Source organism: Mytilus galloprovincialis, chromosome 3 (genome assembly GCF_965363235.1).
Source record: "Mytilus galloprovincialis chromosome 3, xbMytGall1.hap1.1, whole genome shotgun sequence".
Classification (NCBI taxonomy): Eukaryota; Metazoa; Mollusca; class Bivalvia; order Mytilida; family Mytilidae; genus Mytilus; species Mytilus galloprovincialis.
This window is the reverse complement of record NC_134840.1, coordinates 95,576,798-95,720,976: the sequence shown is the minus strand read 5'-3', so window position 1 is coordinate 95,720,976 and position 144,179 is coordinate 95,576,798. Positions and strand designations below refer to the sequence as shown.

General features: G+C 32.4%; 2 protein-coding genes and 1 long non-coding RNA gene across 4 annotated transcripts; all 3 read right to left on the bottom strand.

Annotated features, from left to right (window-relative positions):
* Positions 1-19,257: 19,257 nt before the first annotated feature.
* On the bottom strand, positions 19,258-26,763 carry LOC143069459 (uncharacterized). The gene is made up of 3 exons (XM_076244101.1): positions 26,578-26,763; positions 22,000-22,665; positions 19,258-21,283 (listed from the first exon to the last, which is right to left on the bottom strand). The coding sequence occupies exons 1-3, from the start codon at positions 26,605-26,607 to the stop codon at positions 20,552-20,554; spliced, it is 1,428 nt and encodes a 475-aa protein (XP_076100216.1). The 5' UTR covers positions 26,608-26,763; the 3' UTR covers positions 19,258-20,551.
* Positions 26,764-38,876: 12,113 nt separating this feature from the next.
* On the bottom strand, positions 38,877-131,629 carry LOC143069458 (alpha-mannosidase 2x-like). Of its 2 annotated transcripts, XM_076244100.1 has the most exons (6): positions 131,584-131,629; positions 127,931-127,967; positions 108,329-108,402; positions 76,451-76,622; positions 70,801-70,907; positions 38,877-43,891 (listed from the first exon to the last, which is right to left on the bottom strand). In XM_076244100.1, exon 6 carries the CDS (start codon positions 43,845-43,847, stop codon positions 40,629-40,631), a length of 3,219 nt encoding a protein of 1,072 aa, XP_076100215.1. In that variant the 5' UTR covers positions 43,848-43,891; positions 70,801-70,907; positions 76,451-76,622; positions 108,329-108,402; positions 127,931-127,967; positions 131,584-131,629; the 3' UTR covers positions 38,877-40,628. The 2 variants fall into 2 exon arrangements, with proteins under 2 accessions (XP_076100215.1, XP_076100214.1); XM_076244099.1 differs by lacking the exons at positions 70,801-70,907; positions 76,451-76,622; positions 108,329-108,402; positions 127,931-127,967; positions 131,584-131,629 and adding an exon at positions 59,048-59,136.
* LOC143066648 (uncharacterized) lies at positions 46,984-49,785 on the bottom strand. Its single transcript, XR_012975717.1, has 3 exons — positions 49,476-49,785; positions 48,435-48,554; positions 46,984-47,018 (listed from the first exon to the last, which is right to left on the bottom strand). It is a non-coding gene; the product is annotated as an uncharacterized LOC143066648 (long non-coding RNA).
* Positions 131,630-144,179: the final 12,550 nt, after the last annotated feature.

Sequence of the window (144,179 nt, the reverse complement as noted above, 5' to 3'; positions counted from 1 at the left end):
CTAGGGTTAGGGTTATAAACAGCACTGGAGTTAGGGTTATAAACAGCATTAGGGTAAGGGTTATAGAGAGTATTAGGGTTAGGGTTATAGAGAGTACTAGGGTTAGGGTTATAGACAACATTAGGGTTAGGGTTATATAGTGTTATAGGGTTAGGGTTATAGACAGTATAAGGGTTAGGGTTATAGAGAGCACTAGGGTTAGGGATAGAGAGTATTGGGGTTAGGGTGATAGAGAGCACTAGGGTTAGAGTTATAAACAGCACTAGGGTTAGGGTTATAGAGAGTACTAGGGTTAGGGTTATAGACAGCACTAGGGTTAGGGTTATAGACAGCACTAGGGTTAGGGTTATAAAGAGCACTAGGGTTAAGGTTATAGAGAGCATTAGGGTTAGGGTTATAGAGAGCATTAGGGTTAGGGTTATAGAGAGCACTAGGGTTAGGGTTATAGAGAGCACTAGGGTTAGGGTTATAAACAGCACTAGGGTTAGGGTTATAGAGAGGACTAGGGTTAGGGTTATAGGCAGTACTAGGGTTAGGGTTATAGAGAGCACTAGGGTTAAGGTTATAAACAGCACTAGGGTTAGGGTTATAGAGAGCACTAGGGTTAGGGTTATAGATACCTTTGGGTTAGGGTTATAGAGAGCACTAGGGTTAGGGTTATAAACAGCACTAAGGTTAGGGTTATAAACAGCATTAGGTTTAGGGTCATTGACATCATAAGGGTTAGGGTTATAGACAGCATTAGGGTTAGGGTTATAGAGAGCACTAGGGTTAAGGTTATAGACAGCAGTAGGGTTAGGGATATAGACAGTATTAGGGTTAGGGGTATAGAAAATACTAGGGTTAGGGTTATAGAGAGCACTAGGGTTAGGGTTATAGAGAGCGTTAGGGTTAAAGTTTTAGAGAGTACTAGGGTTAGGGTTATAGACATCATTAGGGTTAGGGTGATAGAGAGCATTAGGGTTAGGGTTATAGGGAACACTAGGGTGAGGGTTATAGAGAGCACTAGGGTTAAGGTTATAAACAGCACTATGGTTAGGGATATAGAGAGCAATAGGGTTAGGGTTATAGAGAGCATAAGGGTTAGGGTTATAGAGAGCAATAGGGTTAAGGTTATAGAGAGCACTAGGGTTAGGGTTATAGAGAGCACTAGGGTTAGGGTTTTAGAGAGCACTAGGGTTAGGGTTATAGACATCATAAGGGTTAGGGTTATAGACAGCATTAGGGTTAGGGTTATAGAGAGCAATAGGGTTAGGGTTATAGACAGCACTAGGGTTAGGGTTTTAGAGAGCACTAGGGTTAGGGTTATAGACATCATAAGGGTTAGGGTTATAGACAGCATTAGGGTTAGGGTTATAGGGAACACTATGGTTAGGGTTATAGACAGTATTAGGGTTAGGGTTATAGAGAGCACTAGGGTTAGGGTTATAGAGAGCACTAGGGTTAGGGTTATAAACAGCACTTGGGTTAGGGTTATAGAAAGCACTAGGGTTAGGGTTATAGACAGTACTACGGTTAGGGTTATAGACAGCACTAGAGTTAGGGTTATAAACAGCACTGGAGTTAGGGTTATAAACAGCATTAGGGTTAGGGTTATAGAGAGTATTAGGGTTAGGGTTATAGAGAGTACTAGGGTTAGGGTTATAGACAACATTAGGGTTAGGGTTATAGAGTGTTTTAGGGTAAGGGTTATAGACAGTATAAGGGTTAGGGTTATAGAGAGTATTAGGGTTAGGGTTATAGACAGCTCTAGGGTTATGGTTATTGACAGCATTAGGGTTAGGGTTATAGAGAGTATTAGGGTTAGGGTTATGGACAGCACTAGGGTTAGGGTTATAGACAGCATTAGGGTTAGGGTTATAGACAACACTAGGGTAAGGGTTATAGAGAGTACTAGGGTTAGGGTTGTAGACAGTATTAGGTTTAGGGTTAGACAGCATCAGGGTTAAGGTTATAGAGAGCATACGGGTTAGGGTTATAGACAGCATTAGGGTTAGGGTTATAGACAGCATGAGGGTTAGGGTTATAGACAGCACTAGGGTAAGGGTTATAGACAGTATTAGGGTAAGGGTTATAAAGAGTATTAGGGTTATGGTTATAGACAGTATTAGGGTTAGGGTAATAGAGAGTATTAGGGTTAGGGTAATAGAGAGTATTAGGGTTAGGGTTATAGAGAGTACTAGGGTTAGGGTTATAGACATCATTAGGGTTAGTGTTATAGACAGCATTATGGTAAGGGTTATAGAGAGTATTAGAGTAAGGTTTATAGACAACACTAGGGTTAGGGATATAGACAGCACTAGGGTAAGGGTTATAGACAACATTAGGGCTAGGGTTATAGAGAGTATTAGGGTTAGGGTTATAGACAGCACTAGGGTTAGGGTTATAGACAGTATTAGGGTTAGGGTTATAGAGAGTATTAGGGTTAGGGTTATAGACAGCACTAGAGTGAGGGTTATAGAGAGTTTTAGGGTTAGGGTTATAGAGAGTATTAGGGTTAGGGTTATAGACAGTACTAGGGTTAGGGTTATAGAGAGTTTTAGGGTTAGGGTTATAGACAGTATTAGGGTTAGGGTTATAGAGAGTATTAGGGTTAGGGTTATAGACAGCACTATGGTGAGGGTTATAGACAGTATAAGGGTTAGGGTTATAGAGAGTATTAGGGTTAGGGCTATAGACAGCATTAGGGTTAGGGTTATAGAGAGTTTTAGGGTTAGCGTTATAGACAGTATTAGGGTTAGGGTTATAGAGAGTATTAGGGTTAGGGTTATAGACAGCTCTAGGGTTAGGGTTATAGACCAGTAATATTAGGGTTAGGGTTATAGACAGTATTAGGGTTAGGGTTATAGACAGCATTAGGGTTAGGGTTATAGAGGGTATTAGGGTTAGGGTTATAGACAGCATTAGGGTTAATGTTATAGAGAGTATTAGGGTTAGGGTTATAGACCAGTAATATTAGGGTTAGGGTTATAGACAGTATTAGGGTTAGGGTTATAGACAACATTAGGTTTAGGGTTATAGAGAGTATTAGGGTTAGGGTTATAGAGAGTATTAGGGTTTGTGATAATGTGTCTGATGCTACGTTTGTTTTTTGTTAAGCTAAAGATTGTTTTTATATAAATTCATTCTCATTCAGTAAACGTGTAGTGTACGGAAACAATTGTGACTTAGATGGAGAGTTTTTTCATCAACACTCATACTACATATTCTTATATATCTATATAATGACTCGTTCACACGGACATTTCATTCGAATTGAATTCGAATCGAATGCGAATCGAATTCGCTAATCGCGTTCACACACTTTTCTTTTTAAATTCGAATTGGTTCGAATTGGTTAATTCGAATTACTCAATTCGAATTAGAAATACGTTTTTGTTAATACGAATTAAAAGTTAACGTCGTTTGTACAGTAAAGTGAATTTGACGCGCATTGTAATTGACGTTAGGACGTAAAACATTTCGAATGCGAATTAAACTAATTCGAATTAGTTAATGCGAATCGAATTCAAATTACGTGTGAACTCAGCATCAGACATTTAATAGTTGATACAAGGCAATTAAAAGTTTTGATGTTTTGATAGTATAAATACAAAATAAATTTCCTAAACCACACAACACTGCGACATCATTTATTTTATTATCAGTACATTAAGTCTTAGATGCATAATTTTTTTTATTAGTTGTTAGTGGCTTTGAACTAGCTGTCAGTAACTGCGAGTACTCTCAGATCTGTACTTGGTGTCTTTTTGTTGTTGGGAAATACAATTACCCGAACACGTCCACTTGTATTTGTAGTATTTGTATATTTATCCATCTGATGAGTCAAGCCTTTACTGATTTTTAAAGCTAGGTTAGGGGAGGGTTGGGAACCTGCTAACATGTTTGATCCCGCTACATTCTATATAAACTATGCGCCTGTTCCAAGTCAGGAGCCTGTAACTCAGGGGTTGTCGTTTGTTTATGTGTTACATATTTGTTTTTCTATCATGTTTTTTGGTACATAAATTAGGCCGTTAGTTTTGATGTTTGAATTGTTTTACATTGTTATTTCGTGGCCTTTTATAGCTGACTATGCTGTATGGGCTTTGTTCATTGTTGAAGGCCGTACGGTGACCTATAGATATTAATGTCTGTGTCATTTGGTCTCTTCTGGAGAGTTGTCTTACTGGCAATCATACCACATCTCCTTTTTTTTTTATACCCATCACTGTTTCATAAATTAAAGTCGAGGTCAGGTGAACCCTGTCTGACATATGCAGATCTTAAAATTACTCAATTTTCGTTAAATTCATATACATGTATAGAGTTTTTCTTTTCATCATTATAAAAAATATGAAACAAATATTATTAAAAAGTGTTTGGAATTTCCCCCTTGGGGTACCATTTTGGGGTATTTCCCTATGAGCGTAGTCTAGGCGGTAAGCATTGACAATTTAAGGAATTAGAAAGGGAAAATGAATTTAATTAATAACATTTGATAAACATGGTATATAAATTACCAATTTGAAGACATAACAGGTTTAAATTCATAAAAGTTTGGCCATTGTTACTACACGTTGTCATGGTTGTGACGTGACGTTGTAAGTAGGCGGGGCTTATAGGTGAGTTGAGGTCATTGACGTATAAAGCTAACGTTTATACGTATAGCTTTATCTGTATAGTAAAATAGCTGATTGCAGTATAAATACTCGTTAAAGTATTATTGCACTAACTGTCTGATTTCTTTATTTGTTGCGACGTGTGTATTACTTTATGGAGGTTTTGTTATGACTAGAAAAGACATTTCGCACGTGCCAAATCTTGATTTGTTTGCCTTTCGGCACGTTTGTAATATTGGCAAATATCTTGTTTACAAAGCAAGTTATTTCCTAGCCAGCCTACTGCGAATATCAATGAAGACAATACATTGGTATGCTGTTTCTTTTGCTGCAGGTGCATGGTCAATCAGTTTTACTGTTATATATCTTGTGCTTGTCATTTTGTAGATGGTAGATCTTTGAAAGCCTATGTCTTTATATACATTAACAACTTTTCCATCATGTTTCGACCTATTTTAAAAATTATCAAAACACTAACTTATTTTTTGTTGGTGAGTTCCGTATAATGACCTTCAGGTGAGTTTTTTTTTTTTTTTTTTTTTTTTTTTTTTTTGTATTGTTGAACAAGTGTGGACACAGATGAGTGTGGATAGTATGTTTTGATGTTTGACAGTTACTTATGACAAAAGGGAGTTCTATGTTTTCCTATATGGTGTTATTAAAGGCATTGCACGATGACAACCAACTTGAGCATTAGGAGTATTGTTTATTCAATATTTAGTTTTTATGTTCAAGATGGGCATGGAAGAGACAGTAATTACATTAGTTACCAAAAGATTATGATCGAATATGTTCCACATCTTTGATTTTTGATTCACTTTGTAGCTAGGAGAGCAACACATAATAGGTTCATTTTTTCATGTGTTTTTTTTCTAAATGGGAGATGATATAAAGATTTGATAACATGAGGAGCCTGTAATTCAGTGGTTGTCGTTTGTTTGTGTGTTACATAGTCGCTTTTTTTATAATTTTTGGTACATAACTAAGGCTGTTGGTTTTCTCGTTTGAATTGTTTTATATTGTCATTTCGGGGCTTTTTATAGCTGATGATAGGGTATTGGCTTTGCTCATTGTTGATGGCCATATGGTGACTTGTAGTTGTTAATTTCTGTGTCATTTTGGTCTCTTGTGGAGAATTGTCTCATTGGCAATCATACCACATCTTTTTTTATATGTATTTGCTTACTATTTGTATGGTTGTATTTATATTATTTTGTGGTGGATCATCAGTATCATTAGTAAAAAATTGTTAAAATGTTCCTCATATTAGAATACATTTATTGGTTTTTAGTAATGACAATGCCTGACATGATGTTTGGGGCTATATGATCTAGGAAGAGAACCTTTGTGCTGATTTTTTTATCAATTCTTTGATAATATCCCCTCCAAATCTGGTCGAAGCAAAGAAAAATATTGACCAATATGACAATGATTTCACATAAAGAACCTTTGAGCATGCTTCAAAGACTCACAACTGCTCCAAAAGTAATATGATAGAATTTCAAGTATGTCAAGTGGATATTATCAACAGCTTAATTAGTCTTAATATGTTTAAATATCTAAAAAGCAATAGTATTCAAAAGGTTATGCAAAATTATTCTCTTTTCATTTTTTTCTGTTATATGGATACTAATATAAGTGATACATGTACCAATACAGTATGGGTTGTGGTATGAAAGTGTAGTAATTAACATTTACTGTATCAATGTTAATTCACACAAATTAAGAAATAAACAAATGAATGAAAAATGTTCAACATGTACAATAAAATATAGTTTTAGAAATCAGGTTAAATTGAAGTTGACTTTATCACTTGCAAGTGAATACTTCATTATCAACATTATTTAACATAATTTGACAAAATTGAACCATTTTGGCTGCTAAAAGCGAATTATTATTTCACTATTTCAGTTTTATAATTGATTGTACAAAAACGAATCATACATCTCTTAGCTAGTGCCCCTTTAAACATATACTTGAAGGACCATTTACACTCAGGACCAAGTCATCTGTAGGCAGTACAGATGTATTAAAACAACCTAGCATCATATTGCTAGTAGCGGGAGTAGTATTGTCAGGTAAATTTGGTCTTTTTTTTTAAATTTGGTCAATGAACAATCGAAATAGAATGCTTTTATCTTCCTATTACTTACATTGTACATAGAGGTGATACTTCTTTGACAAATCCTTGTACATGAGAGTTGTCTGTCAAATCTTTATTTCACAAAGAATGAATTGCATAACAATGAACTGAGCTCAAAGCAAAGTACTTTAATAATACACTTAGACAAAGAGCTAAATCCAGTGATATACTTTGTACTACAGGTCCTTCACGAACATCCATCGACCAAAACCATATCCCAATAACATGCCATACTACATGGTTGGATCAGAAGTCCTGAAAAAGACATGATTTTTATTATCGTATTTTAAATAAATATGCACAGGTTTAAACTTTTTTGTGGTATAATCATTCAGTATCTAGCAACTATCAATTTGCTTCATGCAAAAATTGATATAGGTTGAGTGCCCCTCTGTTGGAAATAAGAACACACCTCCACCTAATTTTAGTCATCTGATGAAAAAACATTCAAAACTATAAAATGTTATCTAAGACTTGTCAGTGTCTATTTACCATTGCCACTGAATCAGTGATATATCGTACACATAATTATAAACATGCAAGACTAAAATTTTAAAGTACATATACATATGTTCAAATCACAAAGCAATTTATTATAGGCAACCATACAGCCTTCAAAAATGAGGGAAACTGTCCCAACATGAAAAGTATGCATTTAAGAATTGAATGCTTCTTTTTGTAAATTTATTGGGTGGTAAAAGCGTTGACCGAAGTACATTTTGTATGAAGCGCGGAAGCGCTTCATTCTAAAAATGTACGCACGGTCAACGCTTTTACAACCCTATAAAGTTTCAAAAAGAAGTATTCAATACTTATAATTACATTTTTTTAGCTAAAATCATGAAAACACGATTTTTATCCAGTTTTATTTAATTCACTTGTGCACTTTTTTTGTGGGACCTCGTGTTATGCATGATAAATGTTTTTGTCTGATGCAATTGTTTACGGAATAACATGTTAGCCAATCAGAATAACGTATGAAACTTACATCTAATGTAATATTATTTAATAATACAATTGAGAAGAGTAATGGCCCAATTCATAATTCCACTAATAAACAGGTCGGGAACATCTACCCTACAAATAAACCAGATGCTCCACAGGGCGCAGCTTGATACTACAGCAGAGGTCCAACCCTGAACAGTTGGGGCAAGTATGGACACAACATTAAAGCCTGATACAGCTCTGAATTTGGATTGTGATCAAATAGTCAAAACAGAATAGGTTTCCGACACAGAATGAATGTGGTCTAAGAACTTAAAACATTTAATTTTAAATTGGACTTTTACCTATTGTGGTCCTTTATCCAAAATCTGAATACATGGTTTGAGGCACTTGTCGCAGAAAAAAATCCTATATAGACTTAAGGGTTGCCCATTTGATATTCTAGGGGGGGGGGGGGGGCAGGAGGATTTGTTTTTGACAGGTTATTGACAGGTTATCTATTTTTGTAATCTAAGAGGACAAATTATTCATTTTCTGCACTAGTGAAGCAAGATTTTTCATTTTCATTAAAGCAAGGGACTGATTATTCATTTTCACAACTGTATTTATGATATTCAAAAACATACAATTTTTAAATGATTTGTTTGTTATAAACAACATATTTGTGTTTCCTTTAAATTTTTAAATTTTTTTTTTGCATGCCGATTGCTATAAATTTTGTTTTGTATGCTGAATTGATGTGCACGTTGCGTGTTGGCGTATAGGGAGCTACGCGCCTAAATACAATTTAATTAAATATATTAAACAACTGGGAATCCTCCCCCTTTATAAGTAGAGACAATCCATAACCTACATCTCAGAAATATTAATCTTAAATTTATATAAATGAAAAGTAAGCTTCCATAAATAAAATTCAACAATGTTTCTTAATATTAGTAAAAGTGGTTTATAGTCATACCCCAACATGTTGATCATAGATAGACAAACAATTCACTTGCATTCAATTCGCATTTGAACTATATGCGTTTGTTAATGTAAACTGTTTCAAATGTGAATTAAACTAATTCAAATTAGGTGTGAACTCAGTATGATTCTCAGGTAGTTTCAAACTGAAAGATACTTTTAAGGGAAGGGAAAGAAACGGATAAAATTATGTGTGTTACAAACACTGTTTATTCAAGACAGAATCCTGGATCTCAATAGTACTTTGATAATGACAAATAAAAACATGAATATGATAGTTACATACAATACTAAATGTATTTATTACGTATTAAATGACATGGAAATCTACCTTTTGAATGAAAGGAGAACTCTTACATTGAAAATGAATGATGTAAATCTAGATTCTAATAATAGACGAAGGGAGCTCACATTCACAACAGTTAAAGCATTGCTGAATTAGTGAACAAAGCATTTTTTTCATTAACTTGAAAATCCACCTATTAGAATGGATAAAACCCGAATTTTAAGACATAAGGTCCGAGACCACAATTATTTCATAGTGCATTTCTTTTAGAACATAAATGAAAATAAAAAAAATCCAACCTGTGCTTTCTCAAAGAAACTTTTACAGTGTGTTGTACTACTCTTGGGAAAAATTATATCAAAATTATAGAAAACTTCATCGGCTCTAACACAAACTATGAACAATTTTATGTTTAGGGCGTCTTGAAATCTTTTGACAGCTTCTGAAGTGCTAATTTTAAACCTTTTTCAGCTGGACCAAATCACTACTTTCCTTTAAAATTCTGGACTCAATTTTTTTTTACAGTGTAATATGACCCCCCCTTCCCCCCCCCATGTGTTTAGGAAAACATGACCTAAAACCTCCTTCATATAAGACAAAAATACATGGGAACTCATACTGAATGGTCAAATGTGTTCAATACACCTTATTGCTTATAATTATCCCGGCTGACCCTGCCGCTTGAACTTTTGACACATACAACTGTAGCGGGGTTGCTTCCCCTCAGTACAGGTAGAACATACAAAGCCAGTCTTAATCAACTGAGCTAGAGAATCGATTCTTTGGCTCAGTGGGTTAACGCACTGACTGTCATGCAGACAACCGGGGTCACATCCCGGTGGTGACGATATGAATTTGTAGAGTAGATACGTGCTCTCCGGTTACATTTGGCGCCTGACTAAAAAATCCATAATGGTTATCTGGAGTATAGCCAGGGTTTGTGTTGTTAAGAGTCATATATGAAGATATGATGATTCTTGTGGTGGGGGAATAGTGTAGCAGGGTTGCTTCCCCTCAGTACAGGTAGAACATATAAAGCCAGTCTTAATCAACTGAGCTAGAGAATTCATTCTTTGGCTCAGTGGGTTAACGCACTGACTGTCTTGCCGACGACCGAGGTTTGAATCCCGGTGGTGACGATATGAATTTGTAGAGTAGATACATGCTCTCCGGTTACACAACAATCACTTTCCCATTGTGGCGTCAGATATTTTGTTTTATGACGTCAAAATTTTACGGGAACCTGTGTGATATCCAGTAATGGCGGACAAATAGCGATAAGGTGTATATGAAAATTGCAGTTAAGATGGTAAAATCACAAATCAGCCATTACTGTAAATGGACTAAAACTATGACTTTTGAGCAAATTTAAAGGGAAATGACAGGGAAGGGGCTAAATAGTGTTCAAGGGGAGCAAATGCCCTTTAATTTCGTATGGAGGTTTCAAAAATAGAGGGAGAATTAGAGGGAAAGTTGAGTCATCTTTTTAGACTTCAGTTAAAGAATGACTTATGGAGTTATGTAGACTTACCTTCTAATTCTTAAGAAAAACCCACACTACTCAGAACTATGTCTTAATTCACTTTGACAAACCTAAAAACAAACAGAAAAATATATCATAAAATTATTTATAGTGATTGAAAGATTCATGTTACATGGGGAGCATGTTTGTTTACAAATAATAATGTCACGTGATCGGTTATCAAATAATACAGAAATAATGCATGTACAGTTTATGAAGAAATTAGTTCATCAAATAGATGCGATTCACTTTTGACACGAACAGCTAGGTCCGGTTGACATTTCTGTCATCGGGGATAATATTGAGATAAATTGGATAAAACTGACCGTCAAAAAGGTCTAGAGAAGCACATCAGTAGAACCTTAACATTAATAAGTAAAACTTACCAAAATTTCTCTAATTGATTTTGTGGTTTTAACATAAACAATCCAGACAGACAAATAGCAATAAGGTGTTTAGGAAAACATGATCTAAAACCTCCTTCATATAAGACAAAAATACATTTTGTACATTGGAACTCATACTGAATGGTCAAATGTGTTCAATATGAAAATTGCAGTTAAGATGGTAAAATCACAAATCAGCCGTTACTGTAAATGGACTAAAAGTATGACTTTTGAGCAAATTTAAAGGAAAATGACAGGGAAGGGCCAAATAATGTTCAGAACTATGGCTAATTCACTTTGACTACTGATATGCAAACCTAAAAACAGAAAAATATATCATAAAATGGTGATTGAAAGATTCATAACACTTTGAAAGGATAATTCAGACACGTGTTACACGGGGAGCATGTTTGTTTACAAATAACAATGTCACGTGATCGCGCAGACCTCACATGTTGCATCGCCCTAACAATGCACTAAAACATAACCAATTATCATGCAAACATGCAACGTGAATGTGACTGGTTATCAAATAATACAAAATTAATGCATGTATGATGTAATGTTTAAGAAGAAATTAGTTCATCAAATAGATTGATTTTCACTTTTGACACGAATAGGTCGGGTTGACATTTCTGTCATCGGGGATAATATCGAGATAAATGGGATAAAACTGACCGTCAAAAAGGTCTACAGAAGCACATCAGTAGAACCTCAACATTAATAAGTAATACTTACCAAAATTTCTCTAATTAATAAACTATATAACTGAAATTGTTCACAAAAATAACGGTAAACAATTTTGATGATGGTGGTGATGCTGGTTAAATTGGCGCGAAATCATATTCTTACTCCTATTGCTTTACGTAAAAAAAATGTATAGAATTAAATTTGACTAAAGTTGAGCAAAAAAAAACGTGAATATGCAAAAGCCTGGTAATATATTAATGATAAAGTGTGTATAAATTTCCGTAAACGAATTTACCCGTATACTTCACTAAGAATTACATTTGAGCGCAAGATCTTTATTTGTGAATCGGTTTATATAACCCCGGTCAAGGACGTATTTAGGAGGATAGGAAACTCCTGATACCGTCTTGATAAAATCCGAGTTAGTTATACGTCCTTGCCCCGGTTGAACTCGGGGTCGTACGGAATTTTTTGTTACTAAGTAAACGACATTTATTTTAGTGAAAAATCTGCATTCCAGGTGTAAATTGAGGCAAATAATATCATTGAGTGCATTTTCTTGTCAAGTGACCAGCAGACATTGAAATCTACCTTTTGAATGAAAGGAGAACTCATAAGTTGAAAATGAATGATGTAAATCTAGATTCTAATAATAGCAAAAGGGAGCTCACATTCACAACAGTTAAAGCATTGCTGAGTTAGTGAACAGAGCATTTTTCTCATTAACTTAAATCCACCTATTGGAATGGATAAAACCTGAATTTTAAGACATAAGTTATAAAATATCTGATAAAAAGCAGTACTAAGCGTGCATGTTACGTTAGAAACATATTCGAAGAATACAGTTTTATAACTTCTTAATGTCATATCCAATATTTATCAAAACCTAAAGGGGAGATACATGTGTACATGCACCTTACTTCCTATTTTTTTCCGTGGATGTCAATACACCTAATCGCTATTTATTCCATACCGGATAAGTTCTAACATTACACAACTTTTTCATCCAGTTGAAGTTATCTGGGGCCGTTGAAACAATTCACCATGCACAATACTTTTTAATGAAAACCCTTTTAACTTACCGTAAATACTTAAAACAAAATAATTTTTACTTCAATTTAATTTCGAAAAAAGTGGATCATACTATATTAAAGTTTCTTGATAATCGCTTTCTAAAGTTTTTCCTCCCTCAGCTCTCTATTGAAAAACCTCTATTTTCAGCCGCATGACCCAAACAGGAAGTTTTACATGTGACTGGTTTTGCCAGATTGGACTAAATAGCAATAAGGTGTATTTTCTTGGATTGTTGAAAACTTGCATATTCATCACTATCTGATTTTATGGGTATAACAATCCAGACAGACAAATAGCAATAAGGTGTTTAGGAAAACATGACCTAAAGCCTCCTTCATATAAGTCAAAAACTTGGGAACTCATACTGAATGGTCAAATGTGTTCAATATGAAAATTGCAGTTAAGATGGTAAAATCACAAATCAGCCGTTAACGAAATGGACTGAAAGTATGACTTTTGCGCAAATTTAAAAGGGAAACAGAGGCGGATTAAGAGGGGGGCCCGGCCCCCCCTTTTTGGTAAAAAATTTGGTTGCTTATATAAGGAATCACTGAAGCTTGACTGGAGCGGGCCCCCTCTTAGGTCAGTCAGTGGACCCCCACATATGAAAATTCCTGGATCCGTCACTGGGAAATGACGGGGAAGGGGCAAATTAACATTCAAGCAGAGCAAATGCTGTTTAAATTAGTATGCGGGTTTTAAATATAGAGTGAAAGTGGAGTCATCTTTTTAAACTTAAGTTAAATATAACTTATGTAGACTTACCTTCTAATTCAATAAAAAAAAAAACACACACGACTCAGAACTATGTCTAATTCACTTGGACTACTAATATGCAAACCTAAAAACAAAAAGAAATATATCATAAAATAGTGACTGAAAAATTCACAACACTTTGAAAGGATAATCCAGACACGTGTTACACGGGGAGCATGTTTGTTTACAAATAATAATGTCACGTGATCGCGCACTGACCTCGCATGTTGCATCGCCCTTACAATTCACCAATACATAACCATTTTCATGCAAACATGCAACGTGAATGTGATTGGTTATCAAATAATACAAAAATAATGCATGAACCGTTGAAGAAAAAATTATTTCATCAAATAGATGGATTTTCACTTTCGACACGAATAGGTCGAGTTGACATTTCTGTCATAGTATTGAGATAAATGGGATAAAACGGACCGTCAAAAAGGTCTAGAGAAGCACATCAGTAGAACCTTAACATGAATAAGTAATACTTACAAAAAATTCTCTAATTGATAAACTATATGACTAAAATTTCACGAAAATAACAATAAATAATTTTGTTCTTCGTGATGAAACTGCTTAAATTGGCGCGAAAAAATATTCTTACTCCTACTGCTTCACGTAAAAAAAAATGTATAGAATTAAATTCGACTACAGTTCAGCATAAAAAAACGTGAATATGCAAAAGTCTGATAATATGTTAATGAAAAAGTGTGTATAAATTTTCGTAAACGAAGTTACCTGTATACTTCACTAAGAACTACATTTGAGCGCAAAGATCGTATGTGTGATTCGGCTTATGTAACAATCGTCAATCGGAACTACTCGGCTATTCACTTCGTGCAACCAGAAAGGCCGAGTAGTTCCGATTGGTAACATTAATGGAATTTTTTGCGTTGCTATTAAATCATTGAAACCACGTGATTGAGGCCATCTATTTTTATTGCGGGTTCCACATATCTAAATCGGAATTATAGAAAAAATGGAATTTAGTGAGCAGAATCAAAACAGAAATGATGAACACTGCAACATTTCCATCAAAATAAAAATAGGATGGAGGATCTGTGTATTCACATTATTTGTAAAACTCTCCTTCTTCCTGTGAAGCGTGTGCTTTACATCGAGGCTTATTATGCTAAGCATCGACGCCACAGTACTTCAACCAATCAGACAATGTTTATTTGGGGCATTCTATCTAATTTTACTCAGATTTTGGAATATTTTAATCGAAATTATAGAAAAATGGAACATTGTTAGTACATATAAAATAGAAAAAGATGAATACTTTTAGCTGGAGATAATTTGGATGGGGGTTCTGTGTATTCACATTATTTGCACAACTCTCCTTACTGATGCCATATTTTGGAATTTCCGTGACCTAAATGGTTCGCGAAAATTAATATTTTTATATATAGTATAGTAATTACTGTCTCATTGATGTGTGCCCCATGTCTCCATTTAGTTCAAGAAGAAAACTAAACAAGACAATCGATATATAGACAAGTGATGTTTTTTCGTTAGACAGTAGTATACATATATATATCAGTTGTCCTTGCGGTAACTTAGTGTTAGTTTAAAGATCAACGTTTTCTCAGAAAATTGAATACAGATATCAACACGTCATTGGAAAGAACAAGAATGGTTGTCCTGTGCGTTCCTCTGCTCCTCTACCATGGAAACAATTTACACGTGTCACCCTTTACTCTACAGACACGAAAACACGCCATGATGTAATGGTTACTGTATGCAACACATTAAACACGTCATGATGTAATGGTTACTGTATGCAACACATTAACCACGTCACGATGTAATGATAACTGCATGCAACACAATAAACACGTCATGATGTATTGATTACTGTATGCAACACATTTAACACGTCATGATGTAATTATTACTGTATGCAACACATTAACCACGTCATGGTGTTTCTGTTTTACCACAAATGGCTACACAACGCTTCGATTAATGACTTCGAAACTTGGGTATAGACCGACAGAAATAGTGATAACTGTACAATGAAGGGTAACTAGGTTTTCTTTTTGATGTATAATGTTTCGCAATGATCAAGACTTAAAACCCTGTCCACTGAACCCGGAAAAAGACCAAGGCTATTAGAGATTAGTCTAGATCTTACAGCTTTGTATGAGCAAGATGATTCCGAGGGTTTTTTTTAAGGAACGATGCTGCATATCCTTATTCAATATTTTCATTGGATTATCTAGTGTAAAATATTAAAAAAAAAGTGATCTAACAGTATGTAGTAATCTTGTACTGTTATCTTTGTTAGAGATCTGACAAAGATGTGTGTATAAACAGAAATATTGTTGTAAGCCTTTGTCATATGCATAGAAAAAACTGAATTGAAGGCATTAAAACCTTTAAATTTTACTGCAATAAAAACGAAAAACCATCTTGATTAAAAACATTATTTAATGAAGCACTATAAAATATACAAGTATATTAACATAATAAATTGTGAGCACTTTCGTTAATGTTTAGTACATGTTATGGTCAAATAAAACATGTAGGTAGCACTAAACTCTGCTAGACAATAACATACATACAGAACTCTACACTTCAGTTTCTTGTCCAATAGGAGACTGGCGCAGTTTTGCAACATTTTTTGTTTTTAGTATCGTACTTGTTTGTCGGCTCAAAATAACTTGTCGGAGTTCCTGTGCAGCACTATGATCATCATAACGGAATGTTTCTTTTATAACAATGTCGGTACTAACAGACGACAAACATTTATCTACAAATTCCCAGCATGCCTTCTTCAAATCAGCAATGTCAAATTCTACAGCACAACATAGGAGTCCAGCAACAGTCAACGCATCCATGGTAACGGATCCACAGTGCAAAAACAATAAAAATGAACGAAACACTTCAATGTCGTAACCTCCAACTATTATGGTGGTCTTGGTGCTACTACTGGTTAGCTTCTCATCTTTGGACTTCTTCATCTTTTTCTTGGTATTCGTTTCTTCTCTTGACTGCTTAACGAACATATCGAGGAAAGTGTTGCTCCTTGTTCCAAGAATCGACTTTAATCCATACACCGGAATTCTCTGTTCGCCAACCAGGAACATAACGTCACATAAGTCTGGCATGGACAGAATATAGCGAATATTATCAACCACAGCCTGTATCTTTGTGACTTTCATCGAATCATTGGTTGACTGTATGTCATCTATATCATCTAAGTCATCGCTGTCGTCGTCTGATGAATCATCGTCTGCTTCATCGGATGAGAAATCTGAATCGTCTGAAGAATCAGCGGCAACCATTTTAGTTGTAACTGTTTTCTTATCGTCTTTGTTTTCATCTGAGATATATACAGGAGAATCATAGCCAGATGAAACATCGTCGTCGGTATTGTCAAGATTCAGTAACATAACCTTTTCTCCACGCTTAGACTTGGGAGTACTAGTGAATAAAGCCATCTTGATTTGAGAATATTAAAACGTGTATATTGAACTGTTGATATCGAATATTTGTTGATAAATCTAAAACTTGATCTGATTTTATATATCGAAGTCACATGACATTTTGAACTGCAATATGTCAGGGTCGTGACACAGAGCAGATTTTCAGTTGTCGGAAATTGTGTACTAAACTCTGAATGTCGGCTTGGGGTAATCAGTCAAACCGCATTCATTTCTGCATGGTGATAGAATTAATTGTATAAATACGATTAATCGTCCTGTATGAGTTGACGAGTAATCAGTGTTTAGTAGCTTAATTAGCATTGTCAAACTAAAGAGTGTAGAATAAAATTTAACTGAAATTAAAAATAAAGCCAAAAAAAAAAAAACAACCATCATGAAAATGTGCGAAATGTAGAAACATACATTAGTTTAAGAAAACAGTAGTTAAACATTTGTTAAAATACATATATGATACGCATATATAATTAAATGAGAGAAAAATATAGCTTATTGTCTATTATTAGTAATTTTGAAAATTGCAAGACAATCTATTTAAAGCTTAGAATGATCTTTTGAATGAATAAAAAACAAAATACAGATAAAATTTATAAATAAAAGAAAAGCCTTATAAAACTATATCACGTTCAAGTTGAATTCTTTTTGGTTTAATAGTCTAATCGTAAAAGGTAATAATTATAGAATTATTGTATTATCGATCATTGCGACATATATATTTTGGGGTTGCTCATTATTCAATTTGCATATCTCTTGATTGAAGCAAGACTACATTTTCTAACTTTTCCTGGATTATAATTCTGAACAAATTTATTCTGAGCATTGCACGTTATCTAATTCTTCCTGCAATATAGTTCAGTATGGATTTATTCTAAGCATTGCACGATAGCCATGTCTTCCTGTTATATGATGTAACTGAAATCTTTTGTAAAGTACGACTATCATTAAATAATCTTAAGCGGATAACACGACATTATTCCGTATCATCTTTGCGAGGCATTTAGCGATTGTTTTCATTGTCTACAAGCGCATTTTGGTGCGGTGGATAAATTTATCACGAGACTAGCCGCGTGAGTCTTACCACAAAAATTGATCGCAAGTTATATTGAAATGTTTATGACTTACGAGTTGTTGTTTTCTCTCTCTCGTAAGATGTGTTGTGAAATAAGGGAATGACCATTTAACTTCAAGAGAGGGTTATGTTTCTTTTCTGAAAGAAAAATATTCTGATGAAAAAAATATTCTGGTCGTGCAGATATAAAAAAAAACCCAAATATTCTGAATCTCGATTTTTTTCCCATACCTTAAAGTGTTACATATTAAAAAAAAGAATTTGATTGATAGCGTTGAAAAACTAAATAAATTGATCGCGCTCGAGCTCCGTGCGAAAAGAAATTCTGACTCCGGCAATAAAAAACAGAAACCTCCTTGAAGTTAAATGGTTTCTCCCAGGTTAGTTGCTTTATTGTAAGTCAATGATAAAGTGCGACTGAAACCCAATGAAAAAAAATGAAAGAGATCTACTTGTGTTTTGTTGTCTTTGAACGAGAAGTTGGAATCATTTCCTTTTCATTCTTTTGTATTGTTTCTTTTATGGACCTGATTTTAGTCGAATGACCAAGGTTATGAAACAACAATAGTGGAGACATAAAATGTACAAGTTTGATTCAGATGCCACCAGTCTGAACACGCCTCAATGGTTGTTGGTTCATGCTTGTCATATTTGTTTTTCGTAAACTGTTTTGTAATAAATCAGGCCTTTAGCTTTCTTCATTGAATTGTTTCATATTTTCATGACGGGGCCTTGTCTAACCGACCATACAGTACGGATTTTTCTCATTATTGAAAACCTAGGGTACTTTTTGTTATTTATAGAATTTCTTGTGTTGATGGCAGATTTGTGGCGGTTTTTGTTTAATTCATTTACATGTTTTTAACTCGTTAGCTTCAAGGCATTGACAAACTATATCGGCACCAGTCAATTGTTTAAGACTGTGCTAACCTCTTCTTCCTTTTTCTTTGTGAAATTTATTTTTATTCTTTTTTCCCCTTTTTTCCCCCTTCAAATGACTTTTTCTTACCAATGTGTGTATCGTGTAGTATGTTACTCTTTTATCTGGTGCACAATATTGATTGTCTGAGTCATAACAGACTTATGTAGAATTAAAACTTTGTTAAACAGTTTAGATTTGTTTTATGTTTAGGGGCCAGCTGAAATCCGCCTCTGGGTGCGGAATTCGTGTTGAAGACCGATTGGAAGCCTTCGGCTGTTTTTACTCTTTAGTCGGATTGTTGTCTCTATAAAACATTCCCTTGTGTCCATTTCAATTCTCATTTTTATTAGTTCTTTATAATGACATATTTGCATGGCTGCTAAACTAAATATGCGATACCTTTTTCAGATTATTTGCAATGTATAAATGGATCTTTTAAAGTCTATCGAATTATAAAACTTTTATTTCAACATAAATATATATAGAGATAATATTTAACAATTATAAGATTATTAGTTTGTCTTTTTGATTCAGTTAACTATAAAAATTCATGTCCTCAGTTTCAATTGTTTAAATTGTAAGACATACGTTACACAAAATCAAAAGGGAACATGCTAATGGATACCAATGGTATTTCTCTTGTTATGGGGACTGGAGGCAAATATTATAAAATCATTTTAAATGGATATGCTCCTTAAATTATTTGCGCTGTCAGTGTATTTATGTTTTTTTTTAATCCGCGAGTCTTATTTAGTGGCGATGAAAAACATATCACCAGTTTTTTTATGCTTATAATCTTTATTCTTAATTTGACAGTCATTTTCCTAGAAAGTTATACTGAAAAATATGACAATAGAGGATACCAATTCATTTGCAAAACTGGTGACAATTTGGCCCCAATTTCTAAAAAAAGATATTTTTCATTGAGAACAAGCTATATTTTCATCCCTCGAATTGAAAAATTCTCCAAAATTTTCCCAAAAAAACCTCATTCTCTACGCCGAAAGTTCGAGAGATGAACAAGCGCTATTCGAATGATTATTATTTTTTACTAACAATGGATTGTATGTGATATCATGCAATTGCCAACGTGTGACCAATTGTGTCATAGGAAGTAACTACCTTGCAGATTTGAAATCGCTTACAGGGTATTTTAACTCCGATTATTATAAAGTTACAGGCCATATAAACTTATTTCATTATAGTTTTTACAGCAATGTAATGTGTAACGAAAAATTAATTTGTAAGTATGTATAACATGTATAATTCAACGTATCGTCAAAAAAAAAATAGGCAGTCACTGCCTGGCAGATCGAAAGTTAACACGGTACAAACCATCATTTAGTAAGTTTCAGACCAATATCATATAATTTTATCATATAGCATATATAACAAAAATCGCGGACAGACGAACGGCAAGAAAAGGCGTTAACCGAGTCTACAGTCTGTTCACTGCACACGAGTGCAAATATACAAAATTAATGCAAAAAAACATTACTCAATAGGTCAGCACATTTTTGTGTTGCGTAATTACAATTTTTCAGTATAATAATTTAGTATGGACTAGGTTATTATTCCCAAAATAACAAAGTACACAAGTTCACGTCTTTAAAATAATAGAGTGATTATCACAGTTCCGTAAGACCCATCAACAATATCATTTACACATTTTGGTGCACATATGAAAAAAGGTTTGTCAATACAAGACACAACAACATAACGATCTACATCAATCAATGAATTTAACATTCAGGCGTCTCAACACGTTCCTTTGGTCTTTTGGGTGTAAGAAGTCTCGGAGTAGGGTAATCGGAATCGGAGTCATCGCCACTTTCTTCTTGGTTTTGTTGTGATTCGGAACTGGTTTCTTCTTCTACTTGTTTTCTTTGTGGTGGTTGTTTTCTTGTTTGCGGTTTAATTGGCGGTGGTGCAGCTTGTCTAGGCGGGGTGCGACCAGTTGTCTGTTTTGATCCAACGCTTTCCTTCGACTGGGACTTCGACAAACCATTCTGTCTTTGAGTAGGTCTACGAGCAGTTTGTGGCTCTTCGACCTGTTTCGGTGGGGACGGATCGCGGTCATATTCACGATTTCTTTGGTTCCGTCTTGGAGGAGATTGTTCCTGTTCAAAGTCTCGGCTTCTCTGGTGCCGTCTTTGTGGGGATGGTTCCCTGCCGTAATCTTTACTTCTCTGGTAACCTCTTGGATGTTTTTCAGGTTCTGGTGCTCCATCTTCTACCTGATCATAACCCGCGTCTTCATCGTCATCATCGTATCTTCCAATACCATTTTGTACCGGGCTTTTATCATTTGGTTTAATTAAACCTTTCTTTTCGTATGCTTTCCTCAGTTTCTCAGAAAGTGCGTCCTCTGGATGTTCGCCAGATTTGCAGACGACAAATTTCGGCACTTCTTTTCCACTACTGCGCAGTTCTGTTGTGTGCAACTGTGAGTTTAACTTAGTGAAGCTGTCTATCTGTTGTAATGAAAAATAAAAATGTTAGAAAAAAATGCATTCTTTCACTTATGATTTTGTTACATGATTTTTTTTTTTAATTTTGGAGGGTGGTTCGGCATTCGGACTAAGTCACTCCTAAAACTTTTGGTATGCAATATTGATTTAATACTTTTCATTCAAAAGGTCTTCGTTTGATTTCTTACTTCTAAACCTTTTATTTAAATTTCCTACTTCTAAACCTTTTATTCAAATTTCTTACCCACATTTTCTGCATTTTACCAAATTGTTGGGTTTTTTTTTTGGTGCGAAACTTCAGTAATTAGTTGTAATTTTAACCTTGCTCGAAATAAACATTCTCAAGATAATAAGTATTCAACCATACTTATCCATGTTAGACTTAATGAACAACTTCTGCTCAAACCTGACAACTGTTAGTTAGTATCCAACTTTGTTATTAGTTGGAGAAAAAAAATATACCAAACAAGGTACACTCCAGGTGTGATCGAATGTTTGTTTTAACTTACCCGAGGGTATGCTCATGGTGTGATCAAATGTGTGAACCTACATGAGGGTATATACACCTGGTGTGATCGAACGTGTGAACTTACCTGAGTGTATGATGATGGTGTGATCGAATGTGTGAACTTACCTGATTGTATACACCTGGTGTAATCGAATGTGGGAACGTACCTGAGAGTATCATGTTGCTGGTGTGATTGAATGAGTGAACGTACCTGAGAGTATGCTGCTGGTGTGACCGAATGCATACTTAATGGTTTGTATGCACTGAGCTTTAACATATCACCAATATCATCAAGAATTTGCTCAAACAGTTGTGTCGTGTTTGGATTGACCTTATAGGTTGTCATCCTTTCCTTGTTCATCACTACAATCGTGTCGTTTTTCCTGGAAAGACTACGTCTGAAGGGTGCAGTAACCTTTGTTGACCTCCGTGGGAGGGGCGACCTTTGTAAACTTTTTGTTGGACTAGGTCCTAGTGGAAAGCCATAGTCAATGGTCTTGTCAATTCTGGCCCTGTCGGATACCACTAAGAGATCACCACTTTGTATCTCGCCCAGATCCTCTATCCTCTTGTATTTGTTATTTTCGTCTTTTCGGAACACAAATCGGACACCACCTTTAGGTTTGATCTTTGGATGCTTATCCAGCTCTGCCAAAAGACTTCCGAATGTACGTATCTTGTTATTGATACATAGATCTACCCCTTTACTATCTTTGTCGCCAGACATACAGAAGGTCACTTTCTTCCCTTTCATATCGTCTTGTCTTGCTTTTAAAGAAGGAGGGTCAATTTCATACCGTTCATAGCGTGCCATATTAGGCTGAGCCTGGTACTGACGCGACCCTCTCAGACCACTGTCATCTTCAGAAACATATCTCTGAAAAATGAAAGAAATACAAGTTCTTAGTTTTGATTAGTTGACTTGAATCAGTATTTCAACTTATATCGCGTTAAAAAATACCATTAAAATTTGAATTTTGTATTTTATATAATATCAGATATATTTTGCATGTTACTGAATATTGATTAATTGATCATGATTCGTGAGTTACTGAAGTATATCAGTTGTCGTTGAAAAGTATGTAAAAAAAGAATGTGTCCCCAGTACACGGATGCCCCATCCGCACTATCATCTTCTATGTTCAGTTGACCGTGAAAATAGGATAAAATCTCTGATTTTTGCATTAAAATAAGAAAGATCATATCATGGGGAACATATGTCCTAAGTTTCAAGTTGATTCTTCAACTTCATCAAAAACTACCTCGACCAAAAACTTTAACGGACGCACAGACCAGAAAACATAATGCCCATAAATGGGGCATAACAATAAGGTTTGCCCTGTATCATGTTTCTTGTTTGCATTTAGCCTGGTTAAAAAATAAATCATTTTAAAAGATGTATGTTAAGTTAAAGTCAATGCAACCAAGAGGGTTATAACACAATTTAAGGAAAAGTGGTACGAATCCCAATGATACATAATTACTATCCACCAATGAATATCATTTTCCATCATATATGTGCCGTGACAAATGTAAGTGGGAGGGGGAACAAGTGTTATGAAAAAAAAAAACAATGGGTCAAAGTCTATTGTATTAAACGAAGATATTCAGAACCTGGTTGCTGGTATATTCATCACGATCCTGTTTTATGTCTAATTAGTTTACAGATTCCCTAACAATGTATATTAAATGTTTGATAAGGCCAGGATTTCTGAGACAGGTGCGTGTTAGTTCTAATAAATATTGTTGCGGTAGCCAATCGCAACCGATTTCTATGCGGTAAATAATTAATCAGATACATTTAATGGCTAGTTATTGATCTCAAGTGTTTCATCACTTAGTCCATTAATTAAAGTGTTTTGTAACCTTCAGTAATGCCATCTTAAGACCTGTTGTCTCAATCAAAGCAATAAACATCCACAACCGTTATTAACTTTTGAAAACGACTGAGTTGAAACGGAACTGTGTCCTCGTGCTGGTTTTATCGTTTGGTGCTGAATTTCATCATAAGTTACAGACTTAAAACGGTCACGCGAAAATGCTGTTGTGAAACAAGAGGCACAATAGGCAATCATATCACTTCTTCTAATTTTAAAAAAATAACGGTGATTCGTTAGTATATGACGATAAGTATAGAAACTTAAAATAAAATGCATTGACGTTTAACATCATGGGTATCACATACATTTTTGTAAAGAAAATAGGAATTTTTTGATACGTTGATCTTGATTTCAGAAGGTAACAGTCCACAGGAAAACATAGATGACACATTATTCTAATTCTGAGTTGGGTAGTTGCTCATATAAGAGGGTTTGGATGGGGTTAAATGATTAAAGAACAATGCCCTTAAAAAATGAAGATTACAGAATAACGGGCAAAAAAAATGAAGATTAGAGAAAAAAGGGGTTAATTTTTTGAAGATTAGAGAAAAAAAAGGGGTGAAAATTAAATGTTTACAGAATAACAGACCCCCCCCCCCCCCCCCATCCAGACCCTCATATAAAATTGCTGCTTGGTAAGGAGAAAAGCAGCAAAAAACAATTTGAATTCATCAGTTTGCACCGGTTGGAGATTAAAACCAACAACCTTACAAAGTCGAGGCGAGCACGAGACAACAATACCAATGAATCAATTTTAAGAAATTGCATATGCCGATTTGGACCCTAAATGCCTTGCGTTCTTTTCAGGAACAGACATATGCGTGACATCTATTTTCTTTATCCTTCGTTAGCTCTTCACGTGTTATGTCTTTATACATCCCTGTTTGGGTTTGGGCGTTCCTTGTGAAGGTAGATCCAGAAAAGCGCTTTGCGCGTACGAAATCTAAATATTTTGTTTTTACATTTATCCTATCATGCTGTGACGATTAAACCAATTGCACCTTCGTAAAGTATTGACAGTCGCAATGTGTATGGAACGTTGTTTATAGCAAAGAGCCTAAATAAAATATTGAAATGATTTTAGTGGTATGATTGCCAATTAGACAACTCTTCACAAGAGACCAAATGACATACGGAAATTAGCAGCTAACAAGAACATATGAAACGAACCAGTTCAGTAATAGCACTATGCGTTACTTATGAGGTCGAATTTGATATAGATAAAAATGTAAGTCAAAACCCAAAGGCTTGTCAATTATTGCAATAGAGAGAGTGTCCAGAACCGAGCCGAATTTTTAAATTATTTATTTATTCATTTTTATAGGGGTTGTTAACAACCTGAGGCTATATGTGTGGCCGATGGTCTCCCCACATAAATATAACAGATTTACAAATAACAAAGGGTATTCTTTACAGACATAGTTAACGCAAGACAAGATATTATACATATGACACCTTTATTTCTAAAGAAAATATGCTACAAATAGTTTAAGATTTACTTTACACCCGTGCGTTGGAACTATTTTGTTTTAAATATGTACTTTTTTCCAGTATGTTCTTTTTTTTTACCGGTCTTGGTTAGATAAGTTACTTCTAACGAAGTGTATCCAAATTAATTTTGCAAAGAATCTGCTCAAGTCGGTTATAAGGACCCCCGAACCGTCTTGTATTGAGGTGAGAGGTTGTTTGGTAATTGTTGAAGGTCTTATTGTGACATGGAGATGAAGAACAGCAATACAAGCGCTGTTACTTTGAGTTTTGTGTGGGTCTTTTTGTTGTGCATTTACTGTTTATTTTTCTGTTTTTCTGTTTCTTTTGTTTTTCTATTATGTACATTATAAAACATAGAGATGTAAATTTCACACCAATACAGTTCATTCAAAAAATATGTGGGTTTTGATTCATAATGTTATTTATTTAACTTTTTAATACGAAAATTCAAGTGTTTAAGATTTCTTTAGTGTTCGAATATATGACAAAATATTGCTAACACCTTAAAATACACCTATGAGGTAGTAATACAGTGAATTTTAGTTCCGATTTTAAGGACTACCTGAAATTGACTTGCTAGTGAAATAACAATGAAGTGGAAAGAAAATGACATTATTAGTGAACTAATAGTGTGGAGGAAAGAAAATGACATTATTAGTGAACTAATAGTTTGGAGGAAAGAAAATGACATTATTAGTGAACTAATAGTGTGGAGGAAAGAAAATGACATTATTAGTGAACTAATAGTGTGGAGGAAAGAAAATGACATTATTAGTGAACTAATAGTGTGGAGGAAAGAAAATGACATTATTAGTGAACTAATAGTGTGGAGGAAAGAAAATGACATTATTAGTGAACTAATAGTGTGGAGGAAAGAAAATGACATTATTAGTGAATTGATAGTGTGGAGGAAAGAAAATGACATTATTAGTGAACTAATAGTGTGGAGGAAAGAAAATTGCATTGATATTAAATGAAATACAAATGCCGAGGAAACAAATTACATTGCTGGGGAAATAATATTCCCAGAATGTAATTACAATACAATACTACAAAACAAGCATAATTATAACGTATTTTCTATTCGTTAATTTAGTTGTGTTTTACAAGAAAATATTCAACAAATAAATTGACGGTATAAAGAAATATAATGACTGTAAACAAATACGATATTGTCATACTTCAAAAAAAGTTTAACATTTTAACATCAGACCCGGAAAGACATATCTCTTCCATCCCCTTTCCTAACTCCATTAATTACAAAATTTATTCCGACCTAATAATGGTTAAATGTCTAAAAAAAAAATACAATAGAGTTAATCCCCATCACATTTTTCGTTCTACTACCAGACTAAGTATGAAATAAATATTTCTTAACAATTAATTCATAAAAGAAGAAAATAAAAAAATATACCAACCTGTTCATCATAGTGATACGGTGCTGGCATCTTGTCTCCACGTCTTCTCTGTGATTAAATGTTTCCAACTAAATCTACCTGATAAATTATTAATACCTCCATCTCAGGTAAGAATTAATTATAAATGGAATGCCTGAATACTTGGCTGATTCGATAGCAAGAAATTCCACTGGGGTCTTTTATTTTCCAAAACAAAACAAGTAACTACCGTGTACGGTCAATTGAAGAGTATATTGATATAATTATATAATATGGAGGACGGGTATCAGAAGGTGTAATCAACTTAATTGGCTAACCAAATGCGTATTTAACATGTTCAACGTACATCATAATTATATACCACAGAACAAAGAAAACCAACGAAAACATAACAATTGATTTTAATTTTAACAGATTGCACTTGGTCTCATAACACATTAGGAAAAACAACTTGTATACTGTCAATGACCTAAACTGACGGAGGTCGACACATAGAGTTCAATAATTGTCAAATTTCACAAAACTTAGAACATTTGGTTAGTTTAAACATATTTAATCTAGTGGATTGGGAAACAAGTTTTGCAACTTATATTAATCCTTTCCACTTTGCGGGTGCGAGTGCTGCCTTGTAGCGGCATTAGCCTGCTCTTTTTCGAAATCTACAAGGGTGTCTTTAACGTACAAGAGATATGGCTCTCTCTTAACACGGGTCAGCCATTTATCGTCCCCTTCCGACGAAAATATTTGGTTGTCTTAAAACCTCACTTTACATTGACGAAGAACAGAAATAACAGTCTTTTATCATCTTGGTGTCCCTTCTTTAATTATTTTAAATTTTACAGTAGCTGTTCAATTCATACTGTTTTTCATGTAACAATAACGCAATGTAACCGCAGCCTCAATAATTATTGTTACATTCTTAATTAAACAGGTCCTTACCCAACCATGCATTCCGGCATTTAGTCTCCAATGTAACAATATTATTTTTATTATTGTTACATTTCCATGTAACCGTAGCCAGTGCCAAGTAAATATGATTGATAAAAAATTAAACAATAAGTTATAATTTTATAAAATATTTTATAAGGATGTGGTACATATACCGATTGCCAAAAAACTGAGACTACTATAACACATGTGTTATAGTAGTATCAGCCAAAAAGAAAACTCTCCACCACACACAATATTACGAAGGTATCCGTACGGCCTTCAACAATGACCAACACCGACAAAAAAAAAAACCCGTACTGCCTAGCATAATAAGGTATAATAATGATTGAAATTCAACAAATGCTTAAATTACCAGCTTTCTTCTTTAAAATCGACACCTTTATACGAAAACTTTAGCTATATTTCGTTTTTAAACCTATATTGCGTGGAATGCTTTCATCTCACCCGACAATTCAGTCTGACGAACGGGTTTGTGTTGAAATTTTTACTTACATATTTAAAATGAGAATAACATATATTTAGTTTGACGTCCATTTTCACTGAACTGTACACATTTTTTTAAGGGGCCAGCTGAAGTACGCCTCCGATTGCGGGATTTTCTCGAAGACCCATGCATTGATGGCCTTCGGCTGTTCAAGTTTTTACTCTTTGGTTGGGTTGTTGTCTCTTTGACACATTCCACATTTGCATTCTCTATTTTATTTGCATTTTGAAACTCTATTAATATATTGGAAATGAATTCTGTGTATTTGAACATTTGGACGACTTGATAACACAAGAAGCTCTTTCGCGCTGAAGGCAAAATGTGATGTTCACTTGCTTTCAATTCGTATATTTTTTTGTTTTTAAATACGGAAATTCATGTTTATGATATAATTCTAACAGTGTGTACATCTTTGTACTCTATTATTATTTAATCAATTAAGTATGGATGGATGTGTGTCCAGTGGCAAGTATAACATGTAGATCGGAACAAGAACATATTTCTGTGATGGGATGTGAATATGAATGTTATCTGTATTTTGGGCCATTGTCTTTCTAGGTTTTGATGCCGTTATATTCAGGTTAGGGGGGTGAATGTTGGCATCTGTTAAAACTGTCTAAATCCGCTGCATTTGTTTACACCTAAGTCAGGAACCTGTTGTTCAGTGGTTCTCATTTGTTCGGATGTGGTTCATAAGTGTTTCTCGTTTATATATATAGTGATAATCCGTTGGTTTTCCTGTTTGAATGGTTTTACAATCATTTTTGGGCCCCGGCTTTATAGCTTGTTTTATAGGTGTGAGGCAAGGCTGTGTTGGAGGCCGTACTTTGGCCTTTAATGGTTTACTTTTTACAAATTGTAACTTGGATGGATAGTTGTCTCTTTGGCACTCATGCCACATCTTCTTATATCTATATATAATATTACCGTGTTTGGTGGCCAATTATAACATTACGGTGCTTGGTGCCCAATTATAACATTACAGTGCTTGTTGGGGTTAAGTGTTGATCAATCTTTGTGTTGTTTTGTAAACCGTTATTTGTCATGGTGTTTTGTAAACCGTTGTTTGTCATGTTGTTTTGTAAACCGTTGTTTGTCATGGTGTTTTGTAAACCGTTGTTTGTCATGTTGTTTTGTAAAACATTGTAAACCGTTGTTTGTCATGGTGTTTTGTAAACCGTTGTTTGTCATGTTGTTTTGTAAACCGTTGTTTGTCATGTTGTTTTGTAAACCGTTGTTTGTCATGTTGTTTTGTAAAACGTTGTAAACCGTTGTTTGTCATGGTGTTTTGTAAACCGTTGTTTGTCATGGTGTTTCGTAAACCGTTGTTTGTCATGGTGTTTCGTAAACCGTTGTTTGTCATGGTGTTTTGTAAACCGTTGTTGTTTCGTAAACTGTTGTTTGTCATGGTGTTTTGTAAACCGTTGTTTGTCATGGTGTTTTGTAAACCGTTGTTTGTCATGGTCGTTTTTCGTTTTTTGCCAAGGCATTGTCAGTTTCTTTTCAACTGATGAGTTTAAATATCCCTTTGATATCTTTCGCCTCTTTTCTTGTTTAGTACATGGAACAAAAAAGATAAAGTTTGTGTTTAAACCAATATATGACTTTAAACACTCCTAGATAGATTATCAGTAATATAGGAATGGCGGACTTGCAAGATAAATTCGAGCATGCAATTCCTTATAGGCCATTTTCATAGTGAAAATTGAGGTAGAAAAATATAAACACAGCTATATAATGATACTTAAGTTTATTATAAATATAGAACCATTTTCACCCCTGAAGCTATAAACACTGCACAATGAAAATCATGATAAATATTTACACAAAATCCCAAAGTAATAATACTAATGATTTGGTTGCCATAGCAACCAGACAACAAATTTAAGTGTCACCTACAAAGTGTTACAAAATAATAACCTTTGAAGGTATATCAATTATAGTCATCAATATATGATGAACTCATTTATGGCCTTAGTATTGGAAGTAAACAATCTCAGTTGACAAGAGTCATATATAAGTTACGAGGCTCTGGATGGGGCTTACAGAATACAGAATAATGGGCAAAATCTTATTATGGATGACCCAGAGAAAATCTAGAATTGAGAATAATGGGGGGCTTATATATAAAAAATAGAGAATATTGGGCAAAAGAAATTAACAATATTTTTTTTAAATATTGGGCAAAAGAAATTAACAATTGAAAAAGTGGTCTACAATATAAAAAATTTAGAAATAAACAACCTGCATTTGGACCCTCCGTTATTGTTGATTAAATACCTAATTACAGTGTTTATGTCTGTTGATTAAAAGCAGACTATCCTTTCAGCGATTTTACAGCACTAATTAGCAGAACAAAATATCAGGTCAATCTTTTTTTATATAAATATCAGGAAATTTGAAGTTTTGCATGCTTCTAGATGAAGTGTGGACACATGAAAATGTGTGAACAGTTTAATGCATCTTAACTTTAAGGAAAATCAAAATTAATATGAAGATACTTAGATGTCTAGACAAAACTACAAAGTTAATAAAAATTTATCTGTTTTAAACGATTGCAGTTTTTCACAATGAAATAGCTGTGGTGAAATCAGGGACATTACATCATGTATAACTGTCAATGATCACTTTATGTCTAAAATTTACTTTATATTTTTTTATCGTATACAATGAAAACAATACATTTAACAATAAATAAGTATTTCTTTGTGTACAGTTATACATAATGTAATGCCCCTGTTAGCACCACAGCTATTTCATTATGTATAACAGTAAATGATTTATGTGTAAAATTAACTTTATATTTTTTTATTGTATACAATGAAAACAATACATTTAACAATAAATAAGAATTTCTTGGTATACTATTGAAAGAAAAAAAGAAATTTAACCTCAGACAAATAGGAGGAAAGACAGCTTATTGTAAAGTTTGTGCATGCACTTGTTGAAGTGAACTTAAACAATGGATAAAATTGCAATTAGATTAGTCATTGCAATTAGATTAGTCATTGCGATTTCAGAAAATGCTTCATACAAATAATACTGGCTAAAATGCAAGATCTTGTTCTTAAGAAACCTGTCACGTCACAATTTTCGCAATAATATCAACATTGCAATAATTTCTTAAGTGACACTAATTCATTGTTCTAAATAATTCTATGTGCAAGTTTTATGTTAAAATGAAAGAAATGGATGTCCACTTTATAGGATGTGTTCAGGATAACATTTAGAAATTCAAATTATGACGTCCTCACAGGGAAAATGGCATTCACCTGAGATGTAGTGTACCATATAAATATAATGAAAAAAAGATGTGGCATGATCGGCAATGAGACATCTATCTATTTCCTCAAGACCAGTCTTCGATCTAAGCCCAAGAATTTGCATCAAAATGATGTTGAATAAAAAGTGAACTTATCTCTTGCACCACTTAGAAAACACCATATTTTCAAATTAAACTGTCACATCAATTATAATATGTTAGTTCACAGATACCACATGGTTTCTCTCTCAATTTTCAGGTGACAATTGTTGCAAGAAGGGATAAAAATGAAATACACAATACCAATAAAGAATTGTATCTTTTTTTCTTCAATATATGTGATTTTGATTTTTTTACAATTTTTTTTCAATAAATAGCAAGATTGAAATATTTTAAACCATATACAAAAATAATTAGTTTTCAAATAAATCTTGAAAGTCAGGATAAACAACATCAAAGAATATTTCCATAATAAAAATAAAACACAAAAAAATAAAGAAAATAAAAAAAGGTTGGAGGTCAACCCCACATGTGCCTGTGCATTTTCCTAAAACTTTTAAAACCAATTTTGTGTTAAAACACCTGTTTGTTAAGTAATTTTATCGGTCACCTTATCAGTATGAAATGACAGATTTATTGCCTAACTTAACCATTTTATAATTGAGAGAAGATATGAAATTTTCACTTTCTTGTGCATGGATCTAGGACTGCAAGACCAAACAACATGATAGTGAATAGATAAGCTTTGAAAACAACAGGCATAACCCAACGACACAAAAAGTCTGTATAAATCTAGTGGTCAACAAGAGATACCCAATAATAAACAATACAGAGGTGTTTATACGACTGGTATACAATATATTAGGATCTGAATTTCACAAAGTTCCAAAAAAACTTTTACAAGTTTGAATAAATTCAAATAAGACAATTTGAAGATCTTCATTTAACATATACAAATTAACTGTGTGTTGCAATTTCATGATAAAAACTTAATCTGATCCCTGAAAAGGAATTACCACAAAGTTACTTGCTGTATATTGCTTTTCACTGTGTCCATAGTGATATTTGTTGACCATGAAGGATAAAAAAGCATGAAACCATTTTATGTCTACTTAAAAAATATATTATTTATTTAAAGCCCAGATATATAGATATAGATAGTCCTACTTGATGATATGTTTACGTAAAAGATTAATGTATTCCCAAGAGTAAAATGTATATATTCTAAAAAAACAGTTGTTGGCATGACACGGGTTATGTTCTTCTCATATATTTTATGATAGTATGATACTAAACCCCTAACGGGAGGGATTGTACCTGATATTCATATGATGAAGACATAATCTTTCAATCAGTTTAATTGAGGTCTGGAGCTGGCATGTCAGTTAACTGCTAGTAGTCTGTTGTTATTTATGTATTATTGTCATTTTATTTATTTTCTTTTGTTACATCTTTTGACATCAGACTCGGACTTCTTTTGAACTGAATTTTAATGTGCGTATTGTTATTCTTTTACTTTTCTACATTGGCTAGAGGTATAGGGGGAGGGTTGAGATCTCATAAACATGTTTAACCCCGCCGCAATTTTGCGCCTGTCCCAAGTCAGGAGCCTCAGGCCTTTGTTAGTCTTGTATGATTTTAAATTTTAGTTTCTTGTGTATAATTCGGAGTTTAGTATGACGTCCATTATCACTGTACTATTATGCATATTTTAGGGGCCAGCTGAAGGACACCTACGGGTGCGGGAATTCTCGCTACATTGAAGACCCATTGGTTGCCTTCGGCTGTTGTTTGCTCTATGGTCGGGTGGTTGTCGCTTTGACATATTCACCATTTCCTTTCTCAATTTTATTTTTTACAGAGTTTGTCTTTAGTGCCGTGTGGAGACAGTAGAGTGCCTCCCCGTGCTTAAGGTTTATGCTCTTATATTATACTAGATTATGGAGTGTGTGTCCGAGCGAGAACTTCTCTATGTTCATTACTTTAGGAATATCTATCAAAAAGTAGTATTTTAATATTCAGCCCCATTCATCTATTTAGTCAGACGTCAGTCGCTACCTTGATATACCCTTTCTTTTTTTAAATTTGTCGGGTAACTTATGACAATAAGCATTTGACGTCTTGAGCCGAACAGTTTTATCATTTTTACACAATTTAATCTACTGTGTGATGGTTCATATTCTGGACGCCAGTCTTTGCTCCTTTGTAATAAATCTACATACCAAAAAACAAATATGAAGCTTAGAAATGGAAAAATATTAAATACTAAACTCGTTCAAAGGGTATCTACACGTCTCAATCTTCAGAATCGCTTATCTAAAAATACTACGATAGCTAACGTTTTTAACAATAAAAATCGTGGTTACCCTTCTATCGATAAGTGTCATGCCAAAAAATGACTTACGTGTCCCCGTCTTTCCACCAACAATACAGTAAGGTCCACATTTAATGGTCGCACATTTTCTCTAAATTTTGAAACTGATATTACTTGAAAAACAAACAGTATTATTTATTTACTCACATGAAACAAACCGGGATGCGGTATTCAGTACGTAGGTGAAACTGGGCGATATTTATCTAAACGCACGCAAGAACACCTGTATCGTTTTAAAAGACCCAATAAATTCAAAAGTATCATTTATCAACATCTTAAGAAGCACAGTCATCCTATTAAATATTTAACAGTTCAACCTTTAGAAGTAGTAAATAAGCAGCCTGGTGAATCTCATTCCAAGTTTGTACGATCACGAAAAATAAATGAATTAAATTGGATTAAAAAATTACAGACAGTCTACCCTCTCGGTCTTAATGATAATATCATGGGAATTGGCAATATATCAAGAACCGATTCTGTTAACATTTTGGATATAGTTTCTAAAACTGTTCGTAAAAATCGTTCTCATGGACGCAGAAAAAATCGCAATCAAAGAAAATTTCGGACCAACCATACAAATATTTCGGACCTAATTTCCATTTCAAAAAACAACGGCAGACATTATCTGTTAACCAAGCTTTGTTCTTTACCTATAAATAAATTAAATAAAATTTTAGAGGATTGCAACACAATTTCATATTACAGTCCTAAGTATGAAATTGTCCAAATTATAATGGCATATTGTTATTCTAAACTGTTTCCAAAAATTGATCGACCTGAAGATCATAAAAAACATTTTATTAAAATAAAGTATGTCAATAAAGGTTTTGATTTTGTAAATATTGCCGGTATTTTTAACGACCATTCTGTTAAAGACCAAATTCCTGGATATTTTGATAATACTGAACTCCCTCTCATTTGTTATATTTACAAGAAATCTACCCGAAAATATGTGTTTAATTATAGCCAATTGTGTAAAGATGTAAATATCACTGAAAATACACCTATGTCGTGTAATTGCAGTAATTCAGAATACACCTATGGACCAATTTCCCATGTTATAACAGGAGACCTTAACATCGTTCGCGACCGAGAGTTAAAATCATTCCTCAGTAAAGGACCTAAATATCGTCCCCCGTCAACTATTAACTGGAATGAGTGTCGTAATATCATCAACGACTCACTCCGCGCCTACTGTTTGAAATGGGTAAAACGGGAAAAAGCTGACAAAAAATCTTTGGACTCTTTTATTAATTCAGTAATGAAGATAGTTGATATTCGAATACAACATTTTAAAGAACATTTTACCCTCAACAAAAACTATAAAAACCCTATTTCGCGTATCAAAAATAAACTAACAGAACTAGCCAAGGAATTTGTTTTTGTCCCGGCTGATAAAGCTGCTAATAATATCATTATTGTTTGACGTAAATTTTATATAGAGGTTCTGCAAAAGGAAATCACGAATTCACCAACATTCCAACTGACTTCATTTTCAGAAAACGACATCTGTAACAAACATAAACTTTTAGCTACTTCTTTACAAGCAGAACCAAACACAATGAAAGTCCCAACTATGTACTGGCTTCCGAAGCTGCACAAAAAACCTTACAAATATAGATTTATTTCATCTTCCAGCCATTGTTCAACTACTAAATTGTCTGTTTTACTTACTAGTACACTTGGTACAATAAAAAACCTGATAATAAATTGTTCAAATAAGGCCTTTGAAAATAGTGGAATTAATTACTTTTGGAGTGTCAAAAACTCGTTGGAAGTACTTGATAAATTGCATGCATATATTGGTGATTTTGAATCTGTTCAAAGTTTTGATTTTTCTACCCTATATACCACTTTGCCTCATATTCTTATTAAGAAAAAATTCACATCCCTAATTAACTGGGCATTTAAAAAGTCGGAATGCGAGTACATATGTTCAAACTCTTTTAGATCATTTTTTAGTAGCAATAAACAAAAGAACTATGTCAATTGGACATGCTTTGATACTATTTATGCACTTGAATTTTTACTTGATAACATTTTTGTTCGCTTTGGAGATTCCGTATATCGTCAAGTTATTGGAATTCCAATGGGGACTAACTGTGCACCACTTATTGCGGACCTGTTTTTGTATTGTTATGAGTTACAATTTATGACTAAAATTAGCAAAGACCCATCAAAACAACATTTGATACAAAAATTTAACAATACTTTTAGATATTTGGATGATATATTGGCTCTAAATAATGACGACTTCAGTATGTATACTAAAGAAATTTATCCTGTAGAACTTACTTTAAATAAAGCTAATGATAACAATGACCACTGCCCTTTCCTCGATCTTGATATCTATATCATAAACGGGAAGCTTAATACAAAAATTTATGATAAAAGAGATGATTTTTCATTTCCTATTGTTAATTATCCATTTTTAGATGGTGACGTTCCCTTGTCACCATCTTATGGTGTTTATATATCTCAACTTGTACGATTCGCTCGTGTATGTAACAATGTATTAGATTTTAGCGAGAGAAATTTATGTATTACTGAAAAATTATTACACCAGGGTTTTCGATATCACAAACTGGTCAAAACATTTACTAAATTTTATCACCGGTATAAGGAAATAATTCGTAAATATAACTCAACATGCAGACATCTTATACGTTCAGGTATTTCACATCCAAAATTTTATGGAAATATTCTTTATAAAGCACAAAAATGTCAGTATTCTCCTCAGAAACTAACAAAACCTTTAAATAGACTTATTAAAAGGGGATATAGTTACGATACTGTTGTCAGGTCATTAAAGATTGCATATTTTGGCTTTAACATTGATTCACTGATAGGGTCTTTGCATCGGAACTAAACACATTTACTTCTAAAAAAACAGTTGTTGGCATGACACGGGTTATGTTCTTCTCATATATTTTATGATAGTATGATACTAAACCCCTAACGGGAGGGATTGTACCTGATATTCATATGATGAAGACATAATCTTTCAATCAGTTTAATTGAGGTCTGGAGCTGGCATGTCAGTTAACTGCTAGTAGTCTGTTGTTATTTATGTATTATTGTCATTTTATTTATTTTCTTTTGTTACATCTTTTGACATCAGACTCGGACTTCTTTTGAACTGAATTTTAATGTGCGTATTGTTATTCTTTTACTTTTCTACATTGGCTAGAGGTATAGGGGGAGGGTTGAGATCTCATAAACATGTTTAACCCCGCCGCAATTTTGCGCCTGTCCCAAGTCAGGAGCCTCTGGCCTTTGTTAGTCTTGTATGATTTTAAATTTTAGTTTCTTGTGTATAATTCGGAGTTTAGTATGACGTCCATTATCACTGTACTATTATGCATATTTTAGGGGCCAGCTGAAGGACACCTACGGGTGCGGGAATTCTCGCTACATTGAAGACCCATTGGTTGCCTTCGGCTGTTGTTTGCTCTATGGTCGGGTGGTTGTCGCTTTGACATATTCACCATTTCCTTTCTCAATTTTATGCATGAGAATGGTACTTTAATTATCAGGTGCTCCTACATTGTTTCATGGAGATTTTGTGAAATTTAGAGATTATTCATATGAAAATTAGAGATTATTTATTTGAGAATTAGAGATTATTTATTGAGAATTTAAGAGATTATTTATTTGAGAATTAGATATCATTTATTTGAGAATTAGATATTATTTATTTGAGAATTAGATATTATTTATTAGAGAAATTTAGAGATTATTCATTATTAAACTGGATTATTCACTTGAAAATAAGGGATTATTCATTTAATTAAAATTAGAGATATTTATATGATCTGAAAATTATAACTGTGATACTAAAAGTATAAATTTCTTTTTTGTGGTAAAAAAAAATGAGTATATAATTATATGATATTTCACATCAACTAATTAACTGTTTTTGCATATATCATATTGATTTGGTCATTACAAGGTGTAAAAACATAAAACCATTTATTCCTACTAAAAAATATGATTATTTAAACCCAGATAATAAAGTGTTAGATAGTCTTACTCTATGAGTTCTTGCGTATATTTTATCATATATATTATGCTGTGAAGTTGTTAATTGCATGATGTAGTCCCAACATACCCTTGACAAATATTATTTCTTTCATAAAAAATATTAATTATGATTTCAGGACAATAAGTTCATGTAGTATAAACAAAACTGTAATTATTTGTCGTTTTTAATCTATAAATAATCTGCTTTTAGCGTTCTGTTTGATTTTTACCTATAAAATGTGTAATTGTAAATGATAAATCGCAAAGGAAATGTACATTGTTAATGACTACAATCAGCTGATCAAAGAAACCAATGAGACATGAGTTTATGTATTGTTAGTTATGGATTAAAAAACTATATAAAAAATTTGCGTAGATACAATGGTAAAGCTATTCAATATATAAAAAAATCCATATGATATTAAGCATAGTATACCATAATCTATACATAATATATGTCATTGTATGAAAATAGAACATTGCAAGTGTGTACGTGTCCTCAAAAATCAAAATAAATCAGAAAAAGGGGGTACATGAAAAATTGCCACTTACCATCAAACAAGCACACATTTTTGCTAATACTGTTACAGATTTCTAAAAATAATTGGCAAGGAAATATTTGCAATTCCTAAGTACATTATGGGATTCTTATATTTATTTAATAAACAGTTTTATTTTTTCCATCAAGCCATTTTGACTTTTTACTGGTGACAATAATCTATTTTTAATTACATTAACAAATATATCAACATAAAATAATCATACAAAAAAATGACGGAAAAAAAAATCATGATGTAAAAAATTGCAATGACAACAAAGGGACATAACTCACAAAAAAATGACAGAAACAATATAATATAATACATCTCTTAATAACATATACACATTTCAATACATGGAATGTTTTCGTTCATTTCACAGCTTCTGTTTATAGCACCCTTTTATTGCACATACAAAAGCTAAAAATATTAAAGACCTATTTCTATTCTCTTATCAATAAAAACATCAACATAAAAATAATGAACTTCATTGCAAGAAAGATCAGTTCTGAATTAAAAATTAAATAAATGTAGGAAAAAGTTATTCTACAAATACTTTAATCCAAGAATAATTCAGACTTATCTCCCTTTTCTCATACTTTGAAAAAATCTGATATAAAACTGAGTTATCTCCCATTACCCATACTTGATAAATTCTGATTTTAACTGAATCATCACAACTTGATGTTGATTAAATTGAGAGATATTTCTTTTTATAGTTAGATATAAATCAGATAACGGCTGTAACTCTTAACATTTAACAATTACCTAGAGAATCCTATTATTATATGATTCAACATGGCTTTCTGACAGATTTCTTCCATCACAACTGTATTTATTAAGTGATTTTCATATGTAAATACAATGGAATTGAATCATATCATGTATGATTTGAATCAACAGTTTCTATCCAAAAACAAGATTTTCAATAGAGAGTTCATATATACTTTTTGTGGAAGAAACAATTGACTTTTAAAGAGGGAAGGCAATAAAAAACTTTAAAAGTTTATATTGACTAAAAACATGAAGACCCTAATTCTATGTTGTACATGATTGCGAAACCTGAGCTAAGTAATTTATCTTAAAAACATTGTTATTACCAGAAGTTGTCCTTAAAACATTCTCAATCTTTGGTGAACTTTATTATTGGATTTTAATACCTTTTGGTCATAAACAACTTTGGTTAAATTTGAAATAAATCAGTATGAATTTAATACCCTTATTCAACCTGTATCAATACTTTAATATTAGCCCTATAAGTACACTGCTTTGTCTTGCCTGCATTTAAGTAATGCAGGCCAGTGTACTTATAGGTCTAATATTAAATACTTTAATCAAATGTGAAAAAAAAATGTTATTAAGAAATTTTAATTCCAATTTGAATGATTTTTTTAAACACAGTTCTACACACAGGCTGTGAAATGACTTAGGAATTAACAAATGGAAGCACCATAATTTGTCATTACAAATAATAAATATACATCACAAATCAAAGTGTTCCTGTTCAAACATGCATATTGCATATAAAATTACACAAGTTGCAAAGGGACTCACATATGATTAACTGAACTTTTCCTTATAATAATAAGCCCTCCTTTTTTTACAAGATTTTGCCAACAAAGTATGTAACGTCTGATTTTTCACGTTTGATATGCCCCTTTTTTATCACACCTATTATCACCTACTATAAGTTATATGGTTCGCTACTGACCCCCTACAGATCCATAGAGGGTTAGTAAAATTCATAGGGGGTGAGGCCGCAGGCCGAATCCCCTATGGATTTTATTCACCCTCTATGGTCCGTAAGGGGTCAGTAGTTAACCGTATAATGAATTTATCGCATGCTGGACTTTTTCTTCTGCGTTATGTTGAAAAATAAACAATGAAACACAACAACATTAATAGATGACGTCACCATTAACGTGTCATGAACCCCCTATGAAATTTACTAACCCCCTAAATCTCATAGGGGGTCACCACATGACGGCGTTAAACCAATCACAACGTGATATTTTACCCGCGGTGCAATAAAAAAGGATATCAATCACAATTCCCCTAATTAACAACACATTTTTGCAAAAAGTGCATGTACAAAAGTTCTACATGATAAAACAATAAAGATGCGTTATTCAATTACATCAGAATGAGGCTATAAATCCTAAAGAGAATACAGATTCAAAGATTTCTGATAAACTTCAAAATAGAGGTTTAACTTTTCGATCCTATCTTTTCTCAGGTGTGTGAAATATTAGAAAATATTTGGACATGAAACAGACATTTAACTTTTACAGCCTACCTATTCCCAGGTGTTTGAAATATTAGAAAATATTTGGACATGAAACAGACATTTAACTTTTACAGCCTACCTATTCCCAGATGTTTGAAATATTAGAAAATATTTAGACATGAAATAGAACATAAATTAGATCTAACAAACAATCACAGATTGATTTTATAGGTTGCTAGTTCCATTACAGGAATGTTCAAAGGATCTTTTACTACCAGTGCTTTACTTCTGTTGTACAGATGTGTTAGAGTTGTCTCTCTTGCATCACTAATTGTCAAGTCTGGTAAAATGGAAGACAAAGCTACATCCTTACTTAAAGGACACTGAAGATAATTTGCATTAAATCCACATTTATATCCTCTACGATGTAAAATTAAACTTGTCCCGTCATAATCAAGGTCAGAGTTCACTAAGTTTTTCAAACTGACCAATGAGATATCACAGGGTAAAGACTGACTTGCTACATCAAAGTTTGGTCTAATGACCTCAGAGTTAATTGTTGTATAGAACACGACAGGTGGTTGCTGAAGTGCTTCATTAATGATCATGGCTGATAATGAAGAAGATGTTGTCATTGGTTCAGGTTCTGTGTTATCTCTATATTCTATCTGTAAAATGAATTCACTGAGTGTTGGTTTGTTGTCTGTGACACCCTGTCCAAGTCCTTTATTATCATCATACATTAACTGTCTATCTAACATGATTTCTAATTCTCCTTGTTTTAAACTTGCCACACCGTGAGCTTGTCCTGCATGGACAGTTACACGTTTGGAAGAATCTTCGATAATACTCATAGTAGTCATAGGGAAATAGTTAGCTGATATCCCAATTTCTGATTTAGTTCTACGTTTTATCAACTGGTACCCATTCTGATCACTAAAATACTGGAGATTTTCGTTCATAACGTCAGTGTGCAATCTCATTATAATTTCCCAATCTTTCGTTTTGGATGCATGCATATCTACCACATTCTGTATATGAAAGTTTTGGCCTTGTTCTGTTGGCACTTTGTAAAGAATAACTGTATGATGAATTATTGGATGTAAAACTTCGATCTTTGACATAAGGGGCCCTTCTGTTACTCGAACAACAGGTTGACCCCAGACATTAGGTAACGGATCTGCCTCTCCTTTCGGAAAAAATATATATGCACCACTACCTCTTGAAGTGTAATACATAAATTGTATTTGTATGTTTGTAACATTTCCTGTCCTTTTGTCGAGCACTTTCTGTAAAAGCCCTGTAATAGGGTCAAACTCTCCCAAAATAAAGTCATTTTCTATTCGTAATTTCTGACTTTGTTTTGGTTGGAATACTGGACGATTCTGAGCAAACTTTAAATTTGGTGCTACATCTAATTCCATTGAATTATAAACACTCAGTAAAGAAGGATACATTTCCTTACAATCACCTTTTCTCAATAAAAATGTGTGTATTCCAAGTGGAGGTAACTCTACCAAAAATGTTATTTCAAACTTTGATCTAGAAACAGAAACTTTCGAAATCCATACTGGATTTAGTTGATATGACATTATTTTCATATTTTTATCCAAAACTTGTAAATCATCAGTGTTTACTATCAAAGAAATTAACATATTTTTATTTTTAGGTAATGGATTGAACACTACTATGGTAGTTCCTGAATCAGAAATTGAGATGGTCCTTTGACTTGTTCCGACATTAAATTTTTGTCGAACAAGGTCTGGTGACAGAATGAGTGGAGAAGTGAATTTTCCTTTTGTCAATAAAGTCTGCAGAGCCATACTCATAACTTTTTGGGTGTCATTATAAGCTTCTAAAAGTTTGCTTTCATAATTTTCCATAACATAATCTTTTGATGTTCCTGTTATTGCATCATGATGTAAAAATAGACCCAAGTGTCGTCTGGCCTGTTGTAAAAGTGAAGCTGTTTCATGAGAGTGTGCAAACTTTACATTCCATTTGTTACAATAACCAAATGCAAGGGTATTGAGAATATCAGCTGTTCTCAAATTTGATTCAACTTCACGTGAGAAGCGTTTATCAAATGGCCTTGTAGTGTAAAATCCAGTCCAATAAAGATAATTTTGATCAGAGTACGGAAAAAAATCTCCTGCTAATGTTGGAAAACTCTTTTTCTTACTTTCTCTTTTGAGAAGTGAAAAATAATCAGCAACGGTTCCAAACTGTACATTGATGTTCCAATGTTTTCTAGAATTTAAATACCTCATTAACTGTTGGTAGTTATTATATTGTTCATCCCACTCGTGTAAAGAATCATATCTGAAATCATCCCCTATAGGCACAAGAATTGTATTATACTCATACAAGCTGGATTTCTTACGGAATTGCTGGTATAAAAAATTGGCCATTTTATCAATATTTGCACCTGTTATTTTCCTTTTGGCAAAAGCCTTTTTCTCAGGATTATCAGAATGGCGGAAATCAAATTGAAAACAAACATATGGATCAGGTCCACATGTATATTGAATACTATATAACATGTACGGCATCACATGACATAAAATATCATATTTTCCCGATGTGTCCCACGGTTGATGCCAGTTATACTCCAAACTTTTAACTGATGCAAGGGCACTTTTAGTTGCCTGATGAATTCTTTGTATGACCATATTATCTATGCCTGATTTCTTAAGTATATATGGTACTGTCCCAGAATGTCCAAATGGATCTATGGACCAGCTGTTGTGAGGTTTTACATGTAAATTTTCGTATAGCCATAAATGTCCTTCCATCAGTTGATCGATCACTGAAACGTAATGAGTCGAGGCTTCGTCTGGCATTACCCAGCCTCCTAACACAATCTCTAACTGTCCACGCTTCACTAAATTCCGAACATGAACTTTCGTATCGTCTTCCAGTTCATTCCACCACATACTGAGAAACACTGTCTCCGCCCATACAAAAGTCATATTTGGATATTGTTTTAATTTAATCACCATGTTATTTAGAATTTTCTTTGTCGTGTAAATATAGTACTCTTCCAAAGTCCGCAGCCAACCAGCATCATTGTGAGAATGTGGAATCAAAATAACGTTTAATTTTTCTGGAATGTCGTCGGGATCATAAGATTTTGTTGGCAGTTCATACTGTCCATTGCTAAGTGTATCATATTTAGCTTTGTCACGGAGATACAGTGATGTCAAGTTGGAAAATGACTCGAGGTTGTCCAACAAACGACACTGCTGTTGGTCTGGTTCTTGCCAATCATAATTAGTTAGATGAAGAGGAGATTCACGGAGACTGACTTTTATCTGTTCTGAATCTTGGCCATGGAGACTAACAAGGTGAACGTTTGCAAGGAATATCAGATAAACAACAACAATTATACTTGAAGCTGCAATACATACAAGACGCTGCTGAAATTTCATGCTGCCATCTTGTTGCCATAGAAACAACGGCTTCTCCAACCAGCCTGGAAAACAACAATGACATGTTAGCTTTAAATCATTTAAACAAGATCTAAGTTTATGTACAAATCAAAAGTCAATTGTCTTTTAAAAATAACCAAATTGCATGATAGTTGGCTTTTTGTTCTCCAAAACCCAGGTAGTTAATGTACAAGTAAACCAATTATCAGACATCTTCAGCAGACCAAATCACTAAATGGGCAAAAAACATTAGATTAGGCAAAAACAGTTATTCCTTACTATTTTGGCTTCATTTGCAAAGTTTTTTTTTTTTAAATTGGTTAAAAGAATCAATAAATAAAATCTCCCCTCCTCATAATTTAAAAACAAAGAGTTTGATGAGAATTAGGATTATTTTTAATGGCATTGTGAGAGACAAACAGTTATAATCCGCCATTTTCTACATAAGGAAATGCCTGTACTAAGTCAGGAATATGACATTTGTTTTCCATTTGTTTTATGATTTATTAAGGAACTTTCTGTTTGGATTTTCTTCGGAGTGTGGTAAATTTGTTATTTTACTTTTTTTATAACTAAATAGAATATAGTTCTGAGTTCCCATGTACTTCGATTTAGTTTAATTGGCATTCAAAACGTTTTACATCCTAACATTAATTCTAGTTTGAATGGCAATGGGCAGTGAATTCGCTTTACTCTGTGTGAGTGTCCCAACACCGTTAACTTTTAATCGTATTAACAAAAAGGTATTTCTAATGGGAATCCGATAATTCAAATTACCCAATTGGAATCAATTAATTCAAATAAAAAAAAAGAAGAGTGTGTGAATGCTATTTCGCATCTTTTCGAATTCAATTCAAATTAAATGTTTGTGTGAACGAGGCATAAGCTAAGACAAGCATTATAAGCATGTACGATTATAAGCTAATGTAGTGATCAAGTAACGGTATTCAATCCCTTTCTAGTATCTTGATCAGAAGCAGAACAAATGGTATCTATTTGTGTAAATGAGCTGACATGTTTCCTTCGATAACTGTTACACAATCAATTTAAATCTTACTAATGTCATGTCGAGAACTTCTCTCAAATAATGACATAAAAATTGGCTCCTATCAATTATATTACATTATCTAAATCTAAACTTTGAAACAAAAAACAAAACATAACAGCTTTTCTTATCATGTTTTTTCAGCTTTAAATATTTTCCCATGGTTTATTTTTACCTGTTGTTATATTTTCATGTAAGATTTATTTGCCCTCTGAAACAGGTGTATGCACTCTACCTGTTAAAAGATATTCTGTTCAATATCATTTCTCTGTAATGTCATAATCAAAAATATATATCATTATCAGTTTAATATGGATCAAGGATTCTGAAAAAAGGGGGAAAGGGCCCAAAACTAAACAAATTTTGGAGTTGTATAGGTAAATAAAATTGAGAATAGAAATGGGGAATGTGCCAAAGAGACAACAACCCGACCATAGAGCAGACAACAGCAGAAGGTCACCAATAGGTCTTAAATGCAACGAGAAATTCCCGCATTAACCATAAATGCAGATGAATAAGGAGAACTGAAGCAACCCCTATAAATCCACAATTTGTCTATTGTTTCAGTTGGTGCTCTTTCTTCTGTTCCAAATGTTTTAAACCAGCTGTTTCAGGTAATGGTCCAAGAATAATAGAAAGGAACAAAGCGGTTTTCTTTTAAATCTATAATAGTATTTATATTTAGTTTTTCTATAACCAATCACACCCATGGATTAACATTTTAAAGTCAGTGGAGAATGAAAAGTAATGCAATTTAACCTGTGCAAAAATCTGCACACACAAAATAACTATTTTTTCTCTTAACTATAAATATTTATTATTATTATAAACCGGAACCCGAAATCTCCATCCCAAAATTTCAATGGAAAAAACTATTTTTTTCACTTCTCTTCTGAAACTAAAACATTTCTTAGACAAATTAAGTCAACCAATCTTTCAAAAGAAAATAAACATTCCCCCTCCACCCTTATACCCACAAAAAAAAGTCATCAGGAGCCATCCTGCCCCTCTCTGATCATCTTGTATATGAACTGTATACAAACTCATCAGAACCACCTCCACCTAACCTTACTCTTCTAATTTATACTCTCTAAATATCTACAGTAAAGTATCTACATCCCCTTTTCATAAGAACATAATACTGTCCCTTTCAGTTTCATTACCCTCCCCTTAATTTACAGGTGTTTCTCCTCCAAACTAAAAAGGTATTAGATTACCCTTGTTTTATCAGAACCCCTCCTGCCTATCTCTCATCTGAGTAATCCTCCATCAGACAGCCATGTTTACTTAACTGTTAAACATCACAGTCAAACATATGTTTTTCAACAGTTATCAACTTACTAAATATCAACAAAATGGGGAGGAATGTTGAAAAATACCTCCGTATCAAAACACAATTATCAAAGTTTCCCACTGGCATAACATCGCCAAACCTAAACAAACTGTCCATTTTAAGATATGTACTTTTAAAATAGCACTCATCATGATGAAATATTCTCTCTCTGATGAAAAGATAGACAAGTTAAAACCTTGGAAATTCTTATCACTTAAATACATGTTATATCGTATAGCAATCTTCTAACAAAACGGAAGATTTAATTTGAAAAAACTTTTCCAAATAATAGTTTTATGGATGAAAAAATATGTGAAGTTAAATACTGGGAAAGCTGTTGTAATCAAATAAACCAATTAATAAGTATAGAAGCTAAACAATCCTTCACAGTTTTCTTATAAAAACACCATGAAATTGAAAACATAATTTGTTGCAAAGTATTAATTTAGAAAAAAGAAGATGTACTCTAGTAATGATTGCCAATGAGACAGCTATTCACCAAAAAGATGTAGACAACTACCAATCACTGTACAACCTTAAATAATTAACTAAACTCTTAGGACCATATCTTAATATACATATATAAAGGGGGGGAGGGTAACAAATGAGAAATAATCTCTAAAAGCAAATTTAGAGCCTGATATAACCTAATTACATTTACCAAAAAAACAGCTAGATTTTTCTTTAAAAACAATAATTCATTGAACAATGGGAGATAACTCAATTTAAAACAGAAGAATTATACTATGAACTCAAATTAACAATTGGAAAGGTTTGAGAAAAAAATTGCTTTCTATTTTGACCAAGGATTTGACTATACTGTAAATTGCGATTTTGTCATTATAGACCAGTGGCGGATCCAGCCATTTTAAAAAGGGGGGGGTTCCCAACCCAGAGTAAAGGAGGGGTTCCAACTATATGCTCCAATTCAAATGCAAAAAAAAAGGGAAGGTCCCCCCCCCCCCCCCCAATCTGCCACTGATAGACTAATATATGCGATTTTAATTTTTGCAAATTGAGAAAAATCCTATTAAAGTTATATACTAAATTATTGCGATTTTTAACCCTGTCGCAATTTTTGCAATAACAAGAGTGCACACACTGAAATGTGTCACCTTCTATACTAATCATTGATATCATGTTGATAATCCTAAGTATAAAGCTAAGCTTTATTACAACTGTCACATAAACTTAACATTAACCAAGATAACTAAACAAAGACCAATGAACCTTGAAAATGAGGTCAAGGTCAGATGAACCATGCCAGGCAGACATGTACAGCTAACAATGCGTCTATACAACATATACAGTTGACCCATTACTTATAGTTTAAGAAAAATAGACCAAAACACAAAAACTTAACACTGTGCAATGAACCATGAAAATGAGGTCACGGTCAAATAAAACCTGCGCGACTGACATAAAGACCATAAAATATTTCCATACACCAAATATAGTTGACCTATGGCATATAGTAATTAGATAAAAAGACCAAAACTCAAAAACTTAACTTTGACCACTGAACCATGAAAATGAGGTCAAGGTCACATGACATCTGCCCGCTAGACATGTACACCTTACAATCATTCCATACAACAAATATAGTAGACCTATTGCATTTAGTATGAGAAAAACAGACCAAAACACAAAAATTTAACTATAACCACTGAACCATGAAAATGAGGTCAAGGTCAGATGACACCTGCCAGTTGGACATGTACACCTTACAGTCCTTCCATACACCGAATATACTAGCCCTATTGCTTATAGTATCTGAGATATGGACTTGACCACCAAAACTTAACCTTGTTCACTGATCCATGAAATGAGGTCGAGGTCAAGTGAAAACTGTCTGACAGACATGAGGACCTTGAAAGGTACGCACATATCAAATATAGTTATCCTATTACTTATAATAAGAGAGAATTCAACATTACAAAAAATTTGAACTTTTTTTTCAAGTGGTCACTGAACCATGAAAAAGAGGTCAAGGACATTGGCCATGTAACTGACGGAAACTTATTAACATGAACCATCTATATACAAAGTATGAAGCATCCAGGTCTTCCACCTTCCAAAATATAAAGCTTTTAAGAAGTGAGCTAACACCGCCGCCGCCGGATCACTATCCCTATGTCGAGCTTTCTGCAACAAAAGTTGCAGGCTCGACAATAAAAACATCGCAATAATTTCTGAATTTACAGTATACAAATCCTTGTTTTGACAGATAAATATAACTGTTAGTTAATCTAAAATATTCAAATTCTCAGTTTGCTAAACTAATGTTTTCCGCAACAAATTTCCAAATCCACATAAATTGATACGAAAACTATCAGAACAAGAGGCTGTCACAACGACAGCAAACCGGATTTATTAACATTTATTTGTGTCCTGGCAATATCACAAGAACCATTACTGATGAATGCTGAAAGTGAAAATCGTCAATATCAAATTTGACCTCCATTTTGTCATCAGTATCAACATATTAAAATTTGAAAAGCTTAGATTGAATGGTTCATGAGTAAATGCAACAACCTGAATGGAAACGCCATTTTACGATCTTTCAAGAACCATAACTCCTGAACGGTAAAAGTCAAAATCGTCATTATTGAACTTGACCTCTATTTTGTCATCAGTAACAACATATAAAAATTTCAAAAGCTTTGGTTGATGGTTCATGAGAAAATGCACGGACTCGACGGGAAAAAACATTTTTCAATCTTTCAAGAACCATAACTCCTGAACGGTAAAAGTCAAAATCGTCATTATTGAACTTGACCTCCATTTTGTCATCAGTAACAGCATATTAAAATTTCAGAAGCTTTGGTAGAACAGTTCATGCATAAATGCACGGACACGACTGGAAACTCCATTTTTCAATCTTTCAAGAACCATAACTCCTGAACGGTAAAAGTCAAATTCGTCATTATTGAACTTGACCTCCATTCTTTCATTAGTAACAACATATTAAAATTTGGGAAGCTTTGGTAGAACAGTTCATGTGTAAATGCACGGACAACTCCATTTTTCAATCTTTCAAGAACCATAACTCCTGAACGGTAAAAGTCAAAATCGCCATTATTGAACTTGACCTTCGTATAGTTGTCAGTAATAACATATTAAAATTTTAAAAGCTTTGGTTGAACGGTTCATGAGTTATTGCACGGACAACATTTGATTGCCGCCCGCCCGCCCGCCCGCCCGCCCGCCCGCCGTACATCCCCAAATCAATAACAGACATTTTTGTCACAAAAATCCGGTTAAAAATTCCTAATTCTAATGATAGATACAAATATCATTTTCCATGAAGTTATAAGTAAAAATAATGCATCAATTACTAATTAAATATAATGAACAACTCTAATCCCACCATATGCAATGTCCTGGTAAGAAATTGTAAAACTTGTTAGAGGCTGTCTTTGTTTAAATCACAGTGTTTTTTGTGCATTTAAGATTCTGGATTTGATAGTATATATTGGATACTCTCTGTCTAATCTTATTTAACAAGTTATTTATATAGTATGTTTATTTTCAGTAATTTTTGTCTAGACTCTTGATCCATACATGATCTTCCAATTGGTGCTTTTCCCCCAAAAAAATGGATGTCACAAGGAAAATATCTTCATGTCACCATGCATTTTCCACAAAATGAACACATTAGGCAAGCAAGGATTAAATCAAAATTGGAATCACATGAATTTAAGAGCAAAATGTAGTACATGTATAGACACTTCTCTATTGTTGAAAAATAAATGAAACATTTAAATTTATTTTTGATTTTTTTATATTAAACTGTTGTCTGACGTTGCTGTCCAAATGACATATATGTGGTCCTCTAAGTTTTTCCAACATCAGTCTTCTAAAAAGGAACTAAAAATATTTACATCAAGATTTCATTAAATGAACTGTATCTTGCTTATCCATAAAATATTAAAGATTAAATTGCTTAAACTGCTTGTCCTCAGTTCTAATGACTGTGTAAAAAGGAGCCTATGTAACAGATTAAAACTGTTGGATATATATTTAAAAAGAGTTATCAAAATTGCATGTCATTTAATTATTATTTAATGTTAATATCTAATATGTGAAGATAGTAAAAAGTCAAATTGTTTTGCATCAAACCACTAATTTTTCCCCTAAAAACAAATTGCCAAAATCTAAATCAGTATACAGTAACCTTGAATAACAGTGTATAATTTTCTGCCTGGATTAACCACAGAAATATATGATTAACCCATAATAAAGTAATATTTATCAGTATTATAGGGGATGGTTTAAGACAATACTACCAGTGAGATATAATGGAAACTTGGCAGGAGGCTATCCTTTGGGAGAGAGATATCCACTGATAACAGGCCTAACATCTTCTTTATACTGATAATCATTAATTCTACTTCTCAAGTATATGCATTATCTATCATGTCTATAGCATGGAATTATTCTTAGTTATTTTACATGTTTTATTTCATTTTATTTTTATTTATTTTAGTGAAGTTTAATTCAATTCATTTTACTCTGTGTAATCTCTGTGACCTACGTCCAAATCATAACTTTTTCTTCAAAAATACAAAACAAGGGTAGAACTTAAAATGCCCCTCCACTATGTGGGGGCATACACATTCTGTTATCTTTATATGATTTTAACTGCTGAGTGGCCTTGTGGTTATGTGATAACCAAAGTCAGCAAATATAATTGGTGCTATCCACAGCAAAGTCAAACAGTCAGATTTCAAAATAGATATTTGCTGCTTTTTGTATAAGTGAGAAACAGTTAAAAGAGCCTAGCCTGGTCAATAATGTGTCTAGTTAGATTGCTAAATGTCTTATGTAGAGACTTACATTTCACTAGCATGCTCAAAATCTTGCTCCGTGTGAGGGACAATACAGTACTAAACAGGGATGCTCATTTATATTAAATTAGCAGCCTGTTATATTTGTGGAAAGACTCCCATTTGAACATCCTTAAATTATGGAATTAAAGCATTGATATACATGTAGAGGTTCAAAAGAATGTCTTTCCCCTATTCTCTTATTTGCTGCTAGATGTAAACATCCAACCATGCAAACTTTTTTCATTTAAAAAAGCATAGTAACCCAGTTCCATTATGGCCCAAGGAAAAAGTTCTGTTACTGAAAATAAAGTTTTTATTCCCACACCAGTGTCAGTTTAAATCTCTAAAACAGAAGTCAATTTTATTTACATTATCCCAGATTACAAAATAGATTTAAATTTCACAGAAACACATGTTAATACTAAAATCTTCATTGAAAACCAGACAATACTGAATCAGACCATATCCCTTTCATTTCCTCTGCCTAAAATAAAGTTAACAAGTGGCTACAAATCACAGTTCTATGTAAGATAGATCACTCAAATCAATCTTACTGGAAAGAATACACTGAAATGTTCAGATACATCTGTGTAATATAATTTTCGAAAGTATTTTTTAATCAAGCAAGCTTCAACGGTGACTAAAATAGATTGTTATCAGGAATTAGTAAAACCTGAAAGTAATCACTTCACAATTTTAAATGAAAACTTGTTTAACTAAGTGAAAGGAGTAGGGGCAGTAAGGCCTAGTTGTGGCCCGAGTTGTGGCCCAAGAAAATAAAATGTTTGATATAACCATTTCAAATTGGCACATAATGTTTAGAAATGCATAGGGTAAAAAAATATATAAGAAAAACATAAAGATTTTGATCTGATGACGTCACAATGATGTCATAATATGTACTGTTTCACAAAAAGGATGAAAAATACAGGATTAATGCAGTTTTCTGTCTTTATTTCCGTTGTAGAAACATCCTGCGCAGCCGAGAAACAACAAAATAATTTAACAGAACCTTTATTACAACTATTGGCAAAATCTCACCAAATATAAAGTTGTTTCTTGGGTGCGCACATACTTTTTCAATCTAAAATATACCTAAAATTTGAAGAAAAAACAAGGAAAATCACGAAATTTAACAAAATATGCAAATAAGGTCATGATTTGTTGCCATGCATGGTAACTTCGATGTCAAATTTGTTTGGTTTTTCTTAGTACCTTACACTTTAGTCAAGTTTTCAGTAATTAATTTAAGAATATGTAATATAACTTTTTAATTTGCATTAGTTTTTGGGCCAAATAAGGGCCTTATTGTCCCTACTCCTTTTACATAGTATTTCAAAATTTTGTTGTGGACTTTATGAATCTATTTAATTTGGTTAGTATGGGGTCTTTTTGAGAATTCCTATAAAAATTGACACCCATGTACAGGTTTATATATAAGAAAAAAACAACACTCAACATACCTCTAGCCTGTGACATATAAAAAGTCATTTCAGTCATAGTGTTTTTCAATCTTTAGAAATGTTTTGTAATGTTTTGTAATGTTTTGTAATGTTTTTTGGTTTTTATTGCTTTATTGTTTCACATTTTGTCATGTCTAGGCCTTTTAGAACTCAACTATAGAGTATGGGTTTTGATCATTATTGAAGGTTGTAAAAAATTAAATCAACTTCATTTGGACTCTGACAGTCTCTGTTTGACAGTTGGCAATCATATCACATCTCCGTATTTTACATTGGTGATCTGTTTTTATTTTTATACGAAAATTTAAACTCAATTCTTATAATGATCAGGTGTTTGTACAATTTCCACAAATAAAATTCATCATTTTTTTGACAGTTTTCATATCTTCATTCCCTGATACATAAGACAGGTTGCTTAAGCCAGAACATTTTTTATGCGGAAATGTGCTATTAAATTAGTAAATCTATTTTGGTTGAACTTTTTTTACATTTTTTATTTTGCAAAAAACTTATGTTTATGACTAGGAGTAGTTTTTGTAGGTTACAAGACCTACTGTGAAAACATAAGTGTTGTGTATTATATTACACATATATTAAAGATACCATGTGAATTTATGATGAAATATAATCCTAATCCAATTTCAGAGGTTATTGTAAAATTCATAAACTCTTTATTCTATAAATTAAAACATAATTTATAATGTCAACAACACTTAATTCTCTTAGTCAAATGATGATGCAAGACAGGTGTCTGCAAGTTAACATTAAATTTGAAAATTGGAAACATATTTCAATTTCCCTTCACAAAAAATAATTTAGTATTGTATAAGTAGATGTACTTTTAACTCCCAGCTTTTTGAAAAGCAGGGTATAAAGATGGACAAGGAGAAATTAATACCCTCAAAAAAATAATTTGCTGTGTTTGAGAGGATGAATTCTGAAGAAATCATTGAGTGTACGTGCTCTTGATTATTTTCTAATGAAAATGGATATGAAAAGATATATAAGTACAAATAATGCAGCATACATCATGAAGAAATGAGGAGTCAATTTGTTTAGACCAAATGATATCTGTTTATTGTCTGTCTTAGAAAATCCCCTCTCCATCAAAAATTATTATCATGTGACCTACAAATATGACCTTTCTAATGAAAACAAGTCACCCTATAAGCATGCATGCATATATAGGGAATCAATGTACTAGATTTGGTGAAAATCTGATGTATGTTGGAAACCTTTTTTGTGACAATATGGATTTAACCAAAACGGACAGCTAGCTTACATGAAGCTATAAATATGCTTTATTTTTTATTTAAACACTTTGTTGATAATGATTATAGCCATGCAGGTTCTTGAGAACTAACATTATCTTAAATGAGTTTTTATTCTAATTTTTTTATTTGTCTAAACCTTATTTTTGATAGATAAACTTTACATATCTTGCAGTAGCCTAAAAATATTCATTCATAAAACAATTTGATAGGTTTGAAACAATCAACTATTTTAAGATGTGGTAATAAATTTTATGAAAGTGTTAAAAAGTATTTGATGTATCAAGATAAGGGGAGATAACACAGTAGAAAACACTGATCTATGAAACTGGATGATCAGTTTTACTACAGGCTTAATGGTGTTAGATGTCTGGCTGATCTGAAGATCATTTATCCCAAGCTACAGATGGTCACAAATGATATCAGGTTTTTTTGTGCTTACTTGGCCAAAAAATGCCAAGATTGCATTGAGAATATTTATCAATATCTTATTAAGTAACACAAAAAAAATAGACTGATTAGAACCAAACTTGGCATCATTAATACCATGGTGTTATATAATAAGAAGATGTAGTATGATTGCCAACAAGACAACTCTCTACAAAGACCAAATGACAAAGAAATTAAACTTACCAGTGATGAAATGACGAGAACATACACGGTCGTAATCTGAGGGTTCCCATACAGATCCATTCTCCCCCTCTCGTTTAATTGCTTCTACCCACAATTTTCTTTTTTCCAAAGGTTTTTTAGGCACACAATAGAAACTATATTGTCCAAATCTACTAGTACAATTAATAACACAACATGACAGAACCATCGTAAAGAGCAGTTGATCATTAATTAACTCTCGTAATGAGCCTCAACATGTAAACAATCTGTTGCCATCCAATTAGTCACGTGACTTTTTAGTGACGTCACGGCGAACATCGCTATACTCATCTTGCTTAAATAAGCACTATGGTTTATTTCAATATTCCTACCTAGATTCTGATATTAAAGGAATTTTATATTGGCAAAATAGGTTTCTTGTTTCTTGATGGTATATCTTTTTACATCCATTTAAAGAAATGGTGGATTTTTCAAGAGTTGATATAAAGGACTCAGCTTAGCTTAGAAATCCTTCTATTTCATTATGAGTTAAAAAGATATAATTGTTTGAATAATTGTCCTTTAATCTCTGGTTTTGCTAATTGTTGAAGATTTATGGTGACCTAGGCTATAGTTGTTTAAATTCTTGTTTAATTATCTCTGGTGGAAAATTGTCTGATTGCATGGTTATCAAACCACATCTACTAATTTGTATCAGGGATTCAGGATTATACTTTTTATCTTTCTTCAAAGATGAGCAGTTGGTAAAAGATTACAGTTAAAAGTGTGGATTAATTGTAGTGCAAATTAGTACCAAGTTTCATGGTCTACATTTGGTAAAGGTGAACCAGAAAGCACAATTTTTTAAAGGATTGTTTGTGAAACCATCATGTAAGGATAGTATCCTAGAAGATAATACTTTCTTCTATCTATCAATCAAAATTCACAGGTATTGAGGTAGCCACAAAAATAAAGGAACTAGATGTCTGGTATAACCCCTGCTTCCTTTAATGTATTAACAATAGAATGTTTGAGAAAGTCATCCCACACAAATGTTTTATAGTAACACCCTTTGTATGATCCCAGTAATAGAATTAACTACAGTACAAATCATTTAACGTTATCTGATTAATTCTAATCAGACATCTACAAATTCACTGATAACTGGCCATGGAAGTGTGTTATTCCATGATTAATTACTTAATTAGACCATCCAAAATTGCATATCAGAGCATATGGGAGTTTAAAAATTACCACATACTAAATGTATTTAATAGTAAAACAATTGCATTTAAAACCAGTGAATGTCACTCAAATACACCTGTCACTTCTGTCAGAGCATATATTTATTTGAAAGAAAGTGATAATATTTTTGTTTTATTTCATTTTTGTTTTTATCTCCATTTGAATTTTGTTTTTGATTTAAAACAAGGAGTCCTTCCCTTCCTGTCTGAAAGTAGAACCTGAACACCAATCTAAATGCCTGCATGTAAAATTTTATTACCAGAAAACTAAAACCAATAAATTTCCAGAAGAGTAGAATGTCCAAGAAAGTCATTCTTAGAACTCATTGTCGATTTCATTGCATCTCTATAAATTCATCATATTCTTGAATCTAGCATGAGGTAAGAACCATTATAAAAGAAAACATCTAGGTTGCTGAGGATGCTGCAAGACTAATATATGACAAACTTTGTAGAGTTTTATCAGTCTGCAGCAGTATGTTTTTCCCTACATGTTTAGATTGTCATTCTTTTGATTCCTTGTCTGAGAAATAATTACATTTCCCATAATGCTTTGAAGTCTTAAGGACATAAGTGGTCACTATAGTAACAAGTTCACTTGTTTTTCTTCTCAATATCAGAATAAAAAGATGTGTGGAAACTCTTCACAAGAGACCAAATGACACATAATTCAACAACTATAGGACTATACGACCTTCAACAATGAGTAAAACCCATACCACAAGTCTGTCTATTGGACTACCAAATTGCACTTGCTTCAAAACACTAGATAACCTCTCTGTTTCAAAATATATGTTACTGTTACTCAATGACAATGAAATTCTTCCTTAATTTTTTTGTAGGGTTCAATGTTAATTTATCAGGGCAAAAGATAAAGAATTCTAGATTTTGTAGAATGTCTATCATTCAAGATTAAAAACCAAAAAATAAATCACTTAAACACTTTCTATAAAGGATCATATCTACATTCCAAATCTACACTTTTAAACTTGTTAAAAAAAATCATTCATTTAGGACACTGATATCTTGAGTAGGTATATATGCCAATATTAAAAAATACAAAGAAATTAACTTTTATAAAACATCTGGTACCGACCACAATTTATTTATATTTCTAAGAAATATGAACATAGTTTGATATTTCAAAGACAAATTGCTGCAGGGACATATATCTTATAGTCTATATAAACCAGAAATAACTATTTTATAGAGCACCGTGGTGAAGTATTACAAGCCAACAATTGTTTCCGATATTGCACATAATTTTACGTATCTGATAAAATATGAAAACATGGAACACATGACTAAATGTAATTACACAAACACAAAATTAGACAATGCCTGCCTTTGACAGATAATTGTCCCTCTATCAATCTATCAATGTATTTCTAATACTGAGTAATATATCTTACTTTATGTATTGATAAATTTGAGTATCAAAAACTGTTTCAATAAAGTTCCTACCCAGTGAAATGTATTTGTATATATATTTTTTTTATGCATGATTGTAAGAAAATAATTGTGTATAAGAGATATGATCATTTTATGAATACCATACTTTTATCAGATTTAAATCAGCTTCTATGATTCAGATGATTTGTTACAGCTCGCCCAATTTAATGAAACCCACACATGAGTAATGTCCCTTTTTAAAAAAATAAAAAAGAGGATAGGGGCTAGAATTTCATGTAAAATTTCTATGTATATTGTAAAATTTTACAATCAGGAACAGGATATCAGTCTAAGATCAAATTCTCCCCACCCCCTCCCCTCCCCTTTTCCAAACTTAAATATTAGATTTAATATCAACAAATTAGAAAACTGTTCTCTGTTACAATCCTAAATTCAAAGTAGATTATAACCTTATATTTAGTTTTAACATACACAACTGCTCCATAAATTATCTATATACCATGCACTTCAAATTGAAAAAAAAACTTATTATTTCAAGTCGGATATCACAAAATAACAACAAATTATCTCCTGCTTGAACTTCGACCTGACGAAAGATAAAAGGATAACAACTCTTAAATGCCAAAACACAAATTCTTTATGTCTGTTGATTAAGTGTTTTGTTTCAAAACTTGAATCCACTTTTGAAAATATAGAAAAAGAAGTTACCAAGAAAGGAAGATATAAAGAGACAATTAAATTCAATGTCTTCCAGAACAAATGATATAAAATACTTCTAATTTAGGAAGAAATGTCAAAATACAAAAATTTATGCCATTTATGATTTTCAGTAAATGTTCTGATGCTTTTGTCTTCATTTCATTTCATGTTTTAGTAAGCTATTTTATATCCAGTGTCTTAATTGAAAAACATTATCCAAATAAGCATAATCTAGGATTCCTGTTGAATAATGCCGCACGTAACCAGTAGAAAATATTTCATGTTATATGAACAGAAAATGTGAAGTGCCACAAAATCCTCAATTTATTCCGTATTGTCATGAACACCTTTGAATTTTTCTTAGGCAATAGTGGCATAAAAAGGAGTTTGCCCCCAAAACTCCTATAAATACATGACAATATCTTATTAAATCATACACTTTTCTCATACATTTAAAACCAAAAAATGAGACAACCTCACTACATTTCTTTATATTTGAATGTCAATAATTTGAATGCTTTACGCTTCCCAAATGATAAAGACTTAATTCAATAAAATATTATTTAGAATTTCAGCAGCACATGCAAATTCTTAACTAAAATTTTCATAAAACAAGTTAAGGTAAATTCTTCCAGATGAATTACGAGAAGCATGCATTTCTGAGCAAAATATCACATTGCAAAATGCTAAAAGCTCTTTAATCATCAATAATTTGCTCAATAAAATGTTTTTCTTTGAAAGCAATGATTTGTGCAATTAAACACGTCAATGATCATCAATATGACAGCAAACCAAAGATACAGAAAAACACAATGACATCTTTGTAAGAGTACAATTGTTTTTAATTGCTAGGGAAATTAAAATCTTGACCATCAATATTCATTTTAAGGCAATGAAATATCCTACATATCATCAGAGATTTCCAAAATGCCCACAGTTCATTTAAGTGTATTGCTTAATAAATAAATGTTATCCATTGAATAACTTTTTTTTCATTTTTTTAATCAGATGTGTCAAAGTTTTCCATTTTTTTAATCAGATGTGTCAAAGTTCACGGTTAGTCATTAACCAAAAAATACTTATTGTAAATAAAATGATTTAGAGTTGAATTGATTTTTTTTCTTTTTTTTCTAATTATCTTCCTCAACAAAAACTAATAATCAGTACATCTAAAATGAATTTTAGAGGTGTGAAATCCCAAGCAAAAAATAATATATATTCTTGATCGATGCCTTCATAAAAAGACTATAAAAAAGTGTATGTTTCTTTCTTTTCTTCAAAACTTTGTAAACAACAAAAAAATCCTTACCATCAAACTTCATTGTGAGTGTGTGTAATATTCCTAACACTATAACATACTACTGATCTATACCATGCCTTATTCCATAGAGATCTGCTATCATACTGAGGAGATAATTGTCCATACACTCAAAAATATAGTTTCTGCTTTACATATCATATTCTGACAAATCTTATTTACCTATCATACTAGCTGATAAGCTACCAATGAAGAAAATGCATTAAATATACCAAAATCTTATAAACATGATATTTTTTGGTAGAGATAAGACCCCTTACTAAGGCCCCCCTTTTCACGTGGAAGATGGTCATTTATCTGACAAATTAGTGACTGCCAGATAAAGATAAACATTTCTCAAAAGAAAAATGCTCCATCTTCAAATCTATCATCTCTAAACACATTAGGAAGTTAAACTTTATAAATATAATGCGAGTTTTACGACTTTTTGAAGGATTGGAGTCAACTGTCTGTTTATTTTTACAAATTTACAGTTTTGACAGATATGGATTCCAACCTTATGCATTATGAGAAAATAATGCATGTGTAGAAGAAATGGTTTGATGGTTAGGTATTTTTCTTGTTGAAATAATTAAGTCTTCAATTCTTGTGAAAAAGAATTAGTTTTATGTCAAGAAACGCCTTTTAATGCATGATGGTCTGTCGGTTTTATACTTTCCTGAAAATAAATCTGTATTGTTATCAATATGATTTTTGATAAGATTATAAGAAACTGTCTGTCTATTTCTAAAAAGTAAGAATGTATTCTATTTCCCATGTAAAATATTAAGGCAATTTCGAGACAAAGATTTATCATGCATTTTACTTAATAGCTTTTAAAATGTAAGATGAAGTTTTAAAAATATGACACCTTTAATATCCTTTCTAATGGAAATTTATGCATTTAATGACCATTAATGACAAATAAATTTAATCATTAAATGATTAAATCTACTAAGAGTCAACTCCAATCAACTTCAGTTATAACAATATAAGACTGGACCACCAAATATATATGACATAATGAGATGTATCAAGATAATGAAAAAAAAACATATCATTTCATTAAATTTTGACAAAATGGATAAATTAACCGATCTTAAATAAACAATTGAGATTATTTTTTTTTAAAAACTAGACAAACTAAGTACCATAATGATAAATTGTATATAAAATTTTGTTCTTTATCATCAAAAAGATGGGTTCTTATCATAATTAGTTAAATCCCCATTACTACTTTTAATGACAGTCAAGAAGACAATATTGACAACTGATATTACTGGTTATTCATTTAAGGGTATGATGCTAATAGATTGATGTTCTATGATATAAGAAAGTAAAAAGTCACTATTCATTAGAAATCATATGACATGTATACAATTAGTTGAGATCATATGACATTACTGACAATTGTTTAAGATCATATGACATTACTGACAATCGTTATGAGTCAATAATTTGAGATCGTTATATGACATAACTGACAATAATTTGTGATCACATGATATTACTGACAATCATTTAAGATCACATAACATTACTGCCAAGCATTTAGGATCATATGACATTACTGACAATCATGACATTACAGACAATAATTTGAGATCATGACATTACTGACAAAAATTTGAGATCATGACATAACTGACAATCATTTGAGATCATGACATTAATGACAATCACATAACATTACTGACAATCATTTAAGATTTAAGATCATATGACATTACTGACAATAATTTGTGATCACATGATATTACTGACAATTGTTTAAGATCACATAACATTACTGCCAATCATTTAGGATCATATGACATTACTGACAATCATTTGAGATCATGACATTACAGACAATAATTTGAGATCATGACATAAGTGACAATCATTTGAGATCATGACATTACAGACAATAATTTGAGATCATGACATTACTGACAATAATTTGAGATCATGACATTACTGACAATCATTTGAGATCATTACATGACAACCATTTAAGATCATATGAAATTAATGACAATCATTTGAGATAATGACATTTAAATGACAATCATTTAAGATCATATGACATTGCTGACAATAATTTGAGATCATGACATCATTACTGACAATAATTTGAGATCATTACATGACATTACTCACAACCATTCAAGATCATATGACATGACTGGCAATTATTTGAGATCATGACATTACAGACAATAATTTGAGATCATGACATTACAGACAATACTTTGAGATCATTACTGACAATCATTTGAGATTATATGACATTACTGACAGTAAATTGAGATCAATATATGACATTTCTGACAATAATTTGTGATCATTAACTGACATTTCTCAATAGTTACATAATTGAAGTTCAAACAGAGGTCAACCGACATTACTGACAATCTCCTATCGGTGGCTGGGCTTCAAAAAGGTAAGCAAACTATGATAAACTGATAGAAATGCAACTTCTTACACAATATCATTCATCTATCACAAGTAGTGTTCCTATCAAACTAACTAAAACACTGGAATCGTTCAAAAACTAACTAATCCTCTCACTTTTATAACAGTTGCTTAAAATTCCATTGTGTGTGAACAAAACAACCACACATTCAAATACAAATGCAAAAAATTGGAAAACAACTGCTATCTTTTTTTCAATTTAGATATTACAAAACTTTACTATAGAGGAGGACTGAATTAGTGAAAATTCACATTTTCAAAGCTTTTGAATTGTTTTTCTTTTTTTATACAATTGAAAGCACACAAGTGGAATTCATGAGGAGCTGTTTCTGCCAACCCTTATAAAATCATATAAATCAGCGGAATTGTAGCGAGAAAAAAATTTATCAACAGGCTCTATGGCAGTCTGCAGTGACTATAATATAAATGTAAAGAATGATTCATTGCTGACAAAGATGCACAACAAAGATTTATGTGGCTTTTCTTGTCATAGGAACAGACAGCAATTGGAAATGTATTAAAGTGTAATACAATGAAGTTACTGAGCAGAAATCCCAAAGACAATGCATTCCAGACAGAACTAATCAATCTCCATCTCAAGCACCTTCTCATAAAAATATGCCATTCTCATGCCTTACAACATTTGTCACATTTCTGACATAGTCACTACCTGTCTTTTTACCAGAGAACATCAAACGTAGAGTGAAGGGTACCAGTCAAAGTTCAGAATTAATTATTACTCGCTTGTAAGGCACATCTATCATTACATGGTAAATGATGTTGTTTGTCAAAACTTTATGGTAGCTGATGATGTTAGTTTAAGATGAGCGACAATAATGGCTTTTCCAGAACATGTAACAACACACTCCTCTCTACAAATAATTACTTCCTCGAAGTACTTGTAATGAGGAAGATCACTACCAACAAAATTACAGTATAATTTGTTTATAATCAAAAGTTTGTGAAGATTGTTCAAATTTTGACTGTTATTACAAATGGTAGATTAATACAAATTGTAAAATAATTCCAGTCTTGTGTAATTAAACAGCTGCAACACTTATAGATGATGCAGAAAAAGAGGATTTTGTTCTACAAGCATTAATCTTTTTTCCTTTATGTTATCAAAAATCTAATTAATGTAATTATTAATAGAACACTTTCATTTAATAGACAAATATACAACCTATAGGTTATCATGACAACGAAGCCAAGTAAAACCACAGTAAATGTGTTATATACAGACGAGACCCATATGCTTTACTACAAATAATGTATAAAGTCAACTTTCAGCAAAAGTAGAACACGCCCTGCTATAAATACTAAAACCATGCCCATCTGAAAATTGCATGTCTGCCTTTTGTAATAAATATTATGTTTATCATAAATATTTCTGTTTTATAAATGTCGCATTGTTTTACTTTATAAGATTTTATTTTTGAATGCCATCTAAAGTAGGTGCTGGGAGCAATTAAATGTTACCCTTGACTATTTTTCTTTCTGTCCAACTGGCCTATTTTTATTGCAAAGCTTGAGCAATGACATTCATGTCCTCAGAAAAATTCTTCTTTACTAATCTAATTATTAATTTATTTCTTGAAGGAGGGGTCTATCTAATCCATGGCTATCCTCACTTGATAAACAGTACAATGAAATGGTCCTTGAAAAGAAAGTAATTTCAGGGACACATATTGAATAACAAGATATATATATGTCTTTAAGTTTAGTTTTCGGCAAACTTGAAATGCAGGGAATGCATATATATACTAAAATCTGACTAATAGAGAGAACTTTAAAAATAAAAGATAAAGACAAATAACTGCACAACATCTATTTTTTTTCAAAAACATCCATTTCACTAAAATCATGATCAAAGGTCATGGGAATTGTTAAAAAATGATATATATCTTATGTGGAAAGTGAAAACAATAAGATAAATTTTGATAAACAAGGCTTGATGGCTTTCATATTGTTAGTGATTTCTAGGGAATAAAAGGCTCACAGCCAAATATTCCAGAAGGTTCCACTTCATAAAATCACATTTAGATCCCATTTTAATTCTACAAAATCTTCTGCACCAGCGCTCTGTGGGAATCAACTACTATTTATTATTAATTAATCCCAGACATTCCCTGTTAGAAGGATCATGTAATATGTATGTTATGTTTTACAAGTGCGAAGTTTTCTTTTTATTTAATAAGAGCTAAATTAGTAACAGAATCTCAGTGTTTATATCATGGTGTAAAATTTGCATCACTTTTAATCCATATGTCGCCACAATGCTGATATTCCAGACTTTCCTACCAAGAAGACATAAAGAAACATTCTACATTAAAAAATAAATAATAAGCATATGGAACTTGAAACAATAAACATAATCCCTTAATTCCACTTAAAAATCTGAAAGACTGTCAATAAAACTTATGCAACATGTCAGGCTTGCCAAATATTTCTTTGTCCGGTATAAGGTATGTCATTATGTTATATCAACAAAATGCATGGAAAAAATTCCAACAAATTTTGATTAAGACTATACCACCCATGGTTATTTTAGAAAAAAATGTACTACCCAAACAAAATAAAAACTATGCGAGACTCAAACAGGTCCAAATTAAGTTCATTAATTTTGTAAACATTTCATATCAGTTAATGACTTATATATTCAATATCTTTGTTTTATAATTTTTTTTATCATCAAATCTTAAGTTTATTGACAATGATTAAATGTCCCTAAGCTAGGGAACTATCAAATTAAAATAAATCCAGTTTGACATTTACCAATACCTGTGAATTCATTATAATACTATTACAGGGAAGCGAGATACCAATTCTTCATGAATTTCACTGGTTAAGGTGGTACCTAACACTACAGGGAGATAACTCTGTAAAGCCAGCTAAACGTTTTAATTATGTTGTGTTGTAAAAGGAATATTAAGCTTCTCAATGATCAAATTTGGTGTTTGTCAAACTGCTATATAACCCACAGGGGGGTAACTTCGATATTTTTTTGGTAGGGGTGTGCCATTTTTGCCTCAAAAAACATACCCATTTTAATATAACATTCACTGAAATTCAATACCTATAGTTATATAAATATTTAAGAAAGAATGATCTATACTTATATACAATATTACATATTATGAAAATCAAGGATTTATATAGTTAGACTATACATGTGCTTGTGAAAATCATACAGTTAATACTGCAAAGTCTTGTTTATAAGTTAAAATCGTTTCGGAATAGCTGTTCTGTAAGATTCTCAATAGCATATTTATATATGATATGTAAATCATACCCCTAATCAATATACAGTTATCAAACGTAAATGCATTTTAATATAAGATGTCATTAAAAAGGAGGGTCATTTTTATATAAAATCTCGCAAAATTATGACCCATATTTTTGGCACATCCCTGTATACCCAATAATAGGAAGTTACCCCCCCGTGATATAACCAGTGTATTTTTTCTGACATTTTAAACAGTTGGTTCAAAATTTTTGAAATTTATATATTTTTGTTAAGGGGTCAAAGTAAATACTTAAAGTAAATACTTTGACAACATTTTATGAAAATTAAACGAGCCAAATTAATTTTAGTGAAAGTGTTGGGTACCACCTTAAAGTGAACCACAAATTTAACTGTTTAAAAAATAACAAATTTTTCAAAGGTGCTTTAGGAAACCAGGTAATCAAAATTCCAGGAATATGCTAATTTTTCCCATTCCACAAAATGCTGTACCCATGAAAATATACAAATTGACAGTAATCTATCAAATGATCTGTACCCTTTTAACTCCATGAAAGTCTTTCAAATGGAAATAAGATAACAATAATGAGATTTGGTATATATATAATTGAAGCCAAATGACAAACTATCCACTAAGGCCTAGACAAAACTGTAAAGAAATACAGGTAACTGCAAATAACCTTCAACACTGAGCAAAACTTATACTTTTAAGAAACCTAAAAAAGGCTCTGGAATGACAAAATATGAACTGAATCAGAAAGAGAAAACTAGTGAATGACCTGATGGTGTCAAAACTTAATGCATACTTTTAATTCTGAGATTGTAAGATAATATCTTTACAAACTAAAAGAAAAAAAAGATAATTGAAGCCACAATCAATAAATATTATCAAAGCATACAAGCTGCAGATTCCTGACACATATGATAGCAGAAATAGAAGAATTTTAATTTTCGTAAACGTCATTTTTCAGTAAGAGTAACATTAATACCCATGGAGCAGTAATGAAGATGCATTAACATTTATATCAGTTAAATAATTATTTAAAACATTTTAACTCACCCACTTTGATAAAACTTTTAAAAGTTCAGGTAAAATTCAAAAAGCAAAATAAATGAATTTAAAATGATGGATATTCTTAACACCTGCCAAATTAAAATGTGTTGAGATTTGAGAGTGAACCAGATATCCACCAGGTACTAACCTAAAAAAAAAAAGAATTTTGAATTTCAAAATGAGACTGGATATGTTCAATATTTGATTGCTCAATTAACCATAAAAGTCCAAAAAATTGAGGTACAAAGAAAATCGATAACCTTTCTGTCAAAACTTAGGAATAAAAATAAATACTTAAATCTTTTAAAGTTTGAAAATTAGTTCCTGAACTTGAAAGATGTCTTATTTCCTGATGGTCTTTGACAATTAAGATCAAATGGCAAAAATATTAATAATGCATCTTTTTGTTATTGAAAATTAAAATCTATGCATTGGGCAAAAAATTGTTATCTGATAAAAAAATCTGCTTTAGCTAGTTCATTGATTGCTTTACGTCACATCAGTACAAAAAGGCATCAACAAAATCAGGCATGCACTCACTCACTCACGGTGGCGCATCCAGGGTGAGGGTTCCGAGTTGGAACCGTCGTTTTTTTTGGACAAAAAATGGATTTGAATGGGGACATATAGTTGGAACCCCCCCTTTTGTCCTGGGTTGGGAACCCCCTTTTTAAAATGGCTGGATCCACCCCTGGGCATGGTTATAAAAAAGAAAGAGGTAATAAAAAATAAGACAAAAAATAATTGTAAAATACTGCACTGTGTATAACCCAAACTGACCATTTTTTTTGTTTGGCTAATCAACTTTGTACTTGGTAGGCTTATCAGTCATCTTATTGACCTGACAATTTAACTGTTTATTTGAAATTCCAATCAAATTAACTTCTTGTGGTTTCAAAGAACTAATTAACTTCAATTTTATTTATTTTTTTAGGTATACTGTGAACACTAAAGACCAACCATACGTTCTAGTAGAGCATAACGAAGAGGCCTTCTGCACTTTGATCAAACAAAATTTTTTCATTGTCACACCTAACATTTCATAAATGAATTGCCCAGAGACTTCAGACTTATATGTTTAAAAATCCTGGATTCCACTTATGCAGGCAATTTACCCTTACTTAGCTAATTGACTGCATAACAAGGAATCCAGGCATTCCTAAGTGAAACTCAATGCACAATACAACACTCCTCCCTATTCAGTGGTTAGCTGATTTACTGCATGGTTAATTAAATCTTCTATATTGATTTTAGTCTTTCCAGACTGACCATGAAATTAAATTCTCATTTACATATCTGCCTCCACAGTGCAATGTTGAGATAGTAGATAAAATGTTGTATGGTCACTTTGATATATCATGTTGGATATCTTTAGTTATAAACACTCTGACCTCTCCACTGGTCATTTATATAGCACAACCTAACCAGAGTACTGATTTAACACAAACTGACCACAATACTAGACTTTTCAGTTATGGTCTCTTGAACTTGTATCTTGGAAATATTTGGAGCTTAAGAATGACCTAACCTCCTGACCAGTGGTCATTTATATAGCACAACCCAATCAGAGCACTGGACTTAGACCAACTGACCACAAAACTGCAGACTGTTGCAGTTACAGTCTCCTGGATCTCCTGTATATTTGGAAATATTAAGCTAAAGAACAACCTAACCTTCTGACAAGAGTACTGTACAATGGAGTCCAGTTAACAACCTAACCTTCTGACAAGAGTACTGTACTATGGAGTCTAGTTAACAACCTAACCTTCTGACAAGAGTACTGTACTATGGAGTCCAGTTAACAACCTAACCTTCTGACAAGAGTACTGTACTATGGAGTCTAGTTAACAACCTAACCTTCTGACAAGAGTACTGTACTATGGAGTCTAGTTAACAACCTAACCTTCTGACAAGAGTACTGTACTATGGAGTCCAGTTAACAACCTAACCTTCTGACAAGAGTACTGTACTATGGAGTCTAGTTAACAACCTAACCTTCTGACAAGAGTACTGTACAATGGAGTCTAGTTAACAACCTAACCTTCTGACAAGAGTACTGTACTATGGAGTCTAGTTAACAACCTAACCTTCTGACAAGAGTACTGTACTATGGAGTCTAGTTAACAACCTAACCTTCTGACAAGAGTACTGTACTATGGAGTCTAGTTAACAACCTAACCTTCTGACAAGAGTACTGTACTATGGAGTCCAGTTAACAAGCTAACCTTCTGACAAGAGTACTGTACTATGGAGTCCAGTTAACAACCTAACCTTCTGACAAGAGTACTGTACTATGGAGTCCAGTTAACAACCTAACCTTCTGACAAGAGTACTGTACTATGGAGTCTAGTTAACAAGCTAACCTTCTGACAAGAGTACTGTACTATGGAGTCCAGTTAACAACCTAACCTTCTGACAAGAGTACTGTACTATGGAGTCCAGTTAACAACCTAACCTTCTGACAAGAGTACTGTACTATGGAGTCCAGTTAATAGCCTAACCTTCTGACAAGAGTACTGTACTATGGAGTCCAGTTAACAACCTAACCTTCTGACAAGAGTACTGTACTATGGAGTCCAGTTAACAACCTAACCTTCTGACAAGAGTACTGTACTATGGAGTCCAGTTAACAAGCTAACCTTCTGACAAGAGTACTGTACTATGGAGTCCAGTTAACAACCTAACCTTCTGACAAGAGTACTGTACTATGGAGTCCAGTTAACAACCTAACCTTCTGACAAGAGTACTGTACTATGGAGTCCAGTTAACAACCTAACCTTCTGACAAGAGTACTGTACTATGGAGTCCAGTTAACAACCTAACCTTCTGACAAGAGTACTGTACTATGGAGTCCAGTTAACAACCTAACCTTCTGACAAGAGTACTGTACTATGGAGTCCAGTTAACAAGCTAACCTTCTGACAAGAGTACTGTACTATGGAGTCTAGTTAACAACCTAACCTTCTGACAAGAGTACTGTACTATGGAGTCCAGTTAATAGCCATTAAATCACAGTATGGTTAACTATAACTGATAGAAACTGTTAATCTGCCATATGTCACTATAATGTCTGTTAATTAGTAGCACACCAAACAAATAATTATCTAATTAGTCTAAAACCATATCATTTATCTATCTGAATCAATATGTTGTGATTTCACACTGTTGCTGATCAGTTATATTGGAAGACAACAATAATAGTCAATTTCATTCTTAATTAATTGAAATGCACATTGATTAACAAGATTTTCACAAAATGACTAATACTAATGATGATCTGAAAATTGCTACGAAATAATTTTAAGAATTTTTACAATAATTTAAGGACACAATCAAAGGGGTTATATCTGTGGTGAAATTTTATATTCTAGAAGGGAAGGGAACTTTTCATTTTTGAATTACATAAGTCCCACCTCTAATTATTTGCCTCATTTTAGATGTGCCTATCACTTTTGCAATTATAGTAGGGGCTTTTACTTGAGAATCATTACTGCCCTTTATTCTTTAAAGCAAATGTTATCCCCTATGAGACTTAACATACTGTCCAACATGTACAATAACAAGAGTGCACACGCTGAAATGTCTCGCCTTCTATACTAATCATTGATATTATGTTGATAGTCTTAAGTATAAATCTAAGCTTTATTACAACTGTCACATAAACTTTACATTAACCAAGATAACTAAACAAAGACCAATGAACCTTGAAAAAGAGGTCCAGGTCAGATGAACCATGCCAGGCAGACAGGTACAGCTAACAATGCTTCTACACAACATATATAGTTGACACATTACTTATAGTTTAAGAAAAATAGACCAAAACACAAAAACTTAACACTGTGCAATGAACCGTGAAAATGAGGTCACGGTTAAATAAAACCTGCTCGACTGACATAAAGATTATAAAATATTTCCATACACCAAATATAGTTGACCTATGGCATATAGCATTAGATAAAAAGACCAAAACTCAAAAACTTAACTTTGACCACTGAACCATGAAAATGAGGTCAAGGTCACATGACATCTGCCCGCTAGACATGTACACTTAACAATCATTCCATACAACAAATATAGTAGACCTATTGCATATGGTATGAGAAAAACAGACCAAAACACAAAAATTTAACTATAACCACTGAACCATGAAAATGAGGTCAAGGTCAGATGACACCTGCCAGTTGGACATGTACACCTTACAGTCCTTCCATACACCGAATATACTAGCCCTATTGCTTATAGTATCTGAGATATGGACTTGACCACCAAAACTTAACCTTGTTCACTGATCCATGAAATGAGGTCGAGGTCAAGTGAAAACTGTCTGACGGGCATAAGGACCTTGCAAGGTACGCACACATCAAATATAGTTATCCTATTACTTATAATAAGAGAGAATTCAACATTACAAAAAATTTGAACTTTTTTTTCAAGTGGTCACTGAACCATGAAACTGAGGTCAAGGACATTGGACATGTGACTGACGGAAACTTCGTAACATGAAGCATCTATATACAAAGTATGAAGCATCCAGGTCTTCCACCTTCTAAAATATAAAGCTTTTAAGAAGTGAGCTAAAGCCGCCGCCGCCGTAGCCGCCGCCGGATCACTATCCCTATGTCGAGCTTTCTGCAACAAAAGTTGCAGGCTCGACAAAAATTATGTGAAGTAAAGGATATTGTATCATTATAACCTCCTTGGTGTAACCATAGATGTAATATCTATGGTGTAACAAAGTAACAGCACAAGAGATGTTTTTTGGTAACCGGGAAGTAAATTTGTTGGTGTAACTCACTCACATTGATTGGTTTTTTTTGGGGTTTTCTTCCAGAATATCAGATGCCTCATATGGTCAATTTTTTTTTCTCTAATTTTTAGATGAATTTAATTTCCTTTATTTTATTCTGATTGGGTTTTTTTGTTTCTTTTTTTGTTTTTCCTGATTCTAAGATGCCACATGTGGTCATTTCTTTTTTTCACTAATTTTCAAATAAATTTAATTTTCTTTACTTTTTTTCTTAAATCTTCTTGGTTCTGTTCACAGGTGGGTCTTCATCAGTAAAACAACTATAGGTAATGAAGCTTATATTTCTGGTTTAGATTTTTCTAAAATCATTCTGAAAAAAAATGAATTAAAAAACAATAATAAAGGTACCCATTGTCAATCAATTCATGGACTGACAAATATAAACATTATAACAGACAAATAGACATATAGATTGATTTTTAGATACAAAATTTAATGTTTTGCTCATTTTCAGTTGATTTGACAAATAATATAGAAATAAGGACTGTGTTATGATTTTATGATGCATTCACCATGGATTTATTCTTTTATAGGATGAAATCAATGGTGTTTTTTTTTTTATGTCTGAACAAAAAATGGTTTTCAAGGAAATAAACAGGATACACGACATAAAAATTCACAAATGAGACAAAAAACTTCTCTCAAATGAGAAAAATATAAAATTCAAGCTGTTTATTGGAGTAAAATCAATCACAAAAGTTATATACCCATTATGTGATCAGCTCTTCAAACTTTGTATATTTTCGATTTTCATCATTTTTCAAATACTTTTGGCTTGAGTATTCACTGAGGAGACATTTTATTGAAATGCACATCTAGTGCAATAAAATTAGTACTATTTATTTTCTTCGGAACAATGCTCATAAATTCATAGAAGTGCATACATAAACAGTGGCGGATCCAGAACTTTTCCTAAGGAGGGGGGGGGGACGCTTCAGTCATGCTTCAATGATTCCCTATATAATCAACCAAATTTTTCCCATGAAAAGGGGGGGGGGCAGGATGCCCCTATGATAAAAAATTTATAATCTCCAAGTTGTGGTCACCAAAATGTCTTTTGAGGACAAAGCAGATTAATAAGTGGTCTAATCTACATTGTCTATTATTTTTTAAGTCTTATAATGTGGATCCATTAAGTTCAATTTCAGTCCAGTTCTCTGCCCTTCATTCATAAAAGAGTATTCCTTGCATGCAAGTTTTCCACTATTGACAGCAAGGTTTTTTGACTTCAACACATTCAAATTTTATTTTGAAGATCAAAAAAGTCCAGACAAATCATGTTAAAAATACCTCAAAAGTTGTATCTATTATATAATTAGTCCCAAACCTTTTTGCTGTTACAATTTTATGTAGGTCAAAATGATTGAAATGTAATTGAGTAATCAATCAATCACTTAACATTGTTATAGGTTAAATCTGATCAGTGTATTCCAACATAAACATACCATCTTAGCAAACTGAAGAAAAATGGGGACCCAGTGGTGGATCCAGAACTTTTCCTAAGGGGGGCCCGCTGACTGACCTAAGGGGGGAGGCTGCTCCATTCATGCTTCAATGATTCCCTATATAATCAACCAAATTTTTCCCACGAAAAGGGGGGGGCAGGCCCTTCAGGGTCCCCTTGGCTCCGCTTATGGGACCAGGTAAAATATGTTATATAATTTAATATAAAATAAATGGTGAACGTGTACTGTACATGGGACACAGATGATGCCACCACCTGCATATAACCTTACAAAAGGAACATAATGCTAGAAAGGTTTGGTAATAAACATTGACAGTAAAAGTTTTCATAATATTTGGTTGAGGCAAACTTAAGTTAGAAAACTGAAACCAATTTTGGGAGGGACAAGCTGAGAGGGGTAACACTATTCTCTGCTGAGACTGTGGCATAAGATGTCCCACAATTTTGGATCTAGTCTGTAGCAATTGTAGTCACATCTGTTCATAATGAGATAATTTCATCAAAAGTAAATTTATCTTATTGCCATGCTAATCAATCAATTTTGTCAAAATAATTTGTAATCACCAGATAGGCAGTCCAATTCATTACCAAGACAGATCCCATCATCAAATGTACTGTGACAGACAGACACACATGTTCCCAAATGTATAAATAAACTAATACAATGACAATAAACAGAAACTTATCACATTTAGACATCAGAGGACCATGTGACATCAAAATTAAACAAGTTTCAATTATATAGAAAGCCTAGTCACTTTGATGAATAATTTGTTTTTGGCCTGCACCAGAGGAAGATTTATCACCGACAGTGAATGTTATTGAGCATGACACCATTCTGTGTATTACAGGCTTTCCTATCCAATACACTAATCATTAGAACAGATGTTCTTCTTAAAGGGCTTCCATTGCTATCATAGAAGTGATCTTATAAAATATGCAGCTGTCAATTAAAATTGAAAAATAGACAAAATTAATATTGTAGTCTGAATGAAAATATTTTACAATTTAATAATTCACAAAAATGACAGAAAGCTGCTCTGTAGAGAATCTTATAATTATAGATGAAATCTTCATTTTTCTTGTCTTGTTTTTCTTCACATTTTCATTAAAAATGTTAAAGCTTTTGGGCGGGCTGAGCTCTGTTAGTCGCTTAATTATTTACGAAATCTTCATTTTTCTTGTCTATTTTTCTCTTAGGCATTTTTTTTCCACCACATATTCATTAAAACTGCAAAATGTCTGGATTACCACACCTGCATTCTCTAAACTTGACAGCCCAACAAAACTGAGATTAGGAACCAAAAGAAACTATAATCTGTAATCTCAAATTGATATAATCTCAAATCTATAGGAAAAGATTAGAGAGTATTAAAGTACAGCAATCCAATAAAAAAATCTGCATTCTCCTGTTGCATCATGTGCAAAAGATTGAGGTTAAAACATTAGTTAATACCAATAATGTGCATCCTATTGTATTATTTCCATGTTAAAAAGAAATTGTAAAATTTGGGCTAAATCTCTAATTTGGCTAATATGCAGCAGGGGCAGATCCAGCCATTTAAAAAAAAAAGGGGGGGGGGGGGGGTCCCAACCCAGGACAAAGGGGGGTTCCAACTATATGTCCCCATTCAAATGCATTGATCGGCCAAAAAAAAGGGGGGTTTCCAAACCCCGGAACCCCACCCCCCTCCCCCTGGATCGGCCAATGTGCAGTTCATAATGAACATTTGTACAAAGTTTCAATTTAATGTGACCACAAACAAGCCTTTAATAAACATGAAATGGACAGAGGGATTGAGGGTAGAACAGCCAAAGGGGATGATCTAGTCATTTTCAAAAGGATGAGGAGGTCCAAACCCAGGATAAAGAGAGGGGGTTTCCAACCATATGTCCACATTCAAATGCATTGATCCCCAAAAATTGGAGTTCTAACCCCTGGTAACACGCCAAGTCCGCCACTGAGACCAGAAAATATGATGGCTCTCTACTAATGTATGTGGGGCATTACAGTTAAACATAACCAAAGAAGTGGCTCTGCAAAGTAGATATGTTGCAAGCAAACAATAAGATGTTCTGATATTTAAATTATATCTGTGATTAAGCGAAATCTTTGCTTTCATGCAATCACACTTGCTATGATAACTAAAAGTGCTGAAATCAAAAACTGGCCAAGGGTAGGGTATAAAAAACGAAAGATCTAACACACAAAAATGTCAGAAAAAATTGATCTGACAGAAATTTTGTAATTTGACAAGTATTATCTTACAAGAAAAAAGATAATTTGTTTATGGTTTTCACATCATAGGAGCAATAACAGAAGTCTCTATGACATTATCTTCCATTATCTTGGACAATAATACACCTCAGAAACCCAGATGTAAGAAAAAAAACACCTAACTGATTCATATTTTTGGCTGTGATAAGGTCGTGTGTTTTAGATAGTGTATGATAGTGGTGCCAGATGTACCCCCTGTAAAACAAATTATATCAGGTCCCCTAAGATGTAATAGCTTCCAAATATTGTCTGTCAAATTAAACAAATATCTGTTCAAAGATAAATTGATATATTTTCGACATTGAGTATATCACAATGAACAGGTATTTTTTGTTAACTTTGTTTTGGGGTATTCTTTAGTTCTTTTATAATGTGAAAGAATTTGTATCTGTTACAAAGATGTATATCTGTTGTTTAACTATAAAATGTGCCAATAACATTATGATAAACCTTCCTCAAGGACAAGACTTTAACATTGTTTTAATATAGACAGATATTTGTATGCATCAAAGAGGTAGCAAGGATTTGTATAGTATGTACAAATCCTTGGTGACAGTATTCCAACAACACAAAACAAACAATACATAATAAATAAGGGTATGCATAATGTCTTCAATGTGGAATAAATGTATATAAATCAAATTAAAATATATATCAAATAAATTTTGTTCACGCATTGGTGACGATATAATGGAATTTGATGTGACTGTCATACAAGTGAGAGGTTTAGCTAGCTATAAAACCAGGTTCAATCCACCATTTTCTAGATTTGAAAATGCCTGTACCAAGTCAGGAATATGACAGTTCTTGTCCATTCGTTTTTGATGCGTTTTGTTATTTGATTTTGCCATGTGATTATGGACTTTCCGAATTGATTTTCCTCTGAGTTCAGTATTTTTGTGATTTTACTTTTTAATAAAATAGGCAATAATGTACATCTGTTATAATAGATCCTTATAAATAAAGGCACCCCTGTTTTCTTTAACGTGTGAAATAAATCAATTCTTCATAAATAATTCATCTAGGTTTTATAATGTGTTCTTATATTATAGTATTAATGAATGGGTGTTTTTATAATGGCCCTGTTATATGTCCAAGGTCTGTTATAATGGTCGAGGAAGTCTGTAATGGCCCGAGGCAACGCCGAGGGCCATTACAGACATCCGAGGCCATTATTACTGACCGAGGACATATAACAGAGCCATTATAAAAACACCCATTTCTTAATACATTTATTAACCAACTGAATAAAAGTGTATGTGTTAATATATCAAATATCCAAGATATTAAGTTGACAGAAGTTATGTGTTGAAAAACAGGAGGAACCGTGATCCCTATATATGGTTCTTTAATCTTGGTTGCTGGTTACTAAATTAAATAAAATACAAAAAAGTATTATACTCTTTACAACTTAATTTTATTAACTTTATTAAAAACCCTAACTGTGCTTTATACAGACAAACCGGGCATTAATACAGGGCCATTACAGAAAAACAGGGCCATTACAGAAAAAACAGGGCCATTACAGAAAAAACAGGGCCATTACAGAAAAACAGGGCCATTACAGAAAAAACAGGGCCATTACAGAAAAACAGGGCCATTACAGAAAATATGTTATTTTTAATAACCAGTCATTTTTGGCAATAATGTACTTAGTTGGTTAATAATGTGCTGTAACACATGATATCCCAGGTTGGAGGAAAGGTTTCTTCTGTCACAAGTCAGCAGCCTGTAATTCAGTGGTTGTTTTTGGTTCATGTCTGTCAAATTTGTTTTTTCGTAAACTCTTTTACTTTAAGTTAGGTTGCTAGTTTTCTCAATGGAATTGTTTCATATTTTTCATGTCTGAGGCCTTTTATAGGTGACTATACATCAGTTTTTCTCATTGCTTACATTCACATCATTTGAACTTTGGTAAATAGTTGTCTGATTGGCAACAATACCACATCTCCGTATTTTTATAATCCTTGTTAACTAAAATTTAAACTGAGCATGTGCAGGGTTTAAAACCACAACTGCAATGTTGACTGGCTAGTGGTACAGTAGTAACTAGTTGAACTTTTTTCCAAAGTAGTTAGTTTTTGACCGGTTTTGTGTAATATTATATTACCATTATATGCCTACAACAACTATCTTAGATGACTTCTGTCACATTGGGTATTCTGACAATATCTGAAGCTTTCTTGACGTTTGGTGACAGGTGTTTTGCTTGCAAGATCACAGGAAAAATATCTTTGTCGACTTTACCAGTTTACTGTTGAATCTGCAAGAGTCTGCACAATCTGCAAAAAAAAAAAAAAAAAATGCATTTTTATTTAATAAATACAATAAACTGAAAGAGAGGCGAAAGATACCAAAGGGACATTCAAACTCACAAGTTTAAAATAAACTGACAGTGCTTGATGGCTAAAAAAACAAACCAACAGACAATTTTAATCCCACATCATTCTGTATGTGCCTGTCTCAAGTCAGCAGCCTGTAGTTCAGTGGTTGTCATTAATTCACGTCTGTCATTTTCCTAAAATGTTTTGTTATAAGATTTAGGCTGTAAGTTTTCTTGTTGCAACTGTTTTACATTTTTTCATATCCAGGATTTATAGGAGTCTCAAATTGTAACCTTCTTAATATGTCACTTGGTTTCTGGTAAAGAGTTATGTCTCATTAGTAATCATATCAAATCTTTTTTATATCTCGCTCTCTCATATATACTGTAACAGTTACCTATAATCACTTACTTTAACTCTGGTGGATATTTGTCTCCTATGGAATCATAAAACCATTTCTCTTTTTTTTTTACATTCAAGCAAGGGCACATTAAACCTACATGTGTTTCTTATAAATTTCAATGAGTTCATGTTGTTCAACATATTCATCTAAACCTGCTGTACCAGTTTATATTACAAAACAGCTGTATGCATTTGTGCAATTAAAATTTGGTAAAACATAATTAATGTTAATTGATATTGATAACCAACTGATCAAAACATAAAAATGTCCTAGTGGGATGATAAAAATCACTTGAAAGAAATTATATAATAATATATAGATATCTTGATTTATTCTGTTTGCAATGTAAACTCTCTACTCCTTTCTACTTTGTACCCTGAAGACGACAAGATCAACATTGAGGGTGGTCTCATTGAGGATCTAGGAGCTAGTTGGTGATTTGTTTTTGGTTGGCCCTCTTAATAAAATAACTACTACATTGTAATAGTAGTTAGACCCTTGAAAAGAAAATGAGATTTCAAATAGTTAAGCCTAATAACAGTCCAGTATAATTTCATGGTTCATAGATAAATTACTTGGAATTTATTTCTATAATCATAGCTACTATTCCCTAACAATCATAAATATAATTAAAAGTGAGGATTTTTATAAATTTATTAACAAAGTTTGGCAAATAATCAATAAAACAGATTAAAAAAAATTTTTTAGCAAGCAGACTTCAAATTTCCATGTCCCTAATAGTGTTCTTAAACTTCTGGAGGATGATAATAATATAAAGTTCTTTATAAAATAAAGTTCTTTATAAAAGTGTGGTATGATTGTTAATGAGACAAATATCCAACAAAGTTCAAATAAAGTACATGTAATTATAGGCAACCATACGACCTTCAACAATGAGGAAAATTCCATACTGTATTGTCAGCTGTAAAAGGCCCGGCCTAACATGAATAAATGTCCTGAGAACCTATCCATTGATGCATTGGCGGATCCAGGGAGGGGGTTCCGGGGGTTGGAACCCCCTTTTTTTGGGCCGATCAATGCATTTGAATGGGAACATATAGTTGGAACCCCCCCCCCCCCCTTCTGTCCTGGATTGGGACCCCCCCCCCCCTTTTTTTTTAAATGGCTGGATCCACCACTGTGATGTAGTCTTACAATTTTAGTGACCACAAGGATGACGATGCAAGCATTTCACCAGAAAATTTCCTTTAAAGATAAAATAATTGCACATTCTTTAATTTTGGTACAAGAGCTTTTTTAAAGGATTTTATAATAAGTGGTCTCTTAAGACTTGTGGTCTCTTAAAACAGGTTCAATCTGTATGAACTGTACTACAAAGGGATCTAAATTAAAGGGGTTTTTGTTTAATACAGGTGGTCATTTGACAGGTTTGACAGTATTATACAAAACATAAAATTGTGCTAAGACTGCACAACTGATATAGTTGCATAGTCTTTTTAGGTAAAATATATCTATTTCAAAATAGTGCCAGTACAACTGACATTTATTATGACTGAAGTATCCAAATTATATTATATCCAATATTTATTGATAACAAGTTTCAAAGGCTTATAACACAGATCATCAAACAATCAGCTCTTTCTGTGACATTACAACATATGCCTAGTGAGATAGCAAATTTACAGAAAAGTCCACAAATTTGAATGACATAGAAAATTGACTGAAAGTGCAGGAATTTGAAAGTCATCTCTAATTTTACTTTTTTTAAACAACTTCAGTAGCCAAATAATTGCTCCTTTGATTTTTTAACAGCTCTTTTAAAGTTTCAACCTAAAAGGTAATGACTAATTGCAAGACAATAGATTAACATATGTCTACAAATCTTTTCTGTAAAAACATGCAGGAAGAATTCAGAAAAAAATTGTTCAAAGATAATTCACCAGTGAGAAGACTGATTAATCTTTATTAAGCATGACAAGCTATATTATAAAACATATTATTTAATGGAAACTAATAAAAGTAAATATTGCTATCTTCAAATTTAATGAAAATTTTCATAAAATGATTTAAGCAAGAGGAAACTAATCCTTGACCAGACTATAAAACATCACCTGCAAACAATTAACTGTACATAAATAAATCATCACCAGGGGGAGTCTAAGATAAATTTAACAATCTTCTATCTTGTAATATACCATAATGCTTCTTGATGTGGAGTCTGTCAAAAAATTGCAAAGTTGAACATGAGTATCTTTAAAATTAATAACCAAGATCATGATTTACTAATTCGAAACCTAATCCTTCATATTTAAATTGTACTATTGGACTTTTTGATAAATGCAGAATTAGACAGATGCACCATGGGTGCACAAGGTGAGGTGTGATCTGTAAGGATTCTAAAGTCTGTGTTTAGGTCTATAAATTTCAGCTAGCTTGAATGACCTTGAACCTCAAAATCTATTTTGGAATCTTGAATTTTCACCTTATTAAAGAGACATTATAATACCCAAAGATTGGTAATGTTCTGATTTATGGCTTTGAATAGGTGAAAATTTCTAAATAATAATTGTGAGGCTTCCTGGGCATCGGTGAAAGACCTAAGACAACAGAAAACATTGCTGCATAGGGTTCTATATGTGACTTTCCATGCACTAATAGTTCACTTTAAAATTGACCTAATCACAAACTCATAAATTTGTGTTGCCCCTGCCAGAAACAGCACACAAGTCTAAGTCTTGCTGTTTCCCCTTTGTTGAGGCAGGAGAAAAAAGATACTTTAATAAAAACCAGTAAAATTTTAGGCTCATTTAATGTATGCTGACAATAGCAAAAAGGTAGCTTGTTTGACCCTTGATGATATAGCCCAATCATACCATCTTTAAACCCACATCATTTTGTGGATAATGAATGAAAGACTTTTCATTTGAGTGACTGATCTACACAGTGATCTCCCTTTGAAGTAATTAATTAAACAAACCTTTAATTAGAGTACATCTGTGTTGTTTATTTGTGTATTGGATCTCTCTGAAGTTGTTTACAGTCTGACTTTACTTTCTACTTTGATCATCAATCAATCAACACAACTTGATTAGAGAGATAATTAATGAAAACAAAGCTATAGACTTCAATTGTTATTAAATTGGTTTACTCTGCTATTGCCTTCAGGAAAAGGTGAAAGCAAAGTTACAACACATTATACATCAATATCCAGTAATATTCTCACTAAGGAGTGTTCCCCAATGGGACCTGAGAATTACAAAATAAAAATAACATATACTTGATGCATCTGACACACTTTTAAAAGTTTTGTGGACTCTTACAACACTGACTGAAGCACTTTATAATTACTTATCAAAATTCATAAATTTGGTGCAATCAAAACGCTTTCCAGGAGTATATATATAACCTTGGAACATTTGTTGAATTTGTACCTCAAAAAAGCTTTTCTGAATTCAGCAATCAACAATTAAGAAAGAATAACAAAGGTACAATTCATTATATAAGTGCCTCCATGTGAAAGACATTGACGTACGTAACAACAAATATAAGCTTCCAGTAGTAGTAATCCTAACTTAGGGAGTGCTAATTAGTAAGGACTGGAAAAGAAATTTTAACACATTAGGGGCACATAATATAGTGACAGTGGAAAAATATATAATAACACATGGCCATGCAATCTTAATTCTTTTTTGCAATAATCCCCTGGTCTAGTGACTCATATGTGTACCTAAACTCATCTTAATACCTCTTCCAAGTATACTCTAAGTCTATTATGTGAGCCTAGGACAAAACCTATTAATTATATTATATTCAATTGCACTTATAATCATCGCTCCAAGTACTTTTGCGTACAACAAAAGGAAAAATCATCATTTTCAAGATTCATATTTAAAATCAAAAATTTACAATGTATTCCACATGTAGAATACAGTAAGTAGATTACCATGCTGTTTCATCTTTCACACTGATTGTTGAAGATTATATTCCATAATATTATATAAAACTGTTTCATAATAAATCTTGTTGATAGATACATTCACACTTCATTGTTTTTCAAAGCACCTGTACGATACAGGAGCATGATAAGGGAAAAGGGAGGGTTAATTACCAAGGAGGCTGATTGAATGCTTCCGATCCTCTCTCTGATCCTCGGTTCTAACTCTGATCCTCCGTTACAACAACTGGCATCTGATCAAAACACTTAATGCTGACTTATTATTTGCTGTATAATAAGTTCTGATAGTACACAAGATTTAGTACCATTCATACTGGAATAACTTGACACAGAAACGTTCTGTTGATCCCTACTTATCTACATTTTCAATTACTCTTATCATAATCTAATAGTGTAATCACAGCAGAGCAACCTCAGCTCTGTTTAGACCTGGTACATACCAGTTCAATACTTACTTATCATTTTTTATGTGTTTCCATTCACTGAGGGCCTTGTTCTGTTTTAAACTTCTGATACCAAGGGATCTATTTCCATTCACTAAGAGGCTTGTTTTGTTAAACCTCTGGTACCAGTTCAATATGGATTTCTATTTCTTTTTTATGTGTTTCCAAATAATTGGGGGGGGGGGGGGGCTTGTTTTGTGTAAATGTCTGCCATTCCCAGTGGCAAATGTTAAGTTATTTAAGTCTGTCTCAGGACCTCTGTGGCCGAGTGGACTAAGTACAGTAACTACTGTAAACACTAGCCAGTCAACACTCACCAGAGGTTGTGAGTGTAAAACCTGCTTAAACCATTAAACCTGTACACTTGAATCCGATTTTAATTGACTAGGATTGTCAGTTTTAATACGGAAGGTGGGTAGTTTTCTCTGGGCACGCAGGCTTCATCCACTCATAAAAACTGACCCCGATGAAATAGCCCATAATTGGTGTTATAACACCATCAATCAATCAATCAATCAATAATGTCTGTCTTAATAACTCTCCAAAATGAAAAATATAATTTTAAGAATATAATAAGTACCAGTACTATTAATGTTAGTCAAAATATAACTGATTAATTTTTCAGGGTAAAAGACAATTTGTTTCTAGGATACCTTCATAAGCTATTCCACAAGACATGAAGACTTAAGACTTTTAAGAGACTTAAAGTATTCAGACAGTCACATACATACAATGTTTCAATATGAATTTCTTTTAGTCCAAATATATAGGACAATGGAAGGCTATCTTTAAAACATTTCTTGCATGACATCTGGCAAAGAATATAAAGAGAAGCACAAGATGTTTTTATTATTGGACATTTTTTTATCAAATATTAATTCTTAAATCATCTTTAATAATAACAGATCTACAACTTTTTCAATTTTTGTTTACTTTTGCATTGATACAAAAAAGTACAACACATGGATTACTTCATCTTTCCCACTTATCTATCAAAAACAACGTTCAGTTCAAATAAATATATAACATACAAATGAATAATTTTATTTGTAATCTTTGAAGGTTATAATAAGAAACGTGTTTACTAATAGAAGCATAATACTTCAAATTTGAGGATGAACTTCTTGTAACATCAGAGGAGATAATAACGATCAAATAATAACACTTATGATATATATTGTCAATAAAGAGCATTACACCTATCTTCTGGGGAACATTAATTTTGTGTAGGATCAGTGTTCAGGGTATGTTCTAAAATACTGTCAGAATCTTTAACCTAGATAATATCATGGGAAAAACTAAAAAAAGGGTGAATTTAAGACACTGAGAAAAAAAAGTATATGATTGACTGAGAAAGTTAGTGGATATAAAAGTGATACAATTTTATTTTATCTTATTTTCATTTGCCAATAGCACATTTGGCTTTTGCTTTGACATCTCGGCAAAAGAACACTAAATTCAGTACATTATATCTCAACTTTCATATATTTAAATCTAAAACAAAATTTATATTATCTGAACACATATAGTCACTGGCCTACATGAACACCAATCATACTACCCCAAATCAATAGCTATATCTAATTCTAAAAACTTTGTATTGAATTAAATGAATTATTCTAGAACGAAAACAAAATCTGCTATCCTGAAGAGTAAAATGAGCCTGAAATGTATGACTTTTGCACCACAGGCCACTCTTTAGCTCTGTCCAATATATTTCAGAGGCCTCCGTTACTGTCGATTTATTATTTTTTGTTAGATACCAATATTCATTGGGTTTCAGGTGAACCATGAATTTAAATGTTCAACAAATGACAAATTTTATATAGCCTAGTACGAAAAACTTTGGCAAAACTATGAAATCATATATGCCCAAAAAGGCAAGCTTTTCTGAATCCAAAAAAACGGTACTAATGAAAATAAATGAATCGACAGTAATCACTTCAAATCAAGTGTATGGATATAATATTTCCTATAAGAAAGTTTGGACTTTGTTAGTCCTTAATGTTCAAATCTGTCAAGAAGTCCGTGGTTCTACATATGACTTACACATATATTTTGATTAACCCTCAGACTAGGAATAATATATATATTACTGTGGATTCATTTATTTTCGTGGATTCTGAAAACTCTCATATGTGATTTCGTGATTTCTGGCATATTCTGCTTACAAACTGATATTTAATTTATAATCCGTTGAACATTAAAAATCGTGGTTCACCTGTATCCATGAAAACAATGAAAATTATCCAATTATATAATGTATAACAATGATTCCACAGTAGTGCAATTAGTTCCAACATCTCTTTATATAGTCCTATGAATAGATAAAGAATTGCATTGTATGTTTTTATACTTCTACTTAAAAGGAGTAAGGGTACATTCCAATGCGACAGCAACCCATTTGACACCAAAAAAACTCCTTGTTTTCAAAATTCCAATAGGGAACATACTTTTTATAAACCAAAAAAACTAAAAGACACATGCATTTCCTTCCTATAAAAAGTTAAATAACAAATATGATTCCAAGTGATATTGAAAATGGAAGGTCCTTAAACAATATAATTTTACACTTAGTCAAATTCAAGCACCCTATAAAATTACTATAGATAGTTGCTCAGGCTTCTAAATGTTCAGCTTAAAATGTACTCTAGAGTGTGTTTCATTTCAATTTTAACAAATATGTATCAAATAAACCTTTCATAATTTCATACATTATTTCTGACAAGCATTAACATTAGCCATATGGTAAAACATTATCATACAATATTATTATCTGAAAAATGTAAATGACATAATCTTCTCATATTTGAACTGAATACACTAAAATCCTGTAATACTCCGAATACTGGAATTTTAAGTCAATAATTACTGCAGCATGCATTTATTTTACAATTCTTAATCAAAAGACAAAAAATAAGAGATTAATTAAAGTGAATTCAGAAAAAGGCTGGATATTATATACAAAGAAAGCTATTGAAATTTAAATACAAGTTTAAGTCACAATTTCCATATTACATCTATTTTGCAGTTGTGAACTTAAATTTACCAGCTCATCCAGGATTTTATCAAATGACCAGTTTTCACCTGTATGCTAGTGCCATTTTATACTTTCAATGTCTAAAATGTTAACTTTTTCAATGAAAATCAGCTATTCAAAGTTCTATGCTCAAAAAGTATAACAATTAAAGATTTCAAAATTTTCCAGTTCTTTAACTATATAGTAAGGTTTGTATTTTGTTTAGGATAATTTGTATTTAGTCTATAACACAGCCTTCAGAAATTAAATTGTGGGAAAGGCTGTTTTTCATGTTCTAAAGACATTACTTTTTTACATCTGGTTTAATATAAACAATTTAATTAAAAGCAATATGTGTCTCAAAGACACACATTTTAAGATTCTTTTTAATGTGTAAACAATTTCAGACAGAAATAAATTTTGTAATTAATTCTCCTTGTCCTTCTGGTTTTAGTTAAAACCTGTTTTGAGATTTTTATTTTATAAAAGCAAGGAATTTAATAAAATATGTACTTGCTTCTAATCTTACTGTGTGACAGACTTACAAATTTGTGAAGTAACAATATTCCTGTCTCTTTTCCACTTAATGAAATATTTTGTCTGGTTTGTAACAAATTTTAAACAACTGAAAATAAACATTTTTATGAAAGTTTATTAAATAAATGGACTTTTTATGTTAAAGAATTCTGGTCAAATCGTTCTGTTCATAAATTCAAATTATTTTCTTAACAGACTTTTTAAGAAGAAATTCTTTCATGATATTTTTCTGATTAATATATTACAAACACATTTCATTGAGCTTGCTTAAATTTAATCCCCTCCATGAGTGCAAAAAAAAGGTTTAAATTCCACATGAACTATTATAGATTCTTTCTATTTAGAGAACAATAAGATGCAACAAATACCAAAATGATATTCATATTGAAAAATGACAAAAAGAAAAACAATTCCACATATTACATGTACTTTATATAAAACAAAAACCAAATAAAAAGAAAATTTAAATTTCCATTTAAAAACCAAAATGATCAACATACATGTACAAACTAAATACCCCTGCTCGCTTCTTCCTAGTCATGATGTGGTAAAATAAGATATGACAAAAGACAACCACTGATCTGTTATTGTTGTTTGTTTGACTTTTTTGTTTTTGCTGTTGTTTTTTGTTAATGTGAACATTGTCTTGTGTTGTGAAGTGGTTGTGTTTTTGTTGTGCTGTGGTGTGGTTGTGTTATGGTGTGGTTGTGTTGTAAAGTGTTTGTGGTTTGTTGTGGTGTGTTTTGAAGTGTTTGTGGTGTGGTTGTGTTGCGAAATGTTTGTTGTGTGGTTGTGTTGCGAAGTGTTGTTGGTGTGGTGTGGTTGTGAAGTGTTTATGGTGTGGTGTGGTTGTGTTGTAAAGTGTTTGTGGTGTGGTGTGGTTGTATTGTTAAGTGTTTGTGGTGTGGTGTGATGTGTTTGTGTTATGGTGTGGTGTGGTTGTGTTGTGGTCTTAAGTGAAATGGTTGTGTTTGTGGTTTGATGTTTGTGTTGTGTTGTGGTGTGATGTGTTTGTGTTAACGTGTGGTTGTGTTGTGCTGAGAAGTGTTTGTGATGTATTGTGGTTGTGTTGTAAAGTGTTTGTGTTGTGGTTGTGTTTGTTTTGATGTTTGTATTGTGCTGTGTTGTGGTGTGATGTGTTTGTGTTGTGGTGTTAAGTGAAGAGGCTGTGTTTGCGGTTTGATGTGTCTGTGCTGTGTTGTGTTGAGTTGTGGTGTGGTGGGTTGTGAAGTGATTGTGTTCTGGTTTTAAGTGAAGAGGCTGTGTTTGCGGTTTGATGTGTCTGTGTTGTGTTGTGTTGAGTTGTGGTGTTGTGGGTTATGGTGTGATGTGTTTGTGCTGTGGTTGTGTTTGTTTTGTGGCTTGATGTTTGTGTCGTGTTGTGGTGTGATGTGATTGCGTTATGCTGTGGTGAGGTTGTGTTTATGGTTTGATGTTTGTGTTGTGTGGTGTTGTGTTGTGGTGTGATGTGTTTGTTTTGTGGTTGTGTTTATAGTGTGATGTGATTGTGGTGTGAAGTGGTTGTGTTTGTGTTGTGTTGTGGTGCGGTTGTGAAGTGGTTGTGTTTGTGTTGTGCTGTGTTGTGCTGTGTTGTGGTGCGGTTGTGAAGTGGTTGTGTTTGTGTTGTGTTATGGTGCGGTTTGATGTGTCTGTGTTGTGTTGTGTTGAGTTGTGGTGTGGTGGGCTGTGGTGTGATGTGTTTGTGTTGTGGTTGTGTTGTTTGATGTTTGTGTTGTGGTTGTTTTGTAGTTTGATGTTTGTGTTGTGTTTATGGTGTGATGTGGTTGTGTTATGCTGTGGTTTGATGTTTGTGTTGTGTTGTGGTGTGGTGTGGTATGGTGTGATGTGTTTGTTTTGTGGTTGTGTTTATGGTGTGATGTGGTTGTGGAGTGAAGTGGTTGTGTTTGTGTTGTGTTGTGTTGTGGTGCGGTTGTGTTTGTGTTGTGCTGTGGTGTGGTTGTGAAGTGGTTGTGTTTATGTTGTGCTGTGGTGCAGTTGTGAAGAAGTTGTGTTTGTGTTATGTTGTGGTGTGCTTGTGAAGTGATTGTGTTTGTGTTGTGCTGTGGTGTGGTGCGGTTGTGAAGTTGTTGTGTTTGTGTTGTGGTGTGGTGTGGTGCAGTTGTGAAGTGGTTGTGTTTGTGTTGTATTGTGGTGTGGTTGTGAAGTGGTTGTGTTTGTGTTGTGCTGTGCTGTGGTGCAGTTGTGAAGTGGTTGTGTTTTGCTGTGTTGTGGTGCGGTTGTGAAGTGATTGTGTTTGTGTTGTGATGTGGTGTGGTGCGGTTGTGAAGTGGTTGTGTTTGTGTTGTGCTGTGGTGCGGTTGTGAAGTTGTTGTGTTTGTGTTGTGGTGTAGTGTGGTGCAGTTGTGAAGTGGTTGTGTTTGTGTTGTATTGTGGTGTGGTTGTGAAGTGGTTGTGTTTGTGTTGTGCTGTGGTGTGGTGTGGTTGTGAAGTGGTTGTGTTTGTATTGTTCTGTGGTGTGTTGCAATTGTGTTGTGCATGTTGTGCTGTGGTGTGGGTGTTTTGTGGAAGTGTTTGTGATGTGGTGCGATGTGTTGTGTTGTGAAGTGGTTGTGTTATGCGATAATGTGGTGTAGTTGTGATGTGATGTGGTGCGATGTGTTGTGTTCTTGTAATTGTGTTGTGTGTTCAGTCATTCATTCGCCTGGTCTTATTCCACCTGAGCAATTTGTTTTTAAATATTTTAACAAAAAATAAAATACAAAAATTGATTATTTTCCATTTTGAATAACTAAACATATATCTGGTCTTAGTTGAAGTTAGAACTCCTAACCTAGTTCTTTGTTTAACATTAGACTAATCACCTGTATTAATGTATTACCCAAATTACAATCTGCCGAATAAAGATGAACTTCTCTGCAGCTAATCACTATTCCAAATCAGTTTTAAGCTAAATAGGTACATAGAACTATTGAGAAGTAGATCAGAGTGCTTAGAAAACTAAAGCCCTAAGGAATGGGTCTAATGCCATTAGATTAAAACACATGTAGACACGTAAGTCAATACAACAATACATCAAAGGGATGTTCTAAGATAATAAAGGTAGTTTTAACTTAATCAATGAAGCTGTTATATAATTAAATAAGATGCGATAAAACATTCCTTTAAATTTCCCTTCCAACATTAGTTTAAAAGTCTAATATCCGAGAAAACTCGTTAAAATCAATGCTTTGACTTGAAGTACATTTATACGGACCTGACACCCGCGGATTGATACTGACAGAAAGCTCTCATCGTCTTCAGAATATAGTCTACTTAATCTGCTAACTTCCTGTATTTGCCAGAAATGATATCCTTTATTTAACCAAGTGAAATTAAATTCAATTAAGCTAGCATTAAAATGTACATCTTAAAGATTGATTTGATTGATTGAGAGGAAGGACTTGAATAAAGGCATGATTTTCACATCCTATCTTATATCTTTTTTCCATAACAATAGATAATGTCTTCTGTTCAAATAATCCTTAATTCTTCAGAAAACATCAACACCAGAATTCAATTATCGATTTTTTTCACAGATGTATTTTAAAACAAATCTGCATTTGAAACTGATCCAAGATTTTTCAAATATTAATGGAATCCCTTTTTAGAACTATGCATTAGAAAAAAACAGAGTGGAAAATTAAATATTTGTTGATCATTTTTTTCAAATTAGATTTGAAAGGTTGTTTCTTAAAAAAAAACTAATGGCATTTCTACACATTGATTCAATTTAAAACAATGATTTTACCCTACAGTGGAAGAAAGTTTGAGTTTATTTCTTTTTTTTCAATTTAATAGCAATGCATGTTCAACTTATAGAATTATAGAAATAAAAAAAAACAAGAATTTCTCATCTCTGGGCCTTTTATGGCTTGATATACATGTGGTTTTACTCAGTGTTAATGGCTTTATAGTGACACTCAGTGGCAATGTAAAGGAGAGGTATCTGCACAGAAGAACCTGAAATTCACGATGAATGTACAATTAAAAATTTCTTGCAGGTTGATTTTTATACTGATTTCACAGTGAATAATGAACCTTTTTCACGGCTGCACATAAAATAAAAATGGCAAAACACGTTGCACGAAAATAACCCTTTACCACCCTCAGCATAGTTGCTAGAATTTTAGTGATATAAATATAAAAAAAAATTTAAAAATACTTTTTTTTTATTATCTTTTTATATACATATAACAGTATTTTTTTGTATTTTTTTCATATATATATCACTTTAAATTCAAGCGAGTGTGCCCTCAGTGACCTATAGCTTCTAACTTTAATCTTAATTAGGCTATGGTGGAGCCTAAAGTGTACGCATTGGCAATCACACCATGCCTTATTTTCTATTTAAACAGGGTCTATAGGACACCATGCCATTAGAAATGCTTTCACTTTCACTGTTTTCAGTGAACTGCTAAAAAAAACTTAAATATCTTTTTTTCATATTAAAGTAGAAAAATAGCTAAATAAATGCATCCAACAGTATTAACTTTATTTCTATATATATAGAGTTAACATTGCTGTTTCAACCATTTATATCATATAAAACAAGAATGTGTCCATAGTACACAGATGCCCCATTCGCACTATCATTTTCTATGTTCAATGGACTGTGAAAATGTGGGAAACTCTCTAATTTGGCATTAAAATTAGAAAGATCATATCATAGGGAACATGTGTACTTAGTTTCAAGTAGACTGGACTTCAACTTTATCAAAAACTACCTCGATCAAAACCTTAACCTGAAGCGGGACAGACGGACGGAATACCGAACGGACAGACCGGAAAACATAATGCCCATAAATGGGTAATAAAAAGAAGATGTGGTATGATTGCCAATGAGACAACTCTCCACAAGAGACCAAATTGACACAGAAATTTACAAATATAGATCAGTGTTCAATCATATTGGTTTCCAACATAGGTCATTGATTAGCTTGAATAACTTTCAGATCACTTAAGGATGTACTTAGGTGAGGTTTTGGAATTTGTGTCAAATGTTCAGACTCCTTGGTGTTTTTCCATACAATACAATGTAAAATATTTTGCCCCATAACACCCATTTATTTTTTCATATAAGACTTAATAGCTCATGAAAGGTCATTTAACAAAGTTTTAGAAGATTCTTGATTTTCTTTCTTTTGGTTTGAGACCTAAATATTACCAATGCAATTATAAGGTAAAAGTCTGAGTCAGCCTTTTCCCGCCATATTTCAAATCTCAAATATCTCGAAAAGAAGGTCCATGACCTATCAATATTTTTAGCTTGATATCTTTATCCTTGATTGATGCTCTACCAGCTTATAGTATCAATTTTAATTTCTTAATTTCTTAATTTTTACCTTACCTTACCTAAGTACATCCTTAAAGAAGAATGCAATTAAAGATTTTTTTTAATGACAGGCCACAACTTTTAATCATTTATAAACATGCGTAACCTTTTGTTTTAATTTCAAATTCTCTTTTTAGTACAAAAAAAACCCACATCATATAAAGAGTCACAAATATGCAATCATCAAGACAAAGAAATCAAAGTACATTTGCTTAATCTAAACGTTTTCTAAAGCATGGATACAAATTAAATCATTATCACAACACAAGGAAATAAATGATTTAGTATTGGCGCTGTAATGTATTTTTTCACACAATTAAGTCAAGCTATTGCATGGGCTTCATCATTATTGAGTCAACGCTGTTACATCTCCTTCCAATCAAACTGTGATAAATTGTCAATAATAATAGGACCCCTAAACAGCAAGCAACAAATTAAATCTCGCAGACACAGTAGTAGCAATCTGTCTTCTAAATAAACAAAAATTCTGTCAAATCCCAATCAACTGTAATTTTATTTGGCCAATTCCGTAATCATAGGTTTTGGTTATTTTCTTCTACAATTACATCAGAGCAATTTTCATTTACGATTATTTTCCTGTAAAATTACCATTTAGGTAGATTTGTTGTAGAAGAATTTGTCAAAATAGTTATTAACGTTGATTAGGAACAAGTTTATTTTCAGTAATTCTCTAAATGGAGCCATTTCCTTGAATACGTTAAAAGCAAATGTTTGTCATATAAATTTCTGGTTCAACATGCAACAATTTCTCAAAACAATAAATTGTAAGAGATATTTACCATTATTGAATTAATATATGTTTTGCACATTAACATCAAAATAATTAAATGGATGAATAACATTTCTGTTTCAAATAATCTAAAATGAACATTCAGGTCAATAAATTTTAAATTGTCAATGTGATTACAGTAAATATTAATGTACATATTAAAATAAGGAGATGTGGTATGTTTGAAAATGTGACAACTCTGTCCATCAAACTTCAATGAAGTGAATGGTTAGCAATTAAAGGCAACCATACTATCTTCAACCATCATAAAAACTATGCCGTATAAGTCAGCTATAGAAGACTTATACATGAAAAATATGAAACAAGTCAATTTAGAAAGCTAAAACTATAAACATTGCTTTCTATTACTTTGAAATGCTTAAATTGCTCATTGTTGAAGGCTCTGACACAGAAGAAAAACAACTCTTGAAAACAAAAATGTGTATGAGATATTGAAAAATGCTGATTATAATTTAATAAAAATTTCACTTCTTTTAGTTGTTTTTCTAGTAGAGTTATCTCCCTGTATATATATATATATATATATATATACACTGACTCAGACGTACTTATGAATATAATTATTTTCTGTGACTGTATCTTACATTAATTTGTAGGATCCTTTACTATAGATAATTTAGCTGATCTGTAACAATAACATCTTCATGCCTTATATATCATGTACTGTAGTACGCCGCTAGATTAAAACTGACGTGGAAAGGTAACACATGCCCACCGAAAGCTCTTTTATTTGAGAGCCCAGGTGGTCGTGTTGTCTAGCGGGACGGCTGCAGTGCAGGCGATTTGGTGTCACGATATCACAGTAGCATGGGTTCGAATCCCGGCGAGGGAAGAACCAAAAATTTGCGAAAGCAAATTTACAGATCTAACATTGTTGGGTTGATGTTTAGACGAGTTGTATATATATAATATATATGTTAAATGTTGAATTTGAGTAAAAAGATATTAGTTTTTTTTTTATTTCATCAATGTTTGCAGTTAATAACTTAATTGCTAAATATATACTAAAATGATTACAACAAACAGTTTTAACATGTTTACAGTTATTTTATGACTAACCATTATGTATGCAGTATGGATAAGATGCTAAAGGGGAGATAACACAAAAAAATCACCGTAAGTGAGATGTTAAAGTAAGGATAAACCGCTATGAGGGGAGATAACACCAAAAAAATCACCATAAGTGAGATTTACAAGTATTGATAAACTGCTTAGAGGGTAGATAACACAAAAAAATCACCATAAGTGAGATTTACAAGTATTGATAAACTGCTTAGAGGGGAGATAAAACAAAAAAAAATCACCATAAGGATAAACTGCTATGAGGGGAGATAACACCAAAAAAATCACCATAAGTGAGATTTACAAGTATTGATAAACTGCTTAGAGGGGAGATAACACAAAAAAATCACCATAAGTGAGATTTACAAGTATTGATAAACTGCTTAGAGGGTAGATAACACAAAAGAGTCACCTCAAGTGAGATGTACAAGTTTGAATAAACTTTAATGAGGGGAGATAACACAAAATAGTTACCTTAAGTGAGATGTACAAGTTTGAATAAACTTTAATGAGGGGAGATAACACAAAATAGTTACCTTAAGTGAGATGTACAAGTTTGAATAAACTTTAATGAGGGGAGATAACACAAAATAGTTACCTTAAGTGAGATGTACAAGTTTGAATAAACTTTAATGAGGGGAGATAACACAAAATAGTTACCATAAATGACAAATCCAATGCAGTCTGAAATTTTAATTTCAAGTATAAATTCAGTCTTTTTTGGTCACATTCAGTTAATTAGACCAAGTTAACATACATCCATGCTGCTGTTTGGGTGTAATAGTAAGTCAATCTATGTCAACTAATTGACTTCTGTAAGGGTAAAACTTTAATAAAAAAAAATAGATGATCAGGTTCAGATCAGCTTAATGACAGAAAACCAAAGATCATTCAGAGTTTTAGTGGGAACTTATCTTCATAGTTTGTGTATTGCTCAAATCATTATATTAGTATCACTCAACACTTACAGCCAACCTTGCTTTTTTGACATGTTCAATAAACCTAGAAACCTTCAGAATGCACCAGTAACCTAGTGGGAAATATAGTTACACAAATACTTGATTTTGATGAAATATTTACAAAAATAAACATAAACATCACTCATCAAATGTTACAAAACGGTTGCCTACTTAAAAATAGTGAAAGCATATTGTATTTCTTCGTTCTCCGTTCTCCGTTCTCCGTGCTTGAACAGTTAAGCAATGTAATTACCTTGGCATGTTAATAAACAAATAACTAATTAACAGAAGCTAATTAACACGATGATTTCATAAACATGAAAAGAACATATAAGAGTAACATCAGAAGATAGTAAAATCAACGAGCTACTTCATGGTTTCTTCAAAATGCACTGCATAATGTGGGTTCAGATGACTTTTCTTTCAAGAAGCACACATGGAATTAGTTTTTAATTAATCACCTAACAGTTTTTAACCTTGTAAAATGGTTCATCACTTACTTTCAGCAAATTACATCAGAAGAGAGAAAATTCAATCATGGTTTGTATATTGTGAAACACCAAACAGTTTTGTCTGATCATCTTGTTAAATGGTTCATTACTGACTTTTTAGCAATTTATATTTGGAATATGAAATAGTCAAACATATTCCTATTTCGTAAGCGTGAATAAATAGAAAAGCTGGATATATGTCAAAAAAATTCTACTTCAACCCAAAGACTAATTCAAGCTTTAAAAGACATCAAAAAGTATTATTATCATTTTAAGAATATGAGAAAGAGACAGGTTATAATTATAATCTCTGATTTACAATTTTTTTTGGAACCATTTTGGGCTGTTACAGACTTAATCCTCGACCAAGCATTATTACAGACCTTGGACATTTAACAGCCCAGCCATTATAAAAACACCCATTCATTAATACTATATATATATATATATATTACAATGTGCCCAATGCTACTACATGTACAACTGCCTACTATTAAATATAATCAGCATCTGTTACTTAAAAGATATGTTCCTAAATGTAACTTTTTTGTCTCTATCTTGGAATATGCAATTTCTGATAATTGTGTCTATGTGAATTTCCCCTGCCATTTATTATTCGTACACTTATTTCTTATAAGGGGACGGTGATATGAGTGTCAATGAGACAACTATCCACCATATCCAAATGATGTAACTTCTAGCTTGTCTGTTTTTTTTTATACACAATATCTTAGGGATCTATAAAATTTCTATATTGCACAAATAAAACTTTCAACCATAAGTTATTCTTTTTCTTACTTTTTCAAAAATGTAATAAATATGGACATTCTTAAAACTTGAGAATCTCAGCAATTCTGCCAATATTTATAACCATTAACATTTATCTATTTTTTCACTGGATCTAATTAGTTTATGTGAACCATTAAAAATAAGATTTCCTACATAAACTTCAGCCTATTACTGCCAATTACCTGATGTTAATTAACACACCACATTTTCTCGTTAATATACATAGTCGTTAATTGTTTATTCAGGAATGTGTTGATGAATGTATCAGTTATAGGAATAAACATGGCAAGCATCTTCACAGAATGTTTGTTCCATTATTGGAAACTTAATTACTTATACAAACTGCAAAAAGAAAATATTAGACCCTTTTTCATAAACTTTTCATCTATTTATTTATTGTTATTTAATTATTTTCTCATGCTTTTGTATATGTTAGCACAGGATATATTCACACAACAGATGGTTGTATTTTAGCTTTGCATTGAAGATCCAATATCAATGATTCAATATGTTCTAAACCCTTGGTGTTTTTGTTTAATTGGGATTAATAATTACTTCCCATTAGTAAATCTTTTTTTAAGCTGAACAGAAACTGGTACTGGTATAACTTGAAAACAAAGGAAAGACAATTCCTTTTGAAGGCTTCTCTGTGGAAGGAATATGCAAAAACATACAAGAGGGGAAGGGGGTGAGGGGGTAAATAAAAAAGATTTTACAAGATTTTTACTTGTTTTTTAATTTTCATCATAGCGTAAAAACAGTGATTTCAGATATATTTGTTTTCATAATTATGACAATTTTCGAATAAAATTGGGAGAATAATGATATCAATTTTAGGAAAGTACCCATACAGATAAAACACAGCCATGTATTAGATATCAGAAATGGGAGTTATTATAATTGCGATCCTTACCCAGACGCATTATATGCATCAATTAAAACCTTACAATAATTTCTGTATTCACAGTAAGTTAAATTTGAACACTTTTCCATTTGAGGGTTCATTCAGTTATAAAGCTCTGCAACCATTTACAAATTATATCCTTTGTCTTACCTAAATTTCCACATCAAGCAAGCATTCCAAATATAAAAAAAACTCTTTGAACGTAGAAAATTCTTTAAAATATGACTTTGATTTTGCAATAATTATTTACTAATGTGATAATTGATGTATCAGCTTATAAATGTAAACATTACGAAAATCTTCAAAGAATGGCGGTAAATATTATTAGGTAACGTAATTAGTCAGTTGCCTATTAAGTCAACATGGTCTCAATACTGCAGCTTTTAATCATCTGTCCTTTCAACAAGTTGTTTAATCATATTGTCACTAGAAGAGCCACTTGAAACATTACTTCATGACTGAAGCTAAACCTAATGTTCAGCTAGTGCACTGAGACAAAAACAATTCACTTTGAACATGCATGCAATTGAGTTCAATAACTTTTCCAATGCTTTACAACTACAATCCTACATGTGATTACCATTTATCATGCTATAAAATATCAGCAGCTCTTTTCAAAAAATGTATTATGAGAAAAAAATACTAGGATTATAAATAAAGACCCCGTTTACACCACCAAATAATTGAATCAATCTTTATTTGAATCTATCTTTAAAAAGACCAGTTTGCGTCTACATTGCTCACGCAAGATCGATCGCGATTGATCTATCGATCTTATTTAATCCAGTGCGTTTACACTGCAACATAAAAAGAACCGGTCTGACCTTTATTTTTGTATCTAAATATAACATTCACCCTTTTGATCTCCATCAGAGACCAATTGACAAAGAAGTTAATATCTAAATGTTACCATATGCCCTTCAACAATGAGTAAAACCCATACCTCATAGTCAGGTTTAAAAGACCCCGAAATGACAAATGTAAAACAATTCAAACAAGAAAACTAATATTAGGACTTGGGTAAATCAGATTAATCAATACCATTTGAAAAGCTCCAAATTATATTCAACCTATATGCTAAGCTGTGGTGCAGTAAATTTGACTTTTTAACAATGCTTTTGGTTGTCAAGAAAATCAAACTTTCACATAGTGTTTCTTACTGATGGACCTTTGAAAAAAAAATGCTGTCTCTGTTCAACTCACATGCAAGTATTCACAGAATATTCAAAGTTCTTATTAGAATTAGTATTCACAGAATATTCAAAGTTCTTATTAGAATTAGTATTCACAGAATATTCAAAGTTCTTATTAGAATTAGTATTCACAGAAAATTCAAAGTTCTTATTAGAATTAGTATTCACAGAAAATTCAAAGTTCTTATTAGAATAAGTTTTCAATGATTTTTACGAGAAGATCTCTGAGAAATTCTTCAATATTATTTTTCTGATATTCAGCCTCAGTTTAAAAATATATCTGCTTTGCACAGAAAATCAAAGCAAGGTGTCTTTTCTGATAATGTATTATTCCATTGATTTAACTAATCAGACATATTTACAGGTAAACATTGTATTCTAACATCTTCATCCATTTATGCTCTGATGGATATAAAAGTTGTCTCATTGGCAATCAATGATCACATCTCCTTTACTTTCTAATTTTGCTTGTTGCGGTTCTCACACTTTTAAAATACATGTTTGCGTAAAACATGGTTTGAACTGTATACCAAAGCTTGAACTTTTCTAAATCTCTGACTTTTAACAGATTAAAATACATCGATCTCCAAAGACCAAGTTATATTTTTTTAAAGCAATTTAAACTATTTTTTCGCTTTAACATACAATCATTTTTTCCAAACATTGTAAATAATAAATCTGAAATTTAGAGTATAAATCAAAATGGCTATAATTATAGTTTCTAATTAGCTTCAAATAGAATACATTAGCTAAGCCATTAAAAGTTTTGTTTGCTGATTATAAATTATTAATTTATGGGGAAATTATATACAATTTCTTAATGATTATCTCTTTTGGTATAAAACAATGATCTAAATTTTATTTTTGCTTGTTCTGTTGATTTTAAGTCAATTGTTTATCTGACACTTTAATAGCTCTCATGTTGTGTTTTATATATAACTAAAAAAGTATTATTTTGCATAATATTGGTTGGTAATTCTTCACGGCTGCATATAGTTAATTCAGATTGTAAAAGGTCTGTGCATGGTCTCTATAAACCTTTTATTGCACAATTTTTTTCCAAGTTAATTTTAGGACTGTTCTAATCTTGGTCCTTTTTGGTTTTAGATATCAATCATATTTTATCTGTATATATATATAATTGGTCTAATTTCTGGTACGCACTGAAATTTATATTATGCATTTATTTTTCAATAAAGTCAACAAATACACTTAAGTGATTTTTACCAGAATTTGTGGCCACAGGACCACATGCCAAGCTAGCACTATTAGTCCAGTCAAACTAAGTTTGAACCTCAAACTATTTGAAACAGAAAATGTTTTAGTTCTAATCTATATAGCATTCAAATTAAGTCCCAAAAATACACAGAAAAAGAATCCCATAAAATCTAACTTCAGGAAAATGCAAAATCAGCATTTTTAATATCTTATTAGAATTAACTTGGAAAGGGAGATAACTCTGCAAAAATAAGTCTTTTTTCAGTTTTTGGTTGATCTTCTTAAAATTCATGTATTAAAGTATTATACTTTGATGGGGTTTTAAGTTCGTATTTGACTTAAGGTCTGTTTTTCTATTCTGAAACATTAACTTGGTTTTAAACATTTTTATGGTTAACAGTTGTTTAACGGGTCAGTTAAATGGTTAAAGAACATTTCAACCAGGATGAAAAGAAAATTGTTTTATAGATATTTCCAAAATGGTTTATATAGCTTAAACATTTTCTGCAACCGTTGTGGTTTTGTTCTCCCTTTAAACATGTTTATGGTTTAAGCTAAAACGTGTTTCAGATTTATTTTAACCAGTAACTAGTTTGAATATAAAAAACAGGCCTCAGATATATTATATCATCTTCTGCTCATGAAACATACAATACCAAATGTTACAGGTAATTTTATTTTTTTGCACATTTTTCATTGAAGAAATTGCAAATTTATGTCTTTGTGACTATTTTCAAAAAAATAATGTGAATATTGGTATTGTTTATATCTGTAAATATATTTGTTCAGAATCTACCTTGTTTAAAGAAACTTTAAGCCACAAAAAGAAGAATATATGCTTAATTATATAGTTTTATCATAGATGTAATACGGGTATTACATATATGGTTGTATGTAGTTTGAGATTCTTTACCTAGTGTCATGCTGAAAATGGTCAACTAATGAATTTTGAAATCTAGATTGTAGCTTGATAAAAGATATGAAAACACCTTTAAAGTTGTTTGTTATACTCTTAAGAAGGCTAAAATATCAAGAATCAAAACATTCTGTTGAACAGAAGCAGTAAAGTTATAATTTTGTAACAAATTTTATTGATACTTTTTCCTTTTTTGCAGAGTTATCTCCCATGAAGATTTTAATATGTGTTTTTTTTCTTCAAAATTATAATAAAAAGTATGGGCCACCGTGCTATTTTACAAGCTATGAGTCGTTGAAAATTGCCTAAATTTGGTTAGATTGTTCATGAAAAAACACATTTGTGTGCATAAAAAAAGTTCTATGAGATAGAATTTTGAAATAAATTGTGAGAATATAAGGTTTTAATATTAAATTTTTTAAAGAAAATAAAAAGAAACTAGAGGCTCTCAAGAGCCTGTGTCGCTCACCTTGGTCTATGTGCATATTAAACAATGGACACAGATAAATTCATGACATAATTGTGTTTTGGTGATGGTGATGTGTTTGTAGATCTTACTTTACTGAACATTCTTGTTGCTACAATTATCTCAATCTATAATGAACTTGGCCCAGTAATTACAGTGGAAAATATTTCCTAAAAATTTACAAAAATTTATGAAAAATGCTAAAAATTAACAATAAAGGGCAATAACTCCTTAAGGGGTCAATTGACTATTTTGGTCATGAAACTTATTTGTAGATCTTGTTTTGCTGAACATTATTGCTGTTTATAGTTTATCTCTATCTATAATAATATTCAAGATAATAACAAACCAGGTGCTCCGCAGGGCGCAGCTTTATACGACCGCAGAGGTCGAACCCTGAACAGTTGGGGCAAGTATGGACAAAAAATTCAAGCGTGATACAGCTCTGAATTTGGATTGTGATCAAATTTTTGACATTACATGGTTTTTTTTTACACAAAACAAATGTCAAGATTTTACAAATCAATTAAAGATTTCTTCTTCAAACTTTTTAAATCTAAAATTAAATAGTTGACACAGCATAGGTTTCTGACACAGAATGAATGTGATCTAATGAACTTTTTTTTTTTGCCTTTGAGCAATTCACTATGCTGTTGAATATTAATCCTCTCAAAAAAATGTTTGAAGAAATTTTCTTTTTATTTATGAAATCTGAAATGAGAAAAATTTAAATCCCACCCCCCCCCCCCTTTTTTCACATCCCTGTTTCCCTTTTTCCAAAACTGATATCAATTCAAATTTCTAATGGAGTTTGCAACAATAACTACTCTTTTAAATACATCATAAAATATTAAAATGTAAAATAAAGTGCTTGTTATCACTGAATGGTAAAGATTGGTTGGTAGTAAAAGTGAATATACATTGTTTATTGTATAAAACAATAAAAAAAACTTCATCTGCAACATTTTATATTGGCAAATTTCCAATGAAGTTATTTACATAAAGTTATTGGCAAATAAAAATAGAAAATGACATCATAGTCATGTCTGGCAAATGTCCAACATACATTATCTAAGAACATTTTAGATAAGATAAGGAAAAAAAGCTTCATCAGCAACATTTTATATTGGCAAATTTCCAATGTAGTTATTTACATAAAGTTATTGGCAAATAAAAATAGAAAATGACATCATAGTCATGTCTGGCAAATTTCTAACATATATTATCAACTACTATTCTATACAAAGAAAGATAACTCCAATTGAAAATTAATTGCTATTGCACAATATTGTGCAATTAGATATTTCTTGCTATTGTGCAATACTGTGCAATTGAAAATTTCTTGCTATTGCACAATACTTGATATGGAATCCTGATTTGGACCAACTTGAAAACTGGGCCCATAATCAAAAATCAAAGTACATATTTAGATAAAGCATATCAAATAAGCCCAAGAATTTAATTTTTGTTAAAATCAAACTTAGTTTAATTTTGGACCCTTTGGACCTTAATGTAGACCAATTTGAAAACTGGACCAAAAATTAAGAATCTACATACACAGTTAGATTTGGCATATCAAAGAACCCATTTATTCAATTTTTGATGAAATCAAACAAAGTTTAATTTTGGACCCCCATTTGGACCAACTTGAAAACTAGGCCAATAATTAAAAATCTAAGTACATTTTTAAATTCAGCATATCAAAGAACCCCAAGGATTCAATTTTTGTTAAAATCAAACTAAGTTTAATTTTGGACCCTGTGGACCTTAATGTAGACCAATTTGAAAAAGGGACCAAAAATTAAGAATCTACATACATAGTTAGATTCGGCATATCAAAGAACCCCAATTATTCAATTTTGATGAAATCAAACAAAGTTTAATTTTGGACCCTTTGGGCCCCTTATTCTGTTGGGACCAAAACTCCCAAAATCAATACCAACCTTCCTTTTATGGTCATAAACCTTGTGTTTAAATTTCATAGATTTCTATTTACTTATACTAACGTTATGGTGCGAAAACCAAGAAAAATGCTTATTTGGGTCCCTTTTTGGCCCCTAATTCCTAAACTGTTGGGACCTAAACTCCCAAAATCAATACCAACCTTCCTTTTGTAGTCATTAACATTGTGTTTAAATTTCATTGATTTCTATTTACTTAAACTAAAGTTATTGTGCGAAAACCAAGAATAATGCTTATTTGGGCCCTTTTTTGGCCCCTAATTCCTAAACTGTTGAAACCTAAACTCCCAAAATCAATCCCAACCGTTCTTTTATGGTCATAAACCTTGTGTCAAAATTTCATAGATTTCTATTAACTTAAACTAAAGTTATAGTGCGAAAACCAAGAAAATGCTTATTTGGGCCCTTTTTGGCCCCTAATTCCTAAAATGTTGGGACCAAAACTCCCAAAATCAATACCAACCTTCCTTTTGTGGTCATAAACCTTGTGTTAAAATTTCATAGATTTCCATTCACTTTTACTAAAGTTAGAGTGCGAAAACTAAAAGTATTCGGACGACGGACGACGACGCCGACGCCAACGTGATAGCAATATACGACGAAAATTTTTTCAAATTTTGCGGTCGTATAAAAACGGCAAAATTTCCTTAAAATTACCAACTCAGGGCAGTAACCTAACAACAGGTTATCCGATCCATGTGAAAATATCAGGGCAAATAGATCTTGACCTGATAGACAATTTAACCCATGTCAGATTTTCTCTAAATGCTTCGGCTATTGAGTTATAAGCCAAAAACTGTATTTTACCCCTATGTTCTATTTTAAGCCGTGGCAGCCATTTTGGTTGGATGGCCGAGTCACCCGACACATTTTTTTCAATAAGATACCCCAAAGATGATTGTGGCCAAGTTTGGATTAATTTGGCCCAGTAGTTTCAGAGGAGAAGATTTTTGTAAAAGATTTCTAAGATTTACGAAAAATGGTTAAAAATTGACTATAAAGGACAATAAACCTATAGGGGTCAACTGACCACTTTGGTCATGTTGACTTATTTGTAAATCTAACTTTGCTGAACATTATTGCTGTTTACAGTTTATCTCTATCTATAATAATATTCAAGATAATAACCAAAAACAGCAAAAATTCCCTACAATTACCAATTCAGGGGCAGCAACCCAACAACGGGTTGTCGGATTCATCTGAAAATTTGAGGGCAGAAAGATCTTACCCTGATAAACAATTTTACCCAATGTCAGATTTGCTCTAAATGCTTTGGTTTTTGAGTTATAAGCCAAACTGCATTTTACCCCTATGTTCTATTTTTAGCCATGGTGGCCATCTTGGTTGGTTGGGCTGGTCACGCCACACATTTTTTAAACTAGATACCCCAATGATGATTGTGGCCAAGTTTGGTTTAATTTGGCCCAGTAGTTTTAGAGGAGAAGATTTTTGAAAAAGATTACTAAGATTTACGAAACTAGAGGCTCTAAAGAGTCTGTGTCGCTCACCTTGGTCTATGTGCATATTAAACAAAGGACACAAATGGATTCATGACAAAATTGTATTTTGGTGATGGTGATGTGTTTGAAGTTCTTACTTTACTGAACGATTTTGCTTCTTACAATTATATCTATAATGAACTTTGCCCATTAGTAACAGAGAACTATATTTGGTAAAAATTTACATATATTTACCAAATTAATGAAAATTGTTAAAAATTGACTATAAAGGGCAATAACTCCTTAAGGGGTCAATTGACTATTTAGGTCATGTTGACTTATTTGTAGATCTTACTTTGCTGAACATTATTGCTGTTTACAGTTATCGCTATCTATAATAGTATTCAAGATAACCAAAAACGGCAAAATTTCTTTAAAAATTACCAATTGGAGGGCAGCAACCCAACAACCAGTTGTCCAATTCATCTGAAAAATTCAGGGCAGATAGATATTGACTTGATTAACAATTTAACTTCTTGTCAGATTTGCTCTAGATGCTTTGAATTCATAGTTATAAGCCAAAAACTGCATTTTACCCCTATGTTCTATTTTTAGCCGTGGCGGCCATCTTGGTTGAATGGCCAGGTCATCGGACACATTTTTCAAACTAGATACCCCAAAGATGATTGTGGCCTAGTAGTTTCAGTGGAGATTTTGTAAAAGATTACTTAGATTTATGAAAAATGGTTAAAGATTGACTATAAAGGGCAATAACTCCTAAAGGGGTCAACTGACCATTTTGGTCATGTTGACTTATTTGTAGATCTTACTTTGCTGAACATTATTGCTGTTTACAATTTATCTCTATCTATAATAATATTCAAGATAATAACCAAAAACAGCAAAATTTCCTCAAAATTACCAATTCAGGGGCAGCAACCCAACAACCGATTGACCGATTCATCTGAAAATTTCAGGGCAGATAGATCTTGACCTGATAAACATTTTTATCCCCATGTCAGATTTCCTCAAAATGCTTTGGTTTTTGAGTTATAAGCCAAAAACTGCATTTTACCCCTATGTTCTATTTTTAGCAATGGCGGCCATCTTGGTTGGTTGACCAGGTCACGCCACACATTTTTTAAACTAGGTACCCCAAAGATGATTGTGGCCAAGTTTGGATTAATTTGGCCCAGTAGTTTCAGAGGAGAAGATTTTTGTAAAAGATTAATTTAATTTATGAAAAATGGTTAAAATTGACTATAAAGGGCAATAACTCCTAAACGGGTCAACTGACCATTTTGGTCATGTTGACTTATTTGTAGATCTTACTTTGCTGAACATTATTGCTGTTTACAGTTTATCTCTATCTATAATAATATTCAAGATAATAACCAAAAACAGCAAAATTTCCTCAAAATTACTAATTCAGGGGCAGCAACCCAACAACCGATTGACTGATTCATCTGAAAATTTCAGGGCAGATAGATCTTGACCTGATAAACATTTTTACCCCTGTCAGATTTGCTCTAAATGCTTTGGTTTTTGAGTTATAAGCCAAAAACTGCATTTTACCCCTATGTTCTATTTTTAGCCGTGGTGGCCATCTTGTTTGGTTGACCGGGTCACGCCACACATTTTTTAAACTAGATACCCCAATGATGATTGTGGCCAAGTTTGGTTTGATTTGGCCCAGTAGTTTCAGAGGAGAAGATTTTTGTAAAAGTTAACGACGACGGACGACGACGACGACGGACGACGACGGACGACGGACGCCAAGTGATGAGAAAAGCTCACTTGGCCCTTCGGGCCAGGTGAGCTAAAAATGGTTAAAATTTGACTATCAAGGGCAATAACTCCTAAAGGGGTCAACTGACCATTTCGTTCGTGTTGACTTATTTGTAAATCTAACTTTGCTGAACATTATTGCTGCTTACAGTTTATCTCTATCTATAATAATATTCAAAATAATAACCAAAAACAGCAAAAAATCCCTAAAATTACCAATTCAGGGGCAGCAACCCAACAAAGGGTTGTCGGATTCATCTGAAAATTTGAGGGCAGAAAGATCTTGACCTGATAAACAATTTTACCCCGTGTCAGATTTGTCTTAATGCTTTGGTTTTTGAGTTATAAGCCAAAAACTGCATTTTACCCCTATGTTCTATTTTTAGCCATGGCGGCCATCTTGGTTGGTTGGCCGGGTCACGCCACACATTTTTTAAACTAGATACCCAAATGATGATTGTGGCCAAGTTTGTTTTAATTTGGCCAGTAGTTTCAGAGGAGAAGATTTTTGTAAAAGTTAATGACGACGGACGACGACGACGGACGACGGACGACGGACGACGGACGACGGACGACGGACGCCAAGTGATGGGAAAAGCTCACTTGGCCCTTCGGGCCAGGTGAGCTAAAAATGGTGTGTCACTGAACTTGTTTTCTGGCTACAAGTAAAAATAAAAAAAATTCCCTATCAGTCCAGTATAAATTTTTTCAAAAAGATATTGATTTATCTCCGCCCAAAATGGCTTATTTGAAAAAAATTATTCTAAAAACACAAAATTTGATATTTGTTTAAATATGTTGTATAATACAATAACTCACCAAATTTTCCTTCTAGAAACAAACAAACTAACCATTAAATTGCAAATCTGTCTCCAATTTGAAGATTTGGGCAAATAACTAGACCAAATTTGTACTGCGATTGTACAATCCAAGATGGCGGTATACCATGAATCTATCTTAAAAATAAGTTGATATTCTAATGAATATATGTACCAATTAAGTTTCAAGTTGTTCTGACTTTAATTCCATGGTAACAACTATTTCAACCATAACATTTAACTTGCAACCATGATAGAATAACAAATGGACACATAGACCAGAAAATGTGATGTCCCTATCGAATTATAGAAAAAGCTAAAATTGTCATGAATACAGAATTCAAAATAAGGGATGTTGTACTATTTCAAGGGAAACAACTATCTACAAAATATATGTAGAACAGGACATGGATGTAAACATTTAAAGGGCATTGCACAGCCTTCAACAATGAGCACAAACAAAACAGCAATGTGACCTATAAAAGGCCAAGTATTGAAAACTAGAGGCTCTCAAGAGCCTGTATCGCTCCCCTGATTCTACTTGGGTTTTTGAAATCATATAAAAAATATGAAATTTGGCTAAAAGTAACAACACTTGGCCAGCACCTCATAAGGAAAGGACATTCATGCTTTGTTTGATTTCATTCAATTCAGTGGTTCACTAAAAGAAGACATTTGTATGTATTTCCCATAGGGTCCTATGTTAAACTAAGTCCCCCACTGGTGGCCATCTTGGATGATGGATCTGCTACAAAGTAACAACACTTGGTCAGCATCTCATAAGGAACATATATGCTATGTTTGGTTTCATTCCATTAAGTGGTTCTCTATAAGAAGAAACTTAAAATTGAGAATGGAAATGGGGAATGTGCCAAAGAGACAACAACCCGACCATAGAAAAAAAACAACAGCAGAAGGTCACCAACAGGTCTTCAATGTAGCGAGAAATTCCCTTTTGTATGTATTTCCCATAGGGTCCTATGTTAAACTAAGTCCCCCACTGGCGGCCATCTTGGACGTTGGAATGGCGACAAAGTAACAACACTTGGTCAGTATCTTATTTAAAGGAACATTCATGCTATGTTTGGTTTCATTCCATTCAGTGGTTCACTAAAAGAAGACATTTGTATGTATTTTCCATAGGGTCCTATGTTAAACTAAGTCCCCCACTGGCGGCCATCTTGGATGATGGATCTGCTACAAAGTAACAACACTTGGTCAGCATCTCATAAGGAACATTTATGCTATGTTTGGTTTCATTCCATTAAGTGTTTCTCTATAAGAAGAAACTTAAAATTGAGAATGGAAATGGGGAATGTGCCAAAGAGACAACAACCCAACCATAGAAAAAAACAACAGCAGAAGGTCACCAACAGGTCTTCAATGTAGCGAGAAATTCCCTTTTGTATGTATTTCCCATAGGGTCCTATGTTAAACTAATTCCCCCACTGGCGGCCATCTTGGACGTTGGAATGGCGACAAAGTAACAACACTTGGTCAGTATCTTATTAGGAACATTCATGCTATGTTTGGTTTCATTCCATTCAGTGGTTCTCTAAAAGAAGACATTTGTATGTATTTCCCATAGGGTCCTATGTTAAACTAAGTCCCCCACTGGCGGCCATCTTGGATGATGGATTGGCTACAAAGTAACAACACTTGGTCAGCACTTCATAAGGAACATTCATGCTATTTTTTGTTTTATTCCATTCAGTGGTTCTCTAAAAGAAGTCATTTGTATGCATTTCCCATAGGGTCCTATGTTAAACTAAGTCCCCCGCTGGCGGCCATCTTGGATGATGGATCGGCTACAAAGTAACAACACTTGGTCAGCACCTCATTAGGAACATTCATGCCATGTTTGGTTTCATTCCATTCAGTAGTTCTGTAGAAGAAGTTCAAAATGTAAAAAGTTAACGACGACGACTATGGACGACGGACGCCAAGTGATGAGAAAAGCTCACTTGGCCCTTCGGGCCAGGTGAGCTAAAAATGTGAAAATTTTAGAAATAGAAACCACAGCTGGAATCATGCTGAAATAATTAGCGAAAAAACTTCTTTTTTTTTTAACATATTTTCCTTACATCAATTCTTATAATTGTTATATATAAAGTTTGATCACCACCAGTTATCACTAAAAAGAAAGGATCAATTATTCAAACAGACATGTAGGCAAAAAAATCGGTATACCACCCCACCCCTAAAAAACAATTATATAACAATTAAATAAAGCACCAGTGATTGGTATACATGCCTATCATCAAAAATGACATGCATCATGAATGTGAAATCACAACAATGCAATTTGAACAAACAACATGTAGATCTATTGGTAGAGGGTCTGTTCAAGTACCTATATTTGGTAGGTAAACCTTTGCTTGGTTAGAATGAAAAAGCAATAAATGCTTTTGTTTTATTTTTACATCTACAAAAAAAACCTTCGTTCTCTTATTTTCTCTACACCTAAGCTTATCTCTCTCATGTGAAAACTGTTGCTTTGATTTATTGATAAGTACAATGTATACATGTACTATCTTAAAAACAGTGTCCAATTGAGAATGAGAAGCTATATATATATACTGTGAATTCAGAAATTATAGCCTGCATGTTACTATTGCGATTTTGTAATTTAAGACTTAAATGCAATTTTAATTTTTATGATTCATATAAAAGATTTCAAAATGCAAGTTTAAATTATTGTATTTACAACCCGGTCACAATTTTCGCCATAATAAAAAACCTCGCAATAGTTTCTGAATTAACAGTAGCTTATCAATGATCACATAACTTATATCATTAATTGCTACATGAATATTTAAATCTTAAGCAAAATATAAAACTATTTTATTAGATCCATCACTAAATAAGAATGCAAATAGAAGGATTAGAAATGCATTATTTTTTTTTGTAATATCTTTTCCAATTAAATATTTAATATAATCAGCTGGTATTTTTTTTATTATAAAATCTAATTTAGAAAATATATCATTTAAACAAAGAAATGTAAATATTGACACTTTTTGTAAATTAAATACTTGAACTAATAAATATTTCAAAATTTGTTATTTCACAATAGTTATACTTATTAATCAAATGTAAAACAAACCTAGAATATGATGAATATATACATTTCAAATCCTTATACTAATTCATAGAAAATCTTCAATGGTAAAAGACACTTATTAATTAGTTGACAAACCTGTAAACGAGGATCTATATTGGACTTCACCGCTACACCGACTGACAGTTCATTGTTATTCTCTTGTCATCGAACTAGAAATAAAATATCTATTAACGTACAGGATATTGAACATGTTCTATTGTTGCTACTAAATAAAATTCTACTCTGAAAATCCAATCAGGCCTCTTTTAATTCCTTAAATGTTATTTGGTGTGCAACATTGGAACAATAAACCGAAAATTTAATCGACATTAAAATATGGCACCTTTCGTAAATGTACTTTTGAATGGGTTTTACGATAATGATACTCTGAATTTATAGAAAGTTGTGAGACTTATTTTACATAATTATACACAATGCATGAAAATGTTTTTTGGAAACATTATATCAGAAATGTAAAATCTGTAGGAATCAATATTTGTGATTTATTATTCTTTGAGATAGACGAGTTTTTACGACTTTTAGCCTCTTTTTTTAATAGGATACATAAATCTATTCTTACCAACTATCAGGCTCTGGGATTACAGAAATTGATATTTAAGTATACCACAATTTTTTCAGTCTTATAATATATACCCTAACTGTATATAACGTGACAGTACCCAAATTGCACCTATTTTGACAGTTTTTTCACCTATGTTTTTTTATGATCAAGTAAAATATGTCCATACTGTGTTTATTTTGTAGCCCTATCCTTCTTCATTGTATAGGTACACTAATTTGATTTTTAATTCATATTGAGTCCATAAAAAATGGGTTTGAATCAACCTCCAAACTATCCAGGATTCTGTAATGAGGAGTACCCAAATTGCATCCATGCTTAAATTCACATCGTCAGAAGTCTAATAACCGAGCTTTTGTTTAATTTCTTCAAATATTTTGAACAATTGGATATTAGTCAATGCTTACTCTTCATATTTTACAAAATGGATGCTTATAATATATTGTTTTTGCTAATTTTAAAAAGATGACGTTTTGATGACGTCGTGCGGTGACGTTTTCGAACATTTTGCTTTTTCAGTAACAGTCCATCTGTTGATTTAAAATGCTGTGAACGTTTTGTGTATATTTAAATATGTTTACCTATGTTGAAAGAGGTGCATAGTATCAAATCAAAAAATACAAATTGTTTAGTCTCTAGGAAATGTTGTAAGATTTCCGTTGCTATTTTTTCTAAATAGGTGCAATTTGGGTACCCTTACGTTATATGTTACTTATAAAAATAATTAAATCTTTAAAAAAAGGGTGTGTGGTTATTCAGCTTATAGTTACTAATTACTCTTACTTCTGTGGATTTTCAATGCAAACATACCATGAATAAATGACTATACTCCTACAGTGTGAATATTCTAATAAGGAAATACTGGTAATGAATGCCACTACCGTAGTCCTTTAGATACTGTAAATTAAGAAACTATTGCCAGGTTTTTAGTAATGCAAATACTGTGAGTTCACTTATATTTGTTGGATACTTAAATTTTCGTGGATTTCGTGGGTACAAGAGAACCATGAATTCAAATTATCAACATATTTACAAATTTTCTAAAGGAATGTATGCAGAATTTGCAAAAACCACGAAATCAAATATCCACGAATATGAAAATTTTCCTCAAACCACGAAAATTGGTACCCACTAAAAAAAATGAATCTATAATAATGCCTCTGTGTGAATTTCACAATAATAAGAACCCCTATTCTGATATTATCTATATTCAGATTTTTACCTGAAATCACATTACTTAATCTTTCATTTTTGCCCGATCTTCAAAAGTTGCAAGAACTATAATGCACACAATAATTTCTGAATTGACAAATTGGTCGGGTTGTTGTCGCTTTGACACATTACCTATTTTCTTTCTCAATTTTATTATTTAAAATTTTTCACACCAAATTAATCAATTTTCCCAAATTTTTGGGTACCATAATCAATCCAAGATCATAACAACTGTCCATTGAGTGGTTATTTTTCAGAGAATGGTACCTATATTGCGTATAGACAAATGGTTGCATTCTTTCTGTATTTTGACAGATATTACAGTTCAGCTGTGTTGTTCAATGCATAGTTGTAGCACAATTAACAACTGCATGGGCAATGAATTACTTAAACCAGTACAAGTGGCCCTTTTGAACTTGCAGTCAAATGATAGTATTTGCTCCCTGTTGAAGGTCTGAAAGCAACTTTGAGATGAAGAATAGAAACAAAAGTGCCATGTCTTTGCTTTTAATGTCTTATGTACATAAAGCCATAAATAGTCTGATTCTTTGCTTTTGATATCTTTCAACACTTAGTTTAACTTTTCAAAATTGTACTCATCACTTAAAATCATGGATAGGTTTTTTTATTTATTAAATTTCTTTAGACTGTTTAATTTGCACTTTTTGAGTCAGTCATAATCAAGAGTGAATTCAGGTATTAATTTCTTCTGTATAAATAATCATAAACCATTTAATCTTTTTTCCTCCTTATTTCTTAATTTCAAATTTTATGCAAAACAAAATTGCATGCCAAGAAAGCACCAAATTAAAACTCTTAGTCGTCAAGAAGGGGTTTTAAATAACCTCCTTGTTCCTGTCTTATATAAAGTATAGTCGTCATTATTATAACATCTAGAATTTTTTCACATAAAGGGACCCAAATTATTCGTTTGCAGCACACCAGAGAAAAAGCAGTGTTTTTTTTATATATAAACATTGAAATTCCATCCAGTAATAAAGAATACATTAAAAATACAAGAATTTTCTGAGATATTCCATTTGAATGAATAAGTGTACTAATTAATTGATTAATTATTAATACGATTGTGATTATCAGTCATAGTTTATTGCTTAAAGATAAAAATACAATTGATTAGCTTTTTATTTGGAGCCTTTGGGGATGCATAATAAAATAGAAATATCAGTAGGAGAAATCTGTTTAATGTTTTGTATTGTATACTACTTAATAATGTATTTCTCAGTGCTTAGTACAATATAATAAAGAATTATTTTGATACATTTTAAAAAAGATATTTAGGCAGTAGTATATATCTGATTGATTGTATGATTAATTGTTTTTAATGCATGACTCTCGAGCACTGATTGCTATTTAATGGAGGGAGCCGGAGTGCCAGGAGACAGTGGCAGATCCAGAAATTTGATAAGATGGGACCTACACCAGACATGCCTCAGTGATTCCTTATATAATCAACCAAATGTTTCCAACAAAAGGGGGGGGTGTCCCTTGCCCCCTAAATCTGCCTCTTGGAGAACCTTAAAGCAAAACTTGTAACAACTTGCATGTATTAATCAGTTCAGCAAGCAATATCTTTGGTTCATTGTCTTAAGTTACAGGTCAAAGCAGATTTGTTTTTCATCTTACTAGTATTTTAAAAATTTACAATTTATAGAGTTTTTTATGTTTTGGACTTCCAAATCCATGTAATTATACAGATGGCCGACAACAAAAGATGGTGCATTATGGGATAGTCAATGTTAAAAATATTCAGAAATTGTTTGGAATTGCAAAGTTGGTGCAATATATATATAGAATATGCAGCGCTTAAAAATTTAGAAAATTTTCCTAATTTCTGGATACAGAACAGTTATTGTGTAACAATTTCATCAAGTTAATTAAGCAAATCTTTTGAGGAAACACAGGCAATTTTCCAGACACTTCAGCGGCTGAGTCAGGTCTCTTGAGCCATTAATAGGTAACAGCCAATAGACTATCATCAATAAAGTAAACTCAATTATATTTGTAATAATTTAAATAATTAAATAAAAATTATCCTAATATAATATCAAGCGATTTGTACTATTGTTACAAGATTGTTGAAGAATGTACCTATAATATAGTATAGGATGATAAAACATTCAAGTTTCGAATTTCAATTTTATAAATGAACAACCTCAGGTCAATCAGCAGGGGGCGGATCCAGCCATTTTTAAAAAGGTTTTTTTTTCACCTAGGACAAAGGGGGGTGTTCCATAAGACTTTTTTTTGCTGAGTAAAAAAATATTCTCAGAATGAATTATTTTACTCAGCTAAGAATGAGAACTTTTTTATCCGCCATAAAAAAATATTCTCAACGTTGAGAATATTCTCAGCTGAGAATTTTTTTTCTCAGTGATGTAAGTGGTAAAATAGTTGTTTGAAAACTAAAATGTATACCAAACTTCTCTAAAACGCAGTTTTATCTCTTAAGAAATAATGTAAAACATAAAAAGAATCTATGATAGATAAGATGACAAGTAGCATTTAGTAAGCATCTGTAACCACAGTCCTGACAAAAAGTCACAGAATATAAAGTCGGCAGATAATTTGTGTTCAGATTATAAGAAATATAGAACCTAATAGATATTATTAATAAGAGAAAGATCTTGAAATACTTGAGTTATTTACCCGTAGCTTCTTATAAATATGTATATATATTTTTTTATATTTCTTTATTTAGATCTATATTTTGTATATTTTTTAAAGATAAAATGCTATCTTCATTGACGTTTACGTGAAGAGTGCTTTCTTTCACGTCCGCACTTCTATCGAGTATGGCGCGCCAAATAAACATTTTGAAAAGATAATTATTACGGATCAATAACATATATTATGTATTATGTATTCAGACGGCATAAGACATCATGTGACAATTTTTAGAGAAACAGAGCTGCTTTTTTCTCACATCTACAATGGGGGGGAAAAAACCGAAAAACCGACAAACCAAATATTTTTAAATCAATATGAAAGCCAGTAAATATTTTGAATCCGTATTCAATATTCAAGATATATGTAACTTAATATTAATATAAATCTGATACAGAATTTAACATGTTTAATACGATTTAACAATTATGCAAGTAGTCATAAAAATTGCTCTGCATAATGAGTTTAATATCATATTGCACAGGAAGATAAAATAAAGGTACGACGTCGTGTGAGAAGGCATGACATATATATTTGTAACACTCCCAAACGTGTCCTGTCCCCCAAACGTGTCCGATCCCCCCAAACGTGTCCTGTCCCCCAAACGTGTCCGATTCCCCCAAACGTGTCTACTCTCCCGAAACGTGTCCATGATATGCAATATTCCACAAACGTGTCCGATTTTATAACCCCCAAACGTGTCCGATAATTGTTATTCGCCAAAACGTGTCTCACGTCTTTTAGCGCTAATACATGAATAAAATCAATAACGTTTACGGCAATTCTTTAATGGGGGACACAGTTGATGAAGTGGTCATTTATTAGTATTAAAATTTAGTTGGTTCAACGCCGGTTGTTATTGCAAATTTAACCTGTAACATATAAATCAACTTTTGACTGAAATTACTTATATTCCAGTTGCAAGTATTATGCTCGTTTAGAGCGCACATACATGTACAAACAATTCTAGTTCAGTTGAATTAATCGTTTACTATGTAATTATTCTGTACTTATAAACTCCGATGATGCCTTTTATATTACAGCTAATTTCCTAATGCATGTAGAACAAAACTTTGGTTAGCTTGCTTGCTTGGTTTTTATATTGTACAATCCATAGGATAACACCCAATTAAATTCAAATATAATATATTCAGGTTAAACAATGCATATATATATTGTTTAAAGATGTCACTCTTATTTACAAAGCTTGTATTAACAATTATACAAACAAAGCAAGCAAGCCAAACAAAGTTTTACTTTGCAAGCATTAGGAAATCAGCTGTAATCCGCGAATACTGCACGGCGGGCTTTTAAAAGGATTGACTTCCTTTTCTTTCAACAGTTCTGATATTTTAAAAGATATTCAAATCATAGACTGGTTATCAGGTATTTTAATAAATTTTAGGTTTCCAGCATCACTACTAAAGTGAAGACATGCAAACAAGAGTCATAAGTCCAGTGTCAAATATTCCATGCATTATTTGAACGATATCATATTAACAATAAATAATATACATAAGTTTTATTATCATACCGGGTATTTAGGATTGGGCCTAAATTTGTTTACGATTATTCGGGATTAACATTAGTTAAACTTAAAAATCTAAAGAGCCAGTAAAAACCGATTTTTTTGTCGAGCCAAACGATCCTACATTCCGTCGTCGTCGGTGTCGTCGTCGGCGGCGGCGTCCACAAATATTCACTCTGTGGTTAAAGTTTTTGAAATTTGAATAACTTTCTAAAACGATCCTGGATTTCTACCAAACTTGGACAGAAGCTTGTTTATGATCAAAAGATAGTATCAAGAAGTAAATTTTGTAAAATAAAATTCCATTTTTTCTGTATTTTACTTATAAATGGACTTAGTTTTTCTGCCGGGAAATATTACATTCACTCTGTGGTTAAAGTTTTTAAAATTTTAATAACTTTCTTAAACTATCCTGGGTTGGTACCAAACTTCGACAGAAGATTGTTTATGCTCATAAGATAGTATCCAGAAGTAAATTTTATAAAAAAAAAAAATCCATTTTTCTGTATCTCTACTTTTAAATGGACTTAAATTTTCTGTCAGGAAACAATACATTCACTCTGTGGTTAAACTTTTTAAAATTTTAATAACTTTCTTATACTATTTTGGATTTGTACCAAACTTGGACAGAAGCTTGTTTATGATCAAAAGCTAGTATCTAGAAGGAAATTTTGTAAAAAAATAAATCTATTTTGTATTTAACTTTAAAAAAGTGACTTAAATTTGCTGCGAAACAACACATTCACTCTGTGGTTTAACTTTTTAAAATTTTAATAACTTTTTTATACTATTTTGGATTTGTACCAAACTTGGAAAGAAGCTTGTTTATGATCAAAAGCTAGTATCTAGAAGGAAATTTTGTTTTCTTCTAGTTTTATAACATTACATTCAGTGTGCAGTTAAATTTTTCAAACATTCATTACATAAACTATCCTGGATTTTTACCAAACTTGGACAGAAGCTTCTTACAATCAAAAGATAGTATCAACAGGAATATTTTATTGATTTGTTTCCTCATTTTTGTCTTACAATCAAAAGATAGTATCAACAGGAATATTTTATTGATTTGTTTCCTCATTTTTGTTGAGCTTGCTATAAACAGAAAGAGTAGGCGAGACACTGGGTTCCGCGGAACCCTTACAAATTTTTATAACTTCACTATGAAACTATTTGATTCTCTCAAAAAATAGAAAAAAAACCTCTTAAAATTATAAACTGGTAGTAAGGTTTGATTTTATGAACTTTTGGTTTCGAACATCACTCAAATACACGCAAACAAGAGACGTTACGTCCTGTGGCAAATATTTCATGCATGGGCAGGACGACAACATACTTTGGATAAGTTATATAATGAGATGCGGAAGAATATTTGCCGGAACTCTTGGATTGTACCTTAATTATTCCGGGAATTTGGGATTAGGCCTTAATGTGTACAGTTATAAGAATTTATACTTTACGGTTATTAGGAATTTACACTAATCGTAACTCGGATTTAATTGATATTTTTTTGGAGCGAAAAAGGACAGTTTTATTTTTACGGAATATCAGTATAAAAATCTTGTATTTCCATTTATATTATAGGACAAGTTTGAGGAATTGAGCACGTTTAAAGGATTGGGTACGTTTGGGTGTTTATTAAAAAATGGACACGTTTAGGCGTCTGAATAATACAAATGACACGCTTTGACGCCCTTTTTACAACTAGACATGTTTTGCAGTTTAGTGACGTCGATGTGGACACGTTTGGGAGTATCGGACACGTTTGGGGGGAAGGAGTGTTACATATTTAATGTCCATAACAGTTATTAACAACACCTTGTACAAATATTATTTTCGAAAATGAAAACAGTTGAATAAAAACACAAAACTATCCAATTTATGAGGGTCGTGAAAAGGGGAGTAGGGGAAGATGTTCTATTTTTCTCTATTCAGTAAGAAATATTTTCTGTAAAATTCTGATTGTGCATATGGAAATTTCCTTCTGTATCATGATCTTAATTGACATGATAAATGATTTGTCTGGATCAACGACATATGTATGACACCAATACACCCCGATTACGACCAGTTCAATATTTCACTCATTTTACTGTATTCTTATATAAGAAAATTGTACATTTTAGCACCCCATTTTTCAGTGTTTTTTCTTTATTTTTTTTGCACATTTTTTCTTCTTTTTTTTTTGGGGGGGGGGTATTTTCTTTTCTGTTAATTGCCTCGTTCATTTGGGTAATTTCTAAGAAAGATCAGATATTCAAGCGTCAAGCGGGATATGTTAAAAGTGAAGAAGTATCTACAATGAGAAGCTGTTTAATTGGTCGCTTTTGTTGTAGTATCTTTTAAAATTAGGTAGGATTAATATGGTACAACCAACTATCAAAGATGGGGTTATCAACTTACATTTTTAATTTTCATATGCTTTTACAGAATTATGAGACATATTCAGTCGTTTTTCCTTACTTTTACTTTTTATGTAAAAAAATGCACATTTAAGCACCCCATTAATCAGCTTTTTTTTTTTAGACAACATTGATTTTGAGTATTCATCCTTAAAAATATATGAAAAAAAATATGTTAAGGAATAAAGATAGAATTTGACTTGAGGTGATAAGTGAAGTTTTTCTTTACAAATTTTAACAAAAACACTATCAACATTTGTAATTTTAAATCAAATTACCTTAAAAAAAACATTTAAGATTTTTTTATATACTTAAGTATGGTTTTGGCTATACTCAAATATGAAGTTTTTCTTTACAAATTTTAACAAAAACACTATCAATGTTGTCTAAAAAAAAAAAAGCTGATTAATGGGGTGCTTAAATGTGCATTTTTTTACATAAAAAGTAAAAGTAAGGAAAAACGACTGAATATGTCTCATAATTCTGTAAAAGCATATGAAAATTACCTTAAAAAAAACATTTAAGATTTTTTTATATACTTAAGTATGGTTTTGGCTATACTCAAATATTTAAGAATATTCTTAACTTTGAGTAAGAAAATATCTGAGAATTTTTTTATGGCGGTGCATTTTGCTGAGAATAAAAAAATTGAGAAAATTCTCAGGCTGAGTAAAAAAACTTTACTCAAATAGTTTTATGGCGCCGGGGCCAGGTGAACTCTCGTTGAAATTTTCATACCAGAGATCATGTACTAAACAAGAAATTATTTTAAAAATAAAAGAGATATATGGTACAATTGCGAATGATCGATTCAACTATCCACCAAAGTTCAATTGAAGTGGATATAAGCAATTATAGACAATAGTATGGTCTTTAACAATGAGATCAATTAACCCATGACATATAGTCTGCTATAAAATAAAGCCTGTGTCATGAAAATATAAAACAATTCAATTGAGAAACCTGGAGGCCTAAGTTACAACAAAAGAATTTACTATAATCAAATATGACAGTCATGATTCAAACAACCACTGCACTACAAGCACATGGATAATGTGTGGGGTGTGGGGAGGGGGGGAGGCAGTTAAACATACCTCCACTGTCTCCAATCCTTACAGTTGTCTCTAAATTCGCCTTTTAGGAATCTAAAGGACTATGGGGAATTCCTTCGTTCGTACTCCAAAATGAAAGTAACATTACTTCATTGGTTGAATTTCCTCTTTTTAGTCTTAGAAAGAACGTTTGAAAACAATCTCAATGTTTTGGTGTGCACGTTTGTAAATATTACTCAGAATGAATTAGATTCCAAAACTGTGAATTCCACTGACCATTTTATCATCTGCCTGAGAACAAGGATCTGATTTTGTTTTTCTCAAAGTTAGATACAAGTTATAGTTTTAAAAATATAATTTACAAACACAAGACAAAGATTAGTTTCTATTTTCTGTAAAAAACGCATTTACAATCAATAATTAGTTTTTTGCATGCAATAAAACATGCTATTTCTTATCAAGAAGAAAATTATTTCAAACTCCCACCCCTACTGGTTTGTACCGTGTTTTCTGAGTTCCAGTAAATTGCACAAACCCTATTCATCCTATGCTAAATAGATCTGTAATGGAGGAACTGTCCCAAGACCCTAATTATGTTCCGTAATCAAAGTTTGGTTCATCCCTCCTACGATAACAATACTAAAACCATAGATGTAATGCCCATCTATGCTAAAACCATGTCTCTCGCCCCATGATGTAAACTTCTTTGTCTTAATGTCTAACTAAACCATCTGTTCTCTGCCTGATATGATGTTTACATTAGCCATGATTAATGGTACGGTTGTTTTTTACCACATCTGAAGTTGTATGATAAGCGACAGAAACAAGATTCACATGTTAAAGACAAGTTATCTGATGACAGAGGCTCCTATCGCCTTGTATCAGGAGCTAATATGTCATTAAGATGCTATTTCTGATCAGCTGATTTTCAACGGAACAATTAACCACTTATTTTCTATTTACATTCCTTAATAACACCTCCCTTAATCTGTAGTACTCAACAAGTGGTAGTTTTCCATTCATTAAAATTATTCATTCTATTATTGATGAGTTTTAACTTTAAGTCATTTTTTCCATCCCTCAATTTAGTGTTACATAAAAAAGAGACAGTTATAATTTTTTAGTGTTATTAGGTATAGAACCACTATTTAATCAGCCAAAACAAAAAGACCAAACAAGAAAGTAGCAATTTGTTTAAATAAAACTTTGCAATGCATACAACTGTAACTTTGTAAAAAAGAATAATATTTTGGTAATTTTGGTATTAAAAACTCCAGTAGCGGATCCAGAAATTTTTATAAGTGGGGGCCCACTGACTGTATAAGAGGGGGCCCGCTCTGATCAAGCTTCAGTGATTCCCTATATAATCAACCATTTTTTCCCAGAAAAGGGGGCCCAGGCCCCCCTAAATTCACCTCTGAGGTCAAGTACCTGGGATCATGTCAGGTATAATTTCGACATTGAAATGACTTTATTTGAACTTAACAGCATATCTATAGTTGCAGTATTCAACATAGAAAGCAATGGGGCTAATGAACTAGAGGTGTTAAAACCTTAATTAGTATGAATTTATTTTCTTCAGTAGAACAGAAAATATCAACATAATTAATTTTACTTGCTTCTTAAAAACACATTTGAAGGCATTAAAAATCTAAACTAGAGGCTCTAAAGAGCCTGTGTCGCTCACCTTGGTGTATGTGAATATTAAACAAAGGACACATGACAAAATTGTGTTTTGGTGATGGTGATGTGTTTGTATAGATCTTACTTTACTAAACATTCTTGCTGCTCACAATTATCTCTATCTATAATGAACTTGGCCCAGTAGTTTCAATGGAAAATGTTAGTGAAAATTTACAAATTTTATGAATTTGTTAAAAATTGACTTTAAAAGGAAATAACTCCTTAGGGGGTCAATTGACCATTTTGGTCATCTGACTTATTTTTAGGTCTTACTTTGCTGTACATTATTGCAGTTTACAGTTTATCTCTAACTATAATAATATTCAAAATAATAACAAAAAAACGGCAAAATTTCCTTAAATTAACAATTCAGGGGCACAACTTAACAAATCTAGTTTAGATTTTTAATGCCTTCAAATGTGTTTTTAAGAAGCAAGTAAAATTATACGATTCATCTGAAAATTCTAGGGCAGACAGATCTTCACCTAATAAACAATTACACCTCCTGTCAACTTTGCTCTAAATGCTTTTGTTTTTGAGTTATAAGCCAAAAACTGCATTTTACCCCTATATGTTCTATTTTTAGCCATGGCGGCCATCTTGGTTGGTTGGCCCAGTCACTGGAAACATTTTCTAAACAAGATACCCCAATGATGATTGTGGCCAAGTTTGGTTTAAATTGGCCCAGTAGTTTCAGAGGAGAAGATTTTTCTAAAAGATTACTAAGATTTACGAAAAATGGTTAAAAATTGACTATAAAGGGCAATAATTCTTAAAGAGGTCAACTGACCATTTTGGTCATGCTGACTTATTTGTAAATCTCACTTTGCTGAACATTATTGCTGTTTACAGTTTATCTCTATCTATAATAATATTCAAGATAATAACCAAAATCAGCAAAATTTCCAATTCAGGGGCAGCAACCTAACAACGGGTTGTCAGATTCATCTGAAAATTTTAGGGCAGATAGATCTTGACCTGATAAACAATTTTACCCCATGTCAGATTTGCCCTAAATGCTTTGGTTTTTGAGTTATAAGCCAAAAACTGCATTGAACCCCTATGTTCTATTTTTAGCCATGGCGGCCATCTTTGTTGGTTGGCCGGGTCACCAGACACATTTTTTAAACTAGATACCCAAATGATGATTGTGGCCAAGTTTGGTTAAATTTGGCCTAGTAGTTTCAGAGGAGAAGATTTTTGTAAAAGTTAACGACGACGGACGACAGACGACAGATGAAGGACGCGGGACGCCAAGTGATGAGAAAAGCTCACTTGGCCCTTTGGACCAGGTGAGCTAAAAAGCAGAGAAAACTGCAAAAAAAATATTGCTTATAAAGTTTAATTGTAAGAAATTACAGCTTGTATTTCAAAATAAAATAAAGGTTATAACTCCTACAAATAATGTTCAAAAATACAAATTGATTCTAATGATTTCTCCTTTCTAAGAAATAGGTAGTAGAAGAGGTACTTAGAATAACTGTCACTACCTATACATTTCTATAAATAAAATTAAGTGTGAAAAAAACTTCCTCCCGAGGTACCAAGTCAGATATATCAGCTATGCTACAAGTATTAAAGCTATCCAAAACACCAATGCAATAATTTATCATCAAATTCCATGAGGGCCAAATCAGTCAGTAATAAAACAGCTCATGCCTTACAAATAAAAATACTATTTTAAAAAGCTATTAGCAAACAAGAATATAAGTATAAAACACTTAGAAAAGATGATTACTAGTAAAACATGATATGATCAAACTGTCGTTAAATTCTCATTTTCTAATAGATGTTATCAATTTATTTTCTTCCTTGTTTTGTGTAATTTGCTAAAGCATTATCTTTTGTTTATACATGTTATATGTAATATACAAAGGATCAGCAAAATGAGTTTTTACATTTCAGTACACTGCCAAATACTTTTCTCAACAAATGAAGCAACAAACACATCTTTGAAGATAGAAAATTCATTTTAGAAATGACAGCTTAGATTAATATTCTGAATTTATGCTTTACAATAAGGTACTGATTATCATAACCTAATTCTTTAATGCAAAATAAGTAAATTCAGTCACGGGTTGTCGTTTGTTTATGTGTTACATATTTGTTTTTAGTTCATTTTTTAGCTCACCTGGCCTAAAAGGCCAAGTGAGCTTTTCTCATCACTTGGCGTCCGTCGTCCGGCGTCCATCGTCCGTCGTCCGTCGTCCGTCGTCGTCGTTAACTTTTACAAAAATCTTCTCCTCTGAAACTACTGGGCCAAATTAAACCAAACTTGGCCACAATCATCATTGGGGTATCTAGTTTAAAAAATGTGTCCGGTGACCCGGCCAACCATCCAAGATGGCCGCCATGGCTAAAAATAGAACATAGGGGTAAAATGCAGTTTTTGGCTTATAACTCAAAAACCAAAGCATTTAGAGCAAATCTGACAAGGGGTAGAATTGTTAAATAGGTGAAGATCTATCTGCCCTGAAATTTTCAGATGAATCCGATAACCCGTTGTTGGGTTGCTGCCCCTGAATTAGTAATTTTAAGAAAATTTTGCTGTTTTTGGTTATTATCTTGAATATTATTATAGATAGAAATAAACAGTAAACAGCAATAATGTTCAGCAAAGTAAGATTTACAAATAAGTCAACATGACTGAAATGGTCAGTTGACCCCTTTAGGAGTTATTGCCCTTTATAGTCAATTTTTAACCATTTTTCGTAAATCTTAGTAATATTTTACAAAAATCTTCTCCTCTGAAACTACTGGGCCAAATTAATCCAAACTTGGCCACAATCATCTTTTAGATTAGTAGTTTGAAAAATGTGTCCGGTGACCGGGCCATCAAACCAAGATGGCCGCCATGGCTAAAAATAGAACATGGGGTAAAATGCAGTTTTTGGCTTATAACTCAAAACCCAAAGCATTTAGAGCAAATCTGACAGGAGTAAAATTGTTTATCAGTTCAAGATCTATCTGCCCTGAAATTTCCAGATGAATCGGACAACCCGTTGTTGGGTTGCTGGCCCTGAATTAGTAATTTTAAGGAAATTTTGCTCTTTTTGGTTATTATCTTGAATATTATTATAGATAGAGATAAACTATAAACAGCAATAATGTTCACCAAAGTAAGATTTACAAATAAGTCAACATGACTGAAATGGTCAGTTGACCCCTTTAGGATTTATTGCCCTTTATAGTCAATTTTTAACCATTTTTCGTAAATCTTAGTAATCTTTTACAAAAATCTTCTCCTCTGAAACTACTTGGCCAAATTAATCCAAACTTGGCCACAATCATCTTTTGGGTTAGTAGTTTGAAAAAATGTGTCCGGTGACCCGGCCATCCAACCAAGATGGCCGACATGGCTAAAAATAGAACATGGGGTAAAATGCAGTTTTTGGCTTATAACTCAAAACCCAAAGCATTTAGAGCAAATCTGACATGGGGTAAAATTGTTTAACAGGTCAATATTTATCTGCTCTGAAATTTTTAGATGAATCGGACAACCCGTTGTTGGGTTGCTGACCCTGAATTGTTAGTTTGAAGGAAATTTTGCTGTTTTTGGTCATTATCTTGAATATTATTATAGATAGAGATAAACTGTAAACAACAATAATGTTCAGCAAAGTGCTTTATAGTCAATTTTTAATAATTTTCATAAAATTTGTAAATGTTTACTAACATTTCCACTGAAACTAATGGGCCAAGTTCATTATAGATAGAGACAATTTTAAGCAGCAAGAATGTTCAGTAAAGTAAGATGTACAAACACATCACCATCACCAAAACACAATTTTGTCATGAATCCATCTGCTTCCTTTAATATTCACATAGACCAAGGTGAGCGACACAGGCTCTTTAGAGCCTCTAGTTTACATAAATAAGGCCGTTAGTTTTCTCGTTTGACTTGTTTTACATTGTCTTATCAGGGCCTTTTATAGCTGACTATGTGGTATGGGCTTTGCTCATTGTTGAAGGCCGTACGGTGACCTAATGTATAGTTGTTAATGTCTGTGTCATTTTGGTCTTTTGTGGAGAGTTGTCTCATTGGCAATCATACCACATCTTCTTTTTTATAAACCCTTACGGGTTAATAGGCAAACAAAACATGTACAGTTTCTGATATTACACAAAGAATTGATAATCTTGCATATATCACACTTTACCATAGAATATATAAGAAACAAGAATGTGTCCACAGTACACGGATGCCCCACTTGCACTATCATTTTCTATGCTTAGTGGACCGTGAAATTGGAATAAATTCTCTAATTTGGCATTAAAATTAGAATGATCTTATCAAAGGGAACATGTATACTAAGTTTCAAGTTGATTGGACTTCAATTTCATCAAAAACTACCTTGACCAAAAACTTTAACCTGAAGCGGGACAGACGGACGAACGAACGGACGGACGGATGGACAGATGGACGGACGAACAAACAGACAGACGGACGAACGGACGCACAGACCAGAAAACATAATGCCCCTCTACTATCGTAGGTGGGGCATAAAAAGAATGTGTCCATAGTACATGGATGCCCAAATCACACTATCATATTCTTTGTTCAGTGGACCATGAAATTAGGGTCAAAACTTTAATTTGGCATTGAAATTAGAAAGATGGTATCATAGGGAACATGATTACTAAGTTTCAAGTTGATTGGACTTCAACTTTATCAAAAACTTTAACCTGAAAAGGTCAATATCATTTTATATGTTCAGTGAGTCGTGATACTTTGGCCAAAACTTTAACCTGAAGGTGGACAGACAGACAAACGGAAGAAACAAACAGACGTTTGAACGAATGGATACACAGACCGAAAAACAGGGCATAAAAAGCAATTAAACCTTTACAGATTTAATAGGCAAACATGTACTTTTAAAGAAACATACTGATTAATACTTGTTTATGAATTTACAAGAAGATGAATATCCTGAATTTATCATGATTTACCATAGAATAAGATGAAATTGATGAGAGAAGGGAATTTTAAGCTAGACACACAGTGACTCCTGTTTTTTTTGTTTTTTTTTTTAATTTTTAATAGAAAAATGTATGATTTACCTCTACTGTGGTCATTTCTAAATTTTTTTAGGATGCTGTCTCATTGATATTAACAAAAAATTGCATTGATTCAAACAGCTTGAAAGTTGCTAAAAAATAAATCAAAATTAAAACATATTTTTAATAATTAATGCTATGAAAAAAGTCCAACATATTTCCTTGCATTTACTAAAAGGTTTTCACTTAATTGGTCTCCAAACAGATTTCATCCTGGGGACCTCTCATAAATAGTTTAGATCCCACACTTGAGTCTGTTGCTTTTAATGTAAGTGAATAAAACGATGAAAGGGCAAACTGTGTCACTACATAAGGAAATGCCTGTACCAGGTCAGGAATATGATGTTATTTTCGATTTCTTTGATGTGTGTGTTACTTAATTGTGCTTTTGATTTTACCATTTGATAAGGTATTTTTGGATTAGAATTTTTCTTGGAGTTCAGGAGTCGATTTCACAAAAAAAAACAAAAAAAAGACAAATCTTAGTCGTAAGTTTTTTTGTGAAATTGACTCCAGAATTTTAGTTATTTTACTCTTTAGCATGTAACTTTAATTGTAGTAGGATGAAGACTTGGAGCATTTAATTATTCCATGTTATGATTTCTTAATATAAACTTTGGAAGTGAAATGTTTGTTTAAATCCTTCTTTGAATAAAAATCCATTAAACTTTCTAAATGACAGCAAAAAAAGAAAGATTTCAGCATTCTATAAAAAGTAATTTCCATTAAGGTTATAAAGAACGCTGAACTTTCTAGACATTTGTGTGACATTTTTTCGTTTTCCGACTGACATATAGATTCACCATGTAATAGATTACCAAAGAAAAACATTGCCATAATTCACTTAGCCAAAGCTTTTCCAATCACTACTGAATGTCTTTAGAATGTACAAATCTATTTTCGAAGGTTTACAAAATTTATCAATTATATTAGGGACAGAAAAATGTTATAGTAGGACCTGCTGTCCGTAGTAAATTCAATTCTCTGCAGCATTGTCAGCATAGGACAAAACGATTCTCCGAGAGTACTTCAAACTGATAACCAATTCTACCATCATTTGTGTATTGGGAAAAGAAAATTGTTGATTTACAATTTCGTTTTAAATTAACTTTCTTAGATTTTGTATAATTACATTGAACTATAAACATTGTGATTCTTTAGCTCTGATTTATCAAACAGAAATATTTATAACATTATCTCGTTTATAAAGAACATCCATTAAAGACAAAAAATGTCTAAACTTCAAAGTCATGGAGGTGACTAATTTACATTAATCAATGAAACTTTTAAAACCTCTCATAATACGTTCTTAGTTATAAGTAAGGAGATTTTACCTTCAAAGAATTTAATTAATTTCCTTTTCCAGGAATATCTTAGGATAAAATCTGCAATTAATTATGACATACTTTCTTCTTCCATTGATAACGAGAACCATGTCTTGTCACGCTCTTTGTTATAAAAATTTTTCTTCAATAGTTATTAAAAATTTCCATAATGTTCGCTTCTTTAAATTGTAAGAGTATGATAGTAGAATTATATAATTATATCTTTTGAGGCTTCTTAATTTTTCCAAATCATCAGGTGTTTCATGAGAACAAGGAATAAGAAATATACGAGACATCATATGTGGAAAAAATCAATTGTCTATTTCTAATACTGTAAACTCAGAAATTATTGCGATTTTGTCATTTAAGACTAAACTGCGATTTCAATTTTTGCGATATTGAGCAAAATTCTGTTTAATTCATATGAAAATTTTTAATATGTGAGTTTAAATTATTGCAATTCATAACACTGTCGCATTTTTCCCAATAATAATTTGCAATAATTTTTAATTTTACAGTAGCTAATTTCAATGAAATTCTCTATAAATCCACATCACTTTAATATTGCAATATTATATGATGTTACCATTAGACTAGTTCAAGATTTTGGTATTTTGTTTTAAGGTCTCTTTTTTTTTATATAGCTCTTCATGTGTTTTTTGGTACTTATAAATGTATTCATTTCATTTTTTTGGGTTTTGAGTGTTCCTGATTCAGAAAATGTTCCTGACGGAATTTTTAGATTTATAATCGTGTTATTTTCATTTGGTAAGATTTGCAAGGGAAGAGGGTCAAATTCATACAGGGTACATTATCCCCCTGAATGTTTTATGAAGGGAGTGGGACAAGAGAACCCAAACAAGTCATTAAATAAATGGTCATTTGCGTCTTCAACAGCTGTTCTTTAACATTCTTAGCTTTCAAGCTTTTGAAATTTTTATTGTGTTGCTTTTACAATTTTATCATTACAATACACACTGTATATAAATGCAACATAGGCAAGTTATTTTAACTAGCAGCTGAATGGTGAAAAATAATTAATGTTTTGGAAGTAATATTTTCTGTTGAATATGGTTCTTTAGTAGTGTCTGTTGATAAAAATTGAGAATAGAAATTGGGAATGTGTCAAAGAGACAACAACCTAAGTCCTACCTGTGAAAGAGCAGAACACAGCCAATGGAGCACATATATCAACATTTTATAATATTAAAAAAAATCTATTCATTGCTCTATTCTATCATAGAGACTGAAATAATAAATCATATAACAATAAACTTTCATTTTCTCAATCTTGGATTTGTCAAATTAAATCAAAGTCCTATAAAGTACTGACATCTGATCGATGACCACAAGTTCTGGTGGATCATCAGGTCACAATATATATTTTTTTTTCTGACAAGTTCCTGTGTGGATGATGACTAAACGACAGGGAATTCAACCTCATCCTAATAACTTTTACATGTTTATATTGTAGTGAAATAATATTCTGTAATAATTCGTTTTTCTAATAGTCTATTGGATTTGAGTAGGCATTCATATTTTCCCACCTTTGTTGCAAAATCTTCTTTAGATATTCTTCTGCCTGCGTTAACACACATTTTTGGTTTTCTTAAGTATTTATTTATATATTTTTATCAGGACAAAACATTTTTATATCATTTTTCTGCGTTCTTGAAAATTATTTTAATGAATATTTATCGATGAAATTAACATATAACAAGTGACAAGAATGTAATTTTGCACTTGACAATGTTCGTGTTGTTATATGGGTATAACCAGTAAAAATAAACGCAAGTCACTCAGGTAGAATTTGTTTATGGCAACAATACTCTGGAATGCCCTCACTGTCATCCGCAGTAAAAATAAAGAGTCCCTGAACTTGCCTTCCAAAATCCTTAATGAGAAGTTGAGAACCCTGGTCATATTGTAATTGATGATGCACTTAAAGGATTTGGAAATAACATAAAAGATCTGAGATACCACATAACTAAATGCAATACAGTTAACTCATTTCCAATTCTAATTCTACAATAATAGCTGTTGTCATTAAAAAATCAAAAGTCATTAATTAACTGAATTAAAACAAAAATAAAAATTCCACTTTAGGTCAAATGCCAGGATAATAGGACTGTTATAGATCATGAGTATAATCAGAATGAGATTATTGAATCGTTACCTGCATGAAAGATTTTCTGTCAGCTGATCTTCACAATCTGAAAATAATAAGTGAAAATTGTCAAATTTACCAGAATTAAAGAGATATCCAATATTCATAACAAAATATCATAGACCTAATAAAGTGATTAACTTCTACAAAAAATTAAAGCTGATATTACACAGGGGACATTTATAAGAGAGGTATCAATATAAGCTATATTATAGCTAATGACTCTTTATAAAATTTATAAAACTGCTAAAATGACATTACATTGAGCTGAATCTGTCAGTATCCAACTCTAACTATCATATAAAAGTCCTTATAATAAGGATGGCTATCTCTCATTTGAAAGCTTTAACTTTCAACTTACGCAACAGGGTTCAAAGACAAAAGCTAGTTCCAATATACATGTAGCTATGGAACCCTAGCTCTCAAGTCCTTATGATATTTTTTTAATATTTGAGGACCTATGGGCCTATGGTCTGCAAATAGTCAAAAAATATCACAAGGACCTAAGATCTACCATAGGTCCACAGCTAGCCCCAATAATGAGCCAATGATTATTTTTCTTAAATAATTGATCCTATATATACAGAGGCGGATTAAGGGGGAGGCACAAGTGGGCCCGCCACCCACCCCCTTTTCTGGGAAAAATTGTGTTGGTTATATAAGGATTCACTGCAGCATGACCAGAGCAGGCCCTTCTAAGGAAGTCAGTGAGCCACCACTTATCAAAATTTCTGGATCTGCCACTGTTCTATGTTCAGAAATTTAAGTGAGTCCTAGCCAAACTAGAGGCCGTAAAGAGCTGTTTCACCTCCATCTTTAACAATAGCCATTATATTTGGTGCAACCCATTATGAAAGGGCAATAACCCTACAACCACTCAACTGAAAATTTCAGTCAATTCAGTCATGTTGACTTATTTGTAGATCTTTTCCTGCTGATCATTTTTATATATACAAAGTTTCTATCTTCATTTATTGGCTTTAAACTTTTCTATGGGGTTGAGGCAAAAACTCATAGTGATCGAAAGCATCTTTAAAGGGAAATAACTCCAATTATAAGTAGAATTAAGATTTCAGTCATCACAGCTTATGTCTAGATCTTGTCTTGTTGATCTTTTGTTTATGTGTAAAATTTCTTTCTGCATTTGTATCTATTCTGAGGTTTTTTTCAACATTTAGTTGAGAAAAAAACAAATTTTGGGGATGTATGCAGTGAATGGACAAAACGGACAGACAAGGTAAAGACTTAATGTATTATGGTATGAATAAATGGACAGCATGAAAATTTAGACATTTTAAACATTTCTGTCCTGTCAGATTATCTCTATTCATCATGTTCATAGGGTTTGGATGGTAATCAATAAAACTTGCATTTTACGGTACGTACCCCAATGACCTATTTTTAGCCATGTTGGCCATCTCAGTTAACAGGCAGGGTCATATAATGACGCTGGCCATTAGTTTGCTTAAATTTGGACCAATAGTTTGAGGAGAATATTTTTTTGTAAAAGTTGAAGGACAATGACAACAATGCATGATGGACTCCAAGTGATGAGAAGCTCATTTCGTCTTTAAGCCAGGTGAGCTTAAAAGCAACATTTTCCTTTCATTATTCACTAGCCAGATATATTTAGATAGATTATAGCTCAGATTATGTTCAAATTCTAAATACATGTATTAATTGAACTTTCTTGGTCTTAAGAGCTACATGTGTTCATGTTTATACACTTAGTAAACTAATTCTAATTTAAGAAATTTTTTTTAATGTTTTTATTTAAATAAAACAGAAATAGGTTAAAAAAAAATATTTTGTATACAAAAAATTCTATCAACTTATACAATCTATTGATTTTATCAAAGAAATTTAAGTGCTTCAAGTACATACTAGTCACATCCCTAACCCTAACCTTAACACTATAACCCTCAATTTTGTGGTTATACATACAAAAATTGAATTGTTTGCTGTACAGACAATTATCAAAATTTTAATCAACAATTCTAAGAAAAAGTCCCAGACATTGGACATTTTATAATATCTTCCCTGTGTACATCACTTACTGTGAAAATGTTGGTGTGTTCATCATGTTCATGGTAAGAGTTTTCAAATAATTTAATTTCTCATTTATTTTTATTACTTTAAAGTCATATGAAATGATCGATATATAATGGTTATCCAATTATTGAACAAACATATGTATATATCATAAATCAAGTCTTCTGTGCATGATTTATAATCGTCACAATTTTTTTTATCTCGGTCTGTTATGATGTGAAAGTATGACAACTTAAATATCATTAATTGTCATGTTTTGAAGCCAAAGTTTAACAACTACAGGTCATTAAGTATGGCCTTCAACAATGCCCAAAGCCCATACCGCATAGTCAGCTATAAAAGGCCCTGAAATGACAATGTAAAAAAGTTCAACAAAGCTAGGTTACTTTAAAATATAATGGTCAGGTTGTTGGGTTTATTTCGCTATGAATTGATTTTTTCCCAAATTGCCTGATTCTTACAAAGACATGGTCCGAGTGGCACTTTAAATAGAACACAGTTATCAAAAAATTACAATACCATGTGTAGGAAGCACTTTCAGTATCAACCATAATTAGAATAAAAAAATTTGAATGCCTATGATATATCATGATCAATAAAACTTGAGCTATAAAAAAAATAAGCTAAACCAACCTGAAGTCACTTGGGTATAGTACGAGAAAGTTTAGTTTTTTAGAAATGTCTAATTATTGTCATACTCCCTGCAGTTAAAGAAGGACTTCATAAATATTCTGAAAATGCATATTCAAGAAGTGGTGTTAATAAGATGTGGATACTGAAAAATTAAAAAAAGAGTTATTGCCTGTCACTTATTGGTGAATGTACAATCTCAATCATTTAAACATTGTACCAACATTAAAACCTTTGATCTTCAACTCCTTATACGACTATTCAGCATACGAAACTTTTAAAAGCCTGACTGAAAGAACTTGTCAGCTTGTTTCATTAACAAAAAGGACACTAGACGTTTTAAATATCTGGTTTTAAGCAGGAATTCAGCTTACTTTGTGAAAAATCATACAGAGTCAAGAGTTAGCGACGATACATAAGCAAAAAATACACCTAAGAAGATATCATTGCCATGCTGGACCGATCTGAATAAATTGAACTAAAAACAAATTGGGGGTTGGTGTTAATATAAGAAAGTTTTATCATATTTTGATGCTTTTTCGTGTCAAACTTACCTTTGTTGTCAATTTTGTATATTTGTGATTTTTCTCTGTTTAAAGAACAAAATGCATATTTTTTCAACTTCCTTGTTACAAATGATTAGAAAAATACATATCTATGAAATTTGAAAAGAAAAAGTTATATGGGATGCTTATGTTTCTGGTAAAATCATTTTTTGTACCCCCCACCCATTTTCTCAAAATTTCACTAAAAGAGGCTGTCTTGATTAGTAATAACATTTGAAAATTTCATTACTCAAAATACTACTTATTGGAAATAAACAATTCTTTCACAGAGTAAAGTTTGATTATGATAATTATCAAATTCATTGCTATTTTTCACTTATATCACATGTTTTGGAAATAATTCCAGAACAAGATTTTAATGAGACTGAACGAGACTGAAATGTCAGAAGAATACATCCTTAAGATAAATCTTACCTTTAACAGCAGATCTTCTGGCTTTTCTTAAATCATCTTTTTCTGAAGAAAAATAATAGAATGAAAATTCTCACAAAACAATTGAATACATTGATACAATAAAAAAAATCTTGGATGATTACCTAGGCAAATCATAACCATTTATTCACTAATTATCATGCATTTCAACTCCTCTGACTTCATATCATAACAGATGATAACAAGGCTTTGTCTATGATGTAGAAGAAGTGGAAAAAAATCTTAGAATAAATTATAGTTTCTTGCATTTTCTTCTTTCATTTCATTATATGCCAGGAGAGTATATTATGAACATTTATGGATTGCTTAATTTTTAGGTTGGGATGGATAATAACTGAACATTTCTTTTCATAGAGTTAAAAAGATAATTACCAATGAGACAATTAGCAATTACAATACTAAACATAAAATCAGTTTGAAAGCCAAGAAAAGCTTGACAATTTTTTTTCTTTTACATTTGAGTGTTGTAAAATTTCCAACAATTGCAAACAGGAAGTACATTATGTAGCTGCACAGCTGACATTGGAATATCTCCAATAAGGTGATGAATAAAAATTTGTCCATGTTTGAAATATATCTTTTATTTAGCTGATAACATATTCTCTATATCTACCCTAGTTTACACAAAAAAATAAAACACAAAAAAGGGTGAATTTTGTCATTGAAGGGCAATAACTTCTACAAAAAGTTCATTTAAGCCATGTTCACATGTATAATATTTTTTACTTTTGAATTTTTCATTCTAGTGCCTGCCATCAAAGATAAAAAGATGCGTAATAACTGTAATTTGAGGACAATCATAACAATAATGAGTCGACTTGCTAATGCGGCCCTGTTGACTTATTAGTAGAACTTGCTATTTTTACTTTTTAAAGTCCCTTTCTTTTTGGGCAGGGGCACTGAGTGAGTGAGTGAGTATCCTTGAAAATATTGATGTATTTACATTCATCCTGAGAGAGAAAACAGATTCTACTGTACCATTGCAGCTCGAGGGGTGCTCCGAATAAGGGAGGAATGTACCAGTACATATTTTTCATAATTGTATAAATAAACCAATTTCTCAAGACGTTTCGGCCATTGGCCTTCTTCAGTTCTTTATTTTTCCTCTTAACTACATGGCTGACATTTTGTTTTCAATCATTGAAAAGATGTTATAGATAAATTATAGATTTATCTATAACATCTTTTCAATGATTGAAAAAAAAATGTCAGCCATGTAGTTAAGAGGAAAAACTATAATTTATCTATAACATCTTTTCAATGATTGAAAACAAAATGTCAGCCATGTAGTTAAGAGGAAAAATAAAGAACTGAAGAAGGCCAACAGCCGAAACGTCTTGAGAAATTGGTTTATTTATACAATTATAAAAAGTATGTTCCCTATTGGAATTTTGAAAACAAGGACATATTTTTCACCTGCAGACAGAACCATGCATCTTTCCAACAGGATATATTAAGGTAATAGTCCTTTTTATGCAACCGCAAATTTTTTGTGTGTTGTATAATGCTATCATGTCGTTGTTGTCGTCGTCCAAAGACGCATTTAGTTTCCGGACAAAAACTTCAGTTTTAGTGAATGGATCTCTGTAAGTTTTTACCAGAAAGTTCAAAATACCACTAAAGATAGGTTGGGATTGATTTTGGGGGTTGTGGTCCTAATAGTTTAGGAATTAGGGGCCAAAAAGGGGGCCCAAAATAAGCATTTTTGTAGTTTTCAAACAATAACTTGTGTTTTATTTAAGTGTATAAATCTCTCTGAAATTGTACAAGTTTCGATACCATGAAGGGATTGTTAGTATTGACTTTGGGGGGTTATGGCTCAAAATGTTTTGGAATTAGGGGCAAAAAAGGGGAAAACTAGGTTTTTCTGGTCAATGGGCAATTAAGACAATCTGAAAGCAGACTGTATTAAAGGGAGGTTATTCAGAAACATTTAACATACAATGTTAGGTATGTTCTGATTTACCTCTTTTACACTTCTTGTAAATTATGTATAATAAATGTCAGGTTTTGGACCTTTTTGCTCACCTGACTCTACTTGGTTTTGCGAAATCATATAAAAAAAATAAAAATTTGGCTACAAAGTAACAACACTTGGCCACCACCTCATTAGGAAAGGAACATTTATGCTATGTTTGATTTCATTCAATTTAGTGGTTTTCTAGAAGAAGACTTTTGTATGCATTTCCCATAGGGTCCTATGTTAAACAAAGTCACCCCACTGGCGGCCATCTTGGATGTTGGATCGGCTACAAAGTAACAACACTTGGTCAGCACCTCATAAGGAACATTCATACTATGTTGATTTCATTCCATTCAGTGGTTCTCTTGAAGAAGACTTTTGTATGCATTTCCCATAGGGTCCTATGTTAAACTAAGTCCCCCTCTGGTGGCCATCTTGGATTATGGATGGGCTACAAAGTAACAACACTTGGTCAGCACCTCATAAGGAACATTCGTGTCATGTTTGGTTTCATTCCATTCAGTGGTTCTCTAAAAGAAGTCATTTGTATGCATTTCCCGTAGGGTCCTATGTTAAACTAAGTCCTGTTATGGCAGCCATCTTGGATGATGGACCGGCTACAAAGTAACAACACTTGGTCAGCACCTCATAAGGAACATTCATGCGATGTTTCGTTTCATTCCATTCAGTGGTTCTCTAAAAGAAGTCATTTGTATGCATTTCCCATAAGGTCCTATGTTAAACTAAGTCCCCCGCTGGCGGCCATCTTGGATAATGGATCGGCTACAAAGTAACAACACTTGGTCAGCACCTCATAAGGATCATTCATGCCATGTTTGGTTTCATTCCATTAGGTGGTTCTCTAGAAGAAGTTCAAAATGTAAAAAAGTTAACGACGACGACAGACGCCAAGTGATGAGAAAAGCTCACTTGGCACTTCGGGCCAGGTGAGCTAAAAGGGGATGATAGTAGTTTTCAATTTTTTTTCTCTCCAAATTTCTCAAGTTTGAAGAAGAAATTTTTAATTGCACAATATTGTGCAACAGATTTGTAAGATCTTGACATTTGTCAGAACCCATAGTATGTCAAAAATTTGATCACAATCCAAATACAGAGCTGTAAAAATCTTGAATGTTGTGTCAATACTTGCCCCACCTGTTCAGGGTTCGACCTCTGCAGTCGTATAAAGCTCACTGCGCCTTGCAGAGTACCTGGTATATACTATTAATAAGGATTGATTACGAGTAATTTTTGAGTCAGTTATATATCCCCATGCGTCTTAAGTTTTCTATCAAATTTTCCCAGTTACTTTCAGTTTTTACACTAATAAACACCCACATGCATCAGGATAAATTAATTTTTAGGTTGATATGGACCCTTTGCTTAAAATGGCCGTATTTTCACCTCAAAATTTACTCTGAGTACAGGCAAACCTGTACATCAGTGTACGTTTTAAGGCATAGCATGCCCTAGATAAATAAATTTCAAATATTTTTTATGGTTTAGAAAAATAAAAACTTAACAGGATTTTGCAGTGCACTTTTTCAATCCTCCAGAAGGTGCCAAAATACACTAAGTTGTGAAAGAGGTTTGAGAATTTCCAACAGGTAATAATTAAAGTGAGCTGTTTGATTGACACAGACAATAGATTTATATTTATCTGAAAGTTGTACATATATGATGCAAGTTTGTTTTGTTTGGTAAGGTACACATGTGTATGCTATTTATAGATAGATCTGTTTGATTGGATATATAAGGAATGCGGGTAACATTTCATGCACAGGTGGTTTTAAGGTAGTTCAAGTCATTCGAGTCATTGCAGTCCAGTGTTCCAGAGGCTTTTTTCTAAATAAATAATTATAAAAAAAATATTTATTTACAGGTTGATAGTTCAGGATGGGTCCAAAACATTGATGTGCTAGTCAGAGACAGACAATTAATTTATCACAATACTCATTGGTATTAAATGAATTACGTGTATTTATTATCTGAATAAAATGCACTTGACTTTTGTAAGTGGCTACTCCCAATTGAGAGTTTTGTATTATATTGATAAATGCTTTATGTTCGGTTGAGGTTACGAATTAGAACATATATATAAGGACAATAGATATCTAACAATAATTGGTGATCATAAGTTAAACTGTGTACCTGAGTGGATCATATCAAGGGAATCTCAACTGTTTGTTAATTTAATCGTCTTCTGCATGGATGAAAAAAAGTGTACTGAAATATCCAGTTAAGTTATGAAATTTCTAAATTATACAAATTACAATGCATTTCAATTCTATTTATCTAGGGAATGCTTTGTCTAAAACTTTTCCAAATCACAGGTTTGTCTGTACTCGGAGTAAATTTTGAGGTGAAAATGCAGCAATTAATAGCTGAAGGGTTCACATGAACCTTAACTTTGCCGTACAGATAAAATCAGTTTGTATGATGACATAATGTACAAGAAATCCTTGTATATGGAACCTTTGTCAAAAACCAATGTTTTCTCTCCTGACTATATCTAGTACCAACATGTTTTCTTTTTAATTAGTAATTGAACTTTAAACAAGGAATAATTTGATTCTGGAATAATTACGTATTCTGGAAAACTGAAGAGAAATGTATGATGAAAACTAACCAAATTTATAGGGTACGTTAGCCATGCTTGCATTATAGGTTCAAGTTGCTTTTATTTCAGTGTAATTAACTGAACCCCACGCTACCCCTCACCTCTTTTGACATGCATGCTAACACTCCTTAAGGAGGCTCGCGGGTATAAAATTTTCAGAAAAAATTAAACATTTATTTTTCATTACAAATTTTATTTATTACCTTTAGTAGTTGTTACTTTATCATATGGTACAAAAATCTTTCCAAAAAACCAATTCGTGTTAGCCCTAGGTGACTTTTAAAATGTAGATATCATTGAAAAAGCTCTAAATTATCTCCCTTTGGTGCAAAAATGCCATTTTTTGGCATTAAAATTGAAATATCTTTTTTAACTCATCGGTGACCTATATTTCTTATTGTTGTTTTCGAATAAGTTGTACATAAACTAAATAATTGTAAAATTTAAGCGATTTCTGTAATTTAGTTCTTTTTTTATTTCGATATTACTTCTGTTTCTCCTATTAGTTCAACAGAAAAAAAGGACATTAACAAAAATGTATGTTTCTTTCGATGGCAGATTGTGACCGTAAATGAACGGTGACCCCATTTTTTTATTTCATTTTTCTTTTAAGTATAAGATAAAGTTCATTTATAGAAAAATATAAGGAAGTCCTATATTAAATAAAAATTTCGATTTAGACCCGCGAGCCCCCTTAATTTGATTTATTTTTTTCATACATTTTTTTTATCAATTTTTCAGATTTCAAATTCATTCTAGGTTCATATATTAAATTTTTTTAAATTTCTGAGAATGAAAATTCCACATCTGTCTTGAGCAAATCGATGAATTACATTGTCATGAAAGTCTCACATTATTATGCTAAAACTAATTAAACTTTGATATATTTTTTAAGATTTTAAATAAATAACAAAAATGTGAAAGTTGTTTTTATAAATGTACAATAAATGTACAATGTCATCTAGTTTATTTTTTTACACACTTTTTTTTAAAAGATTTAAAAGAATTATTGTTCAGTGCATTTAAATTCAAAAATATTTAGTCCTAACAAATTTCTATTTATACACAAACATTTAACTGTTTCCACAAGTATTCAAATTTAAATCAATAATATATGTATAAAGTGTCCCAGATATTGGACATTTTACTTCCCTGTGCAAATTCCTTCCTATCAAAACGTTCATGGTAAGAATTTTCAAATAATTCAATTACTCATTTTATTCAATTAGTTAAAACTTAAAATTTATAAAATTCTGGAACACGGTCCATATAACAGCATAAAATAAGAAATCATTGTTTGTTTTATACAGAAGGCAGAGCCATAATAATATACACATGCACTGGTTGAAAAATAGAGGATCCATATAACGGTTTGATCCTTTTTTTCTATGTGTTTTTTCTTCTTCTATATATATCTATAATGTAGAGAAAAAACAAAACAAGCCTGCATGTCTGTGCATCTTCATTTATGGACACTCACCAATATTATAGACTACCTGTTTGTTGATTTTTTTTCTCTCTGTTAAAGTTTAAATAGAAATGGGTAAATTAACTCATCATAGATATCATACCAGGATTAAATTTTGTATTTATGCCAGACATGCGTTTCGTCTCATCAGTGACGCTCAAATTCCCCAAAAAGTTAAAAAGGCCAAATAAAGAACGAAGTTGAAATATCATTTAAGGACAATAAAACCTATTTTACTATCTATGTTCGTAAATCTTTTAAAGCTGATTATTATATGCCTAACCTACGATTAGAGGGGTATTATGTTCTCTGGTCTGTGCAACTGTTCATTTGTCAATTAGTCCGTCTGTTCGTCCATCCCTCTGTCCGTCTGTTATCGTCCGTCCGTCTGTCCCGCTTCAGGTTTAAGATTTGGGTCAAGGTAGTTTTTAATGAAGCTGAAGTCCAATTAGCTTAAAACTTAGTACACATGTTCTCTATGATTTGATCATTCTCATTTTTTCCAAATTTCGAGTTTTGACCCAGTTTCACGCTCCACTGAAGAGGGTGTTCGTGGGACATCCTTGTACTATATATGGAAACATTCTTGTTTTCTCTGATTAACGTTTCTCTAATATGTCTCCAAAACTAAAAAAAAATTAGTACAAATCCACATTTGGGGACAATAACTCATGTCAGAAGTTGACATACCATTTCAACCATGATGACTTTGGGTTGCAATCAATACGTTGTTTAATGTTTCTCAATCATTTGTTTATGGAGTGCACTGACAAATTCTGCCTTTTGACTTATTTCTCATCTACTGATCTTTTTTTACGGTTTCTCAATATGTAGCTGTAGTATATATTTTGTAATGAGAAACTTCCATAATGAAACTTATTACTTAATACAGTAATATTTTTAGGCAAATTATTTATTATATAACTCATTCATTCTTAACATATTCATATTAGACAATTTTCCCTCATATATTTCAGATGTAAAAAGAAAACGTTATGGCCTCATCAGTCAAGCAACTTTGTACAATTTGCCATGATGATGGAACCTCCAACTCAGCAGTCACATGGTGCACAGAATGTGAAGTTTTCTTTTGTGGAGATTGTGAAAAACCTCACAGCAAGTCAAGACTGTCTAAGAACCATAAAACCATGTCAGCTGATGATTACCAAAAGTTACCTACATTCATGCAAGAAATAAGTAGTCAGTGCAGAGACCACAAGAAGATGTTTGAGCTTTATTGTTCTTTCCATGCCTGTCCATGCTGTGTCCAGTGCGTTACTGATAAACACAAGAAATGTCAAGACATGAAACCCTTGTCTGATATCATACAGCAAGTCAAATCATCTGCCTCAGTGCAACTTTTTGAAAAAGATTTGATGAATGTGAGGGAAAACTTAGATACAGCCATAAAGTATCTGAAAACCAGGGTCAGTACCATCAATACTCAGAAAACAAAAGCTGTTGAGGAAATCCAGTATATGAGGAAGTCGATCAGTGATTACTGTAATAAATTAGAGCAATCCATACTTAATGATTTAGAGTCTAAACATTCAAAGCTTAAATCAAACATGGCCAGTCTCGTGCAACACATGGAACAGCGAGCCAGTCAAATAGACCTAATGCAGAGCCAGTTTACCAAAATGACACAACATGCTACAGAACTACAGATGTATATTGGTTTAAGAGAAATTGAAAAAATCACATTAGAAACGGCGAAATACATACAAGATTTAGAGAGTGGAGACCACTTCATTGAAAAGAATCTAGAGGTTAAAATATCATCTGCTCTTCAATCAATTTTAAAAGATGTCAAATCATTTGGAGATATCAATATCAATACCACCTCATCTTCTCTAAAAATAAAGGCTGGAAGAAAAGATCAAGCTCAGCACATGGTCCCAAATATTACTGGGATAGACCAAATAAAGCCATCCTTGTTGACAAAACTGACAATTCCAGAAGGTATGAAGTCTTTAAGTATATCTGCCTGTCTTATATTACCTGATGGTAAATGTATGATACTTGATTATACCAAAAAAGAACTACTGCTGTTCAGTAATGATGGCACCTTCATCAGAAAAGTAGTAAAATTCACAGAAAATCCATTATTTGATGCTTGCTTTGTCAGAAATAACACAGTGGCAGTCACATTGGGAAACACCCTCCAGACAGTACTGGTGGATACTGAAAAGAATACAGTTATTCAAACAATCAAACTTTCTCATGATTGTTATGGAGTAGCAAGTGATGGTAAAACTTTGGTGATCAGTAGTAACAGCCAGTGTACTACATTGAATCTGAATGACATGTCTCATACAATCTTAGAAGGAATGAGAGGACTGTTTCGTATTTCATTATACATTGAAAATATTTATGGCACCAATACAAGAGAAAGTAAAGTCTGCTGCTATAAAAGTACTGGAGAATCTCTCTGGACATATCAGCATCAAGACATTGCCACACCACAAGGACTTACATTAGACAAGAATGGCTTCGTTTATATAGCATCTTGGGGAAACAACAGTATTGTGGTAATATCACCAGATGGTAAAACCAGTAAGACCATTCTATCAGAGGCTGATGAAATCAAACGTCCTTTGGCAATAGACATTAACAGAGAAACAGGGATGATGATAGTGTCAAGTGAAATAAGTGATGATACTATTAGTGGATCCGATTCAGCTTTTGTTTATAAATTATAAAATATTATTTTCATTCAATTTAATTTTTAAGGAAAGAATATTAATTCATTGTGTTTAATGATATCAAAGGCATAATATATTCCTTAATGAGACATCTTATTTATTTATTATAAGAATACATGCTTGTTCACTTTTCATTAAAAAAAATTAATGCAAATAGCAAATAGTATTAAGTATCAATATGCCTAAGAATCAGACAGTAGTGAACAACATGGTGACACCCTAACAAAAAACCCACTCAGGTTGACATTTATTTACGTTCAAAATGTATCATGGTGCACACATATAACTTTTGTTTCCTTTTCCTGTTCTGGTTATATAAGTCGACATTTTGGTATTATTTTAACCAATATTTATCTAGAGATTTCTGGAATAAAGACATATCATTTTAACTCAGGATGAAGGTTATTTTCAAATATAATGGTCAGGTTGTTGGGTTTATTCTGCCATAAATGAATTTTATCCAAATTGCCTGATTCTTACAAAGACAATGAGTTGCACTTTAAAAAGAAAAAAGTTTAAAAAACAAGAGTGCACAAACTGAAATGTCTCACCTTCTTTACTAATCATTGATATTATGTTGACAGTCCTAAGTATAAAGCTTTATTACACTGTCACGTAAACTTAAGGTGGAACCTAACACTACAGGGAGATAACTCTGTAAAGTCAGCTAAACGTTTTAATTATGTTGTGTTGTAAAAGGAATATTAAGCTTCTCAATGATCAAAATTGGTGTTTGTCAAACTGCTATATAACCAGTGTACCGACAAAACGGTTGGTTCAAAATTTCATAAAAGGGTCAAAGTAAATACTTTGACAAAATTTTATGAAAATTAAACGAGCCAAATAAATTTTAGTAAAAGTGTTGGGTACCACCTTAACATTAACCAAGAAAACTAAACATTGACCTATGAACCATAAAAATGAGGTAAGGGCAGATGAACCATGCCAGGCAGACATGTACCGGTACAGCTAACAGTTCTTCTATACAACAAATATAGTCGACCTGTTGCTTATAGTTTAAGAAAAACAGACCAAAACACAAAAACTTAACACTGTTCAATGAACCATGAAAATGAGGTCAAGGTCAAATAAAACCTGCGCGACTGACATAAAGATCATGAAATATTTCCATACACCAAATATAGTTGACCCAGCTATGGCATATAGTATTAGAAAAAAAGACCACAACTCAAAAACTTAACTTTGACCACTGAACCACGAAAATGAGGTTAAGGTCAGATGACACCTGCCAACTAGACATGTACACCTTAAAATCATTCCAAATACCAAATATAGTAGACGTATTGCATACAGGATAAGAAAAACAGACCAAAACGCAAAAACTTAACACTGATCAATGAACCATGAAAATGAGGTCAAGGTCAAATAAAACCTGCGCGACTGATATATAGATCATAAAATATTTCCGTACACTAAATATAGTTCACCTATTGCATATAGTATTAGGAAAAAAGACCAAAACTCAAAAACTTAACTATAACCACTGAACCATGAAAATAGGGTCAAGGTCAGATGACACCTGCCAGTTGGACATGTACACCTTACAGTCCTTCCATACACCGAATATACTAGACCTATTGCTTATAGTATCCAAGATATGGACTTGACCACCAAAACTTAACCTTGTCCACTGATCCATGAAATGAGGTCGAGGTCAACTGAAAACTGTCTGAATTATGAGGACCTTGCAAAGTATGCACATACCAAATATAGTTATCCTATTACTTATAATAAGAGAGAATTTAACATTACAAAAAATCTAAAGCTTTTAAGAAGTTAGCTAACGCCGCCGCCGCCGCCGGATCACTATCCCTATGTCGAGCTTTCTGCGACAAAAGTCGCAGGCTCGACAAAAATTAATATACCTGCATGCATGTGTAGGAAGCACTTTCAGTATCAACTATCAATAGAATCAAGCAAGCCAAAACAACCTAAACATGCTAAACGTTCCCTTGTCACCATCTTACGGTGTTTATATATCTCAACTTGTATGATTCGCTCGTGTATGTAACAATGTTTTAGATTTTAACGAGAGAAATTTATGTATTACTGAAAAATTATTAAACCAGCTAGGTTTTCGATATCACAAACTAGTCAAAACATTTACTAAATTTTATCATCGGTATAAGGACATCATTCGTAAATATAGCTGAACATGCAGACTTCTAATACGTTCAGGTATTTCACATCCAATTTTTTATGGAAATATTCTTTATAAAGCACAAAGTTGTCAGTATTCACCTTAAAAACTAACAAAACCTCTGAATAGACTTATTAAGAAGGGATATAGTTACGATACTATTGTCCGGTCATTAAAGATTGCATATTTTGGCATTAATATTGATTCACTTATAGGCCTAGGGTCTTTGCATCGGAACTAAACACATTTATTCAATTTATAAAATTCTGGAACACGGTCCATATAACAGCATAAAATAAGAAAGCATTGATTGTTTTATACAGAAGGCAGAGCCATAATAATATACACATGCACTGGTTGAAAAATAGAGGATCCATATCAATTATTCTGAAACAGTCAAAACTTTTGAAGTACAAAGCAAGAAAAAAAAACTCCTTTTTTCTGTGTTTTTTCTTCTTCTATATATATCGTTAACGTAGAGAAAAAACGAAACAAGCCTGCATGTCTGTGCATCTTCATTTATGGACACTCACCAATATTATAGACTACCTGTTTTGTTGATTTTTTTTCTCTCTGTTAAAGTTTAAATAGAAATGGGTAAATTAACTCATCATAGATATCATACCAGGATTAAATTTTGTATTTATGCCAGACATGCGTTTCGTCTCATCAGTGACGCTCAAATTCCCCAAAAAGTTAAAAAGGCCAAATAAAGAACGAAGTTGAAATATCATTTAAGGACAATAAAACCTATTTTACTATCTATGTTCGTAAATCTTTTAAAGCTGATTATTATATGCCTAACCTACGATTAGAGGGGTATTATGTTCTCTGGTCTGTGCAACTGTTCATTTGTCAATTAGTCCGTCTGTTCGTCCATCCCTCTGTCCGTCTGTTATCGTCCGTCCGTCTGTCCCGCTTCAGGTTTAAGATTTGGGTCAAGGTAGTTTTTAATGAAGCTGAAGTCCAATTAGCTTAAAACTTAGTACACATGTTCTCTATGATTTGATCATTCTCATTTTTTCCAAATTTCGAGTTTTGACCCAGTTTCACGCTCCACTGAAGAGGGTGTTCGTGGGACATCCTTGTACTATATATGGAAACATTCTTGTTTTCTCTGATTAACGTTTCTCTAATATGTCTCCAAAACTAAAAAAAAATTAGTACAAATCCACATTTGGGGACAATAACTCATGTCAGAAGTTGACATACCATTTCAACCATGATGACTTTGGGTTGCAATCAATACGTTGTTTAATGTTTCTCAATCATTTGTTTATGGAGTGCACTGACAAATTCTGCCTTTTGACTTATTTCTCATCTACTGATCTTTTTTTACGGTTTCTCAATATGTAGCTGTAGTATATATTTTGTAATGAGAAACTTCCATAATGAAACTTATTACTTAATACAGTAATATTTTTAGGCAAATTATTTATTATATAACTCATTCATTCTTAACATATTCATATTAGACAATTTTCCCTCATATATTTCAGATGTAAAAAGAAAACGTTATGGCCTCATCAGTCAAGCAACTTTGTACAATTTGCCATGATGATGGAACCTCCAACTCAGCAGTCACATGGTGCACAGAATGTGAAGTTTTCTTTTGTGGAGATTGTGAAAAACCTCACAGCAAGTCAAGACTGTCTAAGAAC

Excerpts from the sequence above, each read along its gene's own strand:
- LOC143069459 (XM_076244101.1), bottom strand. The coding sequence starts at position 26,607 with ATGCCAGCACCGTATCACTATGATGAACAG. Across the intron at positions 22,666-26,577 it reads CGTATCACTATGATGAACAG|AGATATGTTTCTGAAGATGA; the intron begins GTTGGTATATTT and ends TTCATTTTTCAG. Across the intron at positions 21,284-21,999 it reads CACCAGCAGCATACTCTCAG|ATAGACAGCTTCACTAAGTT; the intron begins GTACGTTCACTC and ends TCATTACAACAG.